The sequence below is a fragment of the Hemicordylus capensis genome, chromosome 13 (assembly GCF_027244095.1).
Source record: "Hemicordylus capensis ecotype Gifberg chromosome 13, rHemCap1.1.pri, whole genome shotgun sequence".
In the NCBI taxonomy this organism is placed as follows: Eukaryota; Metazoa; Chordata; class Lepidosauria; order Squamata; family Cordylidae; genus Hemicordylus; species Hemicordylus capensis.
The window spans coordinates 5351957-5459880 of record NC_069669.1 but is presented as its reverse complement, the minus strand read 5'-3'; the positions used below and the strand labels follow the sequence as shown (position 1 = coordinate 5459880).

The window sequence follows — 107924 nt, the reverse complement described above, 5'->3', positions numbered from 1 at the left end:
GGTGGGACCATAAAACTGAAAAAGTTGAAGAAAATGAAGATGTAAAAATATTATGGGACTTCCGACTACAAACAGACAAACATCTGCCACACAATACACCAGATATAACTGTAGTCAAGAAAGAAAAACAAGAAAGAAAAACAAGTTAAAATAATTGACATAACAATACCAGGGGATAGCAGAATAGAAGAAAAAGAAATAGAAAAAAATCACAAAATACAAAGATCTACAAATTGAAATTGAAAGGCTGTGGCAGAAAAAGACTAAAATAATCCCAGTGGTAATTGGCGCCCTGGGTGCAGTTCCAAAAGACCTTGAAGAGCACCTCAACACCATAGGGGGCCTCAGAAATCAACATCAGCCAATTACAAAAAGCAGCTTTACTGGTAACAGCCTATATTCTGTGACGATATCTATAACAACAACAACAAAATTGACAATAAAATTCAGCTATCCTAGGTCCTAGGAAGGACTTGATGTCTGGATAAAACAAACCAGTCAATAACACCTGTCTGACTGTGTAAACAAGAAATAATATGCTACCAGAGAATCTACACTCAAAACATCTCAGAAAAAAACAGAACCCAGTACCCCAAGGGTTAGCAACCCATGGAGGTGGTTGGAACCCTTTGTGCTCTGAGTCTATACCACCACTCGCTCTGGGCCACCACGGTGCCCCCCAAGTGCAGTTATGGGGCTGCTGAAACTTCCATCATTCTCTATGGGGAAGAACCTTAAAAATGCGTAAACTCCATTAAATCTTTAAAAATCAGCCTTCTGCCCAATTCCTTTGTAATAATTCTGGCAGCTTCCTTGCCCCCACTGGGCACTATCACCCACTCTACTCTGCTCTGGGCCACCTCCTTTCCCCCCCAACGTGAATCTATACTTTTGCTGAAACCTCCATTGTTCCCTATGGGGAAAATGTTAAACTTCAAAAATCACCAAAAATCAGCCCTTTGCCCAGTTCTTCTGAAATTTGGGTGGTAGCTTCCACCCATAGAGCACTACCAGCCCCACCCACTAGTTTTCCCCGAGGGCCGCTTTTTAAAATCCAAAACATTTCAGATTCAGATATTGCAATTTCAAACAAAGAACAAAATGGGGTGTTTTGGATTCTGGCCAAAAACAAAACAGGAAATAACAAAAACAAAATGCACAACCCTAGAAGAAAGACCCTTTTAGTCTAACTTCACTCACTCTGGGCTCAGTGTCCTCCTCATGCACCCGATGGAAATACTTTCAGCCAGTCATCTCTGCCCCACATAAACTGTTGGGGTTTGTGATGATTTAGCAAAGCATCAAGCAAGCTACCACTCCAGTTACAGAATGCAGAGTTTAGTTGTTGCAGCTATTTAAGTAACACACATGGAGATTGCTGTACAGTCTAAACTGAATAGGTTTATTGGTGAAGTACATTTTGTATCAGAAGGATCTAGTCTTGTCTAACAGCTACCTAATGGATAGGCAGGGAGAGACAGCTAGGTTTCTATCTCCTCTCCAAGAGGAAAGGAAGAGGACTTCTCACTTCAGGAAGTACCTGCAGAGTCAAGGCAGGGGTCATAGAGCAGAGGAAAGCCCATTAGGATAGTTGGTGCAAAAGGTCAATGCTCTGGAACTCCATCTCCAAAAGAAACCCCCTCCCCTGGCACTGCTCCTCTGATGCTCTCACTGTGCAGCCAAAGAGTCTGACTGAGCAGAGCCAGCTTTTGAGACCCTTCTGGGCACTTTCCAGATTACACCCTGCAACAGGGTCACGACGAATCACTGAAGTGTGCTTCCACACTTCCTGCGTTGTGACACCGCAGCCCCTCCACGGACAGCAGGGTGACCTTCAGATTTCTAATGTCTTGTTTCGAATTTAGCCACTGCGATATAGTGCTATGACGTCATCTATCCGGCATAAAGAAGTTGCTTATTATTTCGGGTTCTAAGTTTCTGGGAGATTGCTCCCCCTGCTGTTTATGTTTTGAAAGCGATTTGCCTGAACCGAAGCATTTTGCTGCTGTTGAGCGGCTAAACTGGAAAGCGTCCTGGCCAGACTCTCCAACCAATCCGCTTCCTTGGCTTCCCTTTCCTGACCACGATGCGGCACTTTTCTGTGGCTGGGAGGCTCTTACATTTTGCCCCATTGGGGCACCATCCTGCACCCAGCTGCCATCACAGTGCACCTTGGGGCAGAGGAGAGGAGACGAGCCCAGCGGCCAACAGCAGGAGCACGCTCGTCTTTGGGCATCACTGGTCTCTTCCTACGCCCCTGTCATTCACTTACAGAAAGCACCAGCACAAAAACGTGTTTGTCATTCAGCTTAGGCAGCTATGGAAAATAAAGGCTTGCGCTGATTCCTGTTAGAGGGCAGATCTGCTATCAGGCAGCTCGCTCAAGGAAGCTGTTCACTGGGCCAAGAGGCAGCTGGGAAAGTCTCCCCAGTTCCAGGGGGGATTTGACAAAGTGCCCCTCTTCAACCCCAGCACAGCAGCACCCCTCTCAGCACACCGTCCATGGAGTCTCCTTTTGCCTTCTCAGCAAACCAACCAGATTTTAAGTCTCCATCTTCTCCTTCCTTTTACTCTGGAAAGCGCTTTGGGGATTTTTCTCCTTGGCAGTCTAATAGTCAGGAATGAGAGAGAGGCCCCCTCCCTGAAGGTTTCCTCTTTCGGTTTTCCCTGGGGTGCTGCTGCCCCCCCCCGCCCCCGGCTTTCCTCCTGGTCCTAAGAAGGATTTGCACTGGCTCCACTTGATGGAGAGACCTGGCTTTAGGAACCCCTTCATGGTATGCTCAGAAAGGGAAGATTCATCCATTCATATTCATTTTAATACGAATGAAGTTCTTGAGTTGTAGCATTTTACAAACTGAGTTTTTACCAGATATTTGGGTGGGATTGGGGAGGCTTGTTTTGGTGTTCAATGCACTGGTGTTCTTATATATATATATATTAAAAGAAGAGGGCTTTCTGGGAGTGACTCTCTTGTAAGCCCTGTATTCCCTTGTCCACGGTTAGACCATGTGTCTGTAGAGACAAAGGTTGTCTCTGAGCACAGATTGATGGCCTCTTGGCAACTACACTTGACACTGCACTGGCCCCCTTGGATGAGGCAGGACATGCCTCTGGGAACCGCCCTTGTGCTTCGCTCCTTCACATGAAAATGGCCAGAAATTGCAGGCATCTCTCAGCATCTTTTTACTGCAAGAGGCAGCAGGCGCAGTGGATTAGGGCAGCCTTCACCTTGCCCAGCTGGCAGAGGCCGCGTTAGTTAGGGCAGCACTGCTGGAAAGAGCCAAAGCCCTTCCGCCCCCCAACTGCTCCTTCCCTCACCCATCCCTCCGAATGGAAAGGATGTCCACTCCACAGGGCTCAAGGAACTGCCAGGGGATGCCGAAAGCTTCCTAAGAGCTCTGTGGACACAACCACTGCCACTGAACTGCAGGAATCTAACCATGTGCTGCTAAGAGGCACCAAATGTCTGCACATCCCCAACCCAATCCCTTATTGTTGAGACAGCCAGAGAACAAGCTGTAATGGGATGTCTAACAAATCAAGATGACCATTAAGTAAATGCCCAACGCACCCTAATAGCCACTAATTGCATGGTCTGCTTGATTGCATTGCAGCTCTGTGGACACACAGCCACTGCCATTAACTTAACTCCTCATCATCTGAATGACTGAAAACAGCATCTAACCAAGGGGTGCTAAGAGGCTCCTAAGAGGCCAGTGTCGCACATCCCCAACTTAATCTTCTTAATATACTGTAATATAACATCTGTTTACCCAGGCTTTTAATTAAATACCATTTTAATATTCACCTTGCCCAGCTAGCAGAGGCCAAATTAGTTAGGGCAACACTGCTGAAAGGAGCCAAAGCCCTTCCGCCCCCCCACTGCACCCTCCCTCACCCATCCCTATGGATGGAAAGGATGTCCACTCCACAGGGCTCAAGGAACTGCCAGGGGATGCCGAACGCTTCCTAAGAGCTCTGTGGACACAACTACTGCCACTGAACTGCAGGAATCTAACCATGTGCTGCTAAGAGGCACCAAATGTCTGCACATCCCCAACCCAATCCCTTATTGTTGAGACAGCCAGAGAACAAGCTGTAATGGGATGCCCAACAAATCAAGACGATCATTACATAAATGCCCAATGCAACCTAATAGCCACTAATTGCATGGCCTGCTTGATTGCATTGCGTTGGTCACAAGAAGAGAGCTTCCCAGGAGCTCTGTGGACACACAGCCACTGCCATTAACTTAGCTCCTCATCATCTGAATGACTGAAAACAGCATCTAACCAAGGAGTGCTAAGAGGCTCCTAAGAGGCCAGTGTCGCACATCCCCAACGTAATCTTCTTAATATAGTGTCCTCGGAGTGTCACTCCCAACTTAATCTTCTTAATATACTGTAATATAACATCTGTTCTCCCAGGCTTTTAATTAAATACCATTTTAATATTTTTAACCTTGTTTTAAAATATTGTTTTGAAATTTTAAATTGTTGTAATGTTTAACTTCTTACTGTCATTTATTTTAACCAATGTTTTGATTTCCCTGTTGTCATTTTTTGTTGTAAACCTCCCAGAGATGTAAGTTTGGGGTAGTATTAAAATATGTTAAATAAATAAATAGAAGCCGCTTCTGCCCCCGTAGATCTTCTGTATACCACGGGGTCAATCAGGAGCGTAGCAAGGTTGGAGTGGGCCCAGAGACAAGATTTTAAAATGGGCGCCCCGCTGACTGAAGCTCAGCTCAAAAAGTAAAGATATCTTCAATGAGGCTAAATAGTGGTAACAAAAACTATAGTAAAATTGTATATATATAAACTATGTGGCACAATAGAGCACCATCCTAAATTGTTTTTAAAAGGTTTTGTAAATTGTGGACGATGCAAGTCATTGAATGGTCCTAGAGAAAGACCTGCTGTTCTGGTAGCTCCAGGGCTTAACACTCACATCAGTTTCGGAGGATGAATACAACTGAAGGAAGCCCGGGCGGGTGCGTGGCTGGGGGAGCAAGTCATGTGACTTGCCTCTGGGTGGCCCCCCAAGGCAGTGGGCCCCCAGACCCGGTCAATTTTGAAGCGGGTCGGAGGGGACGCTTAGGAGCAATTGTGTCTACTGCCCTGATGAGCATGTTGTTCCACTTCTCCACCAGGGCATCAACAGGATCACCAGCAGAGCCAACATTAAATCTCTCCAAGGTTTTTCGGATTCCTATTGGGTCCAATAACCTCTTCAGGTGGACCATTCTAATAGGTCCCTCACCCCTGCACAGGTCAAAAGTGGTTGTAAGTCTAAGCTTAACTAGATGGTGGTCCGTCCATGACAATGGGAAAATCACAGGAGTCCCCACCCACGAACACCACCCTGATCAGAGTAAAAGACAAGATCAAGTGTGTGACCTGCAACGTTAATTGGTCCAGAGACCACTTGGGATAGGCCCCTAGTGAACATGGCCACTATGAACTCCTGAGCTGCCCTGGACAAGTTGGTCCATAAGAACATAAGAACAGCCCTGCTGGATCAGGCCCAAGGAAGCCCATCTAGTCCAGCATCCTGTTTCCCACAGTGGCCCACCAGATGCCACTGGAAGCCTACAGGCAGGAGTCAAATGCATGCCCTCTCTCTTGCTGTTACTTCCTTGCAACTGGTACTCAGAGGCATCCTGCCTTTGAAGCTGGAGATGGCTTATAGCTTTCTGACTAGTACCTGTTGATAGACCTCTCCTCCATGAAGTTATCCAAACCCCTCTTAAAGTCTTCGAGGTTGTTGACTGTCATCACATCCTGTGGCAGAGATTCCACAAGTTGATTATGCGTTGTATGAAAAAAATACTTCCGTTTGCTGGTCCTTAATTTCCCCGCCATCAATTTCATGGGATGACCCCTGCTTCTAGTGCTATGTTTGAGGGAGAAGAATTTCTCTCTCTCTGCTTTCTCCACACTATGCATAACCTTATAGACCTCTATCATGTCTCCCCCCCCTTAGTCACCTTCCTTTAAAAAAAAAACCCCACAAAAAACCCCAAAGCCCCAGATGCTGTAGCCTCTCCTCCTAAGGGAGGTGCTCCAGGCCCCTGACCTCCTTCGTTGCCCTTGTCTGCACCTTCTCTCCACTTCGACAATGTCCAGTCCTTTTTGAGAGATGGTGACTGGAACGGTACACAGTACTCCAAATGTGGCCGCACCATCGATCTGTATAGAAGGGCCCTCTGGTTTTAGCAGCTGTATTTTCCATTCCCTTCCTAATCCGGGATGCAGGTCTCCTGGAAGCATCTGAGGACTTCCCTCCTCTTTTTACTGAACGCCCCATGCCAAAACTAAAAACCCACCTCTTCAATTTCCCTCAAAATCCCCCCCCCAATCTCTCTCCTCTCCCCCTAAGAAGAACGGCGTGAGGAGCTGCTCCTCTGCTTCCCCTCTGCCTGCAACCTGCGGAGCCTGGGCAGGCTTGCACCAGCAGGAGCCCTTCAGAGTGGAGGGGAGCCGCCGAGGGACCGGCAGCAAACCTGCAGCGCAGGGGAGCAGAGAGCGGGGTTCGACGCCTTTCTGCACCGATGCTGGGGGGGGGGGGGCGGCGGGCTTCCACCCTGCCGAGGGAGCTGGCTGCTGCTCTGGCCTTCCGCGCCTCCCCGAGTCCCGAAGGCGCCCGGAGTCAGCGGTGAGGGGCGGGGCGCCTCTGCCCGAAGGCGGAGCGGCGATCGAGGCGCGGCCTCGCAGACCAGATATAAGGGCTGCTGGGAGGCTCGCTCGGCACCGGAGTCTGAGACCAACTGCCACGATGTCCCTGATTGGTGCCGACACGCTCAACGCCCTCAGCCAGGTGCGGCTGGATCCCGACGATGAGGTGAGTCGCCTCTCTCCCTCCCGGGGCCAAGCGCTGCAGCTGCCCTCTGCACTGCCCCTCCTCCTGGGCTCCCCGGACGGCGCGGGGCGGGGGCGGTGTTCCTGGCCGTCCTGCTGCTGCTGGCTCCGTCTGGCCGGACGACGCTCCCTTGTCCGCCTTCGCTGCCTGCCTGCCTCGCCTCCCTCCGCAGCAGACAGTCCGGCAGTCGCTCTGGGGCCAAGCCTGGACGGCGCGGGGCCATGCTCCTCTCCTGCAGCCGCTGCACTGGTGGTAACCCGTTTGCTGCCGCATTCAATGTAAAGTCCGGGTTCTTGCCTTCAAAGCCCTGCAGGGCTTGCCGCTTATTCGCCTAGAGAACCGCCTCTCCACCTAGCCCCGTCCGGTCCTGTTAGATCAGCTCAGATGGCCCTTTTGTCCCTCCCTCGTTTTCGAGGGGTTGGGACTGCTTGGACCTGCCAAAGGGCCTTTTCGGTTGCTGCTGCCCCACTTCTTTGGAACTCTCTTCCCCTTCAGATTCGTCTAGCCCCTTCCTTGCTGATCTTCACATCTCTATTGAAGACTTTTCTTTATTGGCTTTCTGTTAGCTGCTTTACTTTTTCATTTACAACGCAATACTTAATATTGCCTCACTTACATGCTTTTGTGCACCGCCGTCTTTGGAGTGGGGAGTATATTGCATGTTTCTAACAAATAAATAAATAAACTCGTGGCCGTCCGGCTGCTGCTGGCCCGGTAGGGGGAGACGCCCCGTCGGTGGCCCCCCACCTCTGAGGCCTCTGCCGCTCTTCCTCCTCCCTCCGCAGGCACGGCGCCAAGCCCTCCTGATCGACATGGCCATCGGAAACGGAGAGCCCCTCATCGGCTCCGATGTCTCCTACGACGTGTTCGCTGCCCTGTTGACCCTAGAGCTGATCTCCAGCAGGAACGGTTAAGCGGAAGGAGAGCGCCCCGCCGGAGCCGCTGCGCCCGACATCGACGCCTCCCTCCCCTCCGGCTCCCCATCCGCGCCCCAGTCGGCAGCAATAAACTTGTTGGCCTCTGATGTGCGGCTCTCTGGCGTCTCTTTGGGCTGCCGCTGCAGCATTTATTAGAAACATGTTGTAATATACTCCCCACTCCAAAGACGGCGGTGCACAAAAACATGTAGATAAGGAGTCAGGCGGGGAGGGGAGTCGCCCTACACACCCCTGCCAACTCTACTTATATTTCCAGGCCAAGTCCTGAGGGAGGAGGTGCTGCTCCCCGTGAGGAGAGCCGGTCTTGTGGCAGCAAGCATGACTCCTCCCCATTGCTAAGCAGGGTCCACCGTGGTCTGCATTTGAATGGGAAACTACATGTGTCAGCACTGCAAGATATGCCCCTCGGGGGATGTGGGTGCTCTGGGATGAATACTTGCATCCAGAAGTTTCCAAATTCCCTCCCTGGCAGCATTTCAAGACAGGGCTGGGAAAGACTCCTGCCTGCAACCTTGGAGAAGTTGCTGCCAGTCTGTGTAGACAATCCTGAACTAGCTGGACCAATGGTCTGACTCAGTAGAAAGCAGCTTCTTATGTTCAGGGTAAACACACACACACACACACACACACACACACACACCGATTACCTGATGTGCCTTGAAATCCCCCGCCCCCGAGTTACAGTACTACCTGCATATACTTCATAACCTTGTGGGTTTCCAAATCCTTGTGTGCAAATCTTTGTAGATATATCATGTACAAACAACCACTTTGTATATAATTGTGCTTTGGCAACGTACTGTATGCTTTGGTAGTTTGTTGGTTCAATAAAAAAAAAATCTTGTCCTATCTTTAAAAAAATAATAATAATCTTGTCCTACCTTGGAGATGCTGCCCAGGAGGGAATTTAGGACCTTCTGCTCTTCTCAGAGTGGCAGCTCCATCCCCTGAGGGGAATATTTTCCAGTGCTCACACTTCTAGTCTCCCATTCACATGCAACCAGGGAGGACCCTGCTTAGCTAAGGGGACAAGTCGTGCTTGCTACCATAGACCAGCTCTCCTCTCCACCTGCATTCAGAGTGGGGGCCTTCCTGATTCAACCTGAGCAGGATCTAAAATTAACTGAGCAGACATCCAAAAATGAGCACCAAAAACTGGGCTGGGCTTCATCAGCATGTGAATAACTTCAGTGGCTTCTACATGATGGGAAGGAATTGGAGGGGAAGAATAGCAGATCAGTCCTCAAATAGCGGAGCAAAACCAGTTGGTGAGAAAGCAGCAAAGCGGGAGGTCTTGAGACAGTTCTTTGGCACTGAAGAACTCAGGGGTGTCGCTATAATTGAGCAGATCCTCTCCCCTAGCTACGCCCCTGGAAGAACTACAAGGATCTATTTGAAGAAAAGTTTACAAACAAATGTGAAAGAGTCTTCAGCTTATTTCAGCTGGAGCCTAGCTTGGGAAGGGGGGGCGTGTTCACCCCTTTCTTCCACCCCCCCCCCGCAGAGTGAGGGAGATCATGAAGAAGAGCGGGGGATGCAGCTGGGGGCCTGGCTCTTTGAACCCATCCGCTCGATTCTCTAGCTACAGCCCGGGGTCGTGGTGGGGAGAAAGAAGCTGGCCAGAAGCGTCGGGTCCGCCACGTCGGGCAGGGGAGGAGACGGGGGAGCCGCGCTGACTTGGCTGGGCATCGCCGAGGGCGAGGGTCATCATGTTGCTGCCGATGGAGGACCTGGTCGCCATTCTGCGGAGGGGGCGAGAGAAGAGAGGCAGCAACAGACCGACGGCTAGCAAAGCGGACGAGCTCGAGCCTCCCGGGAGGTGCCGGGGCCGGCGGGGCGCTCACCTGGGCGGGATGCGGCGGGCAGAGCTGCTGCTGCTCCGGGGGGCCACGCCGATTGTTGCTCTCAGCGACGACTTCCTGGCAGTTCGGAGTCCCCGGTGGTGGTGCCGATGGAGCCCGACCGCAGCAGCAGCAGCAGCAGCAGCCCTTTTATGCGACGGCGGGGAGGCTCGACGCCCGCCTCCCTCGCCACCCCCGCTGCCTCCGGGCGCCTGTTGGAGGCGGAGCGGGCAGGCCCGGCAGCAGGTCGACGCCCCGCCTGGCCTGGATCCTGCTCACACGCCCACGGCCCCTTCGGGCTGGCTGCTGGCTCTCCCTCTGTGGCTCCCCTGAAGGGGCCTGCCCTGCGCGGGCACATGGCCCTGGAGGAGACGCCCTGGCTTTGGTCGCAAGTGGCCGGCTGGGCACCCCTGCGGCCCCAGGGCTGGAGTAAGGAGCCATTCTGGACGGTGGGCGCAGGAGGGCTGGGGCACAGGTCGCCGCTCCTACAGGCAGTTTGGGGCATAAGGGGGAGGGGGGCAGGCACTCCTGATTGCCGCCGCCCCGCCCCCCCCCAGGCCTGGCGTCGCTTTGCGGCCCCTTGAGAGAGACGCCTGGCCGCTTGGAAGGAGAAGCATCGCGGCAGCCTCTCACTCCAGGTCCGGGTCCAGAATCAGGCCCCACCGCCTGCGCTGCCACCACCGCCGCTGTGGGGCAGAGGAGCCCACCCATTTAGTTAGTTAGTTAGTCGATTTCTATACCGCGCTTCCAAAAATGGCTCAGGGCGGTGTACACAGAGAAATAATAAATGGGAAATCAATCAATCGATCAATACAAATAAGATGGAACCCTGTCCCCAAAGGGCTCACAGTCTAAAAGAAACATAAGACAGACACCAGCGACAGTCACTGGAAGTACTGTGCTGGGGGTCCATAGGGCCAATTACTCTCCCCCTGCTAGCGAGAGGATATGATGTAATGCCCCGATCTCTTGGCCTCGGCTTCTCCACCGCGGCGCCTGCATGGCAAGGGGGTTGTAAGGCTGCCGAACCATCAGGAACTAGGGACCGGGGGCATGTTGCTAAGTAAGCAGCGCCTTTAAGTGAGAGAGGGGCCGTCCTCTCTCCCTCTTGGGGCCTGAATCCCCTGCGCTGACAGCGTGCGCCCTCAGGCGTTCTGCTCAGCCACTCGCAGCCCCCTTGGGATGGCTGCAGCAGAAGGAGCCAGAAACCCCACTCCTTCAGGGGTCTGACCAGGGACATTCTCCTCCCCTTCAAAGAGGCTCCAGGTATAGCGACAACCCTGCTTTGGCAGGAATTTGCCCTGCTAGAGCAAACTGGGGCAGGTGTCCCCACGTGCCCCCAGGAAGGAGAAGACAGCAGTGCCTGGGCCGGCATTTCTGGGGACAGAAGGAAGCCCTTCACACTTAACACTTGGCTAGTGTGCAGAGGACTTTCATGCGCATGGGTCTGGACTCTGGAGGCAGGCCCACTGCAGGTTAGGCCTTAGCATTCCTAGACTGCAGGGGGGTGGGGGTGGCTGGGGCTACGAGGGAGGGGTGCTTCTCCAGCCCGCTGGTCAGAGGCAAGGCTGAGATTTGACACTGCACTGGCCCCCTTGGATGAGGCAGGACATGCCTCTGGGAACCGCCCTTGTGCTTCGCTCCTTCACATGAAAATGGCCAGAAATTGCAGGCATCTCTCAGCATCTTTTTACTGCAAGAGGCAGCAGGCGCAGTGGATTAGGGCAGCCTTCACCTTGCCCAGCTGGCAGAGGCCGCGTTAGTTAGGGCAGCACTGCTGGAAAGAGCCAAAGCCCTTCCGCCCCCCAACTGCTCCTTCCCTCACCCATCCCTCCGAATGGAAAGGATGTCCACTCCACAGGGCTCAAGGAACTGCCAGGGGATGCCGAAAGCTTCCTAAGAGCTCTGTGGACACAACCACTGCCACTGAATTGCAGGAATCTAACCATGTGCTGCTAAGAGGCACCAACTGTCTGCACATCTCCAACCCCATAAATTTTTATTGAGCCAGCCAGAGAACAAGTTGTAATGAGATGTCCAACAAATAAAGTGTATCATTCAATAAATCCACAACGCAACCTAATAGCCACTAATTGTATGGTCTGCTTGATTGCATTGCAGAAGGAGAAGGCATCATTCCTCTTAATGGGACACAGCCACCCCTGCCTATAGGGGCAGCTGATACCGTGGGAGTCATATTTTAACTTTCTTTCTGCCTGTGAGAAAAAATACTTAGAGGGCCCAGTACCTGTGTTTAAAGGCGTTTCAAGCCTTGTTGATCTCCATTGATCTCTGGCAAGGGGGAGAAGGGAGATCAGAGACCAATTAGGAAAGCTCCATCACATTTTTTCAAGTTCATTTCCTCTGGCTGAAGGAGTCCAAAACCTAAACAATCATTTCCACCCTTTCCTGTGATGCAGTTGTAGAGATTATGCCAAAAAAGGAAAGAAAAAAGGCAGTGGGGTGGGGGATAAACAGGCAACATTCTTTTATTCTCTGCTGGTCAGTCAGCAAGTTTTTATTCATGTATGAACGAAGGCCTGGCAAGAATATTCTCCAATACATTTAATAGTATGGGTAGAATAATCCTCCAAAATATTCTCTCCTATTCCAAAGAGTGCAGAGTATTCTTTCCCACAGAAACCCCACCTCCTTGACTCCTCCTTTCATCCTTTGGACGAGGGGCAGGTAACCTTGACTCTCCAGCCATTGATCAACAACTGTGAGTCTGATGATGCTGTGAGTTGTCGTTCCAACGCCAACAGGGGAGCTAAGGTTGCAGTGCTTTAAACTACCCATCTCAAGCTCATGTTTTTTATTCTTTCCTGTTTCTTTTATCCTTCAAAATTTTGTATTTTTGCTATCACCCCAGTCTTGTTTGGGTTTCTGCCTACCCTTGGCATATCTAGGGTGGGGCAGGCAGGGCACGTGCCCCAGGCACCACTTGAAGAGGGGGCGCCATTTTTTGGAATTAATTTTTTAAAAATGGCTGCCAAAAATAAAATGGCCACTCCGCATGCTCAAATGGCCTCTGTGAGGCCGTAGGCCATGCCAGGCCTTGCAGAGGCCATTTGAGCATGCGTGGCAGTCAGTTTGTTTTCAGCAGCCATTTTTTAAAAAAACTATTTTTTAAAGATGGCCACCGCACATGCTCAAATGGTCCCTGTGAGGCCCTAGAGACCAGCAGAAGGAGGGGGAACATTTGCAGACCCCCCCCCCACGGCCTTTAGAAAGCCCCCTGGGGGAGCTAAAGGTAAACAAATTAAAAAATTGATATAATATAAGTCACTGCATACATATTCAGTTTGGTACTATGTACAGAGAATCAGGGCTTGTGAATACTGAGCTGAAGCTTATGAGCTAGGATTGTATTCATTTGCTCTTACTTTGCTTCTTGTGAGAAGTGAGTTAAATGTGATGTCTTAATAATATGGCTATTAATGGTGAGTTTGTCTTTGAATCAGTGTTAAATCCTTAGTATTAAGGCCCACTGGAAGTTTCTTGCTCTCTTTCTCTCATTTTAACTGTCTTTCTGAAATACTACAATATATTCCAAGCAGTGACACAGTTTATTCTGCATATCCTTTAATTATTTTCAGAGTATCTGGGGAAAGCCAAATTCTCCATTTATTTTAAAAACTTATATCATAGTGATGCTACAATGCATAGTAGAGAATTAGACAGGCACTTCTGTTTAGTTTTCCAAGTACACCTCCCCAGAGTATTTGGATATCTCATGAGCCCCAGCATACTAAAATTTGTAGTTTTCCAGCAATTCTTGGTCTGGCTACATCCACTGCTAAATAGTTCTTGAAATATTAAAAGATTAACGAGCCTGACTTGTATTTTTCAGCTGATATTATGGTAAAGTTATCTGAAAGATGGGTGTCAGGTGCTTGGACAGGGGCCTCAATTTCAGTGCTTGCCCTAGGCACTATTTTCCCTAGATACGCCTCTGCTCCCTCTTGGGGCCTGAATCCCCTGCGCTGACAGCCGGCGCCCTCAGGCGTTCTGCTCAGCCACTTGCAGCCCCCTTGGGATGGCTGCAGCAGAAGGAGCCAGAAACCCCACTCCTTCAGGGGTCTGACCAGGGACATTCTCCTCCCCTTCAAAGAGGCTCCAGGTATAGCTACACCTCTGCTTTGGCAGGAATTTGCCCTGCTAGAGCAAACTGGGGCAGGTGTCCCCACGTGCCCCCAGGAAGGAGAAGACAGCGGTGCCTGGGCCGGCATTTCTGGGGACAGAAGGAAGCCCTTCACACTTAACACTTGGCTAGTGTGCAGAGGACTTTCATGCGCATGGTCTGGACTCTGGAGGCAGGCCCACTGCAGGTTAGGCCTTAGCATTCCTAGACTGCAGGGGGGCTATGAGGGAGGGGTGCTTCTCCAGCCCACTGGTCAGAGGCAAGGCTGAGACTTGACACTGCACTGGCCCCCTTGGATGAGGCAGGACATGCCTCTGGGAACCGCCCTTGTGCTTCGCTCCTTCACATGAAAATGGCCAGAAATTGCAGGCATCTCTCAGCATCTTTTTGCTGCAAGAGGCAGCAGGCGCAGTGGATTAGGGCAGCCTTCACCTTGCCCAGCTGGCAGAGGCCGCGTTAGTTAGGGCAGCACTGCTGGAAAGAGCCAAAGCCCTTCCGCCCCCCCCCCCGCTCCTTCCCTCACCCATCCCTCTGAATGGAAAGGATGTCCACTCCACAGGGCTCAAGGATCTGCCAGGGGATGCCGAATGCTTCCTAAGAGTTCTGTGGACACAACCACTGCCACTGAATTGCAGGAATCTAACCATGTGCTGCTAAGAGGCACCAACTGTCTGCACATCTCCAACCCCATAAATTTTTATTGAGCCAGCCAGAGAACAAGTTGTAATGGGATGTCCAACAAATAAAGTGTATCATTCAATAAATCCACAACGCAGCCTAATAGCCACTAATTGTATGGTCTGCTTGATTGCATTGCAGAAGGAGAAGGCATCATTCCCCTTAATGGGACACAGCCACCCCCTGCCTGTAGGGGCAGCTGATACTGTGGGAGCCACATTTTAACTTTCTTTCTGCCTGTGAGAAAAAATACTTAGAGGGCCCAGTACCTGTGTTTAAAGGCGTTTCAAGCCTTGTTGATCTCCATTGATCTCTGGCAAGGGGGAGAAGGGAGATCAGAGACCAATTAGGAAAGCTCAATCACATTTCAAGTTCATTTCCTCTGGGTGAAGGAGTCCAAAACCTAAACAATCATTTCCACCCTTTCCTGTGATGCAGTTGTAGAGATTATGCCAAAAAAGGAAAGAAAAAAGGCAGTGGGGTGGGGGATAAACAGGCAACATTCTTTTATTCTCTGCTGGTCAGTCAGCAAGTTTTTACTCATGTATGAACGAAGGCCTGGCAAGAATATTCTCCAATACATTTAATAGTATTGGTAGAATAATCCTCCAAAATATTCTCTCCTATTCCAAAGAGTGCAGAGTATTCTTTCCCACAGAAACCCCACCTCCTTGACTCCTCCTTTCATCCTTTGGACGAGGGGCAGGTAACCTTGACTCTCCAGCCATTGAACAACAACTGTGAGTCTGATGATGCTGTGAGTTGTCGTTCCAACGCCAACAGGGGAGCTAAGGTTGCAGTGCTTTAAACTACCCATCTCAAGCTCATGTGTTTTATTCTTCCCTGTTTCTTTTATCCTTCAAAATTTTGTATTTTTGCTATCACCCCAGTCTTGTTTGGGTTTCTGCCTACCCGGGGCATATCTAGGGTGGGGCAGGCAGGGCACGTGCCCCAGGCACCACTTGAAGAGGGGGCGCCATTTTTTGGAATTAATTTTCTTTAAATGGCTGCCAAAAATAAAATGGCCACTCCGCATGCTCAAATGGCCTCTGTGAGGCCGTAGGCCATGCCAGGCCTTGCAGAGGCCATTTGAGCGTGCGCGGCAGTCAGTTTGTTTTCAGCAGCCATTTAAAAAAACAACAACTATTTTTTAAAGATGGCCACCGCACATGCTCAAATGGTCCCTGTGAGGCCCTAGAGACCAGCAGAAGGAGGGGGAATATTTGCAGACCCTCCCATGGCCTTTAGAAAGCCCCCTGAAGGAGCTAAAGGTAAAAAAAATTAAAAAATTGATATAATATAAGTCACTGCATACATATTCAGTTTGGTACTATGTACAGAGAATCAGGGCTTGTGAATACTGAGCTGAAGCTTATGAGCTAGGATTGTATTCATTTGCTCTTACTTTGCTTCTTGTGAGAAGTGAGTTAAATGTGATGTCTTAATAATATGGCTATTAATGGTGAGTTTGTCTTTGAATCAGTGTTAAATCCTTAGTATTAAGGCCCACTGGAAGTTTCTTGCTCTCTTTCTCTCATTTTAACTGTCTTTCTGAAATACTAGAATATATTCCAAGCAGTGACACAGTTTATTCTGCATATCCTTTAATTATTTTCAGAGTATCTGGGGAAAGACAAATTCTCCATTTATTTTTAAAACTTATGTAATAGTGATGCTACAATGCATAGTAGAGAATTAGACAGGCACTTCTGTTTAGTTTTCCAAGTACACCTCCCCAGAGTATTTGGATATCTCATGAGCCCCAGCATACTAAAATTTGTAGTTTTCCAGCAATTCTTGGTCTGGCTACATCCACTGCTAAATAGTTATTGAAATATTAAAAGATTAACGAGCCTGACTTGTATTTTTCAGCAGATACTATGGTAAAGTTATCTGAAAGATGGGTGTCAGGTGTTTGGACAGGGGGCTCAATTTCAGTGCTTGCCCTAGGCACTATTTCCCCTAGATACGCCTCTGCTCCCTCTTGGGGCCTGAATCCCCTGCGCTGACAGCGTGCGCCCTCAGGCGTTCTGCTCAGCCACTTGCAGCCCCCTTGGGATGGCTGCAGCAGAAGGAGCCAGAAACCCCACTCCTTCAGGGATCTGACCAGGGACATTCTCCTCCCCTTCAAAGAGGCTCCAGGTATAGCTACACCTCTGCTTTGGCAGGAATTTGCCCTGCTAGAGCAAACTGGGGCAGGTGTCCCCACGTGCCCCCAGGAAGGAGAAGACAGCGGTGCCTGGGCCGGCATTTCTGGGGACAGAAGGAAGCCCTTCACACTTAACACTTGGCTAGTGTGCAGAGGACTTTCATGCGCATGGTCTGGACTCTGGAGGCAGGCCCACTGCAGGTTAGGCCTTAGCATTCTTAGACTGCGGGGGGGCTATGAGGGAGGGGTGCTTCTCCAGCCCACTGGTCAGAGGCAAGGCTGAGACTTGACACTGCACTGGCCCCTTTGGATGAGGCAGGACATGCCTCTGGGAACCGCCCTTGTGCTTCGCTCCTTCACATGAAAATGGCCAGAAATTGCAGGCATCTCTCAGCATCTTTTTACTGCAAGAGGCAGCAGGCGCAGTGGATAAGGGCAGCCTTCACCTTGCCCAGCTGGCAGAGGCCGCGTTAGTTAGGGCAGCACTGCTGGAAAGAGCCAGAGCCCTTCCGCCCCCATACTGCTCCTTCCCTCACCGATCCCTCTGGATGGAAAGGATGTCCACTCCACAGGGCTCAAGGATCTGCCAGGGGATGCCGAATGCTTCCTAAGAGTTCTGTGGACACAACCACTGCCACTGAATTGCAGGAATCTAACCATGTGCTGCTAAGAGGCACCAACTGTCTGCACATCTCCAACCCCATAAATTTTTATTGAGCCAGCCAGAGAACAAGTTGTAATGGGATGTCCAACAAATAAAGTGTATCATTCAATAAATCCACAACGCAGCCTAATAGCCACTAATTGTATGGTCTGCTTGATTGCATTGCAGAAGGAGAAGGCATCATTCCCCTTAATGGGACACAGCCACCCCCTGCCTGTAGGGGCAGCTGATACTGTGGGAGCCACATTTTAACTTTCTTTCTGCCTGTGAGAAAAAATACTTAGAGGGCCCAGTACCTGTGTTTAAAGGCGTTTCAAGCCTTGTTGATCTCCATTGATCTCTGGCAAGGGGGAGAAGGGAGATCAGAGACCAATTAGGAAAGCTCAATCACATTTCAAGTTCATTTCCTCTGGGTGAAGGAGTCCAAAACCTAAACAATCATTTCCACCCTTTCCTGTGATGCAGTTGTAGAGATTATGCCAAAAAAGGAAAGAAAAAAGGCAGTGGGGTGGGGGATAAACAGGCAACATTCTTTTATTCTCTGCTGGTCAGTCAGCAAGTTTTTACTCATGTATGAACGAAGGCCTGGCAAGAATATTCTCCAATACATTTAATAGTATTGGTAGAATAATCCTCCAAAATATTCTCTCCTATTCCAAAGAGTGCAGAGTATTCTTTCCCACAGAAACCCCACCTCCTTGACTCCTCCTTTCATCCTTTGGACGAGGGGCAGGTAACCTTGACTCTCCAGCCATTGAACAACAACTGTGAGTCTGATGATGCTGTGAGTTGTCGTTCCAATGCCAACAGGGGAGCTAAGGTTGCAGTGCTTTAAACTACCCATCTCAAGCTCATGTGTTTTATTCTTCCCTGTTTCTTTTATCCTTCAAAATTTTGTATTTTTGCTATCACCCCAGTCTTGTTTGGGTTTCTGCCTACCCGGGGCATATCTAGGGTGGGGCAGGCAGGGCACGTGCCCCAGGCACCACTTGAAGAGGGGGCGCCATTTTTTGGAATTAATTTTCTTTAAATGGCTGCCAAAAATAAAATGGCCACTCCGCATGCTCAAATGGCCTCTGTGAGGCCGTAGGCCATGCCAGGCCTTGCAGAGGCCATTTGAGCGTGCGCGGCAGTCAGTTTGTTTTCAGCAGCCATTTAAAAAAACAACAACTATTTTTTAAAGATGGCCACCGCACATGCTCAAATGGTCCCTGTGAGGCCCTAGAGACCAGCAGAAGGAGGGGGAATATTTGCAGACCCTCCCATGGCCTTTAGAAAGCCCCCTGAAGGAGCTAAAGGTAAAAAAAATTAAAAAATTGATATAATATAAGTCACTGCATACATATTCAGTTTGGTACTATGTACAGAGAATCAGGGCTTGTGAATACTGAGCTGAAGCTTATGAGCTAGGATTGTATTCATTTGCTCTTACTTTGCTTCTTGTGAGAAGTGAGTTAAATGTGATGTCTTAATAATATGGCTATTAATGGTGAGTTTGTCTTTGAATCAGTGTTAAATCCTTAGTATTAAGGCCCACTGGAAGTTTCTTGCTCTCTTTCTCTCATTTTAACTGTCTTTCTGAAATACTAGAATATATTCCAAGCAGTGACACAGTTTATTCTGCATATCCTTTAATTATTTTCAGAGTATCTGGGGAAAGACAAATTCTCCATTTATTTTTAAAACTTATGTAATAGTGATGCTACAATGCATAGTAGAGAATTAGACAGGCACTTCTGTTTAGTTTTCCAAGTACACCTCCCCAGAGTATTTGGATATCTCATGAGCCCCAGCATACTAAAATTTGTAGTTTTCCAGCAATTCTTGGTCTGGCTACATCCACTGCTAAATAGTTATTGAAATATTAAAAGATTAACGAGCCTGACTTGTATTTTTCAGCAGATACTATGGTAAAGTTATCTGAAAGATGGGTGTCAGGTGTTTGGACAGGGGGCTCAATTTCAGTGCTTGCCCTAGGCACTATTTTCCCTAGATACGCCTCTGCTCCCTCTTGGGGCCTGAATCCCCTGCGCTGACAGCGTGCGCCCTCAGGCGTTCTGCTCAGCCACTTGCAGCCCCCTTGGGATGGCTGCAGCAGAAGGAGCCAGAAACCCCACTCCTTCAGGGATCTGACCAGGGACATTCTCCTCCCCTTCAAAGAGGCTCCAGGTATAGCTACACCTCTGCTTTGGCAGGAATTTGCCCTGCTAGAGCAAACTGGGGCAGGTGTCCCCACGTGCCCCCAGGAAGGAGAAGACAGCGGTGCCTGGGCCGGCATTTCTGGGGACAGAAGGAAGCCCTTCACACTTAACACTTGGCTAGTGTGCAGAGGACTTTCATGCGCATGGTCTGGACTCTGGAGGCAGGCCCACTGCGGGTTAGGCCTTAGCATTCTTAGACTGCAGGGGGGCTATGAGGGAGGGGTGCTTCTCCAGCCCACTGGTCAGAGGCAAGGCTGAGACTTGACACTGCACTGGCCCCCTTGGATGAGGCAGGACATGCCTCTGGGAACCGCCCTTGTGCTTCGCTCCTTCACATGAAAATGGCCAGAAATTGCAGGCATCTCTCAGCATCTTTTTACTGCAAGAGGCAGCAGGCGCAGTGGATTAGGGCAGCCTTCACCTTGCCCAGCTGGCAGAGGCCGCGTTAGTTAGGGCAGCACTGCTGGAAAGAGCCAGAGCCCTTCCGCCCCCATACTGCTCCTTCCCTCACCGATCCCTCTGGATGGAAAGGATGTCCACTCCACAGGGCTCAAGGATCTGCCAGGGGATGCCAAAAGCTTCCTAAGAGTTCTGTGGACACAACCACTGCCACTGAATTGCAGGAATCTAACCATGTGCTGCTAAGAGGCACCAACTGTCTGCACATCTCCAACCCCATAAATTTTTATTGAGCCAGCCAGAGAACAAGTTGTAATGGGATGTCCAACAAATAAAGTGTATCATTCAATAAATCCACAACGCAACCTAATAGCCACTAATTGTATGGTCTGCTTGATTGCATTGCAGGAGAAGGCATCATTCCCCTTAATGGGACACAGCCACCCCCTGCCTGTAGGGACAGCTGATACTGTGGGAGTCACATTTTAACTTTCTTTCTGCCTGTGAGAAAAAAGCCCTAAATACTTAGAGGACCCAGTACCTGTCTTTAAATTTGCTTCAAGCCTTGTTGATCTCCATGGGTGCAAGTGATGGAATGAAACTCCTTGACTGTCTTTAAGGACAGAGCCTTTTCAGTTTGATCTCAGCCCTTCTATAATTCAGTGATGAGGAAAAAGTAAGGTCTTCTCCATTACTCATCTTTAGAGTTTTGTTTTGTTCTGAATATGGAAGGGACCTTGGAGGCCTTCTGCATGGGGCCTGCCAGAAAACCTATCCTGCTCCCTTTCTCTCTCATTCGCTGTTCCTAATACATTGATTTCTGGCAAGGGGAAAAGGGAGATCAGGGACAGATTAGGAAAGCTCAATCACATTTCAAGTTCATTTCCTCTGGCTGAAGGAGTTCAAAACCTAAACAATCATTTCCACCCTTTCCTGTGATGCAGTTGTAGAGATTACACACACCCCCCCCAAAAAAGAAAGAAAGAAAGAAAGAAAGAAAGAAAGAAAGAAAGAAAGAAAGAAAGAAAGAAAGAAAGCAGTGGGTGGGGGATAAACAGGCCTGCTTGTCAGTCAGCAAGTTTTTACTGGAGTATGAAGAAAGGCCTGGCAAGAATATTCTCCAATACATTTAACAGAATGGGTAGAATAATCCTCCAAAATATTCTCTCCTGTAAAGAGTGCACAGTATTGCAACTCTGAGTATTACAACCTTGCAATAGGTTGAGGTTGCCCAACTCTACAGCAGAAAGCCAGCCAGAGAGTGGCCCTTCCAAATGGCCAGAGGAACGCCTTGCCACTGCTTGCAGTGTTCTAACCTAAAGTGAGATCTGCAGAGTAGCGTGCGCAGCCCCCTCCCCCGCATGGCTCTGCGGGGCCAAAGCCCATCCCTGCAGCAGGACAGGAGGAGCCCTTCGGAGCAGAGGGACCAGCAGCAAACCTGCAGAGCAGGGGAGCGGAGAACATCGTTCGACGCCTTCCTGCGCCGATCCTGCGGGGGCCGGCCTTCCAGCCTGCCGGAGGGAGCGGGCTGCTGCTCTCGCCCTCCCCGCCTCCCGCAGCAGACGCCCGGAGGCAGCAGGGATGGGCGGGGCGCCTCCGGCCGAAGGAGGAGCGGCGATCGAGGCGGGGCCTCCCAGCCCAGATATAAGGGCTGCTGGTGGGGCTCGCTCGGCATCGGAGTCTGAGACCAACTGCCAAGATGTCCCTGATCGCTGCCGACATGCTCAGCCCGCTGCGAGTGGACCCGACCAACTTTGGGGTGAGTCGCCTCTCTCCCTCCCGGGGCCAAGCGCTGCCCTCTGCACTGTCCCTCCTCCTGGGCTCCCCGGACGGCGCGGGGCGGGGGCGGTGTTCCTGGCCGTCCTGCTGCTGCTGGCTCCGTCTGGCCGGACGACGCTCCCTTGTCCGCCTTCGCTGCCTGCCTGCCTGGCCTCCCCCCCCCCCAGCAGACAGTCCGGCAGTCGCTCTGGGGCCAAGCCTGGACGGCGCGGGGCGAGGCATTCGTGGCCGTCCTGCTGTGCTGGCCCCGTAGGGCGGAGATGCGTCCCGGTGATCCCCCGCCTCTGACGCTCTTCCTCCTCCCTCCGCAGTCACCGCGCCAAGTCCTCCGGATGAACATCGCCCTCGACAACGGAGGTCCCATCATCCCCGAGCTGCAGCTCTCCTGCGACGCGTTCCTCAGGCGTCTGAGCCTAGAGCTGACCACTAGGCACCGCTAAGCGGAAGGAGAGCGCCGCGCCGGACACCGAGGCCTCCCTTCCCTCCCTCTCCGCACACCAGCAGCAGCCGCAGCAATGCGCCTCCCAGTCGGCTGCAATAAACTTGTTGGCCTCTGATGCGCGGCTCTCTGGCGTCTCTTTGGGCTGCGGGTGGGGTCAGGGGAGGGGAGGGGAGTCGGCCTACAAGCCTGGCCAGCCTCGGCCCCCTCGGCGCGGAAAGGGCCTGGAGGAGGACACGACCCACGCTTCTGCCTCTCCCGGGGGTTGCTGGGTCGGGGTGGCGAGTCACGATGTGGGACGGCCCCTGCTCGCCTTCCTTCTCAATCTCAAGGGTTGCCTTCAAGTTACCTGGAGATGGAGGTCAGTTCCTGGAACTTCCAGGGCAGGTCTGGAAGGTGGCAACCCCAGCGACAAAGATTTTACTGGTGGGGATATGGAGTGATACGAGGCAGGTATAACTCGACCCTCAAAGCATGGCAGAGTGTGCCTTGAAGAAGGACCACAGTTACTGCATCTACGAGAAGCACCTTGTGTGGTTGGGAGGTCAATTGCCTTTGGAAAGAGAGCACTGGAGACATTCCCCACAAAGATGACAGGAGAAAAGGGCCTGTCCTCCTGCTTGGCATGTTACTCTTTCAAAATTGCACCCAGGGGCACTCTGACCCTGGACTCTGAGGCCAGACACCAGGGCCTCCACCCACCCCGGGCCCCCCCAAATCCTCTTGAGTCTGTCCTGGGTGGAGTGGTTGCCACTGGCCCCTACTACGAATGTGATTGTGGCCAGTGCCAGATGCTTTAGAGACAGAAGAGTGGGGAAAGCATGATGTGGGATGGGAATACCTTGAGTGTTTCAACTGTTTCTGCTCATGCATAAATATACCTGTTCTATATTCTTGTTGGTCCAGTTGCTGTTTGTACCCTCAACCCACATGTTAAAAATAGCGTGTGTGGGGTGAGTGACGCTTAACGGGCAGGAGTGGAGGAGAGACAAAGGCCTTTAGGTCCAGGCTGCAGAGAGAGCAAAAAATGGAGGAAGAGATGTAATTATATGGTCCAGTCTATTCCTCTTGTGCTCTGGGCAAACTGGGACTGAACTTGTTTTGACCAAAATCATTCATTTAACCCAATTTAACCATTAGGCGGGGGAGAGGTCTCTTTCCTAACAGTCTGCATTTGATCCCAGCAGTGCCATTTTTCAAAATGTCCTCTGTTTCCAAGAAAGTATCTCACGCCAGACCCTCCTCGCCTTTATTTCATGAGCATCTGTTCTTCATCAAGCAGGATCTCAGCCTCAGTTTCTCCAGCAAGAGCTGCACCAACTCTAGCCCAGGACAACAGTACTTCTTGAATGCCACAACTCTTTCAACAAACTATGGCAATCTTTGATTCTAGCAGACAATACGGAGAGTTTTTTATTTAGCAAACCTCATGGCTCTGGGCCATTTACAAAAAAACACAGGTTAAAACAACTTGAAATAAGAATCAGTTCTGGGTGCTTGACAGAAATACCCTCTTCAGCATCCTATAAGCCTGTCAGTAAGCAAAGCTACACAAAGACAATATTGATCTTTATTTCTACATCAAATTGCCCAAGCACCCATCTTTGCATCAAAGGGGGAATAGTCTGTAAGATGCTAGCAGGAAGAGACTCGGAGCCACGGAAGAGCTACATGAGCGAGTGGTGGATGGGTTCTGGCCTTTCAGACTTTCAGTAGCAAAGTGCTTTTTCTCACCATTCCCATATGCTGCTTTGAATATTATTTTAATACACTAGTTGGTCTAGAATATCTAATCTACGTTGAAAATGCTTCATTTTAGTTCCTATTAGCCTTCCTAATTAAGTTAATAGATCTGTATGTCTTATATTATACTACACTTGTTGAACCTTTTTAGATTTTATCCTAATCTTTTAGATGTTATCCTACTTATATTATACTACACTTGTTTATTCTTTTTAGGTTTGATCCTATCCTTTTAGATGTTATCCTATGCAACAGCTATTTTTGTTTTAGTTTCTAACATATTTTAAGTTTGTATTTAAACAATATTGCAAGCAGCACACAGAAATAATGGGGGGCAGAGAAGCCATCTAGGATAAAACCCTGGACACACCCAAGGCCAGTGGCTCTCCAGACATCTCAGTGGAGGCTCTGAGCAATCTGAAGCAGAGATATCAAGCCAGGAATGAAGAAAACCACACTCCAAGTACCTTGGGGATTTCTCAGAGCAGGAAGCAGCCGAGACACAGGGTCAGGCATGAAGACTGAACTGCCAGAAAACTGCCCCTCAAGCATGCCGCTCTTTTGAGACCCCCACCAGCGGACAGGCCAAGCAGCTTCACAGGGCTGTGCCAATATTTAGACGCCACCAAAAAGTGAAGTCCTTTGGAGGTGGTCGCCATCTTGGGTTGAAACAGGCTCACAGCAATGTGGGGATATTTCTATGTGACAGAATTGCTACTCAGTCGTGAAGGAGGCAGTCAGCTCCGAGGAGGGAGCCTGCCTGTTTCTTCTCTCCTGCTTCTTGTTATCCGGTCTTCTCCTCCCACTTCTCCAGTTAGTCTTCAGGGCTCCTGTTGGGACTTTCTGATGTTCTTTCTCCTTGTTCTGCAGTTCTTCCTTCAATCTTTCTCCTATTCTCTTTTAAAAACACGGAGAACCAAAAAGGTTCAGAATCTTTATCCTCCTTATCCTTACCCACTTGTGTTCTTTTCTGCCTACCCGATGTGCCTAAGCCCAGATTTCCACACTTTATTGTCCCCCTCCCCTTTGTCTTCTAAACAAAGACAAAAGCTTGTTCTTTACTCTTTTCTCTCTTAAGAAGGGCATGTTGAGGACAATCTATGTTCATGCAAGAGCCCAAGCCAAAGGGAATGAGACCACAAAGCTTGAGGTTTCACGACACATCTCCTGGTCTGATCAGTCCACTCACCGTGTGCTTTCAGCCAGCAGAGCGTGCTCAGCATACCACACCGCTTGAAGAGGTCAGAAATGTCGCACCCCTACTGTCGTACCACGCAAGGCCGGAGGTACCACTTCATCACCATTCAGAAAAAGAAGAGCAAAGTCATATAACCAGGATTGAAGCTCCCCCAGACATTGAAATGTAAAATACAAAGAAAAAATGTAAAATCCAATTGGAAAAAGTGATACCTGAAACCCACTGTATGGCCACTAAGACAGACAGTGCAAAGACGTGAAGTCCAGCATGAGAAACACGCCCCCCAGACAAATCCGGGCTTCTCCAGTATACAGACACCAAGAAGGCCATGCTCCCACAGTTGTAGGGCTCCCCAGTGCAAAGACATAAAGTCCAGCCCGAGAAAGCCACACCTCAGCTGAAATAGGGGCTGCCCCTTGGATGGCCCCTATGAGGGCCACCCTCTCACTATTTGTAGGGCTCCCCAGTGCAAAGACGTTAAGTCCAGCACGAGAAAGCCACACCTCAGCCGAAATGGGGGCTGCTCCGTGTACGGCCCCTACGAGGGCCACCCTCTCACTATTTGTAGGGCTCCCCAGTGCAGAGACGTGAAGTCCAGCATGAGAAACACGCCCCCAGACAAATCAGGAGTTCTCCAGTATACAGACACTTCCCACAGTCGTAGGGCTCCCCAGTGCAAAGACATAAAGTCCAGCCCGAGAAAGCCACACCTCAGCTGAAATAGGGGCTGCCCCTTGGACGGCCCCTATGAGGGCCACCCTCTCACTATTTGTAGGGCTCCCCAGTGCAAAGACGTAAAGTCCAGCACGAGAAAGCCACACCTCAGCTGAAATAGGGGCTGCCCCTTGGATGGCCATTATGAGGGCCACCCTCTCACTATTTGTAGGGCTCCCCAGTGCAAAGACGTAAAGTCCAGCACAAGAAGGCCACTCCCCAGACCAATCCGGGCTTCTCCAGTATACAGACACCAAGAAGGCCACGCTCCCAGTCGTAGGGCTCCCCAGTGCAAAGACATAAAGTCCAGCCCGAGAAAGCCACACCTCAGCTGAAATAGGGGCTGCCCCTTGGATGGCCCCTATGAGGGCCACCCTCTCACTATTTGTAGGGCTCCCCAAGTGCAGAGACATGAAGTCCAGCACGAGAAAGCCGCAGCCCAGTTCAAGAAAGGGCCACTGAGCGGATGGACACCGAGTCCATCCTGTTCTGTCCACGCCCCTCCCAAACCAGTGGCTACTCAGGGCAGGGACATCCCAAGCCTCCTGAAGCAGCCAGGCTCCAGGTAAATCATCCTCCACTCAGGGAGACAGAGCAGAGAGAAGGGCAGCAATGAGGCCCTCCAGCTGGTGGGAGCGGAATCTCCCCCTTCTTCCTTCTGTGAAGCTGCTTGAGAGCCAGTCTTCTCCGCCTCCTTCTTCCCCGTCCAGGTCTCCTCCTGTTGCTCCTTGCGGCTTCTCTTTCGCCAGCCTGCGGCACTTCTTTCTTCTGCCCTTTCTCTCCTTTGCCTCCCAAGGCAAGAGATCAGCTTCTCGCAGCTCTTGACTCTTTTCCTTCTTCAGAAGGCCTTCTTGAGGAGCAGCCCTGCTCACGCAAGAGCCCAAGCCAAGGAGGAGCGTGAGCACACCAAGCGTCAGGCGTGTGCCTTCAGCCAGCAGAGGCTGCTGCTGCTGCTGGAAGAGGTCCGGGAGGCCACACTTCTACCGTCCCGAGCTTGCTCCGTGGGCAGGCCGGAGTGGCCAGCTCAACACCACTGGGAGCATGAAGGGCAAAGTCAGGCAGCAAGGCTTGGAGAGAGCCACCCCCTGGCCAAATGAGGGGCTTCTCAGAGCAAAGACGTGAAGCTCGTGGCGAGAGGAAGCAACGCCCCCAGCCCTCACTGGGGCGGCTCAGTGCAGAGACATAAGGCCTGGCAGCACAAAGCAACGCTCCCAGCCCCAGCCCGGGGCGGCTCAGCGCACATACCCGAAGGCTCGGCGCGAGAGGAAGCAACACCCCCAAGCTGAGCCCAGCCAGGGGCAGGCTCAGCGCACATGGCATCAAGCTCGGCGTGAGAAAGCTAACGCCCCCAGCCCCGACCAGGGGCGGCTCAGCGCACATACCTCTAAGGCTCGGCGCGAGGAAGCAACACCCCCAGGCCAGCCTACCCAGGGGCAGCTCAGCGCACATACAGAAAGCAGTGGCGCGAAAAAGCAATACCCCCAGTCCCATCCAGGGGCGGCTCAGCACACATACTTCAGGTCCAGCAGGAGCAAGCCACCTCCCACCCAATGGCAAGGGACTCGGTGCAGAGAGATTCAGGGCGGCCTGAGAAGGCCGCACTCCCACCCCTGTCAGGGCTCCTGAGTGCAAAGACATGAAGTCCAGCACCAGGAATGCCACGCTGCAGGGCCAGCTGCAGCCCCACGCAGAGTGATCAGTGGCCCAGAGAGGGAGCGAAATGAAGCCGTCCGCCCGGTGGAAGCACAGCCTGCCCGTTTCTTCTGCTAAGCTCCTGGAGAGCCGGTCTCCTCCTGCTTCTTTTCACGTCTCCTCCGCTGGCGCCTTCCTGCTTGTTCCTCTTCCTCCTCCTGCACCTCTTTCTTCTGTCCTTGCTCCCCCGTTGCCTTCTAAAGAAAGGGAAAAAGCCTCGTCACTTTCCAGAGCTTGACACTTTCCCCTCTTTAGAAGGGCTTCTGGAGGACCCGGGAGCCCTGTCCATCCAAGAGCAAAAGCCAAGGAGAAGGAGACCTCAAAGCGCAAGGCTTCGGGCCGCGTCTCCGGCCCGACCGGAGACCACTCACCGTGTGCCTTCTTCAGCCAGCCAGCAGGGCCCGCTCCTCGGCACACCACGCTGCTTGAAGAGGTCATGGATGCCGCACTTCCACCGTCCCTGGCTTTCTCCGTGGGCAGGGCGCGCCAAGCTGAAGACTAGGGACGGGGCAGTTGGGAGATGCCAACTCATCACCACTTGCAAGATGAAGGGCAAAGTCACGCAGCGAGGAACGGCACCCTGCGGATAAATGAGCAGCCACGCAGCATACAGACACTCAGGCTCGTCTGGGGAGGACATACTCCCACCTCTTTCGGGGCTCCCCAGGGCCAGGACGTGAAGTCCAGCATGAGAAAGCCGCTCCCCAGCCAAATCGGGGGTCCCCAGTATACAGCCACTACGATGGCCATACTCTTACCATTGTAGGGCTCCCCAGTGCAAAGACGTGAAGTCCAGCACGTGAAACCGGCACCACAGCCAAATCAGGGGTTCCCTAGTTTACTAGGACCGGGGAGACTCGAGTCCAAATCCCCATTCAGCCATGCTACTAGCTGGGTGACTCTGGGCCAGTCGCTTCTCTCTCAGCCTAACCTACTCACAGGGTTGTTGTGGGAGGGGGGGAAACAAGTATGCAGTACACCGCTTTGGGCTCCTGGGAAGAAGAGCGGGCTAGAAATGTCAAAATAATAATAATCAAAAAGAGGCCACGCTCCCACAATTGTAGGGCTCCGCAGTGCAAAGACGTGAAGTCCAGCACGAGAAAGCCACACCTCAGCCGAAATGGGGGCTGCTCCGTGTACGGCCCCTACGAGGGCCACCCTCTCACTATTTGTAGGGCTCCCCAGTGCAGAGACGTGAAGTCCAGCACGAGAAGGCCACTCCCCAGACCAATCCGGGCTTCTCCAGTATACAGACACTTCCCACAGTCGTAGGGCTCCCCAGTGCAAAGACATAAAGTCCAGCACGAGAAAGCCACACCTCAGCCGAAATGGGGGCTGCTCCGTGTACGGCCCCTACAAGGGCCACCCTCTCACTATTTGTAGGGCTCCCCAGTGCAGAGACGTGAAGTCCAGCACGAGAAACACGCCCCCAGACAAATCAGGAGTTCTCCAGTATACAGACACTTCCCACAGTCGTAGGGCTCCCCAGTGCAAAGACATAAAGTCCAGCCCGAGAAAGCCACACCTCAGCTGAAATAGGGGCTGCCCCTTGGATGGCACCTATGAGGGCCACCCTCTCACTATTTGTAGGGCTCCCCAGTGCAAAGACGTAAAGTCCAGCACGAGAAGGCCACTCCCCAGACCAATCCGGGCTTCTCCAGTATACAGACACCAAGAAGGCCACGCTCCCACAGTCGTAGGGTTCCCCAGTGCAAAGACATAAAGTCCAGCCCGAGAAAGCCACACCTCAGCTGAAATAGGGGCTGCCCCTTGGATGGCCCCTATGAGGGCCACCCTCTCACTATTTGTAGGGCTCCCCAAGTGCAGAGACATGAAGTCCAGCACAAGAAAGCCGCAGCCCAGTTCAAGAAAGGGCCACTGAGCGGATGGACACCGAGTCCATCCTGTTCTGTCCACGCCCCTCCCAAACCAGTGGCTACTCAGGGAGACGGAGCAGAGAGAAGGGCAGCAATGAGGCCCTCCAGCTGGTGGGAGCGGAAGCTCCCCCTTCTTCCTTCTGTGAAGCTGCTTGAGAGCCAGTCTTCTCCGCCTCCTTCTTCCCCGTCCAGGTCTCCTCCTGTTGCTCCTTGCGGCTTCTCTTTCGCCAGCCTGCGGCACTTCTTTCTTCTGCCCTTTCTCTCCTTTGCCTCCCAAGGCAAGAGATCAGCTTCTCGCAGCTCTTGACTCTTTTCCCTCTTCAGAAGGCCTTCTTGAGGAGCAGCCCTGCTCACGCAAGAGCCCAAGCCAAGGAGGAGCGTGAGCACACCAAGCGTCAGGCGTGTGCCTTCAGCCAGCAGAGGCTGCTGCTGCTGCTGGAAGAGGTCCGGGAGGCCACACTTCTACCGTCCCGAGCTTGCTCCGTGGGCAGGCCGGAGTGGCCAGCTCAACACCACTGGGAGCATGAAGGGCAAAGTCAGGCAGCAAGGCTTGGAGAGAGCCACCCCCTGGCCAAATGAGGGGCTTCTCAGAGCAAAGACGTGAAGCTCGTGGCGAGAGGAAGCAACGCCCCCAGCCCTCACTGGGGCGGCTCAGTGCAGAGACATAAGGCCTGGCAGCACAAAGCAACGCTCCCAGCCCCAGCCCGGGGCGGCTCAGCGCACATACCCGAAGGCTCGGCGCGAGAGGAAGCAACACCCCCAAGCTGAGCCCAGCCAGGGGCAGGCTCAGCGCACATGGCATCAAGCTCGGCGTGAGAAAGCTAACGCCCCCAGCCCCGACCAGGGGCGGCTCAGCGCACATACCTCTAAGGCTCGGCGCGAGGAAGCAACACCCCCAGGCCAGCCTACCCAGGGGCAGCTCAGCGCACATACAGAAAGCAGTGGCGCGAAAAAGCAATACCCCCAGTCCCATCCAGGGGCGGCTCAGCGCACATACTTCAGGTCCAGCAGGAGCAAGCCACCTCCCACCCAATGGCAAGGGACTCGGTGCAGAGAGATTCAGGGCGGCCTGAGAAGGCCGCACTCCCACCCCTGTCAGGGCTCCTGAGTGCAAAGACATGAAGTCCAGCACCAGGAATGCCACGCTGCAAGGCCAGCTGCAGCCCCACGCAGAGTGATCAGTGGCCGAGAGAGGGAGCGAAATGAAGCCGTCCGCCCGGTGGAAGCACAGCCTGCCCGTTTCTTCTGCTAAGCTCCTGGAGAGCCGGTCTCCTCCTGCTTCTTTTCACGTCTCCTCCGCTGGCGCCTTCCTGCTTGTTCCTCTTCCTCCTTCTGCACCTCTTTCTTCTGTCCTTGCTCCCCCGTTGCCTTCTAAAGAAAGGAAAAAAGCCTCGTCACTTTCCAGAGCTTGACACTTTCCCATCTTTAGAAGGGCTTCTGGAGGACCCTGGGAAGAAGAGCGGGCTAGAAGAGCTCCTGGGAAGAAGAGCGGGCTAGAAATGTAATAATAGTAATAATCAAAAAGAGGCCACGCTCCCACAATTGTAGGTCTCCCCAGGGCCAAGACGTGAAGTCCTGCAGTAGATAGCCACACACCAGCCCTGTTAGAGTCTCCCACGTGTATGGCCACCAAGGACATGTTCCCACATTTTCATAGGTTCTTAAGTACCTTGAGTCCAGCACAATCAAGCCAGGCTCCAGGAACTCAGGAGTTATGCATGGCAGAGAGGAAGTCAGCAATTAAGCCTTCTAGTTTGTAGAAGCAGAACCTGCCTGATTCTTCTGTCAAGCATCTTTAAAATCAATCCCTCCTCCTATTTCTTCCTTTTTTATTCCTCTTGTTTCTCGTTTCTGCTTGTTTTTCTTCCTCCTTCTGTACTGCTTTGTCTTTTCTCCCCTTTTCCTCCTAAACAACAACAAAAAAAGCTTCATAAGTTTTAAGACCTTTACTCTTTACTTTCTTTTGAATGGTTTATTGAAGAACATCTTTGTTCATCAAGGAGCCCGATCCACGATTGAGACACTGAGACCTGTTTGGACAGAGCAGCATATAAATGTCATAAATAAAGAAGGAGAACCAAACCTCAAATCTTAATCCTTCAGGACTTGTTCCCTTGCCTTATCACCATGTCCCTTCAGCCAGCCAAGCCTGGTCAGCACACCACACTGCTTGAAGAGGTCAAGGATGCTGCATTTCCACTATCCTTGCTTCCTCCATCAGCAGGGCAGACCAAGCTGATCATCTGTGCAAGTCAGATATGCCATCTCACCAATATTCAGAGCATGAAAAGTAAACACAGAAAGGTTTGTACATCAACACTCACCAGCTAAATGAGGGGATCCTTAGAGGGAAAGTGTAAGATCTAGGAGAAAGGCACACTGCTACTTAGTGAGGCCATGTAGAACAATGCGATACAGTCTAGAATGAGAAAGCTATTCTCTAGCTAAATTAAGGGTTATTCAAAGCAAAAACATGGAGTCCATATAAGCAAGTCATGTTCTAGCTCCTTTGTGGGCTGCTCTGAGCAATGTGTGTCAGGGCATCCAATCTGGCTGTGAGGGGCTACAGCCAAGCCATCTTAGGGACTGCTTTGAGGAATAAATTCTGTGCTTTCTGGGGTTTCAGGCTTTTATTATGGATATACTTTTTTCATTATTTCTATATGCTACTTTGACCCGGGAGCCCTGTCCATCCAAGAGCCCAAGCCAAGGAGAAGGAGACCTCAAAGCGCAAGGCTTCGGGCCGCGTCTCCCGGCCCGACCGGAGACCACTCACCGTGTGCCTTCTTCAGCCAGCCAGCAGGGCCCGCTCCTCGGCACACCACGCTGCTTGAAGGGGTCATGGATGCCGCACTTCCACCGTCCCTGGCTTTCTCCGTGGGCAGGGCGCGCCAAGCTGAAGACTAGGGACGGGGCAGTTGGGAGATGCCAACTCATCACCACTTGCAAGATGAAGGGCAAAGTCACGCAGCGAGGAACGGCACCCTGCGGATAAATGAGCAGCCACGCAGCATACAGACACTCAGGCTCGTCTGGGGAGGACATACTCCCACCTCTTTTGGGGCTCCCCAGGGCCAGGACGTGAAGTCCAGCATGAGAAAGCCGCTCTCCGGCCAAATCGAGGGTCCCCAGTATACAGCCACTACGATGGCCATACTCTTACCATTGTAGGGCTCCCCAGTGCAAAGACGTGAAGTCCAGCACGTGAAACCGGCACCACAGCCAAATCAGGGGTTCCCTAGTTTACTAGGACCGGGGAGACTCGAGTCCAAATCCCCATTCAGCCATGCTACTAGCTGGGTGACTCTGGGCCAGTCGCTTCTCTCTCAGCCTAACCTACTCACAGGGTTGTTGTGGGACGGGGGGGAAACAAGTATGCAGTACACCGCTTTGGGCTCCTGGGAAGAAGAGCAGGCTAGAAATGTCAAAATAATAATAATCAAAAAGAGGCCACGCTCCCACAATTGTAGGGCTCCGCAGTGCAAAGACGTGAAGTCCAGCACGAGAAAGCCACACCTCAGCCGAAATGGGGTCTGCTCCGTGTACGGCCCCTACGAGGGCCACCCTCTCACTATTTGTAGGGCTCCCCAGTGCAGAGACGTGAAGTCCAGCACGAGAAGGCCACTCCCCAGACCAATCCGGGCTTCTCCAGTATACAGACACTTCCCAGTCGTAGGGCTCCCCAGTGCAAAGACATAAAGTCCAGCACGAGAAAGCCACACCTCAGCCGAAATGGGGGCTGCTCCGTGTACGGCCCCTACAAGGGCCACCCTCTCACTATTTGAAGGGCTCCCCAGTGCAGAGACGTGAAGTCCAGCACGAGAAGGCCACTCCCCAGACCAATCCGGGCTTCTCCAGTATACAGACACTTCCCACAGTCGTAGGGCTCCCCAGTGCAAAGACATAAAGTCCAGCCCGAGAAAGCCACACCTCAGCTGAAATAGGGGCTGCCCCTTGGATGGCACCTATGAGGGCCACCCTCTCACTATTTGTAGGGCTCCCCAGTGCAAAGACGTAAAGTCCAGCACGAGAAGGCCACTCCCCAGACCAATCCGGGCTTCTCCAGTATACAGACACCAAGAAGGCCACGCTCCCACAGTCGTAGGGCTCCCCAGTGCAAAGACATAAAGTCCAGCCCGAGAAAGCCACACCTCAGCTGAAATAGGGGCTGCCCCTTGGATGGCCCCTATGAGGGCCACCCTCTCACTATTTGTAGGGCTCCCCAAGTGCAGAGACATGAAGTCCAGCACGAGAAAGCCGCAGCCCAGTTCAAGAAAGGGCCACTGAGCGGATGGACACCGAGTCCATCCTGTTCTGTCCACGCCCCTCCCAAACCAGTGGCTACTCAGGGCAGGGACATCCCAAGCCTCCTGAAGCAGCCAGGCTCCAGGTAAATCATCCTCCACTCAGGGAGACAGAGCAGAGAGAAGGGCAGCAATGAGGCCCTCCAGCTGGTGGGAGCGGAATCTCCCCCTTCTTCCTTCTGTGAAGCTGCTTGAGAGCCAGTCTTCTCCGCCTCCTTCTTCCCCGTCCAGGTCTCCTCCTGTTGCTCCTTGCGGCTTCTCTTTCGCCAGCCTGCGGCACTTCTTTCTTCTGCCCTTTCTCTCCTTTGCCTCCCAAGGCAAGAGATCAGCTTCTCGCAGCTCTTGACTCTTTTCCCTCTTCAGAAGGCCTTCTTGAGGAGCAGCCCTGCTCACGCAAGAGCCCAAGCCAAGGAGGAGCGTGAGCACACCAAGCGTCAGGCGTGTGCCTTCAGCCAGCAGAGGCTGCTGCTGCTGCTGGAAGAGGTCCGGGAGGCCACACTTCTACCGTCCCGAGCTTGCTCCGTGGGCAGGCCGGAGTGGCCAGCTCAACACCACTGGGAGCATGAAGGGCAAAGTCAGGCAGCAAGGCTTGGAGAGAGCCACCCCCTGGCCAAATGAGGGGCTTCTCAGAGCAAAGACGTGAAGCTCGTGGCGAGAGGAAGCAACGCCCCCAGCCCTCACTGGGGCGGCTCAGTGCAGAGACATAAGGCCTGGCAGCACAAAGCAACGCTCCCAGCCCCAGCCCGGGGCGGCTCAGCGCACATACCCGAAGGCTCGGCGCGAGAGGAAGCAACACCCCCAAGCTGAGCCCAGCCAGGGGCAGGCTCAGCGCACATGGCATCAAGCTCGGCGTGAGAAAGCTAACGCCCCCAGCCCCGACCAGGGGCGGCTCAGCGCACATACCTCTAAGGCTCGGCGCGAGGAAGCAACACCCCCAGGCCAGCCTACCCAGGGGCAGCTCAGCGCACATACAGAAAGCAGTGGCGCGAAAAAGCAATACCCCCAGTCCCATCCAGGGGCGGCTCAGCACACATACTTCAGGTCCAGCAGGAGCAAGCCACCTCCCACCCAATGGCAAGGGACTCGGTGCAGAGAGATTCAGGGCGGCCTGAGAAGGCCGCACTCCCACCCCTGTCAGGGCTCCTGAGTGCAAAGACATGAAGTCCAGCACCAGGAATGCCACGCTGCAGGGCCAGCTGCAGCCCCACGCAGAGTGATCAGTGGCCCAGAGAGGGAGCGAAATGAAGCCGTCCGCCCGGTGGAAGCACAGCCTGCCCGTTTCTTCTGCTAAGCTCCTGGAGAGCCGGTCTCCTCCTGCTTCTTTTCACGTCTCCTCCGCTGGCGCCTTCCTGCTTGTTCCTCTTCCTCCTCCTGCACCTCTTTCTTCTGTCCTTGCTCCCCCGTTGCCTTCTAAAGAAAGGGAAAAAGCCTCGTCACTTTCCAGAGCTTGACACTTTCCCCTCTTTAGAAGGGCTTCTGGAGGACCCGGGAGCCCTGTCCATCCAAGAGCAAAAGCCAAGGAGAAGGAGACCTCAAAGCGCAAGGCTTCGGGCCGCGTCTCCGGCCCGACCGGAGACCACTCACCGTGTGCCTTCTTCAGCCAGCCAGCAGGGCCCGCTCCTCGGCACACCACGCTGCTTGAAGAGGTCATGGATGCCGCACTTCCACCGTCCCTGGCTTTCTCCGTGGGCAGGGCGCGCCAAGCTGAAGACTAGGGACGGGGCAGTTGGGAGATGCCAACTCATCACCACTTGCAAGATGAAGGGCAAAGTCACGCAGCGAGGAACGGCACCCTGCGGATAAATGAGCAGCCACGCAGCATACAGACACTCAGGCTCGTCTGGGGAGGACATACTCCCACCTCTTTCGGGGCTCCCCAGGGCCAGGACGTGAAGTCCAGCATGAGAAAGCCGCTCCCCAGCCAAATCGGGGGTCCCCAGTATACAGCCACTACGATGGCCATACTCTTACCATTGTAGGGCTCCCCAGTGCAAAGACGTGAAGTCCAGCACGTGAAACCGGCACCACAGCCAAATCAGGGGTTCCCTAGTTTACTAGGACCGGGGAGACTCGAGTCCAAATCCCCATTCAGCCATGCTACTAGCTGGGTGACTCTGGGCCAGTCGCTTCTCTCTCAGCCTAACCTACTCACAGGGTTGTTGTGGGAGGGGGGGAAACAAGTATGCAGTACACCGCTTTGGGCTCCTGGGAAGAAGAGCGGGCTAGAAATGTCAAAATAATAATAATCAAAAAGAGGCCACGCTCCCACAATTGTAGGGCTCCGCAGTGCAAAGACGTGAAGTCCAGCACGAGAAAGCCACACCTCAGCCGAAATGGGGGCTGCTCCGTGTACGGCCCCTACGAGGGCCACCCTCTCACTATTTGTAGGGCTCCCCAGTGCAGAGACGTGAAGTCCAGCACGAGAAGGCCACTCCCCAGACCAATCCGGGCTTCTCCAGTATACAGACACTTCCCACAGTCGTAGGGCTCCCCAGTGCAAAGACATAAAGTCCAGCACGAGAAAGCCACACCTCAGCCGAAATGGGGGCTGCTCCGTGTACGGCCCCTACAAGGGCCACCCTCTCACTATTTGTAGGGCTCCCCAGTGCAGAGACGTGAAGTCCAGCACGAGAAACACGCCCCCAGACAAATCAGGAGTTCTCCAGTATACAGACACTTCCCACAGTCGTAGGGCTCCCCAGTGCAAAGACATAAAGTCCAGCCCGAGAAAGCCACACCTCAGCTGAAATAGGGGCTGCCCCTTGGATGGCACCTATGAGGGCCACCCTCTCACTATTTGTAGGGCTCCCCAGTGCAAAGACGTAAAGTCCAGCACGAGAAGGCCACTCCCCAGACCAATCCGGGCTTCTCCAGTATACAGACACCAAGAAGGCCACGCTCCCACAGTCGTAGGGTTCCCCAGTGCAAAGACATAAAGTCCAGCCCGAGAAAGCCACACCTCAGCTGAAATAGGGGCTGCCCCTTGGATGGCCCCTATGAGGGCCACCCTCTCACTATTTGTAGGGCTCCCCAAGTGCAGAGACATGAAGTCCAGCACAAGAAAGCCGCAGCCCAGTTCAAGAAAGGGCCACTGAGCGGATGGACACCGAGTCCATCCTGTTCTGTCCACGCCCCTCCCAAACCAGTGGCTACTCAGGGAGACGGAGCAGAGAGAAGGGCAGCAATGAGGCCCTCCAGCTGGTGGGAGCGGAAGCTCCCCCTTCTTCCTTCTGTGAAGCTGCTTGAGAGCCAGTCTTCTCCGCCTCCTTCTTCCCCGTCCAGGTCTCCTCCTGTTGCTCCTTGCGGCTTCTCTTTCGCCAGCCTGCGGCACTTCTTTCTTCTGCCCTTTCTCTCCTTTGCCTCCCAAGGCAAGAGATCAGCTTCTCGCAGCTCTTGACTCTTTTCCCTCTTCAGAAGGCCTTCTTGAGGAGCAGCCCTGCTCACGCAAGAGCCCAAGCCAAGGAGGAGCGTGAGCACACCAAGCGTCAGGCGTGTGCCTTCAGCCAGCAGAGGCTGCTGCTGCTGCTGGAAGAGGTCCGGGAGGCCACACTTCTACCGTCCCGAGCTTGCTCCGTGGGCAGGCCGGAGTGGCCAGCTCAACACCACTGGGAGCATGAAGGGCAAAGTCAGGCAGCAAGGCTTGGAGAGAGCCACCCCCTGGCCAAATGAGGGGCTTCTCAGAGCAAAGACGTGAAGCTCGTGGCGAGAGGAAGCAACGCCCCCAGCCCTCACTGGGGCGGCTCAGTGCAGAGACATAAGGCCTGGCAGCACAAAGCAACGCTCCCAGCCCCAGCCCGGGGCGGCTCAGCGCACATACCCGAAGGCTCGGCGCGAGAGGAAGCAACACCCCCAAGCTGAGCCCAGCCAGGGGCAGGCTCAGCGCACATGGCATCAAGCTCGGCGTGAGAAAGCTAACGCCCCCAGCCCCGACCAGGGGCGGCTCAGCGCACATACCTCTAAGGCTCGGCGCGAGGAAGCAACACCCCCAGGCCAGCCTACCCAGGGGCAGCTCAGCGCACATACAGAAAGCAGTGGCGCGAAAAAGCAATACCCCCAGTCCCATCCAGGGGCGGCTCAGCGCACATACTTCAGGTCCAGCAGGAGCAAGCCACCTCCCACCCAATGGCAAGGGACTCGGTGCAGAGAGATTCAGGGCGGCCTGAGAAGGCCGCACTCCCACCCCTGTCAGGGCTCCTGAGTGCAAAGACATGAAGTCCAGCACCAGGAATGCCACGCTGCAAGGCCAGCTGCAGCCCCACGCAGAGTGATCAGTGGCCGAGAGAGGGAGCGAAATGAAGCCGTCCGCCCGGTGGAAGCACAGCCTGCCCGTTTCTTCTGCTAAGCTCCTGGAGAGCCGGTCTCCTCCTGCTTCTTTTCACGTCTCCTCCGCTGGCGCCTTCCTGCTTGTTCCTCTTCCTCCTTCTGCACCTCTTTCTTCTGTCCTTGCTCCCCCGTTGCCTTCTAAAGAAAGGAAAAAAGCCTCGTCACTTTCCAGAGCTTGACACTTTCCCATCTTTAGAAGGGCTTCTGGAGGACCCTGGGAAGAAGAGCGGGCTAGAAGAGCTCCTGGGAAGAAGAGCGGGCTAGAAATGTAATAATAGTAATAATCAAAAAGAGGCCACGCTCCCACAATTGTAGGTCTCCCCAGGGCCAAGACGTGAAGTCCTGCAGTAGATAGCCACACACCAGCCCTGTTAGAGTCTCCCACGTGTATGGCCACCAAGGACATGTTCCCACATTTTCATAGGTTCTTAAGTACCTTGAGTCCAGCACAATCAAGCCAGGCTCCAGGAACTCAGGAGTTATGCATGGCAGAGAGGAAGTCAGCAATTAAGCCTTCTAGTTTGTAGAAGCAGAACCTGCCTGATTCTTCTGTCAAGCATCTTTAAAATCAATCCCTCCTCCTATTTCTTCCTTTTTTATTCCTCTTGTTTCTCGTTTCTGCTTGTTTTTCTTCCTCCTTCTGTACTGCTTTGTCTTTTCTCCCCTTTTCCTCCTAAACAACAACAAAAAAAGCTTCATAAGTTTTAAGACCTTTACTCTTTACTTTCTTTTGAATGGTTTATTGAAGAACATCTTTGTTCATCAAGGAGCCCGATCCACGATTGAGACACTGAGACCTGTTTGGACAGAGCAGCATATAAATGTCATAAATAAAGAAGGAGAACCAAACCTCAAATCTTAATCCTTCAGGACTTGTTCCCTTGCCTTATCACCATGTCCCTTCAGCCAGCCAAGCCTGGTCAGCACACCACACTGCTTGAAGAGGTCAAGGATGCTGCATTTCCACTATCCTTGCTTCCTCCATCAGCAGGGCAGACCAAGCTGATCATCTGTGCAAGTCAGATATGCCATCTCACCAATATTCAGAGCATGAAAAGTAAACACAGAAAGGTTTGTACATCAACACTCACCAGCTAAATGAGGGGATCCTTAGAGGGAAAGTGTAAGATCTAGGAGAAAGGCACACTGCTACTTAGTGAGGCCATGTAGAACAATGCGATACAGTCTAGAATGAGAAAGCTATTCTCTAGCTAAATTAAGGGTTATTCAAAGCAAAAACATGGAGTCCATATAAGCAAGTCATGTTCTAGCTCCTTTGTGGGCTGCTCTGAGCAATGTGTGTCAGGGCATCCAATCTGGCTGTGAGGGGCTACAGCCAAGCCATCTTAGGGACTGCTTTGAGGAATAAATTCTGTGCTTTCTGGGGTTTCAGGCTTTTATTATGGATATACTTTTTTCATTATTTCTATATGCTACTTTGAATATTATTTTAATACACTAATTGTTCTAAAATACCTAACCTGCTTTTAGAATGCTTCACTTTTCTGTTAACTTTCCCTGTTATATTAATAACCTATATTTCCTTTATTATACTGCACAAGCTCACTATTTTTTATATTTTATCCTATTCAGGATTTTATTCTCTGCTGATTTGATTTTATCCTATTTAAAGCCTATTTTAGTTTTACTTTTTACAAATATTATAAGTTTGTATTTAAACAATATTCCAAGCAGCATACAGAGATAATGGGAGTGGGAAGCTATCCATAATAAAACCCTGGAAACACCCAAGGCCAGCCACAGAATTGCTATTAACAATTTAAAGGCTCTTTTAAGGAGCCACCACCGTCCAGACAAAGGAGCCTCCTCACAGGGTTGGGGGTACATTTACAGGCTACCACGTTGCCACTGAAGCACCAAGGTGCTCTTTTGAGGCAGCCCCTATCTCCCAGGGGAAGCTGCCTCTCAGAGCTGTGTGGGGAGCTCTAGAAATCCTCTCAACAATCCCCCTTCCAGCATGCGCGACTCTCGTGGGGCTCCTTGCTCGTTCTCTCAGTGCTGCTTCGCGAGGCTGAAACGAGAGTGAGAAAAAGAAGGCATGCCACTGAGAGTGTGTGTGTGGGGGGGGCGCAATACATTGCAACGGAGGGGCCTTGGGCTAGCGGCCCGCCTTGGCTTTCCACCCCTGCCGGCGTCCCTGCTCGCGCCTTGAGGCGACACTGAGGCCCTCTCCCTCGAGCCTCCCTCCACGTCAGGCGCCTAAATTCAAAATGCGAGGAGACAAGCAGAAATTGTCCAGTTGCCTGGGCGGAGCCAGAAGCTGGCCAATCAACGGCGAGCAAGCAGGCTCGTGCTGTCTAGTCCTGGAGTGGCATAACCAGCAGCCAGCCAATCAACGACCGACCAAAGTTTGCGCGCGGAGACTTGACAGAGCCGTTAAAGAAAAAAGAGGGCTGCTGAGGGGAAATGGGTGGGGGGAGGGGGAATGCCCAACTCTAATGGCCTTTCCCGCTTTTACCGCCCCCCCCCCAAACTGAACCAAGTTTCACCTCTTTCAATCTGCAATTCTCAGGCCATGACTGGCCCGAGTTAGCAACTCTTTCTGACAGGAATCGTTCCTGGAGATGTTGTTATTATTTTATTCTTATTATTTGAAATATTTATACCCCACGCCCACAGTTCAATACTGCTCAGGGTGCCTATTCCCTTCAATATTTCTCCAGTGTCCATTCATTTCTCTCCAAGCTCCCCTACCTACAAGGCACACACCAGAGTTAGCAACTCTTTCTGACAAGAAATCGTTCCTGGAGATATTATTTTCTCCAATATTTCTCCACAGTACCCATTCCTAGAGACCCCAGTTTGGAGTGGGCAACCCTACAGCAGCCTGACTGGAAGGACTTGGGGGCAGCTGAGGAGAAAAAGAGCTCCCACAGATACTGGCAGGCTCTTTTGCCCAATCTACCCACTCCACAAGGGAACAGGGGGACCCCTGCATCTGAAGACATTTATTTTGATGTGTTTCGATAGTATATATTTTCCAAGGGTTGTTTTCACTCGACTGCCTGAGAGAGATGTGTTCTTGACACATTTCTCTCAGGCAGTCAAGTGAAGAGATTCCTTGAAAAAGATGTGTCCTCTAAATTGGAATAAATATTGCTTCAGCAACAGCTCTTGTACTGTTTTTGAGGCCATCTCAGCTGATATTGATCCTCCATTTTAACGCCCCGCATATCTGTCATGAAGAGATGCTTGAGCTGCCGTTTCCACTGCTAAGAACTTCTGGAAGTTATCGGTTTATAATAAAAATGTGTTTATATCCCGGTTTTCTACACACAAGAATGCTCTGAAAGCAATGTTCACAAAGTATGAGAAAATTGTTCCTTGCCCCAAAGAGCTTACAGTGGGGCTTGGGGTGGCAGGGGGGAAGATGGAGACAGCAGCAATAGCCACTGAAGACATGCTATACTGGGCTGAAAAGGGACAAACACTTCCCCCTGCTTAATATCAGACTAGAGCACCACAACTTTAAAAACATGCCCCTTTGCCTGAGTTGTAGGCAGAACAGTTCCCCTTTTGCTCTCTGGGCTTTTCGAAAGATGTAACCAGACACAAAACATTCAGTTTCAAACAAGCAAATGGAGTAGTTCTAAAAGAACATTTGTGTATTTCAAAAACTGAAGCCATGCACAAATTATATTATGTTAGATGGCGTAAAGAAGTGGCTGGTAAGAACGAGAAAAGTCAGGTTTTTGCCAGGCACCTCTCAAGCCCAGAACCCCATTTCCACCAGAGATGCTTCCCGCAAACCCCACTGTTACTCTCCACAGAGTCTTCACCAAAGACTAAACATTGTTTTGCAAGAGTGTATCAGGAGTTCAGTTCTGAGGGGATCTCCCCCCCAGTCTGTGTAGGCTTCTAAATGTCGTGCAATAGGCTACACAGCCTGTGTGTACAGAGAAGGAAAAGGCATAGGGCCACATCACGCCCCCTTTCCCTTGCAGAGCAATTGCTTTGTCCCAAACTGCTGCCGCTGGGGTCAGGCGGGGAGGGGAGTCGGCCTACAAGCCTGGCCAGCCTCGGAGCCCTTGGCCCCTTCGAACTGGTCCCCTCGGCGCGGAAAGGGCCTGGAGGACGACACAACCCACGCTTCTGCCTCTCTCCCGGATAATTTCAGAATTCTGACTGTCCTGGTGTGTGTGTGTGTGTGTGTGTGTGTGTGTGTGTGTGTGTGTGTGAAATCCTTTAAAATATTTTCTAAAAAAAACCACAAAGAAAATCCAACTAAATTCCAATTTTCAAGTAAATTGATCAATTGAAAGAGAGCTGGTCTTGTGGTAGCTAGCATGACTTGTCCCCTTAGCTAAGTAGGGTCCACCCTGGTTGCATATGAATGGGAGACTCAGTGAGTTAGCACTGTAAAATATTCCCCTTAGGAGATGGAGCCACTCTGGGAAGAGCATCTAGGTTCCAGGTCCCCTCCCTAGAATAATCCGCCAAAATATTCTCTCCTATTCCAAAGAGTGCAGAGTATTCTTTCCCACAGAAACCCCACCTCCTTGACTCCTATCACCCTTGGACCAGGGGCAGGTAACCTTGACTCTCCATCCACTGAACCACAACTGTGAGTCTGATGATGCTGTGAGTTGTCATTCCAGCACCAACAGGGAATCGAAGGTTGCAGTGCTTTAAACTACCCATCTCAAGCTCATGTGTTTTATTCTTCCCAGTTACTTTTATCCTTCACAATTCTGTATTTTTGCTAGCAATCCAGTCGTGTTGGGGTTTCCACCTATCCTGTAACCCACCTACCCCTTCAAGAGTCTGAGCAGCCGCCTGCTTTTCTGCCCTTCTCTGCTAAACCAGGCAGGCTCTGCTCACCCCTTCCAGGGCTCTTGCCAGGTTGAGGCTGCTGCCACAGACAGGTACATGGCTTCTGGCCCAGTTTCCTCTCTATTACTGCAGACATATTTCTAGGCAATAAATAGTGTTTCAGCCTCAGGAAACTGCCCCCCCTCCTCGCATTATTCTCTGGTCTGCAGTGGACACCCTTCCTTCTATACAGTCCAGTGGCCAACAAGAATACTTGACTAACGCTGTGGCACAGCAGGGAAACACTCGACTAACAAGCAGAAGGTTGCCGCTTCGAATCCCCACTGGGATGTTTCCCAGACTATGTTTCCCAGACGATGGGAAACACCTATATCAGGCAGCAGCGATTTAGGAAGATGCTTGAAGGCATCATCTCACACTGTGTGAGAGGAGGCCATGGTCAACCCTTCCTGTATTCTACCAAAGACAACCAGAGGGCTCTGTGGGTGCCAGGAGTCGAAATCAACTTGACGGCACACTTTACTTTAAGCTGTAGAGCAATCTTCATATTTGAATTTCTTCTCAGAACCTGTCCCAATACATTAATGTGGGTTTCAGTTCCTCCAGAACCCTTTGGCCCAGCAAGAGACCTTCATAAAATATTAGTACCTAGTTTCTGGAGGGCTCTGATGCTGGCCCGGCGTAATGCCTTAGGAGCGGCTGTCCAGGAGGGGAGATACGGTAAGATCCCCTGCAAGGAGCGTGTCTGCCCTTGTGGTTCTGCGGAATTGGTGTCAACAGCCCAGGTTATCTTGAGTTGTCAGTTTTATCGAACTTTGTGGGAGAGAGATCTAAGTCCTTTTTTAACAGCATAGCCCAGTTGTTCTGAGCAGTTCTATCTGGAATTACTTTTGACAGACCATTGGGATGTAGTATCTTACAACATGGCGAAGTATTGTTTTCTGGCTAGTAAGACTAGGATAAGAAATGTGGAGAAGCAAGATATAGGGTTAAATTTTAGATGATTCTAATGCATGGAGCCCTCTGTTTTATGTAATGGATGGACTCAGGTGTTATGGTTCTGTTGTATGTTTCAACAGTTTCTGTTGTATGTTTCAACAGTTTCTTACTTTATTTGACCAAGTTCGCTTTATGTAAAGCTTTTGTAGTTTGTGTATTGCTGGTCGAATGACAGTAACAATAAAGATTTGATTTGCACTGTGGCTGCTGCTGCTGCTGCTGCCACCTCAGTCACGTCCCCCCAAGAGGCCTGGCTGTAGCTCAACTCGGCAGCCACAGGGGAAGGCGTGTCCCCATGCCACAAGAAGCCAGAACTAGGGTCCTCCTGATGATCCTTGGTGTCTACAACATGACACAACATTCCCCTAAGATGAGGGAGTCCAACTGGGGGTCCAGCGAGAAACACAACCAGAACAGCCTGATCCTCCACATCTTTATTCAGAAGCAATTCCACCGAGTACATGGCAGTTACTTCAGAGTCTGACTCGGTATATAGCAGCTGCTTATGTTCCTATGGAGGCTGGCGGCCCCCTCCCCAGGCTCCTCTTTAAGCCTCCTCCCAGTCCATGCTCCGCCTTCTCCCCCACCTGCACTTGCTCCAACTAGCAGCAGCACTGCCTGCCCTTGAAAGGGGCTCAAAGGTAGCTAGCCACCCCCCTCCTCTTCCTTTTGGGACGGGGCCCTGGGAAGGAGGCTTGCGGGGCACGCTAGGCTGCTGCTCTGAAGAGGGTCGAGGCGGGACGGGTCCTGCCACTCTTTTGCGAGGGGGCCCTCCCTCGCAAAACTCCCTTGGGAGAGCCCCCCGCCCCGCCCTTCCTCGACAGCGTGCAGCACCTGTAGGGCCTGTCCCACCCCCACCCCCCAGCCCCCCAGCCCCACAGAGGGGCTCCGCGGACTCGGAGACTAGTGCGCTGATCACGGGACCAAGGAACGGAAGAAGGAAGGCTCGGAGAGCGGTTCAGGCACTTTATTGCTGCCCGCTGTCAGTTTCACAGCACAAGAGCGCAAAGCGCGCGGCGGCACCCCGACGGCAGCGGCGACTCCCGGGAGCGGCGGGGAGCCAGCAGCCCGGCGGGCGGTGGGCGGGTGCGGGGGGGCTCATCTGTATTTCTCGGAGAGCACCTCCCCGATGTCCTCCATAAACCTGTCCCAGGCGAGGAAGCTCAGTGGTTCGGCTTGGAGGTAGGTGCCAGCTCCACCAACATGCCGCCGCCTCCCCCAGCAGCGGCTGCAAGGAAAGAGAGAAGAGGGGCCGAAGGATTCTGTTCAAGACCACCTTCCCTCACTTGGTTCCATGACCAACTGTTCTAGGGCACAGTTGTTCAGCATTATGAAAGCTGGGAATCTGGGGGGAAATTAAATGAAAGCTGGGAATCTGGGGGAATTAATAGGACAGATGCAAATCTCGAATCGATTCAAATCTAATCAGGCATGATTTGATTTGTACCCAAATCTAGCCAATGGACCACAGAGGTGATTTGCTTTGTCTCTAGATCACCTGAATCAGCTAGATTCAGGTACAAATTGATTTTGTACATCAATTATTTTGTACAAATTGATTTTGCACATCCCTACCATCCAGTCCATTTTCCAGGCTAGTTTTCTCTTCCTGCCGCCTCCTCCTCATCTTCCAAATATAACATGCTGGAGAACATGTGGCAGGAAGGTCTGGGGTGGGGAGGGAGGCCAGTGCCAGGCCAGCTGAAATCTGAAGGCAGAGGTCTCTATAACCCCCTGTAGACATGGTCTTGCTCAGCCCACTTCCTGGCCAGGACGGAAGCCAAGGGGTTGGCCCAGCTCCTGGGAGGCTGCAGGAGTCTCTTCCCTACCTGGCTGCACTGGCACAGAAGAGCGACTGTCTCGCCTGGAAGGGACGCCACCTCCCCCCCCTTTGCGTGGGACAGGCAGCCCCACTTTCATGTTGGAGACTCTGTTGCCAGATTTGGCTTTTTTAAAGCCAGATTTTGGGTTACGGCCCATTTGACTCATAAGTACCCATTAGGTCCTGGCCACACTGGACTTGGAGATGAACTTCCAGTGCATCGACCTTTTGCACCAACTGTCCGAATGACCACTAGGGGCATTGGGAGTAGAGACAGTGAGTCAGGGTCTCCCTATCTGTCCCTACTCTATGACCCCTGAACGGACTCTGCAGCACTTCCTGTGCTGAGTCACAATCCTTCCTTTCCTCCTAGAAATGAGATGGAAACATCTCTCTCTCCTTACCTATCCATTATGTAGATATAGGTCTTTCCTATCCAAGTGTATTTAACCAATAAATATTTAGTGTTTAGTCATACAAGGATCTCCATGTGTTTCTCTAAACAGCTGCAATATCCAAACCATCCTCTGCTACCTACTCTGTAACTGGAGTGTGTGCTCATTCCTTAGTGCTCTGCTGTTTTACCTACTGTGGGTAAAAATCAACAACCTCTAACATTTCACTCACTCACTCCCCCTCCAGGGGCAGACAACTCTGTGTGTGTGTGTGTGTGTGTGTGTGTGTGTGTGTGTGTGTGTGTGTGGCGCGCTTGTCAAGGCATAAGGTGGGGGCTTCTCTGCTCGTGGTAGGAAGGAAGCATGAATTGCCCCTTTGCTAAGCAGGGTCCACCCGGGTTTGCATATGAATGGGAGGCTACATGTGTGAGTGCTGTAAGACATTTCCCTGGGGGACGGAGCCCTCTGGGAAGAGCAACTACCTGCTTGCATGCAGAAGGTCCCAAGCAGGGGCATAACTACCATTAAGCAAGGGGAGGCGGCTGCCTCGGGGCACCCACGGCTCGAGGGGCCCCCCAGAGGCAAGTCACATGAGGCAAGTCGCATGACTATATATTGTGAAGGGTGTGTGTGCATCAGCGAGGGGGACCACCCTAGTCCCAAGTTCCCTCCCTGGCAGCATCTCCAAGATGGGGCTGAGAGAGACTCCTGCCTGCCACCTTGAAGAAGCTGCTGCCAATCTGAGTAGACAATACAGAGCTAGATGGACCAAGGGTCTGACTCGGTATATGGCGGCAGCTTCTCATGTTAAGGGAGGAGAGTTGGTCCTGTAGTAGCAAGCATGAATTGCCCCCTTTGCTAAGCAGGGTCCACCCTGGCTCACATTTGAATGGGAGAAATACAGGTGTGAGCACGGTAAGATATTCCCCTCAGGGGATGGGGCCCCTCTGGGAAGAGCACCTGCATACTTGCATGCAGACCAAGCTCCCTCCCTGGCAGCGTCTCTATCTGAAAGAGACTCCTGCCTGCCACCTTGGAGAAGTCGCTGCCAGTCTGGGTAGACAATACAGAGCTAGATGGTCTGACTCGGTAGAAGGCAGCTGCTTATCTTCCTATGGCGTTGGCCCCCTCCCCAGGCTCCTCTTTAAGCCTCCTCCCGGTCCATGCTCCGCCTTCTCCCCCACCTGCACTTGCTCCAACCAGCAGCAGCACTAACCCTTGAAAGGGGCTCAAAGGTAGCTAGCCACCCCCCTCCTCTTCCTTTTGGGACGGGGCCCTGGGAAGGAGGCTTGCGGGGCACGCTAGGCTGCTGCTCTGAAGAGGGTCGAGGCGGGACGGGTCCTGCCACTCTTTTGCAAGGGGGCCCTCCCTCGCAAAACTCCCTTGGGAGAGCCCCCCGCCCCGCCCTCCCTCGACAGCGTGCAGCACCTGTAGGGCCTGTCCCACCCCCACCCCCCAGCCCCACAGAGGGGCTCCGCGGACTCGGAGACTAGTGCGCTGATCCCGGGACCAAGGAACGGAAGAAGGAAGGCTCGGAGAGCGGTTCAGGCTCTTTATTGCTGCTCGCTGTCAGTTTCACCGCACAAGAGCGCAAAGCGCGCGGCGGCACCCCGACGGCAGCGGCGACTCCCGGGAGCGGCGGGGAGCCAGCAGCCCGGAGGGCGGTGGGCGGGTGCGGGGGGGCTCATCTGTATTTCTCGGAGAGCGTCTCCCCGATGTCCTCCGTAAACCTGTCCCAGGCGAGGTAGTCCAGTGGTACGGCTGGGAGGTCCACCAACATGCCGCCACCTTCCCCGAGCAGCAGCTGCAAGGAAAGAGAGAAGAGGGGCCGAAGGTCAGCGGGTCGGGGCGCCTGCGAGGAGCGCGGCCGAGAGTTCCAACACGCACCGTAACATATTCCCACCCCGCTTCTTTCTTTCCCGGCTCCCCGCTGCTCCCGACACAGGTCACAGTCACACTCAGCTGGCCGGGCCAGCAGCAGCTACAGCACCCAGGAGAGACCCAGGAGGAGCATTTGGGGTCCCCAGGCTGTGTGGAGGCCCTGGACTTCAAGCCCCCAAATCCAGGGCGAAGAGCGCCCCTCCCCCCCAACCACCAGGGGGGTGGGGGCGCCCCTCCCCCCCACCTGAGACTTGCCTGCTGGATCAAGTTGGAGATGCTGTTGTTGAGGCTGGTGGAGGAACTGGCCAGAGGCCTGATGAACATCACCATCATGGTCGCCATCCTGTGGTGGGGGGCGAGAGCAAAGAAGCCGGCGCTCAGAGGAGCCGACAAGCTGCCGCTGCCGAGGAAACTGAGCCGCCCGAGAGAGCCCAGGAGCCGTCGGGGAGGGCGGGCGTGCGGGCGGACAGAGCTCACCTGGGCGGGAGGGCAGAGCTGCTGCTCCGGAGGGCCACGTGGTCGTCGGTTGCTCTGGCAGCCTTCTTGGCAGTTGGGAGTCCCCGGTGGTGCCGCCGAGGATGGAGCCCGACAGCAGCAGCAGCAGCCCTTTTATCCCGCCGGGGAGGCTCGGCGCCCCGCCTCCTTCGCCACCCCCGCCGCGTCCGTTGGAGGCTGGCGGGAGGGCGGGGAGGGCCAAGCAGGCCGGCGGCAGGATGACGCCCCGCCTCCCGGGAATGTCCCGGCCCGGGAAGGCGTCCGCCTGGCCTGGATCCTGCTCCCACGCCTCGGCCGCCGGCCCCTTCGGGCTTCCCCTAGGTTTGCTGCCACGCCGCGTCTAGCAGGCGCCTGCTGCCATACTCGCGTCAGGACTGAGTGCCGCTGGCTTTGGCTGGCCGGCGGGGCATCCAGCACCACCGCTGCTGCAGCCTGGACGGTAAGGAGGTCGCCCCACCGGGAGCGTGACTTGGGGGGAGCAGAGGTGGCCAGCGACTCACGCGCCCCCTGCCCTGCTCTGCTGCTGTGCAGACTCCGCTGTGTTATGCCTCTGTGCACTCTGCTGTAATAGAAGGGTATCTCTTACCAGAGAGATTTCCCAACAGAAAGAGGAGAGAAAGGGACATTGCTTCTCAAGCAGAAGCAGAAGATCAAGGATCTTCTGGAATGCCTGGGACTGACAGATGCCAACAATGAAGTCAGTACACCAATGGATGCTCATTTCTGGAAGCAAGATTCACAGTGAGCCTTCTTACTAGCCAACAATCAATGCCCAAAGGCAATTGGAAAGCTTCTGTCCATAGCCACAGTGACAAGGCCAGATATTGCCTCAGCAGTGGGAATTCGGAGCAGAAAAGTAAGTGCACCAACCAACGAGTTTTGGATAGCAGTCAAAAGACTGGCGGGGGAGACCTAAAATGTATTGCACACTATGTATGGGTGATTCCAGAAAGCAGCAATCCCCAACGAGTGGGATACATGGATGCAGACTGAGGCGAAGACAGAACAGACTGCTAGTCGACAAGTGGACACCTGTGCTTGTATGGAAATGGAGCCGTCAATTGGAGGAGCCTCCAGCGGGTTTCAGCTTAAATGACTGAACATGGCAAGACTCCAACCAAGTGTTGCTAAGAGGAGACCAATGCCCACAGGTGCCAGGGTGCGCCTCCCCACCCTCATGGCCTCATAGCCACTCATGGCAAGGGCGACCTGTCTGTATTGCAGAAGGAGAAGGCATCCTTGGCAAAGGCCTTAATGGCACACACCCCGCCCAGCTCCAGGAACAGCTGGTGCTCTGGGAGCCACATTTCCACTTATTATCTCCTGTGTGGAAGAAGCCCTCAGTAATTGGGAGGTGACCTGGTACATGTGATTAAGGGTGCGTCAAGCCTTGTTAGTTTTCCATCCATGGATGCAAGTGATGGAAGGACAGCTCCTTGGCTGCTTCGGGGGAAGTCAGGCTGGGCTGGGGCAGGACAGACAGAGCCTTCTTGGTTTGTTCTCTGCCCTCCTAGAAACTAGTCACCACCAAAGGGCCCGAGGGGAAAGGAGGGCCCTTTCCAAAACCCATCTCCCTAGATCTTTTTCTGAAGATAGAAGAGACTGAGGAGGAGGTCTTCCGAATGAGGCCAGTGAGTCTCCCACTTCAGCCATTATCTCCCCCCGCCCTCATTTGCTGCTCCTAAAACACTGGTGTCTGGCAAGAAGGAGGAGGGAGGGAGAACCATGATCATGGACAGACGAGGAAAGTTCAATAGCCTTTCAAGTTCACTTCCTTTCCCTAGAGGAGTACAAAACCTAAACAACCTCCTCCCCCTACACACACACACACACACACACATTTACTTGTGTGAACAGAGAGAGGGTGAGAGAGAGGGAGAGCGAGAGGATGGGGGAGAGAGAGGGGGTGGAGAGGGGTTGGAAGGGGAGAGAGAGGTTGTGAGAGAGGGAGAGAATATGCACAAAAATATAAATGTTACATTGATGGTCTACTGCACTCACTGGCTAACATCCAGACTTGGTTACTCGTGAGTACTCCCACTGAAAGAAACCTTTTGAAGGCACTTCCCTCTGAAATAAGCTTGTCTCATTCATGTAGACGAGATTGGTCAGGGGCCAATTGTGGGGAGACAGGTGGGTTCTGAGAACCCCCTGGGAGGCCTGCAAGTGCTGCCAGAGGGACTCAGATCCCCTGTTGGGACCCCCTGGTGTAGACAGTGCTGAGCTGGAGTAGGGCTGGAACAGAAGGTCTGTGCTGCTGGCCCTTCTACCTCCAAGCAGTAGCACTAGCTCTTGTGGTTCAACAGAAGAAGGACCATTTTAGTGGATGCAATTAGTCCTGGAAACCTTGTCCAGGAATGTCATCCAGCGCAGGGGAGGAAAACTAGGCCTGGTGCATGTGTGTAGGAATAAGTGTGTCCGAATAGCAAAGAATGCGTCTAGAGGATGTGTGCTGTAGTGAAGCTCATTGTGAGGAGCTCCAAAAAGATTTCTTCCAACTGAGGGAGTGGGCAACAAAATGGCAAATGCAGTTCAATGTAAGCAGGTGTAAAGTGATGCATGTTGGGGCAAAAAAATCCAACTTCACATATACACTGAGGGGATCTGAGCTGCCGGTGACTGACCAGGAGAGAGATCTTGGGGCCATGGTACACAGCTCATTGAAAGTGTCGAGTCTGTGCAGCAGCTGTGAAAAAGGCCAATTCCATGCTAGGGATCATTAGGAAGGGGGGATTGAAATAAAAATGCTAATGTTATAATGCCCTTATACACATCTATGGTTCGGCTGCATCTGGAGTACTGTGTACAGTTTGGCTCACCCTATCTTCAGAAGGACATTGTAGAACTGGAAAAGGTGCAGAAGAGGGCAGCCAAGATGATCAGGGGCCTGGAGCACCTTCCTTATGAGGCAAGGCTACAACACCTGGGGCTCTTTGCTCTGGAACTTCTTTCTTGAGCCTTTGAGCCGACTGTCAGTGTCAATCAATCATCTTTATTATGGTCAAAGACCAGCACAGGATATAGTACAGATACAATGAAATTAAAAAATAAAATAAAATAATTATAAACCCAAAAGCTTACAATGCTGCAAATCCATAGCTATAATTAGCCTATATTATTATGATTACATTATGATTATTAGTGATATACAACTCTAAAAACTGTGGGGTGATTAGTAGAATAAGATAAAGCAGGAGTAAAATTGTGCTTAGGGAGATTAATAGAGAAGAGATAAAACAAGGGTAAGTATACAACTATCTTTAAAAGTAGGGCATCTAAAAATATAAAACAGTTAAGATAACATATAAAATCTAGCATGTGGAGCAAGTAAAAATTATACAATCAGGTAAAATGATCTGTAGTTAAAAATCTACAGCAAGGGGTATTGACTGGTGACCAGGACCCGAAGGATCTTGCATGCTGCCCCACAGCAGAACCTGGCAGCATTGTACGCGAAGGTCCCATTGTCATCTGAGAACACCACCTTGGTGTAGACCTGACGAGAGCGACCAGGGTATTTGAGAAGCCGGGGAGATATGAGCTTGTCACGGCTGTCTTTATAAAAGGGACGTGAGAAGAGCACACGCTCTTATGGTTTCCACTTCCCCAAAGCCACAGGGACAAAGCCTTTCCATGAGTGGGATCTTCCTCCTGTATTTGCCTTCCAGAACGGTGGAGGGAAGGGCATGACACCGCGCAAGAGGGAACGCCCTTCTATGGCTTGGTATTTCGCATTGTGACAAATATGCAGAGGGGGAGACGATGAATCTACGACTATCCGACTATCCGGGGCCAATGCCGGTGTCCTCAACTGTCTTTCATCATGATGAGGCTTAAGCATTTGCTTTCTCCTCCACCCCACCCTCATTTTGGAAAGGGTGGCTCGATTCTGAAGAAACTTCAGAGTTCTGGATGAGAAGTCCTCATTCATGCTCTGTGTGTGGTTGCAGCTCCACAGTCCCCAGGCACAGGGGCCAAGAGCCAGGGGTGATGGGACTTGTAGGCGGGCATCTGCAGGAGCGGGGGCCAGAGAAGTGGAGCAGCCCAGCTCGAAACCAGCCACCCTTCAATGCAGGGAGTGCTTTCCAGCTCTGCGGCAGGGATGGCGCTGAACAGGGGAGGAGGAAGCCCACAGCCCCGCTGAAGGCAGCAGCAGCAGCGCAGCAAGCCCGCGGTGGTCGCCTCCGCTGCCTGCCCTCCTCACATCTGTACTCTGGGCACCACCCATCGTGGTGAGGGTCGGGCTGTCCTCCCCCAACTTCTTGCAGGCGGAGGGTCCCTGGCAGAGGGCCTGACGCACGACGAGCCTGGGCAAAAGAAGCCCCGTTCGTGGCTGGCAAGGGGTCCCACAGCAGCAGGGTAGGGCAGGGGGCGGGTGGGTCGCTGGCTTCCTCTGCTCCCTGGAGTCACACTCCCGCCGGGCGACCTCCTTGCCGTCCAAGCTACAGCCAGTGGCGGACAGGCCCGGGTGTCAGCTTGCCCGATGGCAAGTGGGCCCTGTGGGCCCATGATGAAGTGGCCCCCCTTAAACATTAGACAATATGTTAAAAATGTTAATGACCTTTTAGTAGTTTGAAATTATAATAGAAGTTCCAATATTACTGTATTGGAACTAAAATTTATATCATATTACTATTTTAATAATTTTTTTGAATAAAATAATTTTTCGAGGATACTTTATATTTAAGAATATTCCGCCCAGCCAGCCGGGGGTGCCTGGCGGAGGGCAGCGGATTCAGACAAGTATGATGCAAAAACAAAACAAGAAGTAAATGTTTTACTTCAAAGTCTTCTAAAGTATGAAACAATAAAGTATGAAACAGCATTTACTTACTTGTATGTATCTGAAACTACAGAGACATTATCAAGTTATTTACAGACAAGTAGTTTAGATATGTTTACTGCATGGAGTTTAGTAGATTCAGCTACAACAAAGTTGAAGGAACAGATAAGAACATTTGATAACATTCACAGCAAGGCACTGGAATTTGTAAACAAATGTAATGACAAAATTTCACTGTTGAATATGGATGAAAATCAAACATTGGAAATTGACTCTTTGGAAACAGCATTGCCAGTTAAGAGGCAGAGGAAGAAGAAAGGAATGGCAGATGAGCTTATAGATGATGAAGGAAATTCCTCAGATTCTCTAGCTGATTTTCAAGTAAATGTGTTTAACCTAATAATGGACTGCATTGTCCAGTCACTAGATTCACGCTTTGTATACAACAAAAAGTTGTATAAAGATTTATTTTGCTTGGACCCAGCAAAGTTTAAACTATTGCAGAGAAGGGCCTTGAAGATGAAGCATTGGAAGGTATTATTAAGCTGTCTCCACAAATCAGCAAAGATCAAGTAATATTGGAATTGTTTTCTTTTGCTTCGAACTTTGATGTATTAAAGCTATTGCTTAATGATGGTGAGAATATGGATTCCAGTTGCAACAAGTGTAAAATTTGTAGCACTTGCCCATCGTGTGTACTAAAAATCCTGGCATCCAACAGACTTCATTAGAAGGCATATGATAACCTTTATGAACTTTATAAAGTCATCTGCACACTATCAGTTACTCAAGTCCAATGTGAGAGGACATTTTCAAAGCTAAAGATCATAAAGACAAGGCTAAGAAATTCACTGTCTGAGGAGAACTTGGAATCATACATGTTGCTATCCACTGAAAAGGAATTGTTAGATGAATTGGATGCAGAAGCAATTATTGACAGATTCGCACAATCATCCAGTGAACTCAAACGATTGCTCTTAATATAGTGGACTGCATGAAATATGCTTTTGAACTACCTGTTAATGTGTAAAATGTTCAGTACAAGCAAACTATTTAAAAATATCCAACATTTATTTAAAAAAATTAAAAAATTAAAAATTCAATTATAACAATTTGTACTGTATACTGCCAGTAATATGTACAATATATGTACACTGTAATTACTAAAAAGTATATTTATTTCACAAAAATTCTAATTGTACCTTTTTTCCCACTTATGTATTTTTGAAAATTTTATTTATTTCTTATAAAAAGTAAATAATAGCCTTACAGTTGTGGGTGGGCCCCCTTTGTCTCCTGGCAACCAATATTTTTAGTCCCAGCCCGCCACTGGCTGCAGCGGTGGTGCTGGATGCCCCGCCGGCCAGCCAAAGCCAGCTCGGCACTCATCCTCCCTCCTGACGCGAGTATGGCAGGCAGCAGGCGCCTGTTAGACGCAGCGTGGCAGCAAGCCTAGGGGAAGCCCGAAGGGGCCGACGGCCGAGGCGTGGGAAGAGGATCCAGGCCAGGCGGACGCCTTCCCGGGCCGGGACATTCCCGGGAGGCGGGGCGTCATCCTGCCGCCGGCCTGCTTGGCCCTCCCCGCCCTCCCGCCAGCCTCCAACGGACGCGGCGGGGGTGGCGAAGGAGGCGGGGCGCCGAGCCTCCCCGGCGGGATAAAAGGGCTGCTGCTGCTGCTGTCGGGCTCCATCCTCGGCGGCACCACCGGGGACTCCCAACTGCCAAGAAGGCTGCCAGAGCAACAGACGACCACGTTCCTCTGCCCGCCGCATCGCGCCCAGGTGAGCTTGCCTCCCGCCCGCCCCGACGGCTCCTGGGCTCTCTCAGGCGGCTCGGCGGCAGCAGCTTGTCCGCTCCTCTGAGCGCCGCCTTCTTTTCTCTCGCCCCCCCACCCCAGGATGGCGACCATGATGGTGATGCTCATCATGCCTCTGGCCAGATCCTCCACCAGCCTCGACAACAGGATCTCCATCTTGGGCCAGCAGGCAAGTCTCAGGTGCTCTTCCTGGTGGTTGTGGGGGGGCTCTTCCCCCTGGATTTCGGGGCTTGAAGTCCAGGGCCTCCACACAGCCTGGGGACCCCCAAATGCTCCTCCTGAGTCTGTCCTGGGTGCTGTAGCTGGGTGCTGTAGCGTGACCTTTGGAGGGGCAAGTGGGCTAACTTGTGAACCACTTCGAACCAAATTTGCTACAGCTGTAGGGCCACATAGGGACACCTCAAAGGCATAGTTTGTGATGTCAAGGCGATTCTTTGGAAAGGCTTTGAGCTCCAGGCTGCAAAATTACCTAGGTAGCGCAACTCTCTCATCCTCTCACTCCCTGCCCAACATGGTAGACCTGATGCTTCTTTCTAGCCTGGTGGCTCCCTCTCCCCCCTGCCCCATCCCTTGAGGTACCCTCCTTTATGACCTGCCAGCAGAGGTGCTTCTACCCCGGGACTTCTGGACCCTCATCCAGGGCCTCCACACCTCCGGGGCCCCCCCAAATCTTCCTTAGTCTGTCCCAGTGGTGGTGTGCCAGGTGGCCAGGCATGACTCTGACCTGGGCTAGGCGGTTGAGTGTGACTTCTGGCTCAGAGACAGGGGGGATGGGGGAAGGAATAGGTGGGATGGGAATAGGTGGTTGAAATGTTTCTGCTCGTCCATACTTGCATCAATAGACCTGTTTTATAGTCTCACATTCTTGTGAGTTCCGTTGCTGTTTGTGCCCTCAAGAACCCAGGTGTGAAAAATACTGCGTGTGGCACCGTGTGTGTGCGGGAGGGTTGGGGGGGTGAGGATGCTGAACTTGCAGCATGGGGCTCTGGGCGGGAGCTCCAAAGGCCTTTAGGTGCAGGCTCCAAAATTAGGGGGGGGGCTTCAATTTTTGTCCCAGAGCCCCCACCAGCCTTGCTCTGGCCCAGCTCCTAGAGGCTCATGGGGGAGCAGAGGTTCCTAACTCCCCCTCCTCTGACGCTGTGCTGTCCCTCTTCTTTCCACAGATGCTGCTCCCAAGCCTGCAGGTGATCAGCTCCACCCAGAACGGGGAGGCCATCGAGAGAGAGGTTATTCTCCCTCTTGACAGGTTCCTAAATTTAGTGGCCCAGGTGCTGGCGGACCCCAGAAACATCTGAAGGGAAGGAGAGCGCCCCGCCTGCGCTGGGCTGGACAGCTCCGCCTCTCTTCGCCAACAACCCCCCCTTCCACCCCCCACCCCCGTCTGCAATAAATCTGTTGGCCCTGAATATGCTGCTCTGGTGCCTCTTTCCTTTGCAGGTCAGGATGGAAGAGGGTGGGGGTGGGGACCCCCATTCCAGTTGTCAAGGACACAGAGCATGGGTGCAGCTTGTGGGACCCCGAAGCAAGGAGCCCCACATGGCAGGGTGGGGGGTTTGAGCCAAGGATGAAGGTGGGGTGTTATGAATACAACAGAGAGTTATGTACCACTTTTCAACCCAAGTTCCCCAAGTGCTTTGCATAGATATAAATAAATACATAAAATGGCTCCCCTTCTGCTCTTCCCAGAGCAGCCCCATCCCAAGGGGAATATCTTGCAGTGCTCACACATGCAGTCTCCCATCCAAATGGAAGCCAGGGCTGACCCTGCTTAGCAAAGGGGACGATTCCTGCCCGCCAGCACAAGACTGGCAGCAGCTTCTCCAAGGTTGCAGGCAGGCCGGACTCTCCTGCCCTGATGGTGGGAGAAGCTTCTGGGGGCCCGCTTGGCCATGGGAGGTATATTCCTTCTAGCTACACACAGAGACTCTGCAGCAGGGCTGGGCCTCTCCAGTCTTGAACTTGCCCCCTGAGTGTGAAGCCCTGCTTGGGATGGGGAGTCCCCATCTTGGAGGGGGCAGGTGCTTGGGGGTGGCATTGAGGAGCTTCCCTCCATTGCACTCAGGCACGGGGTGTGTGTGTGGCTTAGCATGGCCCTTCTCTCCCCCTCCCCAGCTCTTCTCTTGGCCATTCATCCTTCACAGCAGTTTTCTGGAGCAGAGGAGAGCACCGGCAGAGTGCTGCTGCTGCTGGTGGCCACTCCGCCATCCCCTGGGCCCAGGCCGGCAGCTCCAGGTCAAGGTGCCAGCCAGGACAAAGGGTGGGGCTTTGGCCCTGCTGTTGGAGGCAGGGGCAGCCCTTGCGTCTCCCCCCCCGATTCCTGTGGAGGCCCCACAAGCCATTCCTGGACCCCTTGTCCCCTTGTAAGTGGGGTGGAGGATGCCTGGCAGTTCTGCCTGCTGCTTATCAGTTAGCAGGCCAGCCCCAGCCTGCTCTGAGTTACTTACTATGGTCTGGGCATTGCTGGATCTCTGCCTGCCCTGTGCAGAGAGGGAGGGAGGGGGGTCCCCAGTCCCCCAACCCACCCCCACCATGTGCCCTGCCTAGTCACTGTAATGGAAGGCAGAAGAGCTGGTCTAGCACAGAGGAAGCTGCCATACACCGAGTCTGACCACTGGTCCATCTAGCTCAGTGTTCTCTTCACAGACTGGCAGCGGCTTCTCCAAGGCTACAGGCGGGAGTCTTTCTCAGCCCTGTCTTGGAGATGCTGCCAGAGAGTGGACTTGGGGACTTCTGGATGCAAGTGCTCATCCCAGAGCGCCTACATCCCCTGAGGGGAAAATCTTGCCATGCTGACACATCTCATTCAAATGCAAACCAAGATGGACCCTGCTTAGCAAAGGGGACAAGTCATGCTTGCTACTACATGACCCGCTCTCCTCCCATAGACCACCAGTTCTCCACAAGAACAGCAGGAGAGCTGTTCTTGGCAGTTGTTCTCAGGCAGAGAGCGGTGCTCATAAGAGCCATTTGTCACCAAAGCCCAACATTTCCTTTCCTTTTCCGGGACACCACTGAGACCGCCATGCTCTTTCCATCTATCCTTAGCATTCAGGAGTTCCAAGCTGACAAAAATGATAGAATCTGTGCCTCTTTGCATAGAGACTGTATGAAACAAATGACTATAAGATTAAAAACGACAAAGGTCTGTAAAGAGCAATAAATGAACTATAAAATTGGTAGAACAGTAGCATGTGACTACGGAGTCATAGTAGGGCTAAGATCCATGAGATGATATTGAAGCGTACATGCTATAAGCTATGTAAAAACACACACACACACACACACACACCAGACTTGAAAAGCAGTAGGGCTGAATGATTTAAGAAGTTAGTTCTTGTTGGTGGTCAGGGCCTGGAGAATGCTGTCTGCTGCCGTGCAGAACTTGGCAACACTGTATGTTATTTATTTACTTATTTATTTACTCGATTTTTATACCGCCCTTCCGAAACGGCTCAGGGCGGTTTACAATTAAAACAGAAACCATTAAAACCAACAACAATTAAAACAGAAATATAAATATGAACACCATACAAGCCATAAACACCTGGGCTATACCTGTTATCAGATACACTGCAGTAATAATAGACTGGTCCCAGGCAGAGCTAGAGACGCTAGATCGTAAGACCAGGAAAAGCATGACCATCAATTATGCTCTGCACCCCCGCAGTGATGGATAGGCTATACCTCCCTCACAACTCAGGTGGAAGAGGGATGCTGCAAGTCCATCAAACAGTAGAGGAGGAGAAAAGAGGCCTTGAAGAATATAAAAAGGTCAATGAAGAAGATGCACTTAAAATGGTCAAGAACGAGAAACTATTCAACACCAATGAAACAAAGCAGGCCTACAAGAAAGAACAAGTCAAGAACCGAGCAGAAAAATGGAGAAATAAGCCCCTGTGTGGTCAATATTTGCACAATATAAGTGGAAAATCAGACATCACCAAGACCTGGCAATGGCTTAAGAATGGCAACTTGAAGAAAGAAACAGAGGGTTTAATACTGGCTGCACAAGAACAGGCACTAAGAACAAATGCAATAAGAGCAAAAGTGGAAAAATCCACAACAAAAAGCAAGTGCCGCCTTTGTAAAGAAGCAGATGAAACAGTGGACCACCTAATCAGCTGTTGTAAAAAGATCGCACAGACTGACTACAAACAAAGGCATGACAAGGTAGCAGGGATGATACACTGGAACATCTGCAAAAAATACAAGCTACCTGTAGCCAAGAATTGGTGGGACCATAAAACTGAAAAAGTTGAAGAAAATGAAGATGTAAAAATATTATGGGACTTCCGACTACAAACAGACAAACATCTGCCACACAATACACCAGATATAACTGTAGTCAAGAAAGAAAAACAAGAAAGAAAAACAAGTTAAAATAATTGACATAACAATACCAGGGGATAGCAGAATAGAAGAAAAAGAAATAGAAAAAAATCACAAAATACAAAGATCTACAAATTGAAATTGAAAGGCTGTGGCAGAAAAAGACTAAAATAATCCCAGTGGTAATTGGCGCCCTGGGTGCAGTTCCAAAAGACCTTGAAGAGCACCTCAACACCATAGGGGGCCTCAGAAATCAACATCAGCCAATTACAAAAAGCAGCTTTACTGGTAACAGCCTATATTCTGTGACGATATCTATAACAACAACAACAAAATTGACAATAAAATTCAGCTATCCTAGGTCCTAGGAAGGACTTGATGTCTGGATAAAACAAACCAGTCAATAACACCTGTCTGACTGTGTAAACAAGAAATAATATGCTACCAGAGAATCTACACTCAAAACATCTCAGAAAAAAACAGAACCCAGTACCCCAAGGGTTAGCAACCCATGGAGGTGGTTGGAACCCTTTGTGCTCTGAGTCTATACCACCACTCGCTCTGGGCCACCACGGTGCCCCCCAAGTGCAGTTATGGGGCTGCTGAAACTTCCATCATTCTCTATGGGGAAGAACCTTAAAAATGCGTAAACTCCATTAAATCTTTAAAAATCAGCCTTCTGCCCAATTCCTTTGTAATAATTCTGGCAGCTTCCTTGCCCCCACTGGGCACTATCACCCACTCTACTCTGCTCTGGGCCACCTCCTTTCCCCCCCAACGTGAATCTATACTTTTGCTGAAACCTCCATTGTTCCCTATGGGGAAAATGTTAAACTTCAAAAATCACCAAAAATCAGCCCTTTGCCCAGTTCTTCTGAAATTTGGGTGGTAGCTTCCACCCATAGAGCACTACCAGCCCCACCCACTAGTTTTCCCCGAGGGCCGCTTTTTAAAATCCAAAACATTTCAGATTCAGATATTGCAATTTCAAACAAAGAACAAAATGGGGTGTTTTGGATTCTGGCCAAAAACAAAACAGGAAATAACAAAAACAAAATGCACAACCCTAGAAGAAAGACCCTTTTAGTCTAACTTCACTCACTCTGGGCTCAGTGTCCTCCTCATGCACCCGATGGAAATACTTTCAGCCAGTCATCTCTGCCCCACAGAAACTGTTGGGGTTTGTGATGATTTAGCAAAGCATCAAGGAAGCTACCACTCCAGTTACAGAATGCAGAGTTTAGTTGTTGCAGCTATTTAAGTAACACACATGGAGATTGCTGTACAGTCTAAACTGAATAGGTTTATTGGTGAAGTACATTTTGTATCAGAAGGATCTAGTCTTGTCTAACAGCTACCTAATGGATAGGCAGGGAGAGAGAGCTAGGTTTCTATCTCCTCTCCAAGAGGAAAGGAAGAGGACTTCTCACTTCAGGAAGTACCTGCGGAGTCAAGGCAGGGGTCATAGAGCAGAGGAAAGCCCATTAGGATAGTTGGTGCAAAAGGTCAATGCTCTGGAACTCCATCTCCAAAAGAAACCCCCTCCCCTGGCACTGCTCCTCTGATGCTCTCACTGTGCAGCCAAAGAGTCTGACTGAGCAGAGCCAGCTTTTGAGACCCTTCTGGGCACTTTCCAGATTACACCCTGCAACAGGGTCACGACGAATCACTGAAGTGTGCTTCCACACTTCCTGCGTTGTGACACCGCAGCCCCTCCACGGACAGCAGGGTGACCTTCAGATTTCTAATGTCTTGTTTCGAATTTAGCCACTGCGATATAGTGCTATGACGTCATCTATCCGGCATAAAGAAGTTGCTTATTATTTCGGGTTCTAAGTTTCTGGGAGATTGCTCCCCCTGCCGTTTATGTTTTGAAAGCGATTTGCCTGAACCGAAGCATTTTGCTGCTGTTGAGCGGCTAAACTGGAAAGCGTCCTGGCCAGACTCTCCAACCAATCCGCTTCCTTGGCTTCCCTTTCCTGACCACGATGCGGCACTTTTCTGTGGCTGGGAGGCTCTTACATTTTGCCCCATTGGGGCACCATCCTGCACCCAGCTGCCATCACAGTGCACCTTGGGGCAGAGGAGAGGAGACGAGCCCAGCGGCCAACAGCAGGAGCACGCTCGTCTTTGGGCATCACTGGTCTCTTCCTACGCCCCTGTCATTCACTTACAGAAAGCACCAGCACAAAAACGTGTTTGTCATTCAGCTTAGGCAGCTATGGAAAATAAAGGCTTGCGCTGATTCCTGTTAGAGGGCAGATCTGCTATCAGGCAGCTCGCTCAAGGAAGCTGTTCACTGGGCCAAGAGGCAGCTGGGAAAGTCTCCCCAGTTCCAGGGGGGATTTGACAAAGTGCCCCTCTTCAACCCAAGCACAGCAGCACCCCTCTCAGCACACCGTCCATGGAGTCTCCTTTTGCCTTCTCAGCAAACCAACCAGATTTTAAGTCTCCATCTTCTCCTTCCTTTTACTCTGGAAAGCGCTTTGGGGATTTTTCTCCTTGGCAGTCTAATAGTCAGGAATGAGAGAGAGGCCCCCTCCCTGAAGGTTTCCTCTTTCGGTTTTCCCTGGGGTGCTGCTGCCCCCCCCCCCCCCCCGCCCCCGGCTTTCCTCCTGGTCCTAAGGAGGATTTGCACTGGCTCCACTTGATGGAGAGACCTGGCTTTAGGAACCCCTTCATGGTATGCTCAGAAAGGGAAGATTCATCCATTCATATTCATTTTAATACGAATGAAGTTCTTGAGTTGTAGCATTTTACAAACTGAGTTTTTACCAGATATTTGGGTGGGATTGGGGAGGCTTGTTTTGGTGTTCAATGCACTGGTGTTCTTATATATATATATATTAAAAGAAGAGGGCTTTCTGGGAGTGACTCTCTTGTAAGCCCTGTATTCCCTTGTCCACGGTTAGACCATGTGTCTGTAGAGACAAAGGTTGTCTCTGAGCACAGATTGATGGCCTCTTGGCAACTACACTTGACACTGCACTGGCCCCCTTGGATGAGGCAGGACATGCCTCTGGGAACCGCCCTTGTGCTTCGCTCCTTCACATTAAAATGGCCAGAAATTGCAGGCATCTCTCAGCATCTTTTTACTGCAAGAGGCAGCAGGCGCAGTGGATTAGGGCAGCCTTCACCTTGCCCAGCTGGCAGAGGCCGCGTTAGTTAGGGCAGCACTGCTGGAAAGAGCCAAAGCCCTTCCGCCCCCCAACTGCTCCTTCCCTCACCCATCCCTCCGAATGGAAAGGATGTCCACTCCACAGGGCTCAAGGAACTGCCAGGGGATGCCGAAAGCTTCCTAAGAGCTCTGTGGACACAACCACTGCCACTGAACTGCAGGAATCTAACCATGTGCTGCTAAGAGGCACCAAATGTCTGCACATCCCCAACCCAATCCCTTATTGTTGAGACAGCCAGAGAACAAGCTGTAATGGGATGTCTAACAAATCAAGATGACCATTAAGTAAATGCCCAACGCAACCTAATAGCCACTAATTGCATGGTCTGCTTGATTGCATTGCAGCTCTGTGGACACACAGCCACTGCCATTAACTTAACTCCTCATCATCTGAATGACTGAAAACAGCATCTAACCAAGGGGTGCTAAGAGGCTCCTAAGAGGCCAGTGTCGCACATCCCCAACTTAATCTTCTTAATATACTGTAATATAACATCTGTTTACCCAGGCTTTTAATTAAATACCATTTTAATATTCACCTTGCCCAGCTAGCAGAGGCCAAATTAGTTAGGGCAACACTGCTGAAAGGAGCCAAAGCCCTTCCGCCCCCCCACTGCACCCTCCCTCACCCATCCCTATGGATGGAAAGGATGTCCACTCCACAGGGCTCAAGGAACTGCCAGGGGATGCCGAACGCTTCCTAAGAGCTCTGTGGACACAACTACTGCCACTGAACTGCAGGAATCTAACCATGTGCTGCTAAGAGGCACCAAATGTCTGCACATCCCCAACCCAATCCCTTATTGTTGAGACAGCCAGAGAACAAGCTGTAATGGGATGCCCAACAAATCAAGACGATCATTACATAAATGCCCAATGCAACCTAATAGCCACTAATTGCATGGCCTGCTTGATTGCATTGCGTTGGTCACAAGAAGAGAGCTTCCCAGGAGCTCTGTGGACACACAGCCACTGCCATTAACTTAGCTCCTCATCATCTGAATGACTGAAAACAGCATCTAACCAAGGAGTGCTAAGAGGCTCCTAAGAGGCCAGTGTCGCACATCCCCAACGTAATCTTCTTAATATAGTGTCCTCGGAGTGTCACTCCCAACTTAATCTTCTTAATATACTGTAATATAACATCTGTTCTCCCAGGCTTTTAATTAAATACCATTTTAATATTTTTAACCTTGTTTTAAAATATTGTTTTGAAATTTTAAATTGTTGTAATGTTTAACTTCTTACTGTCATTTATTTTAACCAATGTTTTGATTTCCCTGTTGTCATTTTTTGTTGTAAACCTCCCAGAGATGTAAGTTTGGGGTAGTATTAAAATATGTTAAATAAATAAATAGAAGCCGCTTCTGCCCCCGTAGATCTTCTGTATACCACGGGGTCAATCAGGAGCGTAGCAAGGTTGGAGTGGGCCCAGAGACAAGATTTTAAAATGGGCGCCCCGCTGACTGAAGCTCAGCTCAAAAAGTAAAGATATCTTCAATGAGGCTAAATAGTGGTAACAAAAAGTATAGTAAAATTGTATATATATAAACTATGTGGCACAATAGAGCACCATCCTAAATTGTTTTTAAAAGGTTTTGTAAATTGTGGACGATGCAAGTCATTGAATGGTCCTAGAGAAAGACCTGCTGTTCTGGTAGCTCCAGGGCTTAACACTCACATCAGTTTCGGAGGATGAATACAACTGAAGGAAGCCCGGGCGGGTGCGTGGCTGGGGGAGCAAGTCATGTGACTTGCCTCTGGGTGGCCCCCCAAGGCAGTGGGCCCCCAGACCCGGTCAATTTTGAAGCGGGTCGGAGGGGACGCTTAGGAGCAATTGTGTCTACTGCCCTGATGAGCATGTTGTTCCACTTCTCCACCAGGGCATCAACAGGATCACCAGCAGAGCCAACATTAAATCTCTCCAAGGTTTTTCGGATTCCTATTGGGTCCAATAACCTCTTCAGGTGGACCATTCTAATAGGTCCCTCACCCCTGCACAGGTCAAAAGTGGTTGTAAGTCTAACCTTAACTAGATGGTGGTCCGTCCATGACAATGGGAAAATCACAGGAGTCCCCACCCACGAACACCACCCTGATCAGAGTAAAAGACAAGATCAAGTGTGTGACCTGCAACGTTAATTGGTCCAGAGACCACTTGGGATAGGCCCCTAGTGATCATGGCCACTATGAACTCCTGAGCTGCCCTGGACAAGTTGGTCCATAAGAACATAAGAACAGCCCTGCTGGATCAGGCCCAAGGAAGCCCATCTAGTCCAGCATCCTGTTTCCCACAGTGGCCCACCAGATGCCACTGGAAGCCTACAGGCAGGAGTCAAAGGCATGCCCTCTCTCTTGCTGTTACTCCCCTGCAACTGGTACTCAGAGGCATCCTGCCTTTGAGGCTGGAGATGGCTTATAGCTTTCTGACTAGTACCTGTTGATAGACCTCTCTTCCATGAAGTTATCCAAACCTCTCTTAAAGTCTTCGAGGTTGTTGACTGTCATCACATCCTGTGGCAGAGAATTCCACAAGTTGATTATGCGTTGTATGAAAAAAATACTTCCATTTGCTGGTCCTTAATTTCCCCGCCATCAATTTCATGGGATGACCCCTGCTTCTAGTGCTATGTTTGAGGGAGAAGAATTTCTCTCTCTCTGCTTTCTCCACACTATGCATAACCTTATAGACCTCTATCATGTCTCCCCCCCCCTTAGTCACCTTCCTTTAAAAAAAAACCCCACAAAAAACCCCAAAGCCCCAGATGCTGTAGCCTCTCCTCCTAAGGGCCCCTGATCTCCTTCGTTGCCCTTGTCTGCACCTTCTCTCCACTTCGACAATGTCCAGTCCTTTTTGAGATATGGTGCCTGGAACGGTACACAGTACTCCAAATGTGGCCGCACCATTGATCTGTATATAAGGGCACTCTGGTTTTAGCAGCTGTATTTTCCATTCCCTTCCTAATCAGGGATGCAGGTCTCCTGGAAGCATCTGAGGACTTCCCTCCTCTTTTTACTGAACGCCCCATGCCAAAACCAAAAACCCACCTCTTCAATTTCCCCCTAAATTCCACCCCCCATCTCTCTCCTCTCCCCCTAAGAAGAACGGCGTGAGGAGCTGCTCCTCTGCTTCCCCTCTGCCTGCAACCTGCGGAGCCTGGGCAGGCTTGCACCAGCAGGAGCCCTTCAGAGTGGAGGGGAGCCGCCGAGGGACCGGCAGCAAACCTGCAGCGCAGGGGAGCAGAGAGCGGGGTTCGACGCCTTCCTGCGCCGATGCTGGGGGGGGGGGCGGGCTTCCACCCTGCCGGAGGGAGCTGGCTGCTGCTCTGGCCTTCCCCGCCTCCCCGAGTCCCGAAGGCGCCCGGAGTCAGCGGTGAGGGGCGGGGCGCCTCTGGCCGAAGGAGGAGCGGCGATCGAGGCGCGGCCTCGCAGACCAGATATAAGGGCTGCTGGGAGGCTCGCTCGGCACCGGAGTCTGAGACCAACTGCCAAGATGTCCCTGATTGGTGCCGACACGCTCAACGCCCTCAGCCAGGTGCGGCTGGATCCCGTCGATGAGGTGAGTCGCCTCTCTCCCTCCCGGGGCCAAGCGCTGCCCTCTGCACTGTCCCTCCTCCTGGGCTCCCCGGACGGCGCGGGGTGGGGGCGGTGTTCCTGGCCGTCCTGCTGCTGCTGGCTCGGTCTGGCCGGACGACGCTCCCTTGTCGGCCTTCGCTGCCTGCCTGCCTCGCCTCCCTGCGCAGCAGACAGTCCGGCAGTCGCTCTGGGGCCAAGCCTGGACGGCGCGGGGCCATGCTCCTCTCCTGCAGCCGCTGCACTGGTGGTAACCCGTTTGCTGCCGCATTCAATGTAAAGTCCGGGTTCTTGCCTTCAAAGCCGTGCAGGGCTTGGCGCTTATTCGCCTACAGAACCGCCTCTCCACCTAGTCCCGTCCCGTCCTGTTAGATCAGCTCAGCTGGCCCTTTTGTCCCTCCCTCTTTTCGAGGGGTTGGGACTTCTCGGACCTGCCAAAGGGCCTTTTCGGTTGCTGCTGCCCCACTTCTTTGGAACTCTCTTCCCCTTCAGATTCGTCTAGCCCCTTCCTTGCTGATCTTCACATCTCTATTGAAGACTTTTCTTTATTGGCTTTCTGTTAGCTGCTTTACTTTTTCATTTACAACGCAATACTTAATATCGCCTCACTTACATGCTTTTGTGCACCGCCGTCTTTGGAGTGGGGAGTATATTGCATGTTTCTCATAAATAAATAAATAAACTCGTGGCCGTCCGGCTGCTGCTGGCCCGGTAGGGGGAGACGCCCCGTCGGTGGCTCCCCACCTCTGAGGCCTCTGCTGCTCTTCCTCCTCCCTCCGCAGGCACGGCGCCAAGCCCTCCTGATCGACATGGCCATCGAAAACGGAGAGCCCTCATCGGCACCTACACCGATGTCTCCATGGACCTGTTCAGTGCCCAGTTGTTCTTACGGCTGACCTTAGTCAGGAGGTACCGCTAAGCGGAAGGAGAGCGCCCCGCCGGAGCCGCCGCGATGGACATCGACGCCTCCCTCCCCTCCGCCTCCCCGTCCGCCCCCCAGTCGGCAGCAATAAACTTGTTGGCCTCTGATGTGCGGCTCTCTGGCGTCTCTTTGGGCTGCCGCTGCAGCATTTATTAGAAATATGTAATATACTCCCCACTCCAAAGACGGGGGTGCACAAAAACATGTAAATAAGGGGTCAGGCGGGGAGGGGAGTCGCCCTACACACCCCTGCCAACTCTACTCTCGGACTTGTGGCAGCAAGCATGACTCCTCCCCATTGCTAAGCAGGGTCCACCGTGGTCTGCATTTGAATGGGAAACTACATGTGTCAGCACTGCAAGATATGCCCCTCGGGGGATGTGGGTGCTCTGGGATGAATACTTGCATCCAGAAGTTTCCAAATTCCCTCCCTGGCAGCATTTCAAGACAGGGCTGGGAAAGACTCCTGCCTGCAACCTTGGAGAAGTTGCTGCCAGTCTGTGTAGACAATCCTGAACTAGCTGGACCAATGGTCTGACTCAGTAGAAAGCAGCTTCTTATGTCCAGGGTGCCAGGGAGGCTGTCTTTCCTGCATGTGACCAGTAGAGGGAGCCCTCTCATGCACGCCCATTGCCCTCAAGCAGGCAGCCTGAACCTGGATCCTCCCACGTATTTCCTGGCACGTCCACGCCAGGTACCCCCTATCACGCAGTGTACTCTAACTTTTTTCACCTGTGTATGGAATGAGTTTTGTTCTGGGGCCTTGGCAGCAGTATGCAGGCAGTGTGAGCACACCTGAACATAGGAAGCTGCCATATACTGAGTGAGACCCTTGATCTATCTAGCTGAGTATTGTCTTCACAGACTGGCAGCGGCTTCTCCAAGGTTGCAGGCAGGGGTCTCTGTCAGCCCTATCAGGTTCACACAGATGAGACAGTAAATCTCTTCTGGAAAAGTTTGTATGGTTATGTGCAAAAAGACAAGAGTATCTCTTCTAAACAGCAATGGGACAAATTGTGGAAATGGATGTCGGACGTAAACACACACACACACACACACCCCGATTACCTGATGTGCCTTGAAATCCCCCACCCCTGAGTTACAGTACTACCTGCATATACTTCATAACCTTGTGGGTTTCCAAATCCTTGTGTGCAAATCTTTGTAGATATATCATGTACAAACAACCACTTTGTATATAATTGTGCTTTGGCAACGTACTGTATGCTTTGGTAGTTTGTTGGTTCAATAAAAAAAAATCTTGTCCTATCTTTAAAAAAAAAAAAAAATCTTGTCCTACCTTGGAGATGCTGCCCAGGAGGGAACTTAGGACCTTCTGCTCTTCCCAGAGTGGCAGCTCCATCCCCTGAGGGGAATCTCTTTCAGTGCTCACACTTCTAGTCTCCCATTCACATGCAACCAGGGAGGACCCTGCTTAGCTAAGGGGACAAGTCGTGCTTGCTACCATAGACCAGCTCTCCTCTCCACCTGCATTCAGAGTGGGGGCCTTCCTGATTCAACCTGAGCAGGATCTAAAATTAACTGAGCAGACATCCAAAAATGTGTGAGCACCAAAAACTGGGCTGGGCTTCATCAGCATGTGAATAACTTCAGTGGCTTCTACATGAGGGGAAGGAATTGGAGGGGAAGAATGGCAGATCAGTCCTCAAATAGCGGAGCAAAACCAATTGGTGAGAAAGCAGCAAAGTGGGAAGTCTTGAGACAGTTCTTTGGCACTGAAGAACTCAGGGGTGTGGCTATAATTGAGCAGATGGGTTCAAAGGGGTGTGGCTATAATTGAGCAGATGGGTTCAAAGAACCCGGGCCCCGCAGCTCCTGAGGGCCTCCCAGTTTCAGCCCTCCCTATGTTCTTCATAATATCCCTCACTTCGAAGGGCCGCCGGGGAGAGGGGCAAACACAGGCCCCATTAATCCCCTAGCTACGCCCCTGGAAGAACTCCAAGGATCTATTTAAAGAAAAGGTTACAAACAAATGTGAAAGAGCCTTCAGCTTATTTCAGCTGTAGCTCATGGCTGGAGAGAGAGAGAGACTAAAACAAAACAGCCATCTCTGGAGAGACAAAATGGAGACTAACACATAACCTCAACACCGCCCCAAAAGGCTCTTCTAGGATCCAAGGGCTGTCTGAGACCAGGTGAAGGGAAAGAGATGGTGCCTCTGCTCCTCCTGTTGGCTTCTGGAAATGGAGCACCAGTGTCTGAACATGTGCCGAGGGCTCTGGGATAGCTCCGCCTCTGCCCACCACTCTCCTTTTCCATGCCAAGGACTGGGGGCTTTGGGATGGGTCCGGAGCTGAACCATGGGATCGGGGTACCTCTTCCCCCTCCTCCATAGCGGGCCTGATTTCACAGTCGGCCCCCAACAGCCCCTTGAACCCCAGGGGCTGTCCCATCCCCAAGACCAGGACACACACACTCTCTAACCCTCTGCTAACTGAAGAAAGAGGCACCTTTTCAAAGTGGGGGTTCTCTTTATGGAGCAGGGGGAGAGCATCTGGCCCTATCCATCCCCAGCACAGCTTCCCTCCAGTGGCTGTTGCTGGTCTCTGCTTTACATTTCTCTTTCTTTCTTTCTTTTTGAGCCCTTTGGGGACAGGGAGCCATTTTATGCATTTATTTATATCTATGCAAACTGCTTTGGGAACTTAGGTTGAAAAGCGGTATATAAATATCTGCTGTCTTTGTAACACCCCACCTTCAGCTTTGGGTCAAACCCCGCACCCTGCCCATGTGTGGCTCCTTGCTTCGGGGTCCCACAAGCTGCACCCATGCTCTGTGTCCTTGACAACTGGAATGGGGGTCCCCACCCCCTCCCATCCCGACCTGCAAAGGAAAGAGGCACCGGAGCAGCATATTCAGGGCCAACAGATTTATTGCAGGCGGGGGGCGGGGGGGATTTGTTAGCTAAGAGAGGAAGAGCTGTCCAGCCCAGCGCAGGTGGGGTGCTCTTCTTCCCTTTAGTGGTATTTGCTCGTCAGCACCCGGCTCACCTCCATTAGGAAGTTATCAAAGGTGGCCCGAACCTGAATAGCGATGGCCTCCCCATTCTGGGTGCAGCTGGTCACCTGCAGGCTTGGGAGCAGCAGCTGTGGAAAGAAGAGGGACAGCACAGCGTCAGAGGAGGGGGAGTTAGGAACCTCTGCTCCCCCATGAGCCTCTAGGAGCTGGGCCAGAGCAAGCCTGGCGGGGGCTCTGGGACAAAAAGTGAAGCCCCCCTCTAATTTTGGAGCCTGCACCTAAAGGCCTTTGGAGCCCCCGCCCGGAGCCCCACTCTGCAAGTTCAGCATCCTCACCCCCCCCAACCCCCCCCCCCACACACATGCTTGCCACACGCAGTATTTTTTACACCTGGGTTCTTGAGGGCACAAGCAGCAACGGAACTCACAAGAATGTGAGACTATACAACAGGTCTATTGATGCAAGTATGCATGAGCAGAAACATTTCGACCACCTATTCCCATCCCACCTGTTCCTGCCCCCATCCCCCCCAGTCTCTGAGCCAGAAGTCACACTTGCCTGGCCCAGTTCAGAGTCATGTGCGGCTGCCTGGCACATCCCCGCCGGGAGAGACTAAGGAAGATTTGGGGGGCCCCCGGAGGTGTGGAGGCCTTGGACGAGGGTCCAGAAGTCCAGGGGTAGAAGCCCCTCTGCTGGCAGGTCATTAAGGAGGCTCGCCCTATGGAGGCTCTGTCTCATGGAGGGATAGGCAGGTGCCAGGGAGGAGGGGGGGAGAGGAGGAGGCTCCAAGGCTGTTGGGGGGGGGCGGGTTCGTGGCGGGAGCCTAGCTAGGGAAGGGGGGGCCCGCGTTCACCCCTTTCTTCCACGCCCCCCCCCAGTGAGGGAGATCATGAAGAAGAGCGGGGGATGCAGCTGGGGGCCTGGCTCTTTGAACCCATCCGCTCTATTCTCTAGCTACAGCCCGGGGTCGTGGTGGGGAGAAAGAAGCTGGCCAGAGGCGTCGGGTCCGCCACGTCGGGCAGGGGAGGAGACGGGTGAGCCGCGCTGACTTGCCTGGGCATCGCCGGGGGTCATCCTGTTGCTGCCGATGGAGGACCTGGTCGCCATTCTGCGGAGGGGGCAGGAGAAGAGAGGCAGCAGCAGACTGACCGACGCTCAGCAAAGCGGACAAGCTCGAGCCTCCCGGAGCGTGCCGGGGCCGGCGGGGCGCTCACCTGGGCGGGATGCGGCGGGCAGAGCTGCTGCTGCTCCGGAGGGCCACGCCGGTTGTTGCTCCCAGCAGAGGCGTAACTAGGGGAAACGGCGCCCGGGGCAAGCACTGAAAGGCACCCCCGCCCCCCAACATACTACATTATACTTAGGTTTTTCCTCACAAGCGCCCGCCGCCGCCAAGCCAGGCCACTGACTGGCCGCCAGGCGCCAGCAAAGCAATGGGGGGGCACGGGCGGCGCAGAAGGGACCGCTCGTGGGGGAGGGGGCACCAACGCGCTCCCTTGGCTGCTGCAGCGCTGCTGCACTGAGCAGGAAACATTTGTATTAACAAAAAATTAAAAAAAAAATTGTCATGGTGGCGCCCCCCACGTGACCAGAAAAGATGGCGCCCGGGGCACGTGCCCCCCCCTGCCCCCCCCTATAGTTACGCCTCTGGCTCCCAGCGACGACTTCCTGGCAGTTCGGAGTCCTCGGTGGTGGTGCCGATGGAGCCCGACCGCAGCAGCAGCAGCAGCAGCCCTTTTATGCGACGGCGGGGAGGCTCGACGCCCGCCTCCCTCGCCACCCCCGCTGCCTCCGGACGCCTGTTGGAGGCGGAGCGGGCAGGCCCGGCAGCAGGTCGACGCCCCGCCTGGCCTGGATCCTGCTCACACGCCCACGGCCCCTTCGGGCTGGCTGCTGGCTCTCCCTCTGTGGCTCCCCTGAAGGGGCCTGCCCTGCGCGGGCAAATGGCCCTGGAGGAGACGCCCTGGCTTTGGTCGCAAGTGGCCGGCTGGGCACCCCTGCGGCCCCAGGGCTGGAGTAAGGAGCCATTCTGGACGGAGGGCGCAGGAGGGCTGGGGCACAGGTCGCCGCTCCTACAGGCAGTTTGGGGCATAAGGGGGAGGGGGGCAGGCACTCCTGATTGCCGCCGCCCCCCCCCCCCAGGCCTGGCGTCACTTTGCGGCCCCTTAAGAGAGACTCCTGGCCGCTCGGAAGGAGAAGCATCGCGGCAGCCTCTCACTCCAGGTCCGGGTACAGAATCAGGCCCCACTCAGCAGAAGGAGCCAGAAACCCCACTCCTTCAGGGATCTGACCAGGGACATTCTCCTCCCCTTCAAAGAGGCTCCAGGTATAGCGACACCTCTGCTCTGGCAGGAATTTCCCCTGCTAGAGCAAACTGGGGCAGGTGTCCCCACGTGCCCCCAGGAAGGAGAAGACAGCGGTGCCTGGGCCGGCATTTCTGGGGACAGAAGGAAGCCCTTCACACTTAACACTTGGCTAGTGTGCAGAGGACTTTCATGCGCATGGTCTGGACTCTGGAGGCAGGCCCACTGCGGGTTAGGCCTTAGCATTCTTAGACTGCAGGGGGTTGGGGGTGGCGGGGGCTACGAGGGAGGGGTGCTTCTCCAGCCCGCTGGTCAGAGGCAAGGCTGAGACTTGACACTGCACTGGCCCCCTTGGATGAGGCAGGACATGCCTCTGGGAACCGCCCTTGTGCTTCGCTCCTTCACATTAAAATGGCCAGAAATTGCAGGCATCTCTCAGCATCTTTTTACTGCAAGAGGCAGCAGGCGCAGTGGATTAGGGCAGCCTTCACCTTGCCCAGCTGGCAGAGGCCGCGTTAGTTAGGGCAGCACTGCTGGAAAGAGCCAAAGCCCTTCCGCCCCCCAACTGCTCCTTCCCTCGTCCAACCCTCCGAATGGAAAGCATGTCTACTCCACAGGGCTCAAGGAACTGCCAGGGGATGCCGAAAGCTTCCTAAGAGTTCTGTGGACACAACCACTGCCACTGAATTGCAGCAATCTAACCATGTGCTGCTAAGAGGCACCAACTGTCTGCACATCTCCAACCCCATAAATTTTTATTGAGCCAGCCTGAGAACAAGTTGTAATGAGATGTCCAACAAATAAAGTGTATCATTCAATAAATCCACAACGCAACCTAATAGCCACTAATTGTATGGTCTGCTTGATTGCATTGCAGAAGGAGAAGGCATCATTCCCCTTAATGGGACACAGCCACCCCCTGCCTATAGGGGCAGCTGATACTGTGGGAGTCACATTTTAACTTTCTTTCTGCCTGTGAGAAAAAATACTTAGAGGGCCCAGTACCTGTGTTTAAAGGCGTTTCAAGCCTTGTTGATCTCCATTGATCTCTGGCAAGGGGGAGAAGGGAGATCAGAGACCAATTAGGAAAGCTCAATCACATTTTTTCAAGTTCATTTCCTCTGGCTGAAGCAGTCCAAAACCTAAACAATCATTTCCACCCTTTCCTGTGATGCAGTTGTAGAGATTATGCCAAAAAAGGAAAGAAAAAAGGCAGTGGGGTGGGGGATAAACAGGCAACATTCTTTTATTCTCTGCTGGTCAGTCAGCAAGTTTTTACTCATGTATGAACGAAGGCCTGGCAAGAATATTCTCCAATACATTTAATAGTATGGGTAGAATAATCCTCCAAAATATTCTCTCCTATTCCAAAGAGTGCAGAGTATTCTTTCCCACAGAAACCCCACCTCCTTGACTCCTCCTTTCATCCTTTGGACCAGGGGCAGGTAACCTTGACTCTCCAGCCATTGAACAACAACTGTGAGTCTGATGATGCTGTGAGTTGTCGTTCCAACGCCAACAGGGGCGCTAAGGTTGCAGTGCTTTAAACTACCCATCTCAAGCTCATGTTTTTTATTCTTCCCTGTTTCTTTTATCCTTCAAAATTTTGTATTTTTGCTATCACCCCAGTCTTGTTTGGGTTTCTGCCTACCCGTGGCATATCTAGGGTGGGGCAGGCAGGGCACGTGCCCCAGGCACCACTTGAAGAGGGGGCGCCATTTTTTGGAATTAATTTTTTTAAAATGGCTGCCAAAAATAAAATGGCCACCGCGCATGCTCAAACGGCCTCTGTGAGGCCGTAGGCCATGCCAGGCCTTGCAGAGGCCATTTGAGCATGCGCGGCAGTCAGTTTGTTTTCAGCAGCCATTTTTTAAAAAAACTATTTTTTAAAGATGGCCACCGCACATGCTCAAATGGTCCCTGTGAGGCCCTAGAGACCAGCAGAAGGAGGGGGGACATTTGCAGACCCTCCCACGGCCTTTAGAAAGCCCCCTGGGGGAGCTAAAGGTAAAAAAATTTAAAAATTGATATAATATAAGTCACTGCATACATATTCAGTTTGGTACTATGTACAGAGAATCAGGGCTTGTGAATACTGAGCTGAAGCTTATGAGCTAGGATTGTATTCATTTGCTCTTACTTTGCTTCTTGTGAGAAGTGAGTTAAATGTGATGTCTTAATAATATGGCTATTAATGGTGAGTTTGTCTTTGAATCAGTGTTAAATCCTTAGTATTAAGGCCCACTGGAAGTTTCTTGCTCTCTTTCTCTCATTTTAACTGTCTTTCTGAAGTACTAGAATATATTCCAAGCAGTGACACAGTTTATTCTGCATATCCTTTAATTATTTTCAGAGTATCTGGGGAAAGACAAATTCTCCATTTATTTTTAAAACTTATGTAATAGTGATGCTACAATGCATAGTAGAGAATTAGACAGGCACTTCTGTTTAGTTTTCCAAGTACACCTCCCCAGAGTATTTGGATATCTCATGAGCCCCAGCATACTAAAATTTGTAGTTTTCCAGCAATTCTTGGTCTGGCTACATCCACTGCTAAATAGTTCTTGAAATATTAAAAGATTAACGAGCCTGACTTGTATTTTTCAGCTGATACTATGGTAAAGTTATCTGAAAGATGGGTGTCAGGTGCTTGGACAGGGGGCTCAATTTCAGTGCTTGCCCTAGGCACTATTTTCCCTAGATACGCCTCTGCTCCCTCTTGGGGCCTGAATCCCCTGCGCTGACAGCGTGCGCCCTCAGGCGTTCTGCTCAGCCACTTGCAGCCCCCTTGGGATGGCTGCAGCAGAAGGAGCCAGAAACCCCACTCCTTCAGGGGTCTGACCAGGGACATTCTCCTCCCCTTCAAAGACGCTCCAGGTATAGCGACACCCCTGCTTTGGCAGGAATTTGCCCTGCTAGAGCAAACTGGGGCAGGTGTCCCCACATGCCCCCAGGAAGGAGAAGACAGCGGTGCCTGGGCCGGCATTTCTGGGGACAGAAGGAAGCCCTTCACACTTAACACTTGGCTAGTGTGCAGAGGACTTTCATGCGCATGGGTCTGGACTCTGGAGGCAGGCCCACTGCAGGTTAGGCCTTAGCATTCCTAGACTGCAGGGGGGTGGGGGTGGCTGGGGCTATGAGGGAGGGGTGCTTCTCCAGCCCGCTGGTCAGAGGCAAGGCTGAGACTTGACACTGCACTGGCCCCCTTGGATGAGGCAGGACATGCCTCTGGGAACCGCCCTTGTGCTTCGCTCCTTCACATGAAAATGGCCAGAAATTGCAGGCATCTCTCAGCATCTTTTTACTGCAAGAGGCAGCAGGCGCAGTGGATTAGGGCAGCCTTCACCTTGCCCATCTGGCAGAGGCTAAGAGGCACCAACTGTCTGCACATCTCCAACCCCATAAATTTTTATTGAGCCAGCCTGAGAACAAGTTGTAATGGGATGTCCAACAAATAAAGTGTATCATTCAATAAATCCACAACGCAACCTAATAGCCACTAATTGTATGGTCTGCTTGATTGCATTGCAGAAGGAGAAGGCATCATTCCCCTTAATGGGACACAGCCACCCCCTGCCTGTAGGGACAGCTGATACTGTGGGAGTCATATTTTAACTTTCTTTCTGCCTGTGAGAAAAAAGCCCTAAATACTTAGAGGACCCAGTACCTGTCTTTAAATTTGCTTCAAGCCTTGTTGATCTCCATGGGTGCAAGTGATGGAATGAAACTCCTTGACTGTCTTTAAGGACAGAGCCTTTTCAGTTTGATCTCAGCCCTTCTATAATTCAGTGATGAGGAAAAAGTAAGGTCTTCTCCATTACTCATCTTTAGAGTTTTGTTTTGTTCTGAAGATGGAAGGGACCTTGGAGGCCTTCTGCATGGGGCCTGCCAGAAAACCTGTCCTGCTCCCTTTCTCTCTCATTCGCTGTTCCTAATACATTGATTTCTGGCAAGGGGAAAAGGGAGACCAGGGACAGATTAGGAAAGCTCAATCACATTTCAAGTTCATTTCCTCTGGCTGAAGGAGTTCAAAACCTAAACAATCATTTCCACCCTTTCCTGTGATGCAGTTGTAGAGATTACACACACACCCCCCAAAAAAGAAAGAAAGAAAGAAAGAAAGAAAGCAGCGGGTGGCGGATAAACAGGCCTGCTTGTCAGTCAGCAAGTTTTTACTGGAGTATGAACGAAGGCCTGTCAAGAATATTCTCCAATACATTTAACAGAATGGGTAGAATAATCCTCCAAAATATTCTCTCCTGTAAAGAGTGCACAGTATTACAACTCTGAGTATTACAACCTTGCAATAGGTTGAGGTTGCCCAACTCTACAGCAGAAAGCCAGCCAGAGAGTGGCCCTTCCAAATGGCCAGAGGAACGCCTTGCCACTGCTTGCAGTGTTCTAACCTAAAGTGAGATCTGCAGAGTAGCGTGCGCAGCCCCCTCCCCCGCATGGCTCTGCGGGGCCAAAGCCCATCCCTGCAGCAGGACAGGAGGAGCCCTTCAGAGCAGAGGGACCAGCAGCAAACCTGCAGAGCAGGGGAGCGGAGAGCATCGTTGGACGCCTTCCTGCGCCGATCCTGCGGGGGCCGGCCTTCCAGCCTGCCGGAGGGAGCGGGCTGCTGCTCTCGCCCTCCCCGCCTCCCGCAGCAGACGCCCGGAGGCAGCAGGGATGGGCGGGGCGCCTCCGGCCGAAGGAGGAGCGGCGATCGAGGCGGGGCCTCCCATCCCAGATATAAGGGCTGCTGGTGGGGCTCGCTCGGCATCGGAGTCTGAGACCAACTGCCAAGATGTCCCTGGTCGCTGCCGACATGCTCAGCCCGCTGCGAGTGGACCCGACCAACTTTGGGGTGAGTCGCCTCTCTCCCTCCCGGGGCCAAGCGCTGCAGCTGCCCTCTGCACTGCCCTCCTCCTGGGCTCCCCGGACGGCGCGGGGCGGGGGCGGTGTTCCTGGCCGTCCTGCTGCTGCTGGCTCGGTCTGGCCGGACGACGCTCCCTTGTCCGCCTTCGCTGCCTGCCTGCCTGGCCTCCCCCCCCCCCCCAGCAGACAGTCCGGCAGTCGCTCTGGGGCCAAGCCTGGACGGCGCGGGGCGAGGCATTCGTGGCCGTCCTGCTGTGCTGGCCCCGTAGGGCGGAGAGGCGTCCCGGTGATCCCCCGCCTCTGACGCTCTTCCTCCTCCCTCCGCAGTCACCGCGCCAAGTCCTCCGGATGAACATCGCCCTCGACAACGGAGGTCCCATCATCCCCGAGCTGCAGCTCTCCTGCGACGCGTTCCTCAGGCGTCTGAGCCTAGAGCTGACCACTAGGCACCGCTAAGCGGAAGGAGAGCGCCGCGCCGGACACCGAGGCCTCCCTTCCCTCCCTCTCCGCACACCAGCGGCAGCCGCAGCAATGCGCCTCCCAGTCGGCAGCAATAAACTTGTTGGCCTCTGATGCGCGGCTCTCTGGCGTCTCTTTGGGCTGCGGGTGGGGTCAGGGGAGGGGAGGGGAGTCGGCCTACAAGCCTGGCCAGCCTCGGCCCCCTCGGCGCGGAAAGGGCCTGGAGGAGGACACGACCCACGCTTCTGCCTCTCCCGGGGGTTGCTGGGTCGGGGTGGCGAGTCACGATGTGGGACGGCCCCTGCTCGCCTTCCTTCTCAATCTCAAGGGTTGCCTTCAAGTTACCTGGAGATGGAGGTCAGTTCCTGGAACTTCCAGGGCAGGTCTGGAAGGTGGCAACCCCAGCGACAAAGATTTTACTGGTGGGGATATGGAGTGATACGAGGCAGGTGTAACTCGACCCTCAAAGCATGGCAGAGTGTGCCTTGAAGAAGGACCACAGTTACTGCATCTGTGAGAAGCACCTTGTGTGGTTGGGAGGTCAATTGCCTTTGGAAAGAGAGCACTGGAGACATTCCCCACAAAGATGACAGGAGAAAAGGGCCTGTCCTCCTGCTTGGCATGTTACTCTTTCAAAATTGCACCCAGGGGCACTCTGACCCTGGACTCTGAGGCCAGACACCAGGGCCTCCACCCACCCCGGGCCCCCCCAAATCCTCTCCAGTCTGTCCTGGGTGGAGTGGTTGCCACTGGCCCCTACTACGAATGTGATTGTGGCCAGTGCCAGATGCTTTAGAGACAGAAGAGTGGGGAAAGCATGATGTGGGATGGGAATACCTTGAGTGTTTCAACTGTTTCTGCTCATGCATAAATATACCTGTTCTATATTCTTGTTGGTCCAGTTGCTGTTTGTACCCTCAACCCACATGTTAAAAATAGCGTGTGTGGGGTGAGTGACGCTTAACAGGCAGGAGTGGAGGAGAGACAAAGGCCTTTAGGTCCAGGCTGCAGAGAGAGCAAAAAGTGGAGGAAGAGATGTAATTATATGGTCCAGTCTATTCCTCTTGTGCTCTGGGCAAACTGGGACTGAGCTTGTTTGACCAAAATCATTCATTTAACCCAATTTAACCATTAGGTGGGGGAGAGGTCTCTTTCCTAACAGTCTTCATTTGATCCCAGCAGTGCCATTTTTCAAAATGTCCTTTGTTTCCAAGAAAGTGTATCTCACGCCAGACCCTCCTCGCCTTTATTTCATGAGCATCTGTTCTTCATCAAGCAGGATCTCAGCCTCAGTTTCTCCAGCAAGAGCTGCACCAACTCTAGCCCAGGACAACAGTACTTCTTGAATGCCACAACTCTTTCAACAAACTATGGCAATCTTTGATTCTAGCAGACAATACGGAGAGCTTTTTATTTAGCATATTTGCTTATGACCACCCAAACCTCATGGCTCTGGGCCATTTACAAAAAAACACAGGTTAAAACAACTTGAAATAAGAATCAGTTCTGGGTGCTTGACAGAAATACCCTCTTCAGCATCCTATAAGCCTGTCAGTAAGCAAAGCTACACAAAGACAATATTGATCTTTATTTCTACATCAAATTGCCCAAGCACCCATCTTTGCATCAAAGGGGGAATAGTCTGTAAGATGCTAGCAGGAAGAGACTCGGAGCCACGGAAGAGCTACATGAGCGAGTGGTGGATGGGTTCTGGCCTTTCAGACTTTCAGTAGCAAAGTGCTTTTTCTCACCATTCCCATATGCTGCTTTGAATATTATTTTAATACACTAGTTGGTCTAGAATATCTAATCTACGTTGAAAATGCTTCATTTTAGTTCCTATTAGCCTTCCTAATTAAGTTAATAGATCTGTATGTCTTATATTATACTACACTTGTTGAACCTTTTTAGATTTTATCCTAATCTTTTAGATGTTATCCTACTTATATTATACTACACTTGTTTATTCTTTTTAGGTTTGATCCTATCCTTTTAGATGTTATCCTATGCAACAGCTATTTTTGTTTTAGTTTCTAACATATTTTAAGTTTGTATTTAAACAATATTGCAAGCAGCACACAGAAATAATGGGGGGCAGAGAAGCCATCTAGGATAAAACCCTGGACACACCCAAGGCCAGTGGCTCTCCAGACATCTCAGTGGAGGCTCTGAGCAATCTGAAGCAGAGATATCAAGCCAGGAATGAAGAAAACCACACTCCAAGTACCTTGGGGATTTCTCAGAGCAGGAAGCAGCCGAGACACAGGGTCAGGCATGAAGACTGAACTGCCAGAAAAACTGCCCCTCAAGCATGCCGCTCTTTTGAGACCCCCACCAGCTGACAGGCCAAGCAGATTCACAGGGCTGTGCCAATATATAGACGCCACCAAAAAGTGAAGTCCTTTGGAGATGGTCGCCATCTTGGGTTGAAACAGGCTCACAGCAATGTGGGGATATTTCTATGTGACAGAATTGCTACTCAGTCGTGAAGGAGGCAGTCAGCTCCGAGGAGGGAGCCTGCCTGTTTCTTCTCTCCTGCTTCTTGTTATCCGGTCTTCTCCTCCCACTTCTCCAGTTAGTCTTCAGGGCTCCTGTTGGGACTTTCTGATGTTCTTTCTCCTTGTTCTGCAGTTGTTCCTTCAATCTTTCTCTTATTCTCTTTTAAAAACACGGAGAACCAAAAAGATTCAGAATCTTTATCCTCCTTATCCTTACCCACTTGTGTTCTTTTCTGCCTACCCGATGTGCCTAAGCCCAGATTTCCACACTTTATTGTCCCCCTCCCCTTTGTCTTCTAAACAAAGACAAAAGCTTGTTCTTTACTCTTTTCTCTCTTAAGAAGGGCATGTTGAGGACAATCTATGTTCATGCAAGAGCCCAAGCCAAAGGGAATGAGACCACAAAGCTTGAGGTTTCACGACACATCTCCTGGTCTGATCAGTCCACTCACCGTGTGCTTTCAGCCAGCAGAGCGTGCTCAGCATACCACACCGCTTGAAGAGGTCAGAAATGTCGCACCCCTACTGTCGTACCACGCAAGGCCGGAGGTACCGCTTCATCACCATTCAGAAAAAGAAGAGCAAAGTCATATAACCAGGATTGAAGCTCCCCCAGACATTGAAATGTAAAATACAAAGAAAAAAATGTAAAATCCAATTGGAAAAAGTGATACCCGAAACCCACTGTATGGCCACTAAGACAGACAGTGCAAAGACGTGAAGTCCAGCACGGGAAAAACGCCCCCCAGACAAATCCGGGCTTCACCAGTATACAGACACTAAGAAGGCCATGCTCCCACAGTTGTAGGGCTCCCCAGTGCAAAGACAAAGTCCAGCACGAGAAAGCCACAGCTCAGCTGAAATAGGGGCTGCCCCTTGGATGGCCCCTATGAGGGCCACCCTCTCACTATTTGTAGGGCTCCCCAGTGCAGAGACGTGAAGTCCAGCACGAGAAACACGCCCCCAGACAAATCAGGAGTTCTCCAGTATACAGACACTTCCCACAGTCGTAGGGCTCCCCAGTGCAAAGACATAAAGTCCAGCCCGAGAAAGCCACACCTCAGCTGAAATAGGGGCTGCCCCTTGGATGGCCCCTATGAGGGCCACCCTCTCACTATTTGTAGGGCTCCCCAGTGCAAAGACATAAAGTCCAGCCCGAGAAAGCCACACCTCAGCTGAAATAGGGGCTGCCCCTTGGATGGCCCCTATGAGGGCCACCCTCTCACTATTTGTAGGGCTCCCCAGTGCAGAGACGTGAAGTCCAGCACGAGAAACACGCCCCCAGACAAATCAGGAGTTCTCCAGTATACAGACACTTCCCACAGTCGTAGGGCTCCCCAGTGCAAAGACATAAAGTCCAGCCCGAGAAAGCCACAGCTCAGCTGAAATAGGGGCTGCCCCTTGGATGGCCCCTATGAGGGCCACCCTCTCACTATTTGTAGGGCTCCCCAGTGCAAAGACATAAAGTCCAGCCCGAGAAAGCCACAGCTCATCTGAAATAGGGGCTACCCCTTGGATGGCCCCTATGAGGGCCACCCTCTCACTATTTGTAGGGCTCCCCAGTGCAAAGACGTAAAGTCCAGCACGAGAAGGCTACTCCCCAGACCAATCCGGGCTTCTCCAGTATACAGACACCAAGAAGGCCACGCTCCCACAGTTGTAGGGCTCCCCAGTGCAAAGACATAAAGTCCAGCCCGAGAAAGCCACAGCTCAGCTGAAATAGGGGCTGCCCCTTGGATGGCCCCTATGAGGGCCACCCTCTCACTATTTGTGGGGCTCCCCAAGTGCAGAGACATGAAGTCCAGCACGAGAAAGCCGCAGCCCAGTTCAAGAAAGGGCCACTGAGCGGATGGACACCGAGTCCATCCTGTTCTGTCCACGCCCCTCCCAAACCAGTGGCTACTCAGGGAGACAGAGCAGAGAGAAGGGCAGCAATGAGGCCCTCCAGCTGGTGGGAGCGGAATCTCCCCCTTCTTCCTTCTGTGAAGCTGCTTGAGAGCCAGTCTTCTCCGCCTCCTTCTTCCCCGTCCAGGTCTCCTCCTGTTGCTCCTTGCGGCTTCTCTTTCGCCAGCCTGCGGCACTTCTTTCTTCTGCCCTTTCTCTCCTTTGCCTCCCATGGCAAGAGATCAGCTTCTCGCAGCTCTTGACTCTTTTCCCTCTTCAGAAGGCCTTCTTGAGGAGCAGCCCTGCTCACGCAAGAGCCCAAGCCAAGGAGGAGCGTGAGCACACCAAGCGTCAGGCGTGTGCCTTCAGCCAGCAGAGGCGGCTGCTGCTGCTGGAAGAGGTCCGGGAGGCCACACTTCTACCGTCCCGAGCTTGCTCCGTGGGCAGGCCGGAGTGGCCAGCTCAACACCACTGGGAGCATGAAGGGCAAAGTCAGGCAGCAAGGCTTGGAGAGAGCCACCCCCTGGCCAAATGAGGGGCTTCTCAGAGCAAAGACGTGAAGCTCGTGGCGAGAGGAAGCAACGCCCCCAGCCCTCACTGGGGCGGCTCAGTGCAGAGACATAAGGCCTGGCAGCACAAAGCAACGCTCCCAGCCCCAGCCCGGGGCGGCTCAGCGCACATACCCGAAGGCTCGGCGCGAGAGGAAGCAACACCCCCAAGCTGAGCCCAGCCAGGGGCAGGCTCAGCGCACATGGCATCAAGCTCGGCGTGAGAAAGCTAACGCCCCCAGCCCCGACCAGGGGCGGCTCAGCGCACATACCTCTAAGGCTCAGCGCGAGGAAGCAACACCCCCAGGCCAGCCTACCCAGGGGCAGCTCAGCGCACATACAGAAAGCAGTGGCGCGAAAAAGCAATACCCCCAGTCCCATCCAGGGACGGCTCAGCACACATACTTCAGGTCCAGCAGGAGCAAGCCACCTCCCACCCAATGGCAAGGGACTCGGTGCAGAGAGATTCAGGGCGGCCTGAGGAGGCCGCACTCCCACCCCTGTCAGGGCTCCTGAGTGCAAAGACATGAAGTCCAGCACCAGGAATGCCACGCTGCAGGGCCAGCTGCAGCCCCACGCAGAGTGATCAGTGGCCGAGAGAGGGAGCGAAATGAAGCCGTCCGCCCGGTGGAAGCACAGCCTGCCCGTTTCTTCTGCTAAGCTCCTGGAGAGCCGGTCTCCTCCTGCTTCTTTTCACGTCTCCTCCGCTGGCGCCTTCCTGCTTGTTCCTCTTCCTCCTTCTGCACCTCTTTCTTCTGTCCTTGCTCCCCCGTTGCCTTCTAAAGAAAGGGAAAAAGCCTCGTCACTTTCCAGAGCTTGACACTTTCCCCTCTTTAGAAGGGCTTCTGGAGGACCCGGGAGCCCTGTCCATCCAAGAGCCCAAGCCAAGGAGAAGGAGACCTCAAAGCGCAAGGCTTCGGGCCGCGTCTCCCGGCCCGACCGGAGACCACTCACCGTGTGCCTTCTTCAGCCAGCCAGCAGGGCCCGCTCCTCGGCACACCACGCTGCTTGAAGAGGTCATGGATGCCGCACTTCCACCGTCCCTGGCTTTCTCCGTGGGCAGGGCGCGCCAAGCTGAAGACTAGGGACGGGGCAGTTGGGAGATGCCAACTCATCACCACTCGCAAGATGAAGGGCGAAGTCACGCAGCGAGGAACGGCACCCTGCGGATAAATGAGCAGCCACGCAGCATACAGACACTCAGGCTCGTCTGGGGAGGACATACTCCCACCGCTTTCGGGGCTCCCCAGGGCCAGGACGTGAAGTCCAGCATGAGAAAGCCGCTCCCCGGCCAAATCGGGGGTCCCCAGTATACAGCCACTACGATGGCCATACTCTTACCATTGTAGGGCTCCCCAGTGCAAAGACGTGAAGTCCAGCACGTGAAACCGGCACCACAGCCAAATCAGGGGTTCCCTAGTTTACTAGGACCGGGGAGACTCGAGTCCAAATCCCCATTCAGCCATGCTACTAGCTGGGTGACTCTGGGCCAGTCGCTTCTCTCTCAGCCTAACCTACTCACAGGGTTGTTGTGGGACGGGGGGGAAACAAGTATGCAGTACACCGCTTTGGGCTCCTGGGAAGAAGAGCGGGCTAGAAATGTCAAAATAATAATAATCAAAAAGAGGCCACGCTCCCACAATTGTAGGGCTCCGCAGTGCAAAGACGTGAAGTCCAGCACGAGAAAGCCACACCTCAGCCGAAATGGGGGCTGCTCCGTGTACGGCCCCTACGAGGGCCACGCTCTCACTATTTGTAGGGCTCCCCAGTGCAGAGACGTGAAGTCCAGCACGAGAAACACGCCCCCAGACAAATCAGGAGTTCTCCAGTATACAGACACTTCCCACAGTCGTAGGGCTCCCCAGTGCAAAGACATAAAGTCCAGCCCGAGAAAGCCACAGCTCAGCTGAAATAGGGGCTGCCCCTTGGATGGCCCCTATGAGGGCCACCCTCTCACTATTTGTAGGGCTCCCCAAGTGCAGAGACATGAAGTCCAGCACGAGAAAGCCGCAGCCCAGTTCAAGAAAGGGCCACTGAGCGGATGGACACCGAGTCCATCCTGTTCTGTCCACGCCCCTCCCAAACCAGTGGCTACTCAGGGAGACGGAGCAGAGAGAAGGGCAGCAATGAGGCCCTCCAGCTGGTGGGAGCGGAAGCTCCCCCTTCTTCCTTCTGTGAAGCTGCTTGAGAGCCAGTCTTCTCCGCCTCCTTCTTCCCCGTCCAGGTCTCCTCCTGTTGCTCCTTGCGGCTTCTCTTTCGCCAGCCTGCGGCACTTCTTTCTTCTGCCCTTTCTCTCCTTTGCCTCCCAAGGCAAGAGATCAGCTTCTCGCAGCTCTTGACTCTTTTCCCTCTTCAGAAGGCCTTCTTGAGGAGCAGCCCTGCTCACGCAAGAGCCCAAGCCAAGGAGGAGCGTGAGCACACCAAGCGTCAGGCGTGTGCCTTCAGCCAGCAGAGGCTGCTGCTGCTGCTGGAAGAGGTCTGGGAGGCCACACTTCTACCGTCCCGAGCTTGCTCCGTGGGCAGGCCGGAGTGGCCAGCTCAACACCACTGGGAGCATGAAGGGCAAAGTCAGGCAGCAAGGCTTGGAGAGAGCCACCCCCTGGCCAAATGAGGGGCTTCTCAGAGCAAAGACGTGAAGCTCGTGGCGAGAGGAAGCAACGCCCCCAGCCCTCACTGGGGCGGCTCAGTGCAGAGACATAAGGCCTGGCAGCACAAAGCAACGCTCCCAGCCCCAGCCCGGGGCGGCTCAGCGCACATACCCGAAGGCTCGGCGCGAGAGGAAGCAACACCCCCAAGCTGAGCCCAGCCAGGGGCAGGCTCAGCGCACATGGCATCAAGCTCGGCGTGAGAAAGCTAACGCCCCCAGCCCCGACCAGGGGCGGCTCAGCGCACATACCTCTAAGGCTCGGCGCGAGGAAGCAACACCCCCAGGCCAGCCTACCCAGGGGCAGCTCAGCGCACATACAGAAAGCAGTGGCGCGAAAAAGCAATACCCCCAGTCCCATCCAGGGGCGGCTCAGCGCACATACTTCAGGTCCAGCAGGAGCAAGCCACCTCCCACCCAATGGCAAGGGACTCGGTGCAGAGAGATTCAGGGCGGCCTGAGAAGGCCGCACTCCCACCCCTGTCAGGGCTCCTGAGTGCAAAGACATGAAGTCCAGCACCAGGAATGCCACGCTGCAAGGCCAGCTGCAGCCCCACGCAGAGTGATCAGTGGCCGAGAGAGGGAGCGAAATGAAGCCGTCCGCCCGGTGGAAGCACAGCCTGCCCGTTTCTTCTGCTAAGCTCCTGGAGAGCCGGTCTCCTCCTGCTTCTTTTCACGTCTCCTCCGCTGGCGCCTTCCTGCTTGTTCCTCTTCCTCCTTCTGCACCTCTTTCTTCTGTCCTTGCTCCCCCGTTGCCTTCTAAAGAAAGGAAAAAAGCCTCGTCACTTTCCAGAGCTTGACACTTTCCCATCTTTAGAAGGGCTTCTGGAGGACCCTGGGAAGAAGAGCGGGCTAGAAGAGCTCCTGGGAAGAAGAGCGGGCTAGAAATGTAATAATAGTAATAATCAAAAAGAGGCCACGCTCCCACAATTGTAGGTCTCCCCAGGGCCAAGACGTGAAGTCCTGCAGTAGATAGCCACACACCAGCCCTGTTAGAGTCTCCCACGTGTATGGCCACCAAGGACATGTTCCCACATTTTCATAGGTTCTTAAGTACCTTGAGTCCAGCACAATCAAGCCAGGCTCCAGGAACTCAGGAGTTATGCATGGCAGAGAGGAAGTCAGCAATTAAGCCTTCTAGTTTGTAGAAGCAGAACCTGCCTGATTCTTCTGTCAAGCATCTTTAAAATCAATCCCTCCTCCTATTTCTTCCTTTTTTATTCCTCTTGTTTCTCGTTTCTGCTTGTTTTTCTTCCTCCTTCTGTACTGCTTTGTCTTTTCTCCCCTTTTCCTCCTAAACAACAACAAAAAAAGCTTCATAAGTTTTAAGACCTTTACTCTTTACTTTCTTTTGAATGGTTTATTGAAGAACATCTTTGTTCATCAAGGAGCCCGATCCACGATTGAGACACTGAGACCTGTTTGGACAGAGCAGCATATAAATGTCATAAATAAAGAAGGAGAACCAAACCTCAAATCTTAATCCTTCAGGACTTGTTCCCTTGCCTTATCACCATGTCCCTTCAGCCAGCCAAGCCTGGTCAGCACACCACACTGCTTGAAGAGGTCAAGGATGCTGCATTTCCACTATCCTTGCTTCCTCCATCAGCAGGGCAGACCAAGCTGATCATCTGTGCAAGTCAGATATGCCATCTCACCAATATTCAGAGCATGAAAAGTAAACACAGAAAGGTTTGTACATCAACACTCACCAGCTAAATGAGGGGATCCTTAGAGGGAAAGTGTAAGATCTAGGAGAAAGGCACACTGCAACTTAGTGAGGCCATGTAGAACAATGCGATACAGTCTAGAATGAGAAAGCTATTCTCTAGCTAAATTAAGGGTTATTCAAAGCAAAAACATGGAGTCCATATAAGCAAGTCATGTTCTAGCTCCTTTGTGGGCTGCTCTGAGCAATGTGTGTCAGGGCATCCAATCTGGCTGTGAGGGGCTACAGCCAAGCCATCTTAGGGACTGCTTTGAGGAATAAATTCTGTGCTTTCTGGGGTTTCAGGCTTTTATTATGGATATACTTTTTTCATTATTTCTATATGCTACTTTGAATATTATTTTAATACACTAATTGTTCTAAAATACCTAACCTGCTTTTAGAATGCTTCACTTTTCTGTTAACTTTCCCTGTTATATTAATAACCTATATTTCCTTTATTATACTGCACAAGCTCACTATTTTTTATATTTTATCCTATTCAGGATTTTATTCTCTTCTTATTTGATTTTATCCTATTTAAAGCCTATTTTAGTTTTACTTTTTACAAATATTATAAGTTTGTATTTAAACAATATTCCAAGCAGCATACAGAGATAATGGGAGTGGGAAGCTATCCATAATAAAACCCTGGAAACACCCAAGGCCAGCCACAGAATTGCTATTAACAATTTAAAGGCTCTTTTAAGGAGCCACCACCGTCCAGACAAAGGAGCCTCCTCACAGGGTTGGGGGTACATTTACAGGCTACCACGTTGCCACTGAAGCACCAAGGTGCTCTTTTGAGGCAGCCCCTATCTCCCAGGGGAAGCTGCCTCTCAGAGCTGTGTGGGGAGCTCTAGAAATCCTCTCAACAATCCCCCTTCCAGCATGCGCGACTCTCGTGGGGCTCCTTGCTCGTTCTCTCAGTGCTGCTTCGCGAGGCTGAAACGAGAGTGAGAAAAAGAAGGCATGCCACTGAGAGTGTGTGTGTGGGGGGGGCGCAATACATTGCAACGGAGGGGCCTTGGGCTAGCGGCCCGCCTTGGCTTTCCACCCCTGCCGGCGTCCCTGCTCGCGCCTTGAGGCGACACTGAGGCCCTCTCCCTCGAGCCTCCCTCCACGTCAGGCGCCTAAATTCAAAATGCGAGGAGACAAGCAGAAATTGTCCAGTTGCCTGGGCGGAGCCAGAAGCTGGCCAATCAACGGCGAGCAAGCAGGCTCGTGCTGTCTAGTCCTGGAGTGGCATAACCAGCAGCCAGCCAATCAACGACCGACCAAAGTTTGCGCGCGGAGACTTGACAGAGCCGTTAAAGAAAAAAGAGGGCTGCTGAGGGAAAATGGGTGGGGGGAGGGGGAATGCCCAACTCTAATGGCCTTTCCCGCTTTTACCGCCCCCCCCCCCCCCCAAACTGAACCAAGTTTCACCTCTTTCAATCTGCAATTCTCAGGCCATGACTGGCCCGAGTTAGCAACTCTTTCTGACAGGAATCGTTCCTGGAGTTATTATTTTATTCTTATTATTTGAAATATTTATACCCCACGCCCACAGTGCAATACTGCTCAGGGTGCCTATTCCCTTCAATATTTCTCCACAGTGTCCATTCATTTCTCTCCAAGCTCCCCTACCTACAAGGCACACACCAGAGTTAGCAACTCTTTCTGACAAGAAATCGTTCCTGGAGATATTATTTTCTCCAATATTTCTCCACAGTACCCATTCCTAGAGACCCCAGTTTGGAGTGGGCAACCCTACAGCAGCCTGACTGGAAGGATTTGGGGGCAGCTGAGGAGAAAAAGAGCTCCCACAGATACTGGCAGGCTCTTTTGCCCAATCTACCCACTCCACAAGGGAACAGGGGGACCCCTGCATCTGAAGACATTTATTTTTATGTGTTTCGATAGTATATATTTTCCAAGGCTTGTTTTCACTCGACTGCCTGAGAGAGATGTGTTCTTGACACATTTCTCTCAGGCAGTCAAGTGAAGAGATTCCTTGAAAAAGATGTGTCCTCTACATTGGAATAAATATTGCTTCAGCAACAGCTCTTGTACTGTTTTTGAGGCCATCTCAGCTGATATTGATCCTCCATTTTAACTCCCCGCATATCTGTCATGAAGAGATGCTTGAGCTGCCGTTTCCACTGCTAAGAACTTCTGGAAGTTATCGGTTTATAATAAAAATGTGTTTATATCCCGGTTTTCTACACACAAGAATGCTCTGAAAGCAATGTTCACAAAGTATGAGAAAATTGTTCCTTGCCCCAAAGAGCTTACAGTGGGGCTTGGGGTGGCAGGGGGGAAGATGGAGACAGCAGCAATAGCCACTGAAGACATGCTATACTGGGCTGAAAAGGGACAAACACTTCCCCCTGCTTAATATCAGACTAGAGCACCACAACTTTAAAAACATGCCCCTTTGCCTGAGTTGTAGGCAGAACAGTTCCCCTTTTGCTCTCTGGGCTTTTCAAAAGATGTAACCAGACACAAAACATTCAGTTTCAAACAAGCAAATGGAGTAGTTCTAAAAGAACATTTGTGTATTTCAAAAACTGAAGCCATGCACAAATTATATTATGTTAGATGGCGTAAAGAAGTGGCTGGTAAGAACGAGAAAAGTCAGGTTTTTGCCTGGCACCTCTCAAGCCCAGAACCCCGTTTCCACCAGAGATGCTTCCCGCAAACCCCACTGTTACTCTCCACAGAGTCTTCACCAAAGACTAAACATTGTTTTGCAAGAGTGTATCAGGAGTTCAGTTCTGAGGGGATCTCCCCCCAGTCTGTGTAGGCTTCTAAATGTCGTGCAATAGGCTACACAGCCTGTGTGTACAGAGAAGGAAAAGGCATAGGGCCACATCACGCCCCCTTTCCCTTGCAGAGCAATTGCTTTGTCCCAAACTGCTGCCGCTGGGGTCAGGCGGGGAGGGGAGTCGGCCTACAAGCCTGGCCAGCCTCGGAGCCCTTGGCCCCTTCGAACTGGTCCCCTCGGCGCGGAAAGGGCCTGGAGGACGACACAACCCACGCTTCTGCCTCTCTCCCGGAGAATTTCAGAATTCTGACTGTCCTGGTGTGTGTGTGTGTGTGTGTGTGTGTGTGTGTGTGTGTGTGTGTGTGTGTGTGTGAAATCCTTTAAAATATTTTCTAAAAAAAACCACAAAGAAAATCCAACTAAATTCCAATTTTCAAGTAAATTGATCAATTGAAAGAGAGCTGGTCTTGTGGTAGCTAGCATGACTTGTCCCCTTAGCTAAGTAGGGTCCACCCTGGTTGCATATGAATGGGAGACTCAGTGAGTTAGCACTGTAAGATATTCCCCTTAGGAGATGGAGCCACTCTGGGAAGAGCATCTAGGTTCCAGGTCCCCTCCCTAGAATAATCCGCCAAAATATTCTCTCCTATTCCAAAGAGTGCAGAGTATTATTTCCCACAGAAACCCCACCTCCTTGACTCCTATCACCCTTGGACCAGGGGCAGGTAACCTTGACTCTCCATCCACTGAACCACAACTGTGAGTCTGATGATGCTGTGAGTTGTCATTCCAGCACCAACAGGGAATCGAAGGTTGCAGTGCTTTAAACTACCCATCTCAAGCTCATGTGTTTTATTCTTCCCAGTTACTTTTATCCTTCACAATTCTGTATTTTTGCTAGCAATCCAGTCGTGTTGGGGTTTCCACCTATCCTGTAACCCACCTACCCCTTCAAGAGTCTGAGCAGCCGCCTGCTTTTCTGCCCTTCTCTGCTAAACCAGGCAGGCTCTGCTCACCCCTTCCAGGGCTCTTGCCAGGTTGAGGCTGCTGCCACAGACAGGTGCATGGCTTCTGGCCCAGTTTCCTCTCTATTACTGCAGACATATTTCTAGGCAATAAATAGTGTTTCATCCTCAGGAAACTGCCCCCCCTCCTCGCATTATTCTCTGGTCTGCAGTGGACACCCTTCCTTCTATACAGTCCAGTGGCCAACAAGAATACTTGACTAACGCTGTGGCACAGCAGGGAAACGCTCGACTAACAAGCAGAAGGTTGCCGCTTCGAATCCCCACTGGGATGTTTCCCAAACTATGTTTCCCAGACTATGGGAAACACCTATATCGGGCAGCAGCGATTTAGGAAGATGCTTGAAGGCATCATCTCACACTGTGTGAGAGGAGGCCATGGTCAACCCTTCCTGTATTCTACCAAAGACAACCAGAGGGCTCTGTGGGTGCCAGGAGTCGAAATCAACTTGACGGCACACTTTACTTTAATCTGTAGAGCAATCTTCATATTTGAATTTCTTCTCAGAACCTGTCCCAATACATTAATGTGGGTTTCAGTTCCTCCAGAACCCTTTGGCCCAGCAAGAGACCTTCATAAAATATTAGTACCTAGTTTCTGGAGGGCTCTGATGCTGGCCCGGCGTAATGCCTTAGGAGCGGCTGTCCAGGAGGGGAGATACGGTAAGATCCCCTGCAAGGAGCGTGTCTGCCCTTGTGGTTCTGCGGAATTGGTGTCAACAGCCCAGGTTATCTTGAGTTGTCAGTTTTATCGAACTTTGTGGGAGAGAGATCTAAGTCCTTTTTTAACAGCATAGCCCAGTTGTTCTGAGCAGTTCTATCTGGAATTACTTTTGACAGACCATTGGGATGTAGTATCTTACAACATGGCGAAGTATTGTTTTCTGGCTAATAAGACTAGGATAAGAAATGTGGAGAAGCAAGATATAGGGTTAAATTTTAGATGATTCTAATGCATGGAGCCCTCTGTTTTATGTAATGGATGGACTCAGGTGTTATGGTTCTGTTGTATGTTTCAACAGTTTCTGTTGTATGTTTCAACAGTTTCTTACTTTATTTGACCAAGTCCGCTTGATGTAAAGCTTTTGTACTTTGTGTATTGCTGGTCGAATGACAGTAACAATAAAGATTTGATTTGCACTGTGGCTGCTGCTGCTGCTGCTGCCACCTCAGTCACGTCCCCCCAAGAGGCCTGGCTGTAGCTCAACTCGGCAGCCACAGGGGAAGGCGTGTCCCCATGCCACAATAAGCCAGAACTAGGGTCCTCCTGATGATCCTTGGTGTCTACAACATGACACAACATTCCCCTAAGATGAGGGAGTCCAACTGGGGGTCCAGCGAGAAACACAACCAGAACAGCCTGATCCTCCACATCTTTATTCAGAAGCAATTCCACCGAGTACATGGCAGTTACTTCAGAGTCTGACTCGGTATATAGCAGCTGCTTATGTTCCTATGGAGGCTGGCGGCCCCCTCCCCAGGCTCCTCTTTAAGCCTCCTCCCAGTCCATGCTCCGCCTTCTCCCACACCTGCACTTGATCCAACCAGCAGCAGCACTAACCCTTGAAAGGGGCTCAAAGGTAGCTAGCCACCCCCCTCCTCTTCCTTTTGGGACGGGGCCCTGGGAAGGAGGCTTGCGGGGCACGCTAGGCTGCTGCTCTGAAGAGGGTCGAGGCGGGACGGGTCCTGCCACTCTTTTGCAAGGGGGCCCTCCCTCGCAAAACTCCCTTGGGAGAGCCCCCCGCCCCGCCCTTCCTCGACAGCGTGCAGCACCTGTAGGGCCTGTCCCACCCCCACCCCCCAGCCCCACAGAGGGGCTCCGCGGACTCGGAGACTAGTGCGCTGATCACGGGACCAAGGAACGGAAGAAGGAAGGCTCGGAGAGCGGTTCAGGCTCTTTATTGCTGCTCGCTGTCAGTTTCACCGCACAAGAGCGCAAAGCGCGCGGCGGCACCCCGACGGCAGCGGCGACTCCCGGGAGCGGCGGGGAGCCAGCAGCCCGGCGGGCGGTGGGGACAAGGAGGGCTCATCTGTATTTCTCGACGAGCGTCTCCCCAATGTACTCCGTAAACCTGTCCCAGGCGAGGAAGCTCAGTGGTTCGGCTTGGAGGTAGGTGGCCAGCTCCACCAACATGCCGCCGCCTCCCCCGAGCAGCGGCTGCAAGGAAAGAGAGAAGAGGGGCCGAAGGTCAGCGGGTCGGGGCGCCTGCGAGGAGCGGCGGCCGAGAGTTCCAACACGCACCGTAATATATTCCCACCCCGCTTCTTTCTTTCCCGGCTCCCCGCTGCTCCCGACACAGGTCACAGTCACACTCAGCTGGCCGGGCTAGCGGCAGCTACAGCACCCAGGACAGACCCAGGAGGAGCATTTGGGGGTCCCCAGGCTGTGTGGAGGCCCTGGACTCCAAGCCCCCAAATCCAGGGCGAAGAGCGCCCCCCCCAACCACCAGGAAGAGCACCTGAGACTTGCCTGCTGTTCCAAGATGGAGATGCTGTTGTCGAGGCTGGTGGAGGAACTGGCCAGAGGCATGATGAGCATCATGGTCGCCATCCTGTGGTGGGGGGCGAGAGCAAAGAAGCCGGCGCTCAGAGGAGCGGACAAGCTGCTGCTGCCGCAGAGGCAGCTGAGCCGCCCGAGAGAGCCCAGGAGCCGTCGGGGCGGGCGAGCTCACCTGGGCGGGAGGGCAGAGGAGCTGCTCCGGAGGGCCACGTGTTCGTCGGTTGCTCTGGCAGCCTTCTCGGCAGTTGGGAGTCCCCGGTGGTGCCGCCGAGGATGGAGCCCGACAGCAGCAGCAGCAGCCCTTTTATCCCGCCGGGGAGGCTCGGCGCCCCGCCTCCTTCGCCACCCCCGCCGCGTCCGTTGGAGGCTGGCGGGAGGGCGGGGAGGGCCAAGCAGGCCGGCGGCAGGATGACGCCCCGCCGCCCGGGAATGTCCCGGCCCGGGAAGGCGTCCGCCTGGCCTGGATCCTCTTCCCACGCCTCGGCCGTCGGCCCCTTCGGGCTTCCCCTAGGCTTGCTGCCACGCCGCGTCTAACAGGCGCCTGCTGCCTGCCATACTCGCGTCAGGAGGGAGGATGAGTGCCGAGCTGGCTTTGGCTGGCCGGCGGGGCATCCAGCACCACCGCTGCTGCAGCCTGGACGGCAAGAAGGTCGCCCGACCGGGAGCGTGACTTGGGGGGAGCAGAGGTGGCCAGCGACTCACCCGCCCCCTGCCCTGCCTTGCCCTGCTGCTGTGGGACCCCTTGCCAGCCAGGAACGGGGCTTCTTCCTGCCCAGGCTCGTCGCGCGTCAGGCCCTCTGCCGGGGACCCTCCGCCTGCAAGAAGTTGGGGGAGGACAGCCCGACCCTCACCACGATGGGTGGTGCCCAGAGTTCAGATCCGAGGAGGGCCCTCAGCAGGGCCGCAGCACCTTGGAGTGGGCCCAGAGACAAGATTTCAAAATGCCCCCCCCTCACTGAAGCTCAGCTCATGAAGTAAAGAAATCTTAAATGAGGCTGAATAGTGCTAACAAAAAGCAAAGTGAAATTTATATATTTATATATCTCCTATGTGCTGCAATAGAACATCATCCTAAATTATTTTTTTAAAGGTTTTGTAAATCGTGGACGATGCAAGTCATTGAATGGTCCTAGAGAAAGACCTGCTGTTCTGGTAGCTCCAGGGCTTAACACTCACATCAGTTTCGGAGGATGAATACAACTGAAGGAAGCCCGGGAGGGTGCGTGGCTGGGGGAGTCAGTCATGTGACTTGCCTCTAGGGGGCCCCCCAAGGCAGTGGGTCCCCAGACAACTCTCTCCCCTTATGGCGCTGCTGCCTTCAGCGGGGCTGTGGGCTTCCTCCTCCCCTGTTCAGCGCCATCCCTGCCGCAGAGCTGGAAAGCACTCCCTGCTTCGAAGGGTGGCTGGTTTCAAGCAGGGCTGCTCCACTTCTCTGGCCCCCCCTCCTGCAGATATCGGCCTCCAAGTCCCATCATCCCTGGCTTTTGGCCACTATGGCTGAGGACTATGGGAGCTGTGGTTCCAAAAGAGCTGGGGGGGCCTAAGTTGAGCAGGTCTGGCTTAGAGTCCTTGGACCAGCAAACTTCCATATCCTTCAGTCAAGTTGGAAATGGACTGGGCAAAAGCAGACTGATTCCTCTGTGTGTGTGTGTGTGTGCGCGCGCTGCGCGCGCGCGCACACACACACACACACACACACACACACACACACACACATGCCTCTGTGCATGTGCATGGCTGTGCACACACACACCACCAGGAGAGAAGACAGTGGTGCCTGCGCCAGCATTTCTGGAAGCAGAAGAAGCCACCTCTGCCATTGGCTCATCCTGCCCCTTCTAGGAAGGAAGGAAGCCCTTCACATTGAACGCTTTGCTGGTGTGCAAAGGTGCTTCCTGCGCATGATCTGGATGCAGGCCCGACAATCAGCCTCTGCCACTTAGTTATTTATACTCTTCCTAAGTTGCAGTGGGGGGGGGGTGTGAGGTGTAGCTGAGAGGGAGGGGTGTTTCTCAGGCCAGCTGGTCAGAGGTGAGGCTCAGCTAGCAGGCTGAGTTCTGGGCAACTACACGTGACACCGCACTGGCCACCTAGGAGGAGGTGGGACATGCCTCTGGGAGATGCCAACCTGCTTTGCTCCCTTCAGTGGAAATGGCCAGAAATTGCAGGCATCTATCAACATGTTTCTCCTGCAAAAGGCAGCAGGAGACGGAAGGCATCCAAGCACTGTGGTTGTGAAGCCAACATCCAAGCTGAAGGCAGAGATGTCTGTTTGGAGAGCTGTACAGACAGATATACCAGGAAATTAACAAATAAATGGAAATGCAAGACAAGAGAGATTCATCAGCAAGGAAATTCACAGCTCACATTCCCTTCTTAACTGGGAGTTGTAGTGCAGCTGGGTCTGCAGAGTCAAGATTCAAAATAGAGAGTCAAAACAGCTTGGGCCATGGGTATTTAAGAGAACTTCTTAAATACCGTCATGAATACTGCCATATTCAGAGTCAGACCATAGGTCCATCAGGCTCAGTATTGTCTACACAGGCTGGCAGTGGCTTCCCCAAGGTTTCAGGCAGGAAGCCCTGTCTGGAGATGCCAGAGAAGGAACTTGGAACTGAGATGCTCTTCCCAGAGTGGCTCTGTCCCCTAAGGGGAATATTTTGCAGTGCTCACGCTTCTAGTCCCCCATTTATATGCAACCAGGGTGGACCAGAATTAGCAAATCCTGATTCAAGGAAGAGAAGGCACGTACTAACCCCCTCACAACCCTAAGCAACTCTGCTGGATGTGAACTCTCAGAGGCAATATGGGCAGAAAAGAACTGCTTCTTTGCTGCACGTATTGCCCGAGCATAGATCTTTAGATGTGCTCTATGTCATAATCTGTCGGATTCAAGTCACATCTTTCCCCACTTGTGCTCCAGTCACCTACCTTGCCACTTCTGCCCCCGTAGATCTTCTGTATACCACGGGGTCAATCAGGAGCGTAGCAAGGTTGGAGTGGGCCCAGAGACAAGATTTTAAAATGGGCCCCCCACTGACTGAAGCTCAGCTCATAAAGTAAAGATATAGCTTTACTATATAGCCCCATCCATTCCAAGCTTCCTAAGAGCTCTGTGGACACAACTACTGCCACTGAACTGCAGGAATCTAACCATGTGCTGTTAAGAGGCACCAAATGTCTGCACATCCCCAACCCAATCCCTTATTGTTGAGACAGCCAGAGAACAAGCTGTAATGGGATGCCCAACAAATCAAGATGATCATTAAGTAAATGCCCAACGCAACCTAATAGCCACTAATTGCATGGTCTGCTTGATTGCATTGCGTTGGTCACAAGAAGAGAGCTTCCCAGGAGCTCTGTGGACACACAGCCACTGCCATTAACTTAGCTCCTCATCATCTGAATGACTGAAAACAGCATCTAACCAAGGGGTGCTAAGAGGCTCCTAAGAGGCCAGTGTCGCACATCCCCAACTTAATCTTCCTAATATAGTGTTCTCGGAGTGTCACTCCCAACTTAATCTTCTTAATATACTGTAATATAACATCTGTTCACCCAGGCTTTTAATTAAATACCATTTTAATATTTTTAACCTTGTTTTAAAATATTGTTTTGAAATTTTAAATTGTTGTAATGTTTAACTTCTTACTGTCATTTATTTTAACCAATGTTTTGATTTCCCTGTTGTCATTTTTTGTTGTAAACCTCCCAGAGATGTAAGTTTGGGGTAGTATTAAAATATGTTAAATAAATAAATAGAAGCCGCTTCTGCCCCCGTAGATCTTCTGTATACCACGGGGTCAATCAGGAGCATAGCAAGGTTGGAGTGGGCCCAGAGACAAGATTTTAAAATGGCCCCCCCGCTGACTGAAGCTCAGCTCAAAAAGTAAAGATATCTTCAATTAGGCTAAATAGTGGTAACAAAAAGCATAGTAAAATTTTATATATATAAACTATGTGGCACAATAGAGCACCATCCTAAATTGTTTTTAAAAGGTTTTGTAAATTGTGGATGATGCAAGTCATTGAATGGTCCTAGAGAAAGACCTGCTGTTCTGGTAGCTCCAGGGCTTAACACTCACATCAGTTTCGGAGGATGAATACAACTGAAGGAAGCCCGGGCGGGTGCGTGGCTGGGGGAGTCAGTCATGTGACTTGCCTCTGGGTGGCCCCCCAAGGCAGTGGGCCCCCAGACCTGGTCAATTTTGAAGCGGGTCAGAGGGGACGCTTAGGAGCAATTGTGTCTACTGCCCTGATGAGCATGTTGTTCCACTTCTCCACCAGGGCATCAACAGGATCACCAGCAGAGCCAACATTAAATCTCTCCAAGGTTTTTCGGATTCCTATTGGGTCCAATAACCTCTTCAGGTGGACCATTCTAATAGGTCCCTCACCCCTGCACAGGTCAAAAGTGGTTGTAAGTCTAACCTTAACTAGATGGTGGTCCGTCCATGACAATGGGGAAATCACAGGAGTCTCCACCCACAGAACACCACCCTGATCAGAGTAAAAGACAAAATCAAGTGTGTGACCTGCAACGTTAATTGGTCCAGAGACCACTTGGGATAGGCCCCTAGTGATCATGGCCACTATGAACTCCTGAGCTGCCCTGGACAAGTTGGTCCATAAGAACATAAGAACAGCCCTGCTGGATCAGGCCCAAGGAAGCCCATCTAGTCCAGCATCCTGTTTCCCACAGTGGCCCACCAGATGCCACTGGAAGCCTACAGGCAGGAGTCAAAGGCATGCCCTCTCTCTTGCTGTTACTCCCCTGCAACTGGTACTCGGAGGCATCCTGCCTTTTGAGGCTGGAGATGGCTTATAGCTTTCTGACTAGTACCTGTTGATAGACCTCTTCTCCATGAAGTTATCCAAACCTCTCTTAAAGTCTTCGAGGTTGTTGACTGTCATCACATCCTGTGGCAGAGAATTCCACAAGTTGATTATGCGTCGTATGAAAAAAATACTTCCGTTTGCTGGTCCTTAATTTCCCGGTTATCAATTTCATGGGATGACCCCTGCTTCTAGTGTTATGTGAGAGGGAGAAGAATTTCTCCCTCCACTTTCTCCACATCATGCATAATCTTATAGACCTCTATCCTTAGTCACCTTCTTTTTAAAAACACACACACAACCAAAAAGCCCCAGATGCTGTAGCCTCTTCTCCTAAGGGAGGTGCTCCAGGCCCCTGATCTCCTTAGTTGCCCTTGTCTGCACCTTCTCCACTTCGACAATGTCCAGTCCTTTTTGAGATATGGTGCCTGGAACGGTACACAGTACTCCAAATGTGGCCGCACCATCGATTTGTATAGAAGGGCCCTCTGGTTTTAGCAGCTGTATTTTCCATTCCCTTCCTAATCAGGGATGCAGGTCTCCTGGAAGCATCTGAGGACTTCCCTCCTCTTTTTACTGAACGCCCCATGCCAAATCTAAAAACCCACCTCTTCAACTTCACCCAAAATTTACCCCCCCATCTCTCTTCTCTCCCCATATGAAGAACGGAGTGAGGAGCTGCTCCTCTGCTTCCCCTCTGCCTGCAACCTGCAGAGCCTGAGCAGGCGTGTAGCAGCAGGACCCCTTGAGAGTCGAGGGGAGCCGCCGAGGGACCGGCAGCAAACCTGCAGCGCAGGGGAGCAGAGAGCGGGGTTCGACGCCTTCCTGCACCGATGCTGGGGGGTAGGCGGGCTTCCACCCTGCCGGAGGGAGCTGGCGGCTGCTGCTCTGGCCTTCCCCGCCTCCCCGAGTCCCGAAGGCGCCCGGAGTCAGCGGTGAGGGGCGGGGCGCCTCTGGCCGAAGGAGGAGCGGCGATCGAGGCGCGGCCTCGCAGACCAGATATAAGGGCTGCTGGGAGGCTCGCTCGGCACCGGAGTCTGAGACCAACTGCCAAGATGTCCCTGATTGGTGCCGACAGGCTCAACGCCCTCAGCCAGGTGCGGCTGGATCCCGTCGATGAGGTGAGTCGCCTCTCTCCCTCCTGGGGCCAAGCGCTGCCGCTGCCCTCTGCACTGCCCCTCCTCCTGGGCTCCCCGGACGGCGCGGGGCGGGGGCGGTGTTCCTGGCCGTCCTGCTGCTGCTGGCTCGGTCTGGCCGGACGACGCTCCCTTGTCCGCCTTCGCTGCCTGCCTGCCTGGCCTCCCTCCGCAGCAGACAGTCCGGCAGTCGCTCTGGGGCCAAGCCTAGACGGCGCGGGGCCATGCTCCTCTCCTGCAGCCGCTGCACTGGTGGTAACCCGTTTGCTGCCGCATTTAATTTAAAGTCCGGGTTCTTGCCTTCAAAGCCCTGCAGGGCTTGGCGCTTCTTCGCCTACAGAACCGCCTCTCCACCTAGCCCCGTCCCGTCCTGTTAGATCAGCTCAGCTGGCCCTTTTGTCCCTCCCTCTTTTCGAGGGGTTGGGACTTCTCGGACCTGCCAAAGGGCCTTTTCGGTTGCTGCTGCCCCACTTCTTTGGAACTCTCTTCCCCTTCAGATTCGTCCCGGGGATGGGGAACCTTGGCACTCCTGCAGATGTTGGCCTACAATTCCCATAATCCTTAGCTATTGGCCTCTGTGGCTGGGGATTATGGGAGTTGTAGTCCAAACACAGCTGGAGTGCCAAGGTTCCCCATCCTCTAGCCCCTTCCTTACTGATCGTCACATCTCTATTGAAGACTTTTCTTTATTGGCTTTCTGTTAGCTGCTTTACTTTTTCATTTACAACGCAATACTTAATATTGCCTCACTTACATGCTTTTGTGCACCGCCGTCTTTGGAGTGGGGAGTATATTGCATGTTTCTCATAAATAAATAAACAAACTCGTGGCCGTCCGGCTGCTGCTGGCCCGGTAGGGGGAGACGCCCCGTCGGTGGCTCCCCACCTCTGAGGCCTCTGCCGCTCTTCCTCCTCTCTCCGCAGGCACGGCGCCAAGCCCTCCTGATCGACATGGCCATCGGAAACGGAGAGCCCCTCATCGGCTCCGAGGTCTCCTACGACGTGTTCGCTGCCCTGTTGACCCTAGAGCTGATCTCCAGCAGGAACGGTTAAGCGGAAGGAGAGCGCCCCGCCGGAGCCGCTGCGCCCGACATCGACGCCTCCCTCCCCTCCGCCTCCCCGTCCGCCCGCCAGTCGGCGGCAATAAACTTGTTGGCCTCTGATGCGCGGCTCTCTGGCGTCTCTTTGGGCTGCCGCTGCAGCATTTATTAGAAACATGTTGTAATATACTCCCCACTCCAAAGACGGCGGTGCACAAAAACATGTAGATAAGGGGTCAGGCGGGGAGGGGAGTCGCCCTACACACCCCTGCCAACTCTACTTACATTTCCAGGCCAAGTCCTGACGGAGGAGGTGCTGCTCCCCGTGAGGAGAGCCGGTCTTGTGGCAGCAAGCATGACTCCTCCCCATTGCTAAGCAGGGTCCACCGTGGTCTGCATTTGAATGGGAAACTACATGTGTCAGCACTGCAAGATATGGCCCTCGGGGGATGTGGGTGCTCTGGGATGAATACTTGCATCCAGAAGTTTCCAAATTCCCTCCCTGGCAGCATTTCAAGACAGGGCTGGGAAAGACTCCTGCCTGCAACCTTGGAGAAGTTGCTGCCAGTCGGTGTAGACAATCCTGAACTAGCTGGACCAATGGTCTGACTCAGTAGAAAGCAGCTTCTTATGTCCAGGGTGCCAGGGAGGCTGTCTTTCCTGCATGTGACCAGTAGAGGGAGCCCTCTCATGCACGCCCATTGCCCTCAAGCAGGCAGCCTGAACCTGGATCCTCCCAAGTATTTCCTGGCACGTCCACGCCAGGTACCCCCTATCACACAGTGTACTCTAACTTTTTTCACCTGTGTACGGAATGAGTTTTGTTCTGGGGCCTTGGCAGCAGTATGCAGGCAGTGTGAGCACACCTGAACATAGGAAGCTGCCATATACTGAGTCAGACCCTTGATCTATCTAGCTGAGTATTGTCTTCACAGACTGGCAGCGGCTTCTCCAAGGTTGCAGGCAGGGGTCTCTCTCAGCCCTATCAGGTTCACACAGATGAGACAGTAAATCTCTTCTGGAAAAGTTTGTATGGTTATGTGCAAAAAGACAAGAGTATCTCTTCTAAACAGCAATGGGACAAATTGTGGAAATGGATGTCGGACGTAAACACACACACACACACACCCCGATTACCTGATGTGCCTTGAAATCCCCCACCCCTGAGTTACAGTACTACCTGCATATACTTCATAACCTTGTGGGTTTCCAAATCCTTGTGTGCAAATCTTTGTAGATATATCATGTACAAACAACCACTTTGTATATAATTGTGCTTTGGCAACGTACTGTATGCTTTGGTAGTTTGTTGGTTCAATAAAAAAAAATCTTGTCCTATCTTTAAAAAAATAATAATAATCTTGTCCTACCTTGGAGATGCTGCCCAGGAGGGAACTTAGGACCTTCTGCTCTTCCCAGAGTGGCAGCTCCATCCCCTGAGGGGAATCTCTTTCAGTGCTCACACTTCTAGTCTCCCATTCACATGCAACCAGGGAGGACCCTGCTTAGCTAAGGGGACAAGTCGTGCTTGCTACCATAGACCAGCTCTCCTCTCCACCTGCATTCAGAGTGGGGGCCTTCCTGATTCAACCTGAGCAGGATCTAAAATTAACTGAGCAGACATCCAAAAATGTGTGAGCACCAAAAACTGGGCTGGGCTTCATCAGCATGTGAATAACTTCAGTGGCTTCTACATGAGGGGAAGGAATTGGAGGGGAAGAATGGCAGATCAGTCCTCAAATAGCGGAGCAAAACCAGTTGGTGAGAAAGCAGCAAAGTGGGAAGTCTTGAGACAGTTCTTTGGCACTGAAGAACTCAGGGGTGTGGCTATAATTGAGCAGATGGGTTCAAAGAACTCAGGGGTGTGGCTATAATTGAGCAGATGGGTTCAAAGAACCCGGGCCCCGCAGCTCCTGAGGGCCTCCCAGTTCCAGCCCTCCCTATGTTCTTCATAATATCCCTCACTCCGAAGGGCCGCCGGGGAGAGGGGCAAACACAGGCCCCATTAATCCCCTAGCTACGCCCCTGGAAGAACTCCAAGGATCTATTTAAAGAAAAGGTTACAAACAAATGTGAAAGAGCCTTCAGTTTATTTCAGCTGTAGCTCATGGCTGGAGAGAGAGAGAGACTAAAACAAAACAGCCATCTCTGGAGAGACAAAATGGAGACTAACACATAACCTCAACACCGCCCCAAAAGGCTCTTCTAGGATCCAAGGGCTGTCTGAGACCAGGTGAAGGGAAAGAGATGGTGCCTCTGCTCCTCCTGTTGGCTTCTGGAAATGGAGCACCAGTGTCTGAACATGTGCCGAGGGCTCTGGGATAGCTCCGCCTCTGCCCACCACTCTCCTTTTCCATGCCAAGGACTGGGGGCTTTGGGATGGGTCCGGAGCTGAACCATGGGATCGGGGTACCTCTTCCCCCTCCTCCATAGCGGGCCTGATTTCACAGTCGGCCCCCAACAGCCCCTTGAACCCCAGGGGCTGTCCCATCCCCAAGACCAGGACACACACACTCTCTAACCCTCTGCTAACTGAAGAAAGAGGCACCTTTTCAAAGTGGGGGTTCTCTTTATGGAGCAGGGGGAGAGCATCTGGCCCTATCCATCCCCAGCACAGCTTCCCTCCAGTGGCTGTTGCTGGTCTCTGCTTTACATTTCTCTTTCTTTCTTTCTTTTTGAGCCCTTTGGGGACAGGGAGCCATTTTATGCATTTATTTATATCTATGCAAACTGCTTTGGGAACTTAGGTTGAAAAGCGGTATATAAATATCTGCTGTCTTTGTAACACCCCACCTTCAGCTTTGGGTCAAACCCCGCACCCTGCCCATGTGTGGCTCCTTGCTTCGGGGTCCCACAAGCTGCACCCATGCTCTGTGTCCTTGACAACTGGAATGGGGGTCCTCACCCCCTCCCATCCCGACCTGCAAAGGAAAGAGGCACCGGAGCGGCATATTCAGGGCCAACAGATTTATTGCAGGCGGGGGGCGGGGGGGATTTGTTAGCTAAGAGAGGAAGAGCTGTCCAGCCCAGCGCAGGTGGGGTGCTCTTCTTCCCTTTAGTGGTATTTGCTCGTCAGCACCCGGCTCACCTCCATTAGGAAGTTATCAAAGGTGGCCCGAACCTGAATAGCGATGGCCTCCCCATTCTGGGTGGAGCTGGTCACCTGCAGGCTTGGGAGCAGCAGCTGTGGAAAGAAGAAGGACAGCACAGCGTCAGAGGAGGGGGAGTTAGGAACCTCTGCTCCCCCATGAGCCTCTAGGAGCTGGGCCAGAGCAAGGCTGGTGGGGGCTCTGGGACAAAAAGTGAAGCCCCCCCTAATTTTGGAGCCTGCACCTAAAGGCCTTTGGAGCCCCCGCCCGGAGCCCCACGCTGCAAGTTCAGCATCCTCACCCCCAACCCCCCCACCCACACACACACATGCTTGCCACACGCAGTATTTTTTACACCTGGGTTCTTGAGGGCACAAGCAGCAACGGAACTCCCAAGAATGTGAGACTATAAAACAGGTCTATTGATGCAAGTATGCATGAGCAGAAACATTTCGACCACCTATTCCCATCCCACCTATTCCTTCCCCCATCCCCCCTTGTCTCTCAGTCAGAAGTCACACTTGCCTGGCCCAGGTCAGAGTCACGTGCGGCTGCCTGGCACGTCACCGCCGGGACAGACTAAGGAAGATTTGGGGGGCCCCCGGAGGTGTGGAGGCCTTGGACGAGGGTCCAGAAGTCCAGGGGTAGAAGCCCCTCTGCTGGCAGGTCATTAAGGAGGCTCGCCCTATGGATGCTCTGTCTCTTGGCGGGATAGGCAGGTGCCAGGGAGGAGGGGGAGGAGGAGGCTCCAAGGCTGTTGGGGGGGGGGGCGGGTTCGTGGCGGGAGCCTAGCTTGGGAAGGGGGGGCCGTGTTCACACCTTTCTTCCACGCCCCCCGCAGAGTGAGGGAGATCATGAAGAAGAGCGGGGGATGCAGCTGGGGGCCTGGCTCTTTGAACCCATCCGCTCGATTCTCTAGCTACAGCCCGGGGTCGTGGTGGGGAGAAAGAAGCTGGCCAGAGGCGTCGGGTCCGCCACGTCGGGCAGGGGAGGAGACGAGGGAGCCGCGCCGACTTGGCTGGGCATCGCCGAGGGCGAGGGTCATCATGTTGCTGCCGATGGAGGACCTGGTCGCCATTCTGCGGAGGGGGCGGGAGAAGAGAGGCAGCAACAGACCGACGGCTAGCAAAGCGGACGAGCTCGAGCCTCCCGGGAGCGTGCCGGGGCCGGCGGGGCGCTCACCTGGGCGGGATGCGGCGGGCAGAGCTGCTGCTGCTCGGGGGGGCCACGCCGATTGTTGCTCTCAGCGACGACTTCCTGGCAGTTCGGAGTCCCCGGTGGTGGTGCCGATGGAGCCCGACCGCAGCAGCAGCAGCAGCCCTTTTATGCGACGGCGGGGAGGCTCGACGCCCGCCTCCCTCGCCACCCCCGCTGCCTCCGGGCGCCTGTTGGAGGCGGAGCGGGCAGGCCCGGCAGCAGGTCGACGCCCCGCCTGGCCTGGATCATGCTCACACGCCCACGGCCCCTTCGGGCTGGCTGCTGGCTCTCCCTCTGTGGCTCCCCTGAAGGGGCCTGCCCTGCGCGGGCACATGGCCCTGGAGGAGACGCCCTGGCTTTGGTCGCAAGTGGCCGGCTGGGCACCCCTGCGGCCCCAGGGCTGGAGTAAGGAGCCATTCTGGACGGAGGGCACAGGAGGGCTGGGGCACAGGTCGCCGCTCCTACAGGCAGTTTGGGGCATAAGGGGGAGGGGGGCAGGCACTCCTGATTGCCGCCGGCCCCCCCTCCAGGCCTGGTCGCTTTGCGGCCCCTTGAGAGAGACGCCTGGCCGCTCGGAAGGAGAAGCATCGCGGCAGCCTCTCACTCCAGGTCCGGGTACAGAATCAGGCCCCACTCAGCAGAAGGAGCCAGAAACCCCACTCCTTCAGGGATCTGACCAGGGACATTCTCCTCTCCTTCAAAGAGGCTCCAGGCATAGCGACACCCCTGCTTTGGCAGGAATTTGCCCTGCTAGAGCAAACTGGGGCAGGTGTCCCCACGTGCCCCCAGGAAGGAGAAGACAGCGGTGCCTGGGCCTGCATTTCTGGGGACAGAAGGAAGCCCTTCACACTTAACACTTGGCTAGTGTGCAGAGGACTTTCATGCGCATGGGTCTGGACTCTGGAGGCAGGCCCATTGCAGGTTAGGCCTTAGCATTCCTAGACTGCAGGGGGGTGGGGTTGGCTGGGGCTACGAGGGAGGGGTGCTTCTCCAGCCAGCTGGTCAGAGGCAAGGCTGAGACTTGACACTGCACTGGCCCCCTTGGATGAGGCAGGACATGCCTCTGGGAACCGCCCTTGTGCTTCGCTCCTTCACATGAAAATGGCCAGAAATTGCAGGCATCTCTCAGCATCTTTTTGCTGCAAGAGGCAGCAGGCGCAGTGGATTAGGGCAGCCTTCACCTTGCCCAGCTGGCAGAGGCCGCGTTAGTTAGGGCAGCACTGCTGGAAAGAGCCAAAGCCCTTCCGCCCCCCAACTGCTCCTTCCCTCACCCATCCCTCTGGATGGAAAGGATGTCCACTCCACAGGGCTCAAGGAACTGCCAGGGGATGCCGAAAGCTTCCTAAGAGCTCTGTGGACACAACCACTGCCACTGAATTGCAGGAACCTAACCATGTGCTGCTAAGAGGCACCAACTGTCTGCACATCTCCAACCCCATAAATTTTTATTGAGCCAGCCAGAGAACAAGTTGTAATGGGATGTCCAACAAATAAAGTGTATCATTCAATAAATCCACAACGCAACCTAATAGCCACTAATTGTATGGTCTGCTTGATTGCATTGCAGAAGGAGAAGGCATCATTCCCCTTAATGGGACACAGCCACCCCCTGCCTATAGGGGCAGTTGATACTGTGGGAGTCACATTTTAACTTTCTTTCTGCCTGTGAGAAAAAAGCCCTAAATACTTAGAGGGCCCAGTACCTGTGTTTAAAGGCGTTTCAAGCCTTGTTGATCTCCATTGATCTCTGGCAAGGGGGAGAAGGGAGATCAGAGACCAATTAGGAAAGCTCCATCACATTTTTTCAAGTTCATTTCCTCTGGCTGAAGGAGTCCAAAACCTAAACAATCATTTCCACCCTTTCCTGTGATGCAGTTGTAGAGATTATGCCAAAAAAGGAAAGAAAAAAGGCAGTGGGGTGGGGGATAAACAGGCAACATTCTTTTATTCTCTGCTGGTCAGTCAGCAAGTTTTTACTCATGTATGAACGAAGGCCTGGCAAGAATATTCTCCAATACATTTAATAGTATGGGTAGAATAATCCTCCAAAATATTCTCTCCTATTCCAAAGAGTGCAGAGTATACTTTCCCACAGAAACCCCACCTCCTTGACTCCTCCTTTCATCCTTTGGACCAGGGGCAGGTAACCTTGACTCTCCAGCCATTGAACAACAACTGTGAGTCTGATGATGCTGTGAGTTGTCGTTCCAACGCCAACAGGGGAGCTAAGGTTGCAGTGCTTTAAACTACCCATCTCAAGCTCATGTTTTTTATTCTTCCCTGTTTCTTTTATCCTTCAAAATTTTGTATTTTTGCTATCACCCCAGTCTTGTTTGGGTTTCTGCCTACCCGCGGCATATCTAGGGTGGGGCAGGCAGGGCACGTGCCCCAGGCACCACTTGAAGAGGGGGCGCCATTTTTTGGAATTAATTTTTTTAAAATGGCTGCCAAAAATAAAATGGCCACCGCGCATGCTCAAATGGCGTCTGTGAGGCCGTAGGCCATGCCAGGCCTTGCAGAGGCCATTTGAGCATGCGCGGCAATCAGTTTGTTTTCAGCAGCCATTTTTTTAAAAAACTATTTTTTAAAGATGGCCACCGCACATGCTCAAATGGTCCCTGTGAGGCCCTAGAGACCAGCAGAAGGAGGGGGAACATTTGCAGACCCTCCCACGGCCTTTAGAAAGCCCCCTGGGGGAGCTAAAGGTAAAAAAATTAAAAAATTGATATAATATAAGTCACTGCATACATATTCAGTTTGGTACTATGTACATAGAATCAGGGCTTGTGAATACTGAGCTGAAGCTTATGAGCTAGGATTGTATTCATTTGCTCTTACTTTGCTTCTTGTGAGAAGTGAGTTAAATGTGATGTCTTAATAATATGGCTATTAATGGTGAGTTTGTCTTTGAATCAGTGTTAAATCCTTAGTATTAAGGCCCACTGGAAGTTTCTTGCTCTCTTTCTCTCATTTTAACTGTCTTTCTGAAATACTAGAATATATTCCAAGCAGTGACACAGTTTATTCTGCATATCCATTAATTATTTTCAGAGTATCTGGGGAAAGCCAAATTCTCCATTTATTTTAAAAACTTATATCATAGTGATGCTACAATGCATAGTAGAGAATTAGACAGGCACTTCTGTTTAGTTTTCCAAGTACACCTCCCCAGAGTATTTGGATATCTCATGAGCCCCAGCATACTAAAATTTGTAGTTTTCCAGCAATTTTTGGTCTGGCTACATCCACTGCTAAATAGTTCTTGAAATATTAAAAGATTAACGAGCCTGACTTGTATTTTTCAGCTGATACTATGGTAAAGTTATCTGAAAGATAGGTGTCAGGTGTTTGGACAGGGGGCTCAATTTCAGTGCTTGCCCTAGGCACTATTTCCCCTAGATACGCCTCTGCTCCCTCTTGGGGCCTGAATCCCCTGCGCTGACAGCGTGCGCCCTCAGGCATTCTGCTCAGCCACTTGCAGCCCCCTTGGGATGGCTGCAGCAGAAGGAGCCAGAAACCCCACTCCTTCAGGGATCTGACCA

At 52.4% G+C, this 107924-nt stretch overlaps 1 protein-coding gene and 7 long non-coding RNA genes across 8 annotated transcripts; 2 read left to right on the top strand and 6 right to left on the bottom strand.

Moving 5' to 3' along the window:
• Positions 1 to 6718: 6718 nt before the first annotated feature.
• On the top strand, positions 6719 to 7885 carry LOC128336734 (uncharacterized). Its single transcript, XR_008312056.1, has 2 exons — positions 6719 to 6843; positions 7647 to 7885. It is a non-coding gene; the product is annotated as an uncharacterized LOC128336734 (long non-coding RNA).
• Positions 7886 to 23488: 15603 nt separating this feature from the next.
• LOC128336728 (uncharacterized) lies at positions 23489 to 30685 on the bottom strand. Its single transcript, XR_008312050.1, has 3 exons — positions 27812 to 30685; positions 25026 to 27637; positions 23489 to 24733 (listed from the first exon to the last, which is right to left on the bottom strand). It is a non-coding gene; the product is annotated as an uncharacterized LOC128336728 (long non-coding RNA).
• Positions 30686 to 31155: 470 nt separating this feature from the next.
• Positions 31156 to 38079, bottom strand: LOC128336733 (uncharacterized). Its single transcript, XR_008312055.1, has 3 exons — positions 35206 to 38079; positions 32094 to 35031; positions 31156 to 31223 (listed from the first exon to the last, which is right to left on the bottom strand). It is a non-coding gene; the product is annotated as an uncharacterized LOC128336733 (long non-coding RNA).
• Positions 38080 to 38549: 470 nt separating this feature from the next.
• On the bottom strand, positions 38550 to 41467 carry LOC128336730 (uncharacterized). The gene is made up of 2 exons (XR_008312052.1): positions 40042 to 41467; positions 38550 to 39074 (listed from the first exon to the last, which is right to left on the bottom strand). It is a non-coding gene; the product is annotated as an uncharacterized LOC128336730 (long non-coding RNA).
• Positions 41468 to 47492: 6025 nt separating this feature from the next.
• On the bottom strand, positions 47493 to 53803 carry LOC128336574 (collagen alpha-1(I) chain-like). Its single transcript, XM_053276451.1, has 4 exons — positions 53796 to 53803; positions 52535 to 52772; positions 48091 to 48670; positions 47493 to 47758 (listed from the first exon to the last, which is right to left on the bottom strand). Exons 1-4 carry the CDS (start codon positions 53801 to 53803, stop codon positions 47508 to 47510), a joined length of 1077 nt encoding a protein of 358 aa, XP_053132426.1. The 3' UTR covers positions 47493 to 47507.
• An 11932-nt stretch (positions 53804 to 65735) lies between these two features.
• On the top strand, positions 65736 to 67038 carry LOC128336732 (uncharacterized). Its single transcript, XR_008312054.1, has 2 exons — positions 65736 to 65995; positions 66792 to 67038. It is a non-coding gene; the product is annotated as an uncharacterized LOC128336732 (long non-coding RNA).
• An 11883-nt stretch (positions 67039 to 78921) lies between these two features.
• Positions 78922 to 85859, bottom strand: LOC128336726 (uncharacterized). The gene is made up of 3 exons (XR_008312048.1): positions 83414 to 85859; positions 80480 to 83238; positions 78922 to 80187 (listed from the first exon to the last, which is right to left on the bottom strand). It is a non-coding gene; the product is annotated as an uncharacterized LOC128336726 (long non-coding RNA).
• Positions 85860 to 86329: 470 nt separating this feature from the next.
• LOC128336729 (uncharacterized) lies at positions 86330 to 88147 on the bottom strand. The gene is made up of 2 exons (XR_008312051.1): positions 87822 to 88147; positions 86330 to 86854 (listed from the first exon to the last, which is right to left on the bottom strand). It is a non-coding gene; the product is annotated as an uncharacterized LOC128336729 (long non-coding RNA).
• Positions 88148 to 107924: the final 19777 nt, after the last annotated feature.

Bases quoted from the DNA above. Each gene is read 5' to 3' on its own strand.
- LOC128336574 (XM_053276451.1), bottom strand. The intron at 48,671-52,534 runs GTGAGGAGGGCA...GGCGCCTGCTAG, and splicing joins GTGGTGCCCAGAGTACAGAT to ACGCGGCGTGGCAGCAAACC. The intron at 47,759-48,090 runs GCAAGTCTCAGG...CTTTCCTTGCAG, and splicing joins TCTCCAACTTGATCCAGCAG to CTGCTGCTCGGGGAAGGTGG.